The following is a 112,455-nucleotide window of genomic DNA, read 5'->3' on the forward strand; positions in this document are numbered from 1 at the left end:
CCCAGCAAATTAATATAAATGAGGTCTCCTGTATGCCACAAGAATGGGTTAGCCCTCTGAGCTAAAGCATAGGTAATACAGTGTTTTGTTTTGGCTTGTACTCCAGCACTTTGGATTTGAAATAATACAATGACTATGAGGTTAAAGTGCAGACTGTAAGCTTTAATTTGAGGGTATTTTCATCAATATCGGGTGAACCGTTTAGAAATGACAGCACGTTTTGTACATAGTTCCCCCATTTTAGGGGACCAAAAGTATTTGGACAAATTCACTTATGTATTAAAGTAGTCAAAAGTTTGGTATTTTGTCCCATATTCCTAGCACGCAATGATTACATTAAGATTGTGACTCTACAAACTTGTTGGATGCATTTGCTGTTTGTTTTGGTTGTGTTTCAGATTACAACAATAATGTATGTTGATGCTAAAATTATGTACAATATCTAATTATGTTTCCATATGATAACAATAGCCTAATATATATTCTATATGCTGTAAACTATTGTCTTTTAACAGTTTCACTCAATTCATTCTAATCAACCTAATAATTGGCACACCCCCTCACTATTGTCATTGGTTGCACTAATTGCACTGTTTGTCTACATAACCTGGTTCACGCATTCATGACATTACCCTGAAGAAGGCACAGTAATGCCGAAACGTTGGTGTTTTACCCAATAAATTACTGGGAGTTTATATATAGAGAGTGTGCGACGGTCTTTATTTTTATGGCTTACAGTTTATTCGCCGTTAGTCAGCACATCTACACTAAATAATTTTCTCTGGGTGTACGCTAGCTCATGCCTTTTACTGAAAGGAAAACTGACATGGACAACTCTTTCAGGATATCTTGTGTATACTGCCCTCTAGTGGTGACACTTTCGGGTTTTAGTCCTTGAGACAAAATAAAATAAAATAAAATAAAATTTTATTGGCCACATGCGCCGAATACAACAGGTGCAGACATTACAGTGAAATGCTTACTTACAGCCCTTAACCAACAGTGCATTTATTTTTAATAAAAAAGTAAAATAAAACAACAAAAAAAGTGTTGAGAAAAAAGAGCAGAAGTAAAATAAAATAACAGTAGGGAGGCTATATATACAGGGGGGTACCGGTGCAGAGTCAATGTGCGGGGGCACCGGCTAGTTGAGGTAATATGTACATGTGGGTAGAGTTAAAGTGACTATGCATAAATAATTAACAGAGTAGCAGCAGTGTAAAAAGATGGGGTGGGGGGGCAGTGCAAATAGTCCGGGTAGCCATGATTAGCTGTTCAGGAGTCTTATGGCTTGGGGGTAGAAGCTGTTGAGAAGTCTTTTGGACCTAGAATTGACACTCCGGTACCGCTTGCCGTGCGGTAGCAGAGAGAACAGTCTATGACTAGGGTGGCTGGAGTCTTTGACAATTTTGAGGGCCTTCCTCTGACACCGCCTGGTATAGAGGTCCTGGATGGCAGGAAGCTTGGCCCCAGTGATGTACTGAGCCGTACGCACTACTCTCTGTAGTGCCTTGCGGTCGGAGGCCAAGCAGTTGCCATACCAGGCGGTGATGCAACCAGTCAGGATGCTCTCGATGGTGCAGCTGTATAATTTTTTGAGGATCTGAGGACTGATGCCGAATCTTTTCAGTCTCCTGAGGGGGAATAGGCTTTGTCGTGCCCTCTTCATAGTACTCCTGAGTGGCGCAGTGGTCTAAGGCACTGCATCACAGTGCTAACTGTGCCACTAGAGATCCTGGTTCGAATCCAGGCTCTGTCGCAGCCGGCCGCGACTGGGAGACTCATGGGCGGCGCACAATTGGCCCAGCGTCGTCTAGGGTAGGGGAGGGAATGGCCGGCAGGGATGTAGCTCAGTTGATAGAGCATTGCGTTTGCAACGCGAGGGTTGTGGGTTCAATTCCCACGGGGGGCCAGTATATAAAAAAAAATGTAATCACTAACTGTAAGTCACTCTGGATAAGAGCGTCTGCTAAATGACGTAAATGTAATGACTGTCTTGGTGTGTTTGGACCATGATAGTTCGTTGGTGATGTGGACACCAAGGAACTTGAAGCTCTCAACCTGTTCCACTACAGCCCTGTCGATGAGAATGGTGGCGTGCTCAGTCCTCTTTTTTTCCCTGTAGTCCACAATCATCTCCTTTGTCTTGGTCACGTTGAGGGAGAGGTTGTTATCCTGGCACCACACGGCCAGGTATCTGACCTCCTCCCTATAGGCTGTCTCATCGTTGTCGGTGATCAGGCCTACCACTGTTGTGTCGTCTGCAAACGTAATGATGGTGTTGGAGTCGTGCCTGGCCATGCAGTCATGGGTGAACAGGGAGTACAGGAGGGGACTGAGCACGCACTCCTGAGGGGCCCCCGTGTTGAGGATCAGTGTGGCAGATGTGTTGTTACCTACCCTTACCACCTGGGGGCGGCCCGTCAGGAAATCCAGGATCCAGTTGCAGAGGGAGGTGTTTAGTCCCAGGATCCTTAGCTTAGTGATGAGCTTTGAGGGCACTATGGTGTTGAATGCTGAGCTGTAGTCAATGAATAGCATTCTCACGTAGGTGTTCCTCTTGTCCAGGTGGGAAAGGGCAGTGTGGAGTGCAATAGAGATTGCATCATCTGTGGATCTGTTGGGGCGGTATGCAAATTGGAGTGGGTCTAGGGTTTCTGGGATAATGGTGTTGATGTGAGCCATGACCAGCCTTTCAAAGCACTTCATGGCTACAGACGTCAGTGCTACGGGTCGGTAGTCATTTAGGCAGGTTATCTTAGTGTCCTTGGGCACGGGGACTATGGTGGTCTGCTTGAAACAGTTATCCAGGCTGAGATACCAGTAGCTTCTGAATAATGTATGCCACTCAACACCAAAGCAAATGGTAAGAAAAGATATGAGGTGGCATGATGAATGGCAGGGGAGGCTATCCCTCATCCTGGAGATCTACTGGGTGTGCAGGCTTTGCTCCAGCCCTGCTGAAACACAACCCTAAAATATATGTTTAAGAGCATACTCAATAGCCATACACCAACAAAGCTCATTTCAAACCTTTTCATTGTCAAAAAAGTTAAAGGGGAAATGAAGTTGCACTTTGTGATAGTTTGAAAGTTAAATAAAAGCTAAAAAATAACATTTTATTAGACAACTTTTATTCTTGTTTAATTCAACCTGTCATACAGACAAGTTGTATCAACCTCTTTCATGAGGACCATTGAGCAATTGGTGAGATTTGTCCATAGGTTTGCACTGTCACCCTTTGTCTCAGACACATCCTTTGCCAGCAGTAATTTGCTCCTCTCTTGGTGTTAATTAAATGCAAAAAATAAATAAGTAATTATAAAACCTACATTTTCAGGGACAGTATAATGAATATTTGCCTTCTTTTATACCGTTCCAATAAAATGAATGAATAAAATACCAGCCTAGTTATTTCATTTACAAAACGGCGCGCACAAGCACAAGATACGATGAACAATAAGGCAAATAAGCAATACATACCAAATACATGCAGGAAAGTTTTTATACACATATGAAAGACATTATACAAGTTTGATACAATCCATCTTTGACTGGACATTGACAGCCATGGCAGTGAGCTTGACTCAACATCAGCTTCAGTTTGTCTGTCACACTTGCAGGGTATACATGCATGTTTGATTGTACAAACCCACAAGTCACAAACTTTTCCCTCGTTCAGATATTTTAACCGATTTAGGGTGAACTAAACACAACTGACAAGGCTGAGGATGGTAAAAGGCAAATCTGTACATCGGCTCTGGAAAAAAAGTGTGGATTTGCCCTTCAGTTCTCTGACCCAGTTCATAATGTTAGGTGCAATTGTAATTGCGTATTATGTAGAATTTTCCTCCATTTCCTCAGTGTAACTTCAGCGAGGAATTAAAAAAGGCCTTGAGTGTCAGAGGGGCCTCTCACTGGTACTGTCTGTAGTCTCCTCCATAGGAGGGGGCAGGCATGGGGGCTGGCTCCTCAGCAAACTGGGGACCTATAGAAAGAAGGGAAGAGGTGAGAGATGAGATTAGGGATAATACATTCAAAAGACAACTGGGCAGTAAGCAGTCATTTGCGCTCCCTATAACCCTTCATTGTAGCCCTGTAAATCAACTACAGCATAAGACAGCATTGCTCAGAGAGGCACACTGACCAGTTGGGAACTGTGACGAAGCAAATCTAGTGAGCAGGATTCCAGCGCCCTCTATCAATGCCAGTAGTATACCTCCCATTGCTGCAGAGCCTACCATGGCCACTGGTCCATCTGAGGACAACAATAAAGGAATCAGTACAACAGAGACTAGTCTTTACAGTACACCAATAAACAAAAAATATAACATCTACATTGAACAAACACTGAGTCTATGTGAATGCTCTGAAGCCCAAGTTGTGTTTTAAGCATGCGGATATACATAACTGTGTTCAACAAGGAACCAATGGTGAACTTTGTGCAAAAGTTATTGTAAGATATCTGTATAAAGGGACATTTTGTTGTGTGAGTATGTGGGTGAAAGTGCGACAGAAAAACAGTGCGAGGGCCCCTTCTTCACAGCAATGTTCGTCTTAAAATGGGAATTCTTAAACTATCACTCACTTCTTGCTGCGAGGATGGCTCCAGTCATGGCCCCGCTTGTGATGGAGTTCCAGGGGTCCTCTTTCCCCCGTACCTTTACCAACCCACAGTCAATCATGGAGAAGAGGCCACCCCATACTGCAAAGCTACCTACAATACAACATCATCCACATGGTTTCAGACAGCGCAAGCAACAACGACTTGCAGTCTAAGAACAAAATAAGAACCAAATAAGCTTGAACTTGAATTTGACGTGCACTTACCCCCCAACTGCGGGGCCCTGGTCTTGATGGCTGTCATGCTACCTTTCAATCTGTGGCTCATCCCCTGAGAACAAAAAGAAGACGGCATCAAAACTCCTCATTCTTCTAAGCACAACCCATTCAGCACAGTGCAACATTCAGTCAAACAGGGCTTTAATTGATGGGCAATTTCATAAATTCAACTTTAACTTAACTGTTCCTTCATATCCCATAGGCTATATCGAACATAGCTGTCAATTTACACTGAAGAAAAATATATAACGCATCTTGCAACAATTTCTACGATTTTACTGAGTTACAATTCATATAAGGAAATCAGTCAATTGAAATAAATTCATTAGGCTTTTTTTTTTTTTTGTCCCCAGCACAAGGTGCACCTGTGTAATTATCATGCTGTTTAATCAGTTTCTTGATATGCCACACCTGTCAGGTGGATGGATTATCTTATTAAATGAGAAATGCTCACTAACCGGGATGTAAACACAGTTGTGAACATTTCAGAGAAATACGCTTTTTGTTCACATGGAACATTTCTGGGATCTTTTATTTCAGCTCATATTTCAACAATTTATGTTGCGTTTATATTTTTGTTCAGTGTAATATTTCACATGGGTGAATTTATTTGCATGGCTGAACTTACTGCAGGTGAATTTCTAAAGCCCTTGACCGCCTGGAAGATCCCTCCTCCAATGGCCCCCATGGTGAAAGCACCCCCACAGTCGTCCACGATTCTCCACGGACTGCAAAAACACAGTGTTTTCAATAAACACACATATGCAGATAAGCACACAGGTCTTTACCAGTTTGCTTCAGGGTCATAGGTGCATTTAAATGCATGATACATAGCTAGCTAGTGTAAAGTAGTCTGAAGGCTCATGTCAACAGGCTATTCAAAGTGTGTGATTGCCACCGAGTAATGTTAGATAATGGTAGGCTAGTGTTGCACTGTATACCAGTACCACGGAAATATCACGGTACCAAAACGTCATGATACTTATGATACCAACATTTTAGAATACCGTAGTACCGTTTCATATGATACTACCATGTTTCAGCCCTACCGATCTAAAGATCCAGCTGTTGCCTGTTATAAATTTTTTATAAAGTCAGTTACATTTGTTAAAGTCTCTTGTATGTGTCATTCCAATAATGTCCACTTCACTTTCATGCGCAGCTCACGTGGCAGCTGAGATCAGCCAGCCTCATCCCCTACCAGCCTTCACTCAAAGCTTCTCTCTGTCCACTCTTCCTGCGCATCTATTCCTCCATCAGTTTTTTTAAACACAATTTTGCTGGCAAGCAGGGATGCAGACCCTGATGTGTCTTGTTGTTACATTTCTAGATTTGATACATTGGAGCAGAGCACATAGCGAGCAAAGTTGATACATTGTATCGTTTAAATCGCATGTTATAACCAAGAGCACAGGCCAGTCTGAGTAGGCTTTGCAATTGCAAGTTCGCTGTCACGCTGCCTCTGAGTGAAAGAGGAAAAATGGAGCACAGCTTAGCAACAGGCATGCGTGCAGCTTTACAGTAAAGAAAACGGCATGTCTCTAGCCCAAATGGTTAAAGAAAAAGTTTACCCATATTACAAGAGCTACCTTTTTTCCTTCCTGTGCAATTTCGCATGCATTTTATATAATTTTGCAGTCTGTGATTTAAACGAATCCCCCGTCGCTAATTATTGGTTTGATAAACAACGTTGAGGTAACTAACAACCTGCTACCTTGACAGTAGATCTAGGCAAATTTGATTGGCACAGGAAGAAAGGTACAGCCTAATGTTAGCGTAATATATATTATATCTTTCTGGTGCTCCTTAAATTCAGTTTGGTGCGTAATTTTTTTAAAGTTGGAAGCAGTGTGTGTATGTTTGTGGGAGAGAGAGTGGTTTGTGTGTTTATGAGAGAGAGGGAGACAGAGTGGCTAAATCCCAAATCACCCTCTTCCCTTCCCCTCTGCCCTCCATTTGCACACGCCTCTGTCATTTGCACATGCCCCAAAGCTGAGGGAGTGAAAGTTATCGAGGGTGTAGGGGCTAATTGGCCCCTCCGGTAGGCATTTCGACTGAGCCTGCAACGCTGCCGGCTTCATAGCGAAGTGGAATCCCATAAGGCACTGTGTTATTTTTTTGTTTGCGCAATTTCACACAAAACAATGGAGAGGCGTGCCTAATTATATATACATGCATTTGTTTATGTCTGATGTCAAGACTTGACACATGTAAAAGATGTTTAACAAATTAAATGTTTAACTGTTACTGAGGTTTATATTTTGTAAAACGACGGGGGAATTTGTTCATTTGAATGCTTGTTTTATTATTTAAATGGATTTATTGATCTCCTCACCACTCTCTGGAAGTCACCCACGGTTTCGTCAGCAACACGTGACTTCAGAGGGCCCTCCGACCGAGTTGGTAGGGGCGAGGCGGTGGTACCACCAAGTATGTGAGGGAGGGAGAGTGTGTGCATTAACTGAAGAGTAAAGAAGGTTTCATGCAGTGTTTTCCCCTTACTGTCACAAGGACATACAATTAATTACGCATGTATATTCCTTCCCCAATACATGTCAGACATGCTTTTAAGTTATGTACCCAGTAGGTCCCTCTGGTACTGGCCTTTTAACTATCCCAAAGCCCAAGAGGCATGGAGAGGCAGCCTTTAGTTATTATGCCCCCAACCTCTGGAATAGCCAAAACCGTGGACATATTTAAAAGTGATCTTAAAACCTATTTTTAGATTTGCTTTTCCTTAGGGTGCTTTTTAGTTTTTGTCATTCTTTAGTTGTTTTTTTTTTAATCTTATGTTGTGCAGTAAATATTTCAGCTTTTATTTTCATTTTGATTTCTCCAGTAAAGCACAGTGCCCCCTACATGGTATCGCGATACTTGGCCTGATATCGTGACAACACTAGTAGGCTTGTTACCTAGCTAACTTGCTACTGTAGCAGCTTGAAAGGTAGCTTGTCACACAGCACATTATCTTACCAACTATAGCCCTTGCAATTGCTAGCATATAACGTTAGCGAGTGGACTAACGTTAGTTATCATTAACTTACTATCGGTGTCTGTTAAGTACTTCATATATAGGCTTTCTTATGTTGAGGGAGCATGGAGAAGTTACATCATGCATTGTAAATTGATTGAGCAACCGGCACAACCACTAGCTAGCAGCAGGGCTAGCTACATGGGAACATGGGCATTAGCTAGTTACAAAGCAAATGTGGGAATTATTCAGACTAACTTGTGGTGAATAATGTGTATCACACAACGTACACGTGAAATTATAGCTAAGCATTTAACGTTTGACATATCAAATCATCCACATCAAACAACAGCGTCTGAACGCTCAACAAGGTCACTGAAGTGGGCTACCAACTCCGCTAGCTAGCATCGGACATTAGCTTAGCTGAACATCTTCGTAGTCGGACGGTTTAGGGGTTTAACATATTCGTTTGGATTAACAATATATTTAATGTATATTGTTTCAGGTTATATCGCTATGCTGTTACGACACCAGCAACAGTGTGTTGCAATTTAGTTCACTAGCTGCTTACACTCACCATGGCTCCCGTGCGTATTCCTCCATTTTGTTCTTTCACTGTTCCCTTCTGACGTAACTGCCGCGTTCAAAACAACTGGAAACTCGGTCATCTCTGACTTCAATGCATTCAATGCTTGGTTCAGAACAACTTGGAACTGGGAAATCGCCGACTTCAGGCGTTAAATACAACTGGGAAAAATCCCAATCGGAATTCCATGTCAGGAGCTCGGGCCTCTTTCTAGAGCTCTGACTTTCCAACCTGAAGATCACTGTCATGATTTGACCTTGTTTATTTTTTTTTACAGAGTTCCCACTTGTCATGAAAGCACCAAACAACTGGAGGAAGAGGAGGTCACAAAATAAATAAAACCACAACTGTTATTTTATTTGTGCATTCATTGATCTTTATTAGGGGTTCACAGCAAAGACTTAGGTTAGTTAAATCCCTTGTAATTCCACTTCACAATGGCTTATCAGCATGAAACTTTTTAGGATAATCAAAGACATTACCATGATGAACCATGTTAAGTTTGAAATAATAAGAAACTATTAACAATTCACTTTTTTGACTATGTAACGCTAATGCTTAAAATATCTATACAATTTATTATTCTCATGGACTAAAAGTCAGATTCACTCCAAATTTGGTCTTTGGACTCATCACAATAGTCACTAAAGAGTTTGAGAAATAAAGATGTATTCAAAGATGGCCACACTATACCAGTAGATGCATATTAGCACACACGCTAAAATGCAAAAAAAGACACAAAAAAAAGACTTACAAAATGTTCTTCTCATGAACCATAGGATCAAATTACGCTGAACTTTGTTTGAGAAAAGCTAAGGGATTGGTCACTGTAAATCCACTCCACTTGAAACTTGTCATCGCTATTACATTTTACATTTTCGTCATTTAGCAGACGCTCTTATCCAGAGCGACTTACAAATTGGACCATGGACTTCCCTAAGGTGAACCACACTGTTAGAGGGATTCCAATACTGATGTCTGCTAAAAGGATAGCCCAACCCACAATGTATTTATGCACTTCTGTAGATCACTTGCTTTGACCCAAATGATAAAAGATCCCACCAGGGTATGTGAAACAGTGCAAAGTAACGATTATCTTAATATTGGTGTCTGAGAAATCCAAAATATCGCATAGTGGAGTAATGGTACATGGAATCAGTGATCATTTTATTAAATTTTGCACAAGGAGGGTTATTAAAGATATATTTATGTGTCACAAAACTGTTAAACTGTTTTTACTGTATATAAACGATATGAAAGATGCTTATTATTGCCATCTTTTCCTTTATGCGGATGACTCTACACTTCTGTTGTCTCACAAAAGTAAAACTATGTTGGAGAGCATACTTAGCACAGAGTTTACCAACATTAGCAAATGGCTTGGAGATAATAAGCTATCTCTGCACTTACGTAAAACGGAGGCAATTATTTTTGTATCCAGACCTAAATTGAGTAGGTCCTCTGAAATCAGAGTGGAGTCAGGGGGTGAGGTGCTGACTACAAAAACCTCTGTTAGCTACCTGGGATGCATCCTTGATGGAAGCTTGGGAGTTGTGAGCATGGCCACTAAAGTGCTAGGGAAGGTTAATGCCAGGACTACATTGTTGGCTAAAAAGTCCAAGCTGCTTGATAAGGACTTAATGAAAGTGCTAGCCACTGCCCTCATTCAATGCCATTTTGACTGCGCTAGTACTTCCTGGTTTGGGGGCTTATCTAAGCTTATGAAGGGGAAGCTCCAGATAGCCCAGAATAAGCTGATCAGGATAGTATTCAAGGTGAGTCCACGTACTCACATAGGCAGGAGCTGCTTTCAGGAACTCAACTGGCTGCATGTTGAGGCTAGGGTGTCCCAGATTAGACTGGGTTTGGTTTACAGGAGTATTTATGGTTCTGCATCCAGATATCTAACTGATTACTTTCCCTGTGTTAGGGATGCACACAATCACAGCACCAGATCAGGTGTTGCTAATGTGTGCTTATCCAGGTTCAGGAGTAATGCTGGGAAAGGTACTTTCTTGTATACTAGAGCCTCAGAGTGGAATGAGTTGCCTCTGCTAATAAAAACGACGTCCTCTCTGGGCAGCTTTAAAAAATAAAGTAAAAAACTGTTTGATGTCTTCTGTGCCCATATGAATTACCTCTATGATGTAACTGCAATGATGAGATAGATGTTCTTCTTCTTTGTTTTTTGTTTTATTATCTCATTGTTATACTGTGTTCAACCGTGTTCCATCTTGCCTAGCCATCTTGTTTCAAGAGGACCACAATGGAAATAAGTCCCAGACTTTATTGTGTGTTATCCTCAATGATTTTACTAATGTGCATGTATGGCTTTTCAAGTTTTTCAAGTTGTATGTTTTTCTATTTTTTATGGTTGAATTATTAAACTAAACTAAAACTGAATTTGGTATTTATATCAACAAGAAAAAAACAAGGAAACTATTAACTAATTCTTTGCATATGTGACGCTAATGCTCCAAATCATCTGCATTCGTCTAATCCTCATGAACCATTCGTCAGCTTCACTCCAGATTTTGTATTTAGACTCTGGATTGCACATAAAGGAAGATAGTTCCTACATGATAGAGTTCTTGCTTGGTTATTCAGTTGATCTTGTGTCCTTTCTGTCATCCTGTGAACCCCATTCATTGCTGCTCACAGCTATATTTATTTTTATATTGTTTTATCTTCATGGATAACTTGTCATTAAAATAGAAATAAGCCAAGGAAAATCTCTGGGCCCTATGTTTACCAGCTAGCTCTCCAAATACTTTTTGGTTAAAGGCTCTCCAAATACCAAACTCTTTCTTTATTCACTAATTTCAATTACTGGGGCCAGAGTTTTTCCTGACCACGTGACCTTACCAGAAACCCCCCCCCCCCCCCCCCCCCATTCCCTCTCTCCATCAGACCAGTGTTCATGGGGAGAGCTAGACAGACCACTGGCCCACTTCCCATTATTAGGAACAAGAAAGGAATGAATCACGGTGCAAGTCTTCATTGAGAAATGACCAAATATAGGCATTTTGTGGATACAGAGGTTTAGGCTGGGCAGTTGAGACGTAAACTGGCCTGTCGCTATCCCTCTCAACCCCCAGTGTCAGATGTTGTCAAAACATGATAACACATATTCCCTACTAGTAGTAGACAGTTAAGTCCCCTCTCTTTTGTTGGTTGCGTGAAGGGTATGATCTTGCAGGAGTGAATCTGTCGGAAACAATGTACACTCACTCTCTCTCACTAAAGGTCACATTCCATTTAGTGTTGTCGGCCAGCCATGTGTACAGAAATGTACATCAGATTGACATTATACACACAACAGTGCATTAGATCATTAGCTTTGCTACAGAACACTTCATTGCTCGCTCGCTGTGTGTGTACACAAACCTTTTATTAAGCTCTATTTGACGTCTTATACTTTGCATGGCACACAGAATTGTCCATTTTGGTCACAAAATGTCCTTTCCCATCAGCTTCAATATCTTTACAGGTTACAGGGCTCTACTGAGACAACATATCTTATATAGATATTGGAAATTATTTCTGATTCCGTCAACCAATCAATAGACAGACTGACATAGCCGAATGAATATTTCTCAAGCATTAGAAATTGTATTATTAAACAGAATATATTAAAACAAAATACAGTAAACGTATCTGTTGCATTTGTATCAGTAGCCTACTGTACTGTATTAGCCTACCATCAAATAATGGACAGATGTCTCCATCCTGTATCTTCGTTAGACAAATTAGTTTTTAAGATGTACTTGATTATGAAATTATTATAATGAAGTTTATTATATTACACTTTTAATTGCAAACATACCAGTACTTTTTTTACAGGCTCTGTAACTTAGTGAAGTCCAAAATGACACAGAAACCACATTATGCATACAAATAGTCAATAGTCACTTTTAGAGCACTGAAAGAGACATTCATTTTGCTCTGCCATGGTAATAAAATAAACTTTAGTGGTAAGACATGACTAGTAGTAAGACATCTAGCCGGGAATATATTTGCATTGTTGTCACTGTAAATAGTATTCTGTGATTTGTTTTCTTTGCTTTTGACATTCTCATTTAATTTCCTATATTAAAATCATTATCTTTTGCACTTTGAGCAAAATGTAAGAAAATATATTTATAAATAACGTTGTTATTACCAAACGTTGTTGTATAACGTTGTTATTACTAAAAGGTTGACCATACTTAAATCCCCCCAAAACTGAACTTCCTTCCTGAGTCTTTCTAAGAAGACTAGGATTCTAGGTTGCTTTTATGTGTAAAACTTTGCCTGAGATGTCAGTCTTGAGATTTGGCAATGACACACATTACAAACCACCCTGTGAATTGCTGAAGTCTAACCCCATTTTAATTCCCTGATAATATGCCATGGAGAATCAGCAGTTTGGGCAAAATTCCAAGTGATTCCCTCCACAAATAAATACACTTTCAAATTACCATCCAATATTTCAATGAACGTTAAAGTAGTTTTGTATATACTTTTTTTATAGAATTTTACACGGCCCCACATCATACATCGTATACATCATATGCTTTTGTCAACATACCATATGAACTGCTTCATAATCTAGTGCAAATGACAGGCAAAGCATCAACACAGACACAGGCAGACAGTTAGGACCTCAGGGCACGTCCTGCTACAAAACTCTGCCCCCTTCTCACTCCACGGGGTCCCTGCGGTCCAGTGTTTAGTTTGAGGAGAGAACTCACGGCACAGTGAAGGCTGTACATCCAATAGAAATCTCAATTTTCACGTTCTGCTTGCCTGCCTTATCCATCCCGCAGCACAGTGGTAAGACTGGATGTCAGTCTGTGCGTGGGATGTGTTGGAGCTTCGATCCCCCGTGAGATCTATGTCCTTCCTCTTCCTTGGCTTTTGCTCTCCATTCCAGAGGATTACTGCAACAGCTTTGGTACCGCAACCTGTAGGAAGAGAGGGGAGAGTGAATGGATATGCATATAGAGTGCCTTCAGAAAGTATTCATACCCCTTGACTTATTCCACATTTTGTTGTGTTACAGCCTGAATTCAAAATTGATTTAAAAAATGTTCCATCTACACACAATATTCCATAATGACAAAGTGAAAACATGTTTTGAGATATTTTTGCAAATCTATTGAATATTGATTTAAAAAATAACTAATTTACATAAGTATTTTCACCCCTGAGTCAATAGTTTGTAGAAGCACCTTTGGCGGGGATTACAGCAGTGAGTCTTTTTCGGTAAGTCTCTTAAGAGCTTTGCACACCTGGATTGTACAATATATGAACATTATTCTGTTAAACATTCTTCAAGCTCTGTCAAGTTGATTGTTGATCATTGCTAGACAGCCATTGTCAAGTCTTGCCATAGATTTTCAAAGCAAATTTAGCCAAAACTGTAACTAGGCCACTCAGGAACATTCAATGTCGTCTTGGTAAGCAACGCCAGTGTAGCTTTGGCCTTGTGTTTTAGGTTATTGTCCTGCTGAAAGATGAATTATTCTCCCAGTGTCTGTTGGAAAGCAGACTGAACCAGGTTTTCCTCTAAGATTTTGCCTGTGCTTATAGCTGTATTCCGTTTATTTTTCCCCCAAAACTCCCTAGTCTTTGCCGATGACAAGCATAACCATAATATGATGCAGCCACCACCATGCTTGAAAATATTAAGAGTCGTACTCAGTGATGTGTTGTGTTGGATTTGCCCAAAAAAATAACGCTTTGTATTCAGGACAAAAAGTTAATTTCTTTGCCATATTTTTTGCAGTATTACTTAAGTGCCTTGTTGCAAACATGATGCATGTTTGGGAATATTTATATTCTGTACAGGCATCCTTCTTTCACTCTGTCATTTAGGTTAGTATTGTGGAGTAACTACAATGTTGTTGATCCATCCTCAGTTTTCTCCTATCACAACCATTAAACACCGTAACTGTTTTAAAATCACCATTGGCCTCATGGTGAAATCCCTGAGCAGTTATCTTCCTCTCTGGCAACTGAGTTAGGAAGGATGCCTGTATCTTTGTAGTGACTGGATGTATTGATACACCATCGAAAGCCTAATTAATAACTTCACCATGCTCAAAGAGATATTCAGCATCTGCTTTTAATTTTTTTACACATCTACCAATCGGTGCCGTTCTTTGCGAGGCATTGAAAACCCTCCCTGGTCTTTGTGGTTGAATCTGTGCTTGAAAATCAATACTCAATTGAGGGACCTTACAGATAATTGTATGTGTGGGATACAGAGATGGGGTAGTAATTCAAAAATTATGTTAACCACCATTATTGAACACGGAATTAGTCCATGCAACTTACAGTTGAAGTCGGAAGTTTACATACACCTTAGCCAATTTTTTTTCTGAGGTCTTGGCTGATTGCTTTTGATTTTCCCATGATGTCAAGCAAAGAAGCACTGAGTTTGAAGATAGGCCTTGAAATACATTCACAGTTACACCTCCAATTGACTCAAATGATGTCAATTAGCCTATCAGAAGCTTCTAAAGCCATGACATCATTTTCTGGAATTTTCCAAGTTGTTTAAAGGCACAGTCAATTTAGTGTACGTAAACTTCTGACCCACTGGAATTGTGATACAGTGAATTATAAGTGAAATAATCTGTCTGTAAACAATTGTTGGAAAAATGACTTGTGTCATGCACAAAGTAGATGTCCTAGCCGACTTGCCAAAACTATAGTTTGTTAACAAGAAATTTGTGGAGTGGTTGAAAAAAGATTTTTAATGACTCCAACCTAAGTGTATGTAAACTTCCGACTTCAACTGTATTATGCGATTTGTTAAGCACATCTTTACTCCTGAACTTATTTAGGCTTGCCATAACAAAGGGGTTGAATACTTATTGACTCAAGACATTTCAGCTTTCAGCTTTCAATTTTTTATTAATTTCTAAAACATTTCTACAAACAAAAGTCCACTTTGACATTACGGGGTATTGTGTGGAGATCAGTGACACAAAATCTCAATTTAAACCATTTTAAATTCAGGCTGTAACATAACAAAATGTGGAAAAAGTAAAGGGGTGTGTGAATACCTTCTGAAGGTACATGACTATAAGTCGCTTTGGATAAAAGCGTCTGCTAAATGGCATATTATTATTATTATTATTACAACCTGTGACTGAGCATCCCTGCAAACCCTAACTCTCTCAATGTCTATCAGCAATTGATCTTTGCCCCATCTTACCTTCTTCAGTTTCTTCATATTGGCATTCCTAATGGAGTCCAGCAGTTGGTCCCTGGAGTTCGTACCACCGGATTTGTTGGCCTTATCATCCATCTTCCTCTGTGATGTGGGCGTCAAGGAGTTGCGCAGGGAGTCTATGGACAGCATGGGGGGTGGAGGTGGGGGTGGGCCCCCAGGAGGTGGGGGTGGGCCCCCAGGTGGAGGGGGTGGAGGAGGTCCCCCTCCTGGTCCTCTTTTTTGAGTCAACTTCGGGGAGGGCTTTGGTGAGGGGTGTGGGGAGGGTTTAGGGGAAGCCTTGGGGGAACCCCTGAGGAATCCCACAGCAGTCTTGGGCACCTCCAGCATCCCTTTCTTCTCACCGTTGGCCTGGGCCAGCTTTTGCTCCTGTAGGCGCCGCTGTCGCTGCTTGTCCATGTTGCGGCTCAGGATGTTGGTCATGGTCATGCGTGGGCCGGCCAGCTCAAAGCCGTAGCCCAGCTTCAGGAGGGTGGTGTTGTCTTTCAGTATCTTGGTCATCTCCATCTCTGTCTTGCCTCCGCAGATGTGTCTCTGGTTGTGGAAGCGCAGCTCGGTGAGTGTAGTGTTTTTCTGCAAGGCCTGGATCAGGGCCATTATACCCTTGGGGGTGAGAAGGTTGGAATCCAGGTTGATGCTTGTGATAGACGTGTTGGTGCGCAAGGTGCCCGCGATGGCGTAGGCCACGTGGTCGTCAGCACGGCAGTTGGCCAGGGCAAAAGTCTTAATGTGGGTGTTTTTATTCAAGACCTCTGCAAACTGGATGAGTGTTTTAGCCTTGATGACCTCCGAGTTGTTGACGTTGAGCTCTGTCATGGTGGGGTCGTTGCTGCGAACCTGCTCCATGAGGTCATCGAACATGCTGGAGTCCTCGTCATCTTCCTCCTCTACTTTGGTCTTGCTAGGTGTGCTCTTGTTCGCAACACAGTTCCCACGTTGTTCCTCATCCTTGCTGGATTTCAGTCCTTCGTTTGTGTCTTTTCCCCTTTTCTCTTCTATTTCTCTGCTACTCCTCCTATCTTTCTCTTTTATACTTTCCTTACGTTTGAACCCCACATCTTTCTTATTCTCCTTACCATCTTCTTTCGCTTTCTCCTTAGGATCTTCCTTCTCCTCTTGCTTCTCACTTCCGCTCTCCTTTTCTGTTGGCGACTTTTGTCGCTCAAGTTTCAAGTCAGACTTGTCCTTCTCAGGCTTGTCCTTCTCTTCCCCTCTGTTTTTCTTATCTTCTGTTTTACTCTCTTCAACCCGACTTTGCTTCTCCACAAGCTTTGACACAAGTCCCCTTGTCTTGTTCTCATCTCTTTTTTTCATATCCTCTTTTCTTTCTTTCTCCTTGATCTCCTCTTTTTCCTTTTTCTCTTGTAACTTGGAGATCATTTCTTTTGTCTTATTACTGGTGCTCAACCTCTTGTCTCGTTTCTCCATCAGCTTGTTATCCTCGTTTCTCTCTCTTTCTTTGGCATCCTCTTTCTCTAAACTGTCTATACTCTCCTGTCTCCCGAATCTGTCTCTAGCTGTTTCTTTAACATCACTGTCCCTTTTCTCCACTCTCCTGTATTTTTCTGTAGTTGTATCCTTTACATCACTGTCTCTACTTTCCTCGCTCCTGTATCTGTCTCTAGTTGTATCTTTCACGTCAGCATCCTTACTCTCTTCTCTCCCGAATCTTTCTCTAGAGGTCTCTTTCACGTCTTTGTCTTTGCTCTCCTCTCTCCTGTATCTATTGGACAGGCTGACTCTGTCCTCCTTAGTGCAGTCTGGTCTTTTCTTATTTCTCTCCATCTTGTTCTCTCGTTCTGTTGAGATACTTGATTGCCTTCTGATCCCCGCTCCTTCTTTCCCCTCCTGACTCAGGCCCATCTTCCTCAGGTACTCTTGTTTCCGGCTCTCCTTCTTTGGTTCCCCCTGCAGAAGAATAAACATTCCATAGGGACGATTCCACATAAGTGAATTTGAGAAGCATACATTTACATGACTTTCAAGAATCCACACAATAATCTAAACAGTAATCGTTTTCTACTGTCAAATCCAATTAGAATCATGCATTCTTAGTCGTAATGTGCCTTACCTGTTATGGTCATCACTGCATGACCACCAACAGCCCTATCAACATGACTAATCATAGGCCTGTCCTCCAGCTACAAATCAGTTTGTGCCTTTGTTGTTTCTAATGATTTAAACAAAAACATGCATTAGTTCATTCATGTTCTCTAGAAATATCAGATATTAAAACCAGTCTTTCTTAATACTCGACTTATTGTGTTATTTCAAGTCTATTTATGAAGCCTAACTTGTTGGCCCGGAGAGCACAGTATGACATAAGCTATGATATAATACCACAGCGTGTAATGTAAACTTGGCGTTAGATACCGTGTGTTTACAGTGTGCATGGGGGAGTCTGTTAATAGTGCAGAAGTACGTTTGCGGAGCAGCTACTGTAAGTGTTTGATTTGTGAGCCTTGCTCCATCTGTTTTGTTTGCGCGCGGCTGTGGCCCTGGCAGATGTTTCCTTAAAAGGCATTGAACAGCATAGGAGCAATCAACCAAGGAATTCCATCATGCCGGGATTAAGAACCTCCACAGAGCCCATGCTCCATCATCTGAAGGGCCCTTCTTTATACATATCCAACAGCTATCTCCTGGCTCTGTTTTTCCCTACCTCGTGGGCCCTATGTCAAAAAGCTGTCAACTAAAAACAAATTAAAACTCATCTTTGACCTATAAACTACAAAGCTATACCAAAATCAGGTGACACTGTGCACAACAGTGTTTTGATAACTGTATCTTTAAGCATTTTCTCTGTTTACCAAAGGGGACTTGTGTGAAGAATGTGAAAGGTATACAATAGTGTTTTTCCTGGCATAAGAACTAACAGCAGCGGAGCACAGTATATGAACTACTGGAACCTTTTCCGACATCCAGTTGGCAGGGGAATAAATGTCAGAAGTATCATTAAAATACCTGTTTAAGGAACACTAACCTAAATTAACTATTTATCTATTAGACATTTATGAATTGTAATTTGTTTATCTGTCTTCCAACAGCCAGTCCTATTGACCAAAATGAGGCTTGTTATGGTATAAAAGTAAATAAGTGAAACGGGTGGAGCTGATGTCTGTCTGAGAGGATGTGATTAAGCATCTCACAAAGTGGACTTTAGAACAACTCTGTCTCACACATAATAAACATGAACTGTGGAGGAGTTCCACTGTATGACTCGATGTTTAGTAAACATACCTCAATAGACTGTTCCTTTTGGCTGAGCTTCCCAGGAAGCTCCCGGCTGTCCAGCTTAGCATCCCGGTCCCAGACAGTATTGGTGACAGACTGCTCTATGGCTCTGTCCAGCTTAGCATCCCGGTCCCAGACAGTATTAGTGACAGGCTGCTCTATGGCTCTGTCCAGCTTAGCATCCCGGTCCCAGACAGTATTAGTGTCAGGCTGCTCTATGGCTCTGTCCAGGTTGGGGGCCACCAATACCTCCTTCTCCAGCTCCTCAATCTGCTCAGGGGACAGGTTGGACAAAAGGACGTCCAGGTCAGGGTCCTCGCTCACCTGCCGCCCCGTTCGCGTCAGTCCCCTCACCTTCCTCCTGGACATGGTTGCCTCTGGCTGGAGAACAGTCAAAGAAAACACCCTCGGAGCAGAACAGATGAAAACAGTTTGTAGCCTACAAGTTGTATGGTATCTCCTTTAGAAAAGTGTGCTTTCCTAGTGTAGGAGCCTGCAGAATATCCCCATGGGCCGAAGGTGTTGTCCCTCTCACTGAAAAGCCACCAGAGGCATCAATCCTGGTGCTAAGAGGGAGGACTTGAGACTGGGCTTGCAGTCAGGGTACCAGTATGGAGTGTGTTAGTCTATCATGCAAGTTGGTCTGTAAGGCTGGGACATTCTTTGAAATCCTTTGAAACGGCATGTCCATATTTAGTGCAGGGTACATAGTCCTTTAAAGGCAATGGGAAGGGCTGAGCTTTACAGAAATGCCAAAGCATGATATAACACAGTGCTATTTCCTCTTTCATGATTACAGCATTACTTCAAGAGGGTTTGGTGTTCAATGAACACAGACTTAATTAAAAAAACGATGAAAGTTGAATTTGTCGTCTTGGAAGACGTCTATTCTATTGAGGTGTTTTATGACATAGTTGAATGAGCTTATAACTAATAACAAGCTAATGACTACAAAATACTTGATAAAATTGTTGCAACCAAGTGCAACATTGTGTTCATAGGACATAGTTTACAATAATATTTTTGAATGTAAAACAGAGATTTGTCAATTGGCTGCAAAGTAACAACTTAAGGACATCTAGTGGTCAAAATGTTGTAGTAAAATTGCATTACTGTCATAGCCTCCGCAATTTGATACATTCAGTTATAAATTGACTGGGTGATTGAATGATTGAAAGCCAATAATTACTTTTCTGCCTTCCAACTAGATTCAGAATCCACCTCTAGAAGGGCGTCATCACCCAAACTTCTCCTAATAAACTAAAGTTTCACACACTCACGGTAATGATATCATTGATTCCAAGGCAACAAAATCAAAAAGGTTTTTGTTGGTTAACTATTTGAAAACGTACCATGCAATAAACGACAGTAGACTGCTGCATTTTACATTTCAAAGTTATAATTTATGTTATTAGAAAAAAACCATAGCACTTATTATATTACAGTGTCTTACCATCCATTAAACAACAGACAAACAAGTAAGAGCTGGGAACTGTTCTACTAGTAACAGATGTGAATTACGCTCTGGTAAAATGTACACAAAAAAATAAGTGCATTCATTAAGCAAACTTTAGAACGTTTTTTTCAATTATGTTGTGAGTTTGTGAACCCTTTAGGATTTTCTGTATTTCTGCATACATTTGACCTAAAATGTCATAATAGATCAAGTGAACATGTTTAAACAAATAACACAAAAACAATTGTACTTTTTTATTTCTTTATTGAAACAATTGATCCAACATTCAATTTCTTTGTTAGAAAAAGTATGTGAACCTCTAGATTAATCATCTGAATTAAGTGTAATAAAGTAGTCAAAAGTTTAGTATTTTGTCCCATGTTCCTAGAATGCAATGACTACATCAAGCTTGTGACTCTACAAAAACTATTTGGATGCATTTGCAGTTTGTTTTTGGATTATGTTTTTCCCAATAGTAACCGACTGGTGACTGGAGTAATTGAATTTTTAATTGAGTAGATAAGATGTTTGTAACCTTCTCACTCAACATTATTCATGATTCTCCATAATCATGGTAGCATCCACATGAATGTGGAAGTGTTCAGAAACATCTTCTATCCTTACTTAAAATAAAAGTGACTCCAAAATGGCACACCATTCAGTTTGTTGGGCCAAACATTACCCAAAACAATTTCAAAACAAACTGCAAATGCATCCCACAAGTTTATAGTCACAAACTTGATCTAGTCATTGCGTTGTAGGAACATGGGACCAAATACTAAACTTTTGACAACTTTAATACACTTAATTCAGATGATTAATCTAGAGGTTCACATACTTTTTCCAACAAAGAAATTGAATGTTGGATCAATTTGCTCAACAAAGAAATTAAAGGGTACAATTTTTTGTGTGTTATTCGTTTAATCATGTTCAACTTGATCTATTATTAGGACTTTGGTGAAGATCTGATCACATTCTAGGTCAAATTTATGCAGAAATACAGAAAATCCTAAACAGTTCACAAACTTTCTCTCACCACTGTACATACACTTTACATGTTGACAATAAATAGCAAAGTAATCCAATTCAAATCATAAAATATCAATAGTTACAATAGTGTTTATAAATAAGAGCATGTCACTATTTTACATTGACACTTTTAAACACTAGCTGGCCAAGAAGAATCAGTAGATCTATTGCATGATCATTCCTATCTGAACAAATATGCCAAGATTCTCAATATTCTTCAATAGAAAAATGTATTAAGAATCTCAGTGAGGGTAAAATAGAATGCCACCTTATCCAACACATTTGACCTGGACGAGCATTTCAGTGGTTACTAATAGTAAACTGTACAACATGCTCAACACGTCATGTTCTACTGTACAGTTCAAACATCCTACAAGGTGCAAAACAATGGCTCAGAGACAAATATAATAACCATAAATGAAACCTGTAAGGAAATGCTCAAAGCATTTAATGGTAAAATATTTCTAAAAAGTTGTCTGTTACAACAATAACATGATAAAATATTGTTTACAAAATATGTCGTGAAATAGTTTCTTGAATTCACGATGACACAAGGCTCAGATTTGTTATTTAGGTTATTAAATATTGGCTGGATATATTACTGTAAATTAACATTTAAACTAATAAATAAACTTCTCTCTGACAACTGAGTACAATGACACATTGGGATATAGCAGAACATGTACTGTATAACTGACATTGTAATATACATAAAGTAAATGTTAATCTATTGCAGAAGACAAGCGGAGCATGAGATGACAATGAAATCCCCACAGAGAGCTGGCTAAAGGGATCCAATAGAGTGAGAGGAGCCGTCAACTCTTCTGAGCATTTAGACTTTTATACAACAGATAAGAGCCAACCAGCTCTCACACACACCCTGTTATCTGCAGGTATGACCCTCGCTCTGTCCACTACCGGATTAAAGCCAAGCAAACGTGAAAACAGATGTTCACCATTCCTCAAGTCAAACGTCTTAAGCAGAGAATTAATGTCAAACAAAGCATGTGACCTTGTAGAATGTGGTTTTGGGTTACACTAATTGCGATGGATGGATGTCAAAGTAAGTGCATGGATGCAAGATGGTTACCTCACTTGGAATGGTGTGACATTTTCCACATTAGACTGTCAGTAGGAATCCAGTTCAGTGTCAGTACAGACAGGAGAACCCAACTCAGCACATGCTCTGTTCCTTTAAAGGATGGAGAAAATAAAAGGACAATAAGGTGCCTCTGGTTTTCTTTCACTGGGCAACCACTAGAAGAGCTGAGAGCCATGGTTGCCTTCTTGTGGTCGCCTTCTCTTCTTGACGCAGACCTTACTTTGTTGCTCCTCTCCTCTCCATGTACAGTACATGCTTTCATCCCATCAGTGACCTGGGTGGGGTGTGTACTGTGGTGGGGAGTAAGGAGGGGGTGCTGCAACACACAACAGTAAAAGGTCAATTATAATATAGAAAACAATATCTGGCTCTATATAAAAATGTGCTTCATGATTTAGTTTACTCTTCAGACATCGATATTGCATTAGTCTAAAAATCACATCACTCAGTAGTAATAATAAAGGGTTTCTGGTTGTCCTCTTACCTCCCTGAGGGTAGCCAGGGTCTGCCATGGGGTATGGGGGGAACGGGCCGGGTTGCATCATGGGGTATGGCTGAGGCATGCCAGGATACTGAGGTGCCATTGGGTAACCAGGGTGCTGATAATCAGGATGTCCCATCACCAGCGGCTTGCCGTAAGCGTCATACATGGGCTCCACAGGGTAGCTGGCCATTGGGATGTGCTGGGCTGAGGTTGAAGCATACAGGGTTGTAGTGAGCTTCCTTATCATTCAGTCAATATAGAAATACAGTATACTGTGATGATCTCACTAATTCAATGAATCCCCACCCCCATTTTCACCTTTTACAGTTTTTCCCAAATTATTTTCACATTATAACTACGTCCGACATTATAACATTCAAAAGCAGGCAGACTTAAAACCCTTCCCAACTGCAATTCACCACATTATATACATCTATCCAATGAACACATTCTGTTAACATAAATCCATCATGTTACCATCATAAGGCGTCCTGCCACGCTGCTGTCGTTGCTGGTAGAGGTAACAACAGGAGCACATGAAGCAGCACACCATGGTAGCAATGATAGCCACGAAGAGCAGGACGGAGGAAGCAATACCAGCGATGGTGGTAGGACTAGGAGAGGAAGGGAGGGAGGGATGGGAAGATACCTCAGACTCTTTCTAAAAGCTTCCACAGAGTAAAATCAAGACATTATCTACCTCATTCTAACATTTAGTGCAAAAGTATCAGTGTCCACAACTACCAACTGTTTTCATCCACAGAGTTACCCTGCGACCCCACAGTTCCAGGGTTCATAAACAGCTTTCCAGTCCCATCTCTGCCTCAGCTCAGCTATTCATAAAGCGTCTCAGAGTGTAGGGGTGCTGATCTGGGATCAGTTTGACCTTTTAGATCATAATGAATACGATTACATGGTCAGAGGGGACTGATCCTAGATCAGCAAGCTTTAATCTGAGACACGTTATGAATTGTATTTGTCACATGATTCGTAAACAACAGGTGTAGACTAACAGTGAAATGCTTACTTAAGGGCCAACAATGAAGACAGAAAGAAAATAGAGAAATAATAAAACAAATAATAACAGGTAATACAATTCATAAATACACAATGAGTAACGATAACTTGATGTGCAGGGGTACGAGGTAATTGAGGTAGATATGTACATATAACTAGGAATAGAGTGACTAGGTAACAGGATAGATAATAATAATAATAATATAATATGCCATTTAGCAGACGCTTTTATCCAAAGCGACTTACAGTCATGTGTGCATACATTTTCACGTATGGGTGGTCCCGGAGATCGAACCCACTACCCTGGCGTTACAAGCGCCATGCTCTACCAATTGAGCTACAGAGGACCACAGTAGCAGTAGCAGCAGCGTATGTGATGAGTCAAAAAAGTTAGTGCAAAAAGGGTCAATGCAGATAATAAAATAGCTAACCGAATAGCTAGCCGGACTAACTATTTAGTCTTATGGCTTGGTGGGTAAAAGCTGTACAGGGTCCTGTTGGTTCCAGACTTGGTGCATCGGTACCACTTGCCGTGCAGTAGCAGAGAGAACAGTCTGACTTGGGTGGCTGGAGTCGTTGACAATCTTTAGGGCCTTCCTGACACCGCCTGGTATAGAGGTCCTGGATGGCAGGGAGCTCGGCCCCAGTGATGTACTGGGCTGTACGCATTACCCTCTGTAGCACATTGCGGTCAGATGCCAAGCAGTAGCCGGTGATGCAGCCAGTCAAGGTGCTCTCAATTGTGCAGCTGTAGAGTTTGAGGATCTGAGGGCCCATGCCAAATCTTTTCAACCTCCTGAGGGGGAAGAGGTGTTGTCATGCCCTCTTCACGACTGTGTTGGTGTGTTTGGACCATGATAGATCCTTAGTGATGTGGACACCAAGGAACTTTAAGTTCTCGACCCGTTCCACTACAGCCCCGTCGATGTGAATGGGGGCATGCTCGGCCCTCCTTTTCCTGTAGTCTATGATCAGCTCCTTTGTCTTGCTGATGTTGAGAGAGAGATTGTTGTCCTGGCACCACACTGCCAGATCTCTGACCTCCCCTAACATACACTGAACAAAAATAAAAACACAACATGTAAAGTGTTGGTCCCATGTTTCATGAGCTGAAATAAAGAAGATTCCAGAAACGTTACATACGCACAAAAAACATTTTGTGCACAAAATTGTTTACATCCCTGTTAGTGACCATTTCTCATTTGCCAAGATATTCCATCCACCTGACAGGTGTGGCATATCAATAAGCTGATTAAAAACAGCATGATGATTACACAGGTGCACCTTGTGCAGGGGACAATAAAAGGCCAATCAAAAATGCCATGTCTCAAGTTCTGAGGGAATGTGCAATTAGCATGCTGACTGCAGGAATGTCCACCAGAGCTGTTGCCAGAAAACTGAATGTTCATTTCTCTACCATAAGCAGCCTCCGACATCGTTTTACAGAATTTGGCAGTACGTCCAACTGGCCTCACAACCGCACACCACGTGTATGGCATTGTGTGGGCGAGCGGTTTGCTGATGTCAACGTTGTGAACAGAGTGCCCCATGGTGCCGGTGTGGTTATGGTATGGGCAGGCATAAGCTACGGACAACAAACACAATTGCATTTTATCGATGGCAATTTGAATGCACAGGGATAGAGTGCCGAGATCCTGAGGCCCATTGTCGTGCCATTCATCCACCGCAATCACCTCATGTTTCAGCATGATAATGCACGGCCCCATGTCGCAAGGATCTGTACACAATTCCTGGAAGCTCAAAATGTCCCAGTTCTTCCATGGCCTGCATACTCACCAGACATGTCACCCATTGAGCATGTTTGGGATACTCTGGATCGATGTGTACGACAGCGTGTTCCAGATCCCGCCAATATCCAGCAACTTCACACAGCCATTGAAGAGGAGTGGGACAACATTCCACAGGCCACAATCAACAGCCTGATCAACGCTATGCAAAGGAGATTAACTGTAACATGAACTGTTGTTGCATGTTGAATTTATATTTTTGTTCAATATAGTAGTAGGTGCAGAGGATTCTTCTGCTTCTCCTTAACTGTGTTTTCAAACTGGGTCATGTTCAGTAGGACGAAGGGAAAGCAAAAAGAACAAGTTAAAGTAGTACCTCCTCGTTTCACTCCATTTTACAACATTTTCTCCCTACTGGAAACCACCCTGATCTCCAGTTGGGTGTTACTGCTCCCAGCGTGCTCAGTGGTGTTAAGTGATGATGGAAGCTTTTTATGCTGTGAAAAAAATCTGCAGTGTTGCGTCCTATCAGGTGCAAGGTCACTTACCTCAGCATTAAACCAATCCCTGAGAGGGAATACAGAGTGACCACTAAACTGTATTGATAGATGGTTTCTCAGGGGAGCAATGTAATCAATTAGCAAAATATGACCAACGTGCAACAGCCAGAAAAATAATGTCTGAACGAATAAGAGGCTGTGTACTCTGACGTTTAGGGAGCCAGTCACGCAAACACACGTGCACACACCTGAACTGGAAGAGCATGCAGCGCTTCTGCTCCCTCTCAGTGATCCTCTTGAGGCCGTCCAGGCAACAGTAGCGCTTGTGGCAGTTCCCACAACAGAAGGTCATCAGGGGACAGGGGACACCGTTGTGCCAAGTGCCATTCTTATCCACGTACCACAAGCAGTCATCAGTGGCACCCACTGCAGATACAGTCAAGGATAAACAGACAGAGCAAGACAGACAGACTTAGAAGGGTGGGCTTACAGAGGCAAAAGAAAGCTGATTACAATCCTGAGACTACTCAGTGGTCTTAATATTTTTTGTGAGACACCAAACAGCCCATTGGCTACATCTCAACACATATTTACCTTGTCCCAGACCTGCTGTTTTCAACTCTCTCTCTCTACCGCACCTGCTATTTCAACCTTTGAATGCCCGGCTATGAAAAGCCAAGTGACATTTACTCCTGATGTACTGACCTGTTGCAACCTCTACAAACACTGTGATTATTATTTCACCCTGCTGGTCATCTATGAACGGTTGAACATCTTGGAGAAAAATCTGGCCTTAATGGCCACGTACTGTAATAATCTCCACCCGGCCACCCCTCAGAGCCTGGTTCCTCTCTAGGTTCCTCTCTAGGTTTCTGCCTTTCTAGGGAGTTTTTCCTAGCCACCGTGCTTCTACATCTGCATTGCTTGCTGTTTGGGGTTTTAGGCTGGGTTTCTGTATAGCACTTTGTGACATCTGCTGATGAAAAAAGGGCTTTAGAAATACATTTGATTAATTGATTGATTGAATTACACTTGGAGGTTGAAGAATGTCACAGTAAAAATGTTCAGAGGTTATAGGCAGCAGGCTGTCCTGTAGGGCCTGATGCTATACGTAGGTAAGGTGCACTCAACTCTTACCCTACGAGGTCCGGAGCCTGCTGGGTTTCGGTTCTACCTGATAATTATAATAAAGTATGAAAAATGTATGCACTCACTAACTGTAAGTCGCTCTGGATAAGAGCGTCTGCTAAATGACTAAAATGTAAATGTAATAATTCATTGCACACACCTGGTTTCCCAGGTCTAAATCAGTCCCTGATTAGAGGGGAACAACGAAAAAATGCAGTGGAACTGTCCAGAGTTGAGTTTGAGGGTTATAGGTCATTATAAAGTGGGTGGTTCAAGCCCTGAATGCTGATTGTCTGACAGCAGTGGCATATCAGACCGTATACCACGGGTATGACAAAACATATATTTTTAATGCTCTAATTACATTGGTAACCAGTTTATAATCGCAATAAGGCAACTCGGGGGTTTGTGGTATATGGACAATATACCATGGCTAAGGGCTGTATCCAGGCACTCCGCGTTGCGTTGTACATAAGAACAGCCCTTAGCCTTGGTATATTGGCAATATACCACACCCCCTCGGCCCTTATTGCTTAATTATGCCACCTGCATAGGTGCCCCACTCCCTCCCAACCCATAAGAGGAAGTTCCTGCTTCATTAATGTAATTTCCTTCTGGTCCAAGGGACTACAGATGAATCAACTAGTGATGGGTTGGTTCGCGAACGAACAGCTCTTTTTGAACATTTACATACCGCTACAACTGCTTTTTGAGCTCAAAACAACGATTACCTGCAGATAAGTTACAACATAATGATCTAAAGAGGGTGAATCCTCACTACAGAAACAGTAAATAGTGGAGATAGCGCATCATTCTGGTACACGCTCATTTTTGCAGTGCCTTAAAAATTTACTTTTCTTTTCTGCATGTTATCTAATAATTTGTCCAAATAAAAAAAATATTTCACTATCTGACATAATGGTAGCCTACTTTTTGGGCTTTACTTTGGAGATTTCAATTTTTCTTTAGTTCTAGATCGATTTTGAATGAAGAGCCATTTGGGAGCCAAATTAGCCGGCTCTTTTACGTGAACGGAGCCAAATAGGCCGGCTCTAGGAAAATACACGAAATGCCGATCACTAGAATCAACTACAAAGGAATCTGAGCCCATGTCATATGAAAGCATGTGAATTTAATTAGGTCAGTCCCCAATATACTGTAAATATAATTACATTATTAATTTAACAGTCAATGGATTGATCAGTTGATTTCTTATATCTAATCAAATTAAAATGAGATGTTCCCCTGATCACTTCTGCCAATTGTTTATTGTTTTGACTCCAATGGGTTCTAATACTGTTTAGACTATTTTGTGAAAACAGAATGGATTTTTAATGAAACGGTCAATCTATTCGAGATAAAATTACGAAATTAAGGAATATAGGCCAGAATAACAGTTGTCTATATAGGCGTGGGAATATTTGGCTATCGTGCGTTTCGCATTTAATTTGAGACAACCAAGCAATTCTTGAATAAAAACAAACATATCAAAGGTCTATAATAAATATTGGTGACACAGGCGAAAAAATGAATAATGTCTGGACACCCCTTAGAACGTTTAGGCATTATCTGGATACATTAGCCCTGTGTCGAGTGGATTCGCCTACCGCTAAAATGTATGGATACATTCTTGCAACACGTGTAAATTGTATCCAGAAATATAGCTTAGTGCCGCGGCCTGTTAGAAAAACCAAGCAGCATCGTCAAGACTTACCCTGCCAGGAGGAGAGGAGGACGGTCATCACTGGCAGAGCCATAGCGATAAGGGACATCTTGCCTACTGTAAACATACTGTCCAAAATGATGAAAATGTCGATTTTTTTGCAAAACCAATGGCAGATTTAACAGCTATTTCGCTCCATACGCCGCTGTAAATAATAATATCTCTATAATCATGCTCTAGTTGTGGAATTACATGACAGCCGGGAGGGAATGAGGTTAGTGATCAACAAGACCTGGGTAGAATGACACATCGCCTATGACGCTGTTCACCCAGGGGTCAGATGAGACCAATGAGATTCCTTAGCGCCTCCGCGGCCTCCTGGTGGAAATAATACACTGCACATTATTCCAACTGTCATTTTTAGAAGATATGATGCTATTCTGTCTACAGCACACAGGACGAGAACCCTCTTGTTGCGTTTTAGTGACAGCTGAGCTGTTACTAATTTGAATACAGCATACCACCTAAAAGTAAGTTACCCTAGGCCCGTAGCTTACAGAACATCAGTATTTCCAGTATATCCAATCCTTAAACATGTTTTTCCAATTCATTCAGGTGTTGCATTTTTCTATTATTGATACAAAATATTAATAAATCCAATGTTGCAATCACAAAAACAAAAAAGATGCTAATATCCGTCCTGCATTTGCCATCCTCTTGCACAAAAGCCCCCATTTACAAGCAGGGTCAACTAAGAACAGATACCAACTATAATTATAATTGTAATGTATGCCAGCTATGTATTCAATGTAAGTCACATTTCAGAAGAGGCACTCACTGTGACTGCCAACACATACTATGTACTCACATTTTTCACTCCCTGGGAAAGTGACTAAAATAACAATGGAATCTGAAAATGGTGTCCTGTTGGGACTTTTATTTAGACACTTCATCCCAACTCCAGTGGGTACAAGGAAATGACAAGGCTGTGGGTTACCATGGCAACAGTGTGAACCCTCATACCCACCCAGACCCCAGTCAGGACTGGGAGTCCTCAAGGTTTTCATCCCAATCAGAAAAGTCAATGGTTTCTGAAAATAAGGCTGCCAATGTTTCTTACTCAGTCTCAAATATATGTTTCTCTTTGTCTTTCCGTCATCATGTAGTCTCTTCTGCCTTTTTTTTTTTTTTTTTTACAGACGCACAAAAATAAGTGGATTGAGTTACAAATGGGACACAATAAAGACAGAGTTCATATATCATAGTTGCCCTGCCTGCCTCTCCCATTGTAAAACATCAACCCCTCTCACATCCCAACGTCCCCGACAAGTCCAAAAGAGCAGAGGAGTGAGGAGACACTAAGGAGGTCACTCCACAACTGTCTACCAGTCCTCTCTGGGAACAAACCTGGGTGTCCCTCACCCCCCCTCTATCCAATCTCCTCCTTCACATCCCTCCACAAGTCAGCAGTATTTTCCTGGTCCTCCTTTCAGTCAGAAGAGAGACATGGGTAAGTGCATGTCTGTCTCTTCTCCCCATCCATCCATGTTCCTCTGTTGGAGATTAATGTAAAGTGTCAACAACCACCTGGCCAATCAGAGCCTTTCCCACACTCAGGGGTGGGTAATTGGTTGGTGAGTGTGAGGGATTGGACGAGAGAGTTATGGTAGGGTTGATGTAGGGAAGGGGATGATGGGGCGAGGTTTAGATGCTGATAGACTGCAGGACTCTCCTCTCAGCGTCGTTGAGGTGGCCAGAGAACATGCTGTAGCACGGAGACTGGGCAAACTGGGTCAGGAAATCTGTCAGGTAGGCCTAGAACATACAGCACAACAACGTTTATTTAAAGTGAAGTTAAGACATTAAAATACAACCCAAACATCACAGACCATTGAAATCTGTTCAATTCAACTTGATCAATTTCCTCAAGGACAAATAAAAGAGCATAGTTGGACCACAACCACATTCACCCTAACTAGTCATGTTTGTGTGAACTAAATCTAAATGAGCATATTAGCAAAGCATTACCTGGAGGTCTATCTGATATATGGGGTCCTTCAAGGCATCTGGATCCTCCTCCTCATCATCCTCATAGTAGTCTTCATCTGATAAAATAAAAAATACAATTTCATACCTGTGAAACTGCAAATAGAGCTCCAAAACCAAAATGTCTGCCTGCCTAGTGCACTGATTGAGTAGACATCTGGAAGGGAACTTCTCACCATATTTGTTGGAAGCAATGAGGTCAGAGAGAAGCTGCCCGGCCAGCCCTTCATCCTCCTCATCGTCATCCTCCTCTTCCTCCTCTGCCTCCTGGTCCTCCCACATTCCTACTGAATCTGCAGTAACACAACCAAACACTTTGGGATTAGCTACAATGGGGCCCACTTGCTTTCATAATACCAAAACACACATATATAGGTATCAGACTACATTTTCAACAGACAACACCAAGGTCATACGATTAAGAGACAGGAGGGTATTTTCCGGCCGAATAAAGACATGAGTCTGACACAGCTTTCAAAACTGCTTTCAACTCTAGGTAAGGAAATAAATACACTGAACAAAAATATAAACGCAACATGCAACAATTTCAAAGATTTTACTGAGTTACAGTTCATATAAGGAAATCAATCAATTGAAATAAATTATTTAGGCCCTAAATCTATGGATTTCACATGACTGGGAATACAGATATGCATCTGTTGGTCACAGATACCTTAAAAAAAAGGTTAGGGCGTGGATCAGAAAACCAGTCAGTATCTGGTGTGACCACCATTTGCCTCATGCAGCGTGACATCTCCTTCACGTAGAGTTGACCAGGCTGTTGATTGTGGCCTGTGGAATGTTGTCCCACTCCTCTTCAACGGCTGTGTGAAGTTGCTGGATATTTGGCGGGAACTGGAACACGCTGTCGTACACATTGATCCAGAGTATCCCAAACATGCTCAATGGGTGACATGTCTGGTGAGTATGCAGGCCATGGAAGAACATGGACATTTTTAGCTTCCAGGAATTGTGTACAGATCCTTGCGACATGGGGCCGTGCATTATCATGCTGAAATCAAATCAAATCAAATTTTATTGGCCACATGCGCCGAATACAACAGGTGCAGACATTACAGTGAAATGCTTACTTACAGCGGTGGTCCTCTGTAGCTCAGCTGGTAGAGCACGGCGCTTGTAACGCCAAGGTAGTGGGTTCGATCCCCGGGACCACCCATACACAAAAAAAAAAATGTATGCACGCATGACTGTAAGTCGCTTTGGATAAAAGCGTCTGCTAAATGGCATATTATATTATATTATTATTATTAACCAACAGTGCATTTCTTTTTAACAAAAAAAGTAAAAAATAAAATAACAGTAGGGAGGCTATATATACAGGGGGGTACCGGTGCAGAGTCAATGTGCGGGGGCACCGGCTAGTTGAGGTGGGCACCGGCTAGTTCACATGAGGTGATGGCGCCGGATGAATGGCACGACAGTGGGCCTCAGGATCTCGTCACGGTATCTCTGTGCATTCAAATTGCCATCGATAAAATGCAATTGTGTTTGTTGTCCGTAGCTTATACCTGCCCATACCATAACCCCACCTCCACCATGGGGCACTCTGTTCACAATGTTGACATCAGCAAACCGCTCGTCCACACGACGCCATACACGCTGTCTGCCATCTGCCCGGTACAGTTGAAACCGGGATTCATCAGTGAAGTGCACACTTCTCCAGCGTGCCAGTGGCCATCGAAGGTGAGCATTTGCCCACTGAAGTCGGTTATGACGCCAAACTGCAGTCAGGTCAAGACCCTGGTGAGGACGACGAGCACGCAGATGAGCTTCCCTGAGACGGTTTCTGACAGTCTGTGCAGAACTTCCTCGGTTGTGCAAACCCACAGTTTCATCAGCTGTCCGGTTGGCTGGTCTCAGACGATCCTGCAAGTGAAGAAGACTGATGTGGAGGTCCTGGGCTGGCGTGGTTACACGTGGTCTGCGGTTGTATGGCCAGTTGGACGTACTGCCAAATTCTCTAAAATGACGTTGGAGGCAGCTTATGGTAGAGAAATTAACATTAAATTATCTGGCAACAGCTCTGGTGGACATTGCTGCAGTCAGCATGCCAATTGCACGCTCCCTCAAAACTTGAGACATCTGTGGCATTGTATTGTGACAAAATTGCATATTTTCGAGTAGCATTTTATTGTCCCCAGCCAAGTTAACAAACAGATCACTGACCACTTCGAATCCCACCGTACCTTCTCCGCTATGCAATCTGGTTTCCAAGCTGGTCATGGGTGCACCTCAGCCACGCTCAAGGTCCTAAACGATATAATAACCGCGATTGATAAGACAGTACTGTGCAGCCGTCTTCATCGACCTGGCCAAGGCTTTTTACTCTGTCAATCACTTATTGGCAGACTAAATTTCTCAACTGACTGCCTCGCCTGGTTCACCAACTACTTTTCAGATAGAGTTCAATGTGTCAAATCTGAGGGCCTGTTGTCTGGACCTCTGGCAGTCTCTATGGGGTTGCCACAGGGTTCAGTTCTCGGGCCGACTATTTTCCGTGTATATCAATGATGTCGCTCTTGCTGCTGGTGACTCTCAGATCCACCTCTACGCAGACGACACCATTTTGTATACATCTGGCCCTTCATTGGACACTGTGTTAACAAACCTCCAAACGAGCTTCAATGCCATACAACACTCCTTCAGTAGCCTCCAACTGCTCTTAAACGCTAGTAAAACTAAATGCATGCTCTTCAATCGAACGCTGCTTGCACCCGCCTGCCCGACTAGAATCACTACTCTCGGCGGGTCTGATTTGAATATGTGGACAACTACCTAGGTGTCTGGTTAGACCGTAAACTCTCCTTCCAGACTCACATTAAGCATCTCCAATCGGCTTCCTGTTTTGCAACAAAGCCTCCTTCACTCATGCTGGTAAACATGCCCTCGTAAAACTGACTATCCTACTGATCCTTGACTTCGGCGATGTCATTTACAAAATAGCTTCCAACACTCAACTCAGCAAATTGGATGTAGTCTATCACAGTGCCATCCGTTTTGTCACCAAAGCCCCATATACTACCCACCATTGTGACCTGTACGCTCTCGTTGGCTTGCCCTCACTACATATTCGTCGCCAAACCCACTGACTCCTGGAAATCTATAAATTACATCTAGGCAAATCCCTACCTTATCTTAGCTCATTGGTTACCATAGCAACACCCACCCGTAGTATGCGCTCCAGCAGGTATATCTCACTGGTCATCCCCAAAGCCAACACCTCCTTTGGCTGCCATTCCTTCCAGTTCTCTGCTGCAAATGACTGGAACGAACTACAAAAATCTCTGAAGCTGGAGACACTTATCTCCCTCATTAACTTTAAGCATCAGTTGTCAGAGCAGCTTACCGATCACTGCACCTGTACACAGCCCATCTGTAATTAGCCCACCCAACTACCTCATCCCCATATTGTTATTTACATTGTTATTTATTTTGCTCATTTGCACCCCAGTATCTCTATTTGCACATCATCTTCTGCACATCCATCACTCCAGTGTTAATACTAAATGATTTTGCACTATGGCCTATTTATTGCCTTACCTCCATAACTTACTACATTTGCACACACTGTATATACATTTTCTATTGTGTCATTGACTGTACGTTTTTGTTTATTCCATATGTAACTCTGTTGTTGTTGTTTTTATCGCACTGCTTTGCTTTATCTTGGCCAGGTCGCAGTTGTAAATGAGAACTTGTTCTCAACTGGCTTACCTGGTTAAATAAAGGTGAAATAAAAAATAAGAAATAAAGGTGCTCATGTGTAATGACCATGCCGTTTAATCAGCTTCTTGATGTGTCACACCTGTCAGGTGGATGGATTATCTTGGGAAAGGAGAAATGCTCACTAACAGGGATGTAAACAAATTTGTGCACAAAATTTGAGAGAAGTACGTTTTTTGTGTGTATGGAACATTTCAGGGATCTTGTATTTCAGCTCATGAAACATGGTACCAACACTTTACATGTTGCGTTTATATTTTTGTTCAGTGTATATCATATTGTAATTTGGCTGAACTATCCCCTCAAGGCCAAAGAGAGAAACTGACGTGTGGCTGTTACATAGAAGTGACTCATCACCTGGACTCCAGTCTGCTGCGGCAGCTCTGGTTGCGTTGGCCTCCACCACTGACGACAGCTCATTGACAATCAACTTAAAGACCTTCACTAGCAACGGAATGTTGGTCCACTTCTCTGGATCTGGAGAAAGAGAGACCGAGACCTTTAGCAACACTAAGATGTGCATACCATCAAAGAGTAGACCACCAACAAAAACATTAACAATGAAGCAAATGCATTCCTTATCATACACTAGGCCAGAGAATGGGGGAAGAGGGTGCTTATATGGATCATTCATTCATATAGGCAATGTAATTATCTTCAGCAAATGTATAGCTTTTTTTTGTTTATTCTCTTATATTATATTTCTAGTAAATGCTAAGATAAACAGCTGATCACAAAGAGGATGTCGGTATTGGTCGTACTCTTGGCAGACTTGGAGCGTGTGCGGATGCCATCGTCAGAGCCGAAGAGCTCCTCGCCCTTGACAACGATGTCCTGGAGACGCTTGTCGTTGGTGTTGAGGCCGTGCTGCAGAAGCTTACACAGGGCTACCGTACTACACAGGGACAACAGGAGAAGGGGAAGCACAAATGTTATAAACTGACAAAATAATGAATAGATTCTTAGCGTTTAACGGTTCAAATCCCTAGTAATAAAGGTGGAAAGGGGAGTACAGAGAGGAACACACCTTCACTTCAACAGGTGGACAACACAGTCATATTCTACTTTATCATCTATCTTGGGGACAGTGGATGCTCCAGGGCACGGCCCTAAGCCCTCACCTGACTTTGCCCTCATACTGTCCGTAGAAGAGGTGCTGTCGGCTCATCCACTCAGCCATGACAAACTCCAGGGCCGGTTTCCCTGTGGGGCCCGGCAGACTACACAGGAACTCCAACAAAGGCTCCAGCTGAGAGTGGACCAGGTGGGCAAACACCATGATCAGAGACTAAGGAGAGGAGGAGAGAGATGGTCAGAGACTGGGGAGAGGAGGAGAGAGATGGTCAGAGACTGGGGAGAGGAGGAGAGAGATGGTCAGAGACTGGGGAGAGGAGGAGAGAGAGATGGTCAGAGACTGGGGAGAGGAGTCAGATGTTAGCAGGGTCTATATGGGTGGAAAAATAGCAATTGCTGAATAACCATGATGCAAGGTGCTATACAACAGATTAGTATCAATTGAATACTGGAAGCTTGACATGTTGACACCTCAACATCCCAGAAAACACTGAATTCCTCTGATAGATTTAGAGGGGTCAGTTCCAGAGAGTGACAGACGGAGGTGTTTTGTCCTACCTGCATGACACTGAGCGTCTCGGCCTGCTGCATCTTGCTGAGGATGGCTCTGAGGATCTGGTCCAGCTGCTCTCCCAGCTCGGTGCCGGCGCGGGCGATCAGCGTGGACACCAGGCGGCCCACGAAGGCAGCGGTGAACTCTGATGTCCTGGGGTCAAGTAGCTGGCTGACCACCTGCATCACGTACCACAGTCCACTGTGGCCCTCCGTGTCCCTCCACTGGCCCACCTGCTCCAGGGCCACCGACACATACGCCCGCAGACACTCACCACCGTTCTGAAGAGGATGGGGTTAGAGTTCATTTAATTTCCATGAATGCATATATACAGGGGAGAAAAATATATATGTGTACTGGTGTAAAAAATAGTGTTGGGATTAACATCTTTGTGCCCTTCCCAGTCTGTTTGTGTGTACCTGCATGGTGGTGTTGTCATCCGCGCGGAGGGTACACTGGGCCACCACAGGGAAGGCCTGGCAGACCAGCATCTCAGAGAGCGGGGGTTTGGTGTATCTGACCACTGTGGTCAAGATGTCTATGGCTGTCTGTCAGGGAGGTTGGGGGAAAAACACAGGAGACAAATTGTCAATATATGACTGACTGGGACCCTAAAAGTTGATAGTCAATAATAGGGATGTAACGATTCACAATAAATCGGTCCCCGATTCAAATGTTTAAGATACAAGTGTATTGGTCTATTGCCTGGCTACCCAGACCAAACGCCAAGCCACGCCCACGGACGTTAGTATCTTCTCTGCAATTAATCTGGATCGGAGTACCACCCCGACCAGTCACTGAATGCAAACACATTAGGGCCATCTGATTGGTCCAGAAACCGATGGGTTGGGCCAGAGGCCGAACACACATGGGTAAAGCGACGGTTAGAAAATGTGATTATCTGATTGGTTAGACTATCCAATCGCTGATGACTTTGTTTTGTACAACGCCCCTTGTCACCACAAACAACTTCAATGATGGCAGTCTCAGACTATGTATATAGCGAACAACAGAGCAGCGGAATAATTAAGTGTGAGTCGTCAGGCTAAATTGGTCCGTGGACACCAAATCGATCCAAATGTAGCATGCTTCAGTCAGAAAATAAATTCAAAAGTCACGAATCGCCAGTTCACAATAAAAAAATTTCAACATTCTTTCTACCTTCCGAAAATACCTTCAGTGTCGAACTACATGTAATTGTGTTGACAGTCATTGATCTACAAGTAATTTTGAATGCCGAACAACCCCAGGCAATATCAGCAGCCTAGTCACACTGCGCACTGCAAGGTAGGCGGCCTGTTCCTGATCTTGCACATTTGCTCGGCACCTTCAGCAATCAAATGCTAAAATGGCTTGCGTGATATTATGTTGTCTCTCAACTAATAAAGCCTATATAATTTGCTAGGATATCGTTATCTATGCACTGTTGAAAATTGTTTTTTACCGGAATAAAAGTAAGCTACCTGAGACAACTAATCTGGCTATACCTGCTGAACAGGGCTTACAATATATTTTACTTTAATTGTTCAGGTTCACCATCAGCAATAGTTTCGCTTTAAAACAATCAATGCATATGGTCATTTTTAGATATAAAAGGGTAAAGTTAATCATTTCATAACGAGGACAGCAATCACTTTTGCGAGGAGCACTGCATGGCTGAAGCGAGAAGTGAAGATCACTCGATAAAAACTTTAAAACGGTCAAAACCATTCGATTTTGGATAAGTCATAGCTAATTTGTCAATTATAAATGTTGATACATTACTATTAATCTGCAAAAATGACAAGATCATTAGTGGGTAGTGGTGATTTCAGAAACAGGTTAAATAGGTTACGTAGGCTACATTGCCCCCCTAATATGATCGTGATAGTGGGGTGGTAGATGCCTCCCTTATGGCTCAGCTCCGGTGCCTACATAATACATACCCCATAGACATACACTGAGTATACTAAACATGAAGAACACCTGCTTCTTTCCATGACATAGACTGACCAGGTGAATCCAGGTGAAAGCCATGATCCCTTATTGATGTCACTTTTTAAATCCACCTCAAATCAGTATAGAGGATGAGACAGGTAAAATTTTTAATCCTAGAGTAAATTGAGACATGGATTGTGTATGTGTGCCATTCAGAGGGTGAATGTGCAAGACAACAAATGTAAGTGCTTTAAATGGGGTATGGTAGTAGGTTCCAGGCGCACTGGTTTGTGTTAGGAATTGCAACACTGCTGGGTTTGTCCATGCTCAACAATTTCCTGTGTCTATCAAGAATGGTCCACCACCCAAACGACATTCAGCCCACTTGACACAACTATGGGAAGCATTGGAGTTAACATGGGCCAGTATCCCTGTGGAACGCTATTGACACCTTGTAGAGTCCATGCCCCGACGAATTGAGGTGGATGAAAGGTCAAAGTGGAAGAAAAATTCGAACATTTGTACCAACAAAAAAAAACATTAAAAAAAATAAATAAAACACTAATATATCTTTAGGGCCATCTTATTATATCTTGATTAAATAGAGTGCATTCGGAAAGCATTCAGACCCCTTGACTTTTTCCACATTGTTACGTTACAGCCTTATTCTAAAATGGATTAAACTGTTTTTTCCCCCCACATCAATCTACACATAATACCACATAATGACAAAGAAAAACAGGTTTTTAGAAATATCACATTTACATAAGTATTTAGACCCTTTACTCAGTACTTTGTTGAAGCACCTTTGGCAGCAATTACAGCCTTGAGTCTTCTTGGTTATGACGCTACAAGCTTGGCACACCTGTATTTGGGGAGTTTCTCCCATTCTTCTCTGCAGATCCTCTCAAGCTCTGTCAGGTTGGATGGGGATTGTCACTGCACAGCTATTTTCAGGTCTCTCCAGAGATGTTCGATCGGGTTCAAGTCCGGGCTCTAGCTGGGCCACTCAAGGACATTAAGACTTGTCCTGAAGCCACTCCTGCGTTGTCTTGGCTGTGTGCTTAGGGTCGTTGTCCTGTTGGAAGGTGAACCTTTACCCCAGTCTGAGGTCCTGAGTGCTCTGGAGCAGGTTTTCATGAAGGATCTCTCTGTACTTTGCTCCATTCATCTTTCCCTCTATCTTGACTAGTCTCCCAGTCCCTGCCGCTGAAAAACATCCCCACAGCATGATGCAGCCCCCAACATGCTTCACCCCAGGGATGGTGCCTAATTCAAATCAAATCAAATCTAATTTTATTGGCCACATGCGCCGAATACAACAGGTGTAGACATTACAGTGAAATGCTTACATACAGCCCTTAACCAACAATGCATTTATTTTTAAATAAAAATAGTAAAATAAAACAACAAAAAAGTGTTGAGAAAAAAAGAGCAGAAGTAAAATAAAATAACAGTAGGGAGGCTATATATACAGGGGGGTACCGGTGCAGAGTCAATGTGCGGGGGCACCGGCTAGTTGAGGTAATATGTACATGTGGGTAGAGTTAAAGTGACTATGCATAAATAATTAACAGAGTAGCAGCAGCGTAAAAGAGGGGGATGGGGTGGGGTGGGGGGGCAGTGCAAATAGTTTGGGTAGCCATGATTAGCTGTTCAGGAGTCTTATGGCTTGGGGGTAGAAGCTGTTGAGAAGTATTTTGGACCTAGACTTGGCACTCCGGTACCGCTTGCCGTGCGGTAGCAGAGAGAACAGTCTATGACTAGGGTGGCTGGAGACTTTGACAATTTTGAGGGCCTTCCTCTGACACCGCCTGGTATAGAGGTCCTGGATGGCAGGAAGCTTGGCCCCAGTGATGATTTGTTGTTATTCTGTCTCTCACTGTTCAAATAAACCTACCATTAAAATTATAGACTGATCATTTCTTTGTCAGTGGGCAAACGTACAAAATAAGCAGGGGATCAAATCCTTTTTTCCCTCACTGTATGATGTCCTTCCATACAGGCGTGACATGCTGGAGTGATGCTTCTATGCAAATGTTGTTGATCAGTAGGCTAATAATGGAACACTGGTCACTTTAATAATGTTTACATACTGTTTTACTCATTTCACATGTATAAAACTGTATTCTAATCAAGAACATCCTATTCAACTATTGCTGTACATATACTATTCTATCCTATGTACTCTACAGATATACTACATATTCTATCAGCATACTGTCCATAATGTCTATACATACCATCATAAACATATATACACTTCTTCTTCAATAGTCCATCGTATCCGATGATGACTTCCACTTCTGAGTTAACAGTGAATTCTTTGGTGAACGAATGGATGGCGCCGGAGAAGATGGCTGACGTTTTACAGCCCTCTAACCAATTGTACTATTATGTGTGTTTTTTCGCATTGTTTGTAATTTATTCTGTACATAATGTTTCTGCCACCGTCTCTTATGACCAAAAAGAGCTTCTGGATATCAGGACAGCGATTATTCACCTCGTATTGGACAAAGATTTTTTCTTCAACGAGTCGGACGCGAAGGATATTCTACAGACACCCGACAAGGCCCAAATCCCCGTCATTCGCATGAGAAAGAGACAGAGATATTGTGGACGTAGGTCGGGGTGCCTTGTAAGGATCCGACGGCGAGAGAGTAAACTGCCTCTTACATCAATCCTATTAGCCAATGTTCAATCATTTGAGAACAAATTGGATAACCTAAGACTAAGGTTATCCTACCAACGGGACATTAAAAACTGTAATATCTTATGTTTCACCGAGTCGTGGCTGAACGACGACATGGACAACATACAGCTGGCGGGATATACGCTACATCGGCAGGATAGAACGGCTGACTCCGGTAAGACAAGGGGTGGCGGTCTGTGTATATTTGTAAACAACAGCTGGTGCATAAAATCTAATATTAAGGAAGTCTCGAGATTTTGCTCGCCTGAGGTAGAGTATCTCATGATAAGCTGTAGACCACACTATTTACCAAGAGAGTTTTCATCTATATTTTTTGTAGCTGTCTATCTACCGCCACAAACCGATGCTGGCACTAAGATTGCACTCAATGAGCTGTATAAGGCCATAAGCAGACAGGAAAACGTTCATCCAGAGGCAGCGCTCCTAGTGGCCGGGGACTTTAATGCAGGGAAACTTAAATCCGTTCTACCTAATTTCTACCAGCATGTTAAATGTGCAACCAGAGGAAAAAAAAACTCTAGACCACCTTTACTCCACACACAGAGACGCATACAAAGCTCTCCCTCGCCCACCATTTGGCAAATCTGACCATAACTCTATCCTCCTGATTCCTGCTTATAAGCAAAAACTAAAGCAGGGAGCACCAGTGACTCCGTTAATAAGGAAGTGGTCAGATGACGCAGATGCTAAACTACAGGACTGTTTTGCTAGCACAGACTGGAATATGTTCCGGGATTCTTCAGATAGCATTGAGGAGTACACCACATCAGTCACTGGCTTCATCAATAAGTGCATCGATGACGTCGTCCCCACAGTGACCGTACGTACCTACCCCAACCAGAAGCCATGGATTACAGGCAACATCCACACTGAGCTAAAAGGGTAGAGCTGCCGCTTTCAAGGAGCGGGACTCTAACCCGGAAGCTTAGAAGAAATCCTGCTATGCCCTCCGAGGCTGGGTAAAAGGCTGTTTTTAATTGCCAGTCCCACACCGTGCTGATATTGTCCACCCGGAGGGTAACCTTTCCAGAAGAAGGTGTAGCCTTCCTCCTCCTCTTTCAGGGAACCTTCATCCAGGAACCTGGTCTCACTCGGGGCAGCAATGTCAATGTCGTAGAGTCTTAGTTCTGCAGCAATCAGAGCTGTTGTCTGATGTGGTCTATCGCTATTATCGTCAGTGTCCAAAAGAGTTCTGATGTTCCATGTCGCCAGTTTCAGGGGAATCATTTTCTTTTGCATTTTTTGACCGCTGAGTGGAACTCCCGAAAGGTGCAGTAGCCTATCCAGGATAGAGTGAGTGGGCAATTTTTAGGCCAACTTTTCTAGGCCTCTCCCCAGCTGGGGTGAGCAGTGTGGCTCCTAAATAGGGCTGCCCAGTAACACAGGGGTCTGCCGAGAGCAGCTGCCACTCAAGTCCCAGCTGTGCCGCTGGCGTGCAGGGGTCTGATTAAGGGCTCCCGGTGCTTTCACTCCTGCCCCCGTCACCAGACACCCCAATGCCGCCAGACTGTAGTCCGGTTTCCGGTTGATGGCTTCACCGAGGTCAGAAGTGGATACCTAAGCAAAGGAAGTTATTTAAAAGTGCCGCTGAGGGTGTGCAATCCCCAACAGCACTACTTCACTGTAGGAAGGTGAATTCCAGTGGCAAGGGGGGATACCCAGGACGACCAGTATCTTCCACAGCTGCAGGAGGCTGCCGGATCCCCAGTCTGTCGGCATCCGACTACCGCACGCTGCTTTTCTCTCAGGGTATGCTCCCCTAGCCTTTGTCGTACCACACTAACCCACAAGGCAGCGGGACAGTGGTTGATGGCTGCCAGGATGTGTCCACACAAAGGAGGGCCTGTATAGACGCATCTCTGGGGCCCACTGCTGCACATACATACACACACACACACACGTATTCAGACCCCTTGACTTTTTCCACATTTTGTTATGTTACAGCTGTCGTGACGTGACATATCAAATCAAATGTATTGGTCACATACACTTGGTTAGCAGATGTTATTGCGAGTGTAGCGAAATGCTTGTGCTTCTAGTTCCGACAGCGCAGTAATATCTAACAGTTCCACAACAAATATCTAATACACACAAATCTAAGTAAAGGAATGTAATAAGAATATATACATATATGGATGAGCAATGTCATTGTTAGAGTGGCATAGGCTAAGATGCAATCGATAGTATAGAATACAGTGTATACATATGAGATGGGTAATGCAAGATATGTAAACTATTACGATAGTATAGAATACAGTATATACATATGAGACGAGTAATGCAAGATATGTAAACATTATTAAAGTGGCATTATTAAAGTGACTAGTGTTCCATTTATTAAAGTGGCCAGTGATTTTCAAGTCTGTATGCAGGCAGCAGCACCTCTGTGCTAGTGATGGCTGTTTAACAGTCTGATGGCCTTGAGATAGAAGCTGTTTTCCAGTCTCTCGGTCCCAGTTTTGATGCACCTGTACGGACCTCACCTTCTGGATGATAGTGGGGTGAACAGGCAGTGGCTCGGGTGGTAGTTGTCCTTGATTATCTTTTTGGCCTTCCTGTGACAATGGGTGCTGTAGGTGTCCTGGAGGGCAGGTAGTTTGCCCCCGGTGATGCGTTGTGCAGACCACAGTAAAACAAGTCCTATACCGACATAACCTGAAAGGCCGCTCAGCAAGGAAGAAGCCACTGCTCTAAAACCGCCATAAAAAAGACAGACTACGGTTTGCAACTGCATATGGGGACAAGGTCATGCTTTTTGGAGAAATGTCCTCTGGTCTGATGAAACAAAAATAGAACTGTTTGGCCATAATGACCATTGTTATGTTTGGAGGAAAAAGGGGCAAGCTTGCAAGCCGAAGGACACCATCCTAACCGTGAAGCACGGGGGTGGCAGCATCATGCTGTGGGGGTGGCAGCATCATGCTGTGGGGGTGCTTTGCTGCAGGAGGGACTGGTGCACTTCACAAAATAGATGGCATCATGAGGAAGGAAAATTATGTGGATATATTGAAGCAACATCTCAAGACATCAGTCAGGTAGTTAAAGCTTGGTCGCAAATGGGTCTTCCAAATGGACAATGACCCCAAGCATACATCCAAAGTTGTGGCAAAATGGCTTAAGGACAACAAAGTCAAGGTATTGGAGTGGCCATCACAAAGCCCTGACCTCAATCCTATAGAACATTTGTGGGCAGAACTAAAAAAGTGTGTGCGAGCAAGGAGGCCTACAAACCTGACTCAGCTACACCAGCTCTGTCAGGAGGAATGGGCCAAAATTCACCCAACTTATTGTGGGAAGTTTGTGGAAGGCTACCCGAAACGTTTGACCCAAGTTAAACAATTTAAAGGCAATGCTACCAAATACTAATTGAGTGTATGTAAACTTCTGACCCACTGGGAATGTGATGAAAGAAATAAAAGCTGAAATAAATCATTCTCTATACTATTATTTTGACCTTTCAAATTCTTAAAATAAAAAGTGTTGATCCTAACTGACCTAAGAAAGGGAATTTTTTACTAGGATTAAATGTCAGGAATTGTGAAAAAGTTTAAATGTATTTGGCTAAGGTGTATGTAAACTCCCGACTTCAACTGTAGGTATTCCTCTTGTCCAGATGGGTAGGGCAGTGTGATGGCGATTGCATCGTCTGTGGACCTATTGGGGCGGTAAGCAAATTGAAGTGGGTCTAGGGTGACAGGTAAGGTGGAGGTGATATGATCCTTGACTAGTCTCTCAAAGCACTTCATGATAACAGAAGTGAGTGCTACGGGGCGATAGTCATTTAGTTCAATTACCTTTGCATTCTTGGGTACAGGAACAATGGTGGCCATCTAGAAGCATGTGGGGACAGCAGACTGGAATAGGGAGAGATTGAATATGTCCATAAACACACCAGCCAGCTGTTCAGCGCATGCTCTGAGGATGCGGCTAGGAATCCCGTCTGGGCCAGCAGCCTTGCGAGGGTTAACACGTTTAAATGTCTTACTCACGTCGGCCACGGAGAAGGAGAGCCCACAGTTCTTGGTAGCTGGCCGCGTCGGTGGCACTGTGTTATCCTCAAAGCTTGTCTGGCAGTAAGCCATCGGTGTCCGCGACGTGGCTGGTTTTCCTATTGTAGTCCGTGATTGTCTGTAAACCCTGCCACATACGTCTCGTGTCTGAGCCGTTGAAATGCGACTCCACTTTGTCTAGATATTGATGTTTTGCCTGCCTTGCGGAGGGAACGACCACTCTGTTTGTATTCTGCCATATTCCCCGTCACCTTGTCATGGTTAAATGCGGTGGTTCGTTAGTATAGATACTTCAGATGTACCAATGGTTGTCTGAAAGGGATTGTCCTTCCCAACTCATGTCTTTAGTGAAAGTTCTCCAGACGACTATACATGCCAGCTGGAGACTGAGATGATAAGGTCTAGTGCGTTGTCTTTTTCTTCACCTCGTATAGAGGTTGAGAGTTTCACCATTTTGCCATATTCAGCTCGCGCTGCATGTCGGCTGGTCTGTAGAGTTTAACCATTTTGTAACGTTTAGCTCACGCTTCACATCTGCTGGTCTGGTAGAAATTCAACCATTTTAAGTCGTGGGGCTTCCTGGTCTTCTTGGTCTAACCATTTTAAGCTGTGTAGCTTCAGCTTCACGCTTCCTGGTCTAATGCGAATTTGTTTTTCAAAGGCTTTTTATGCCCTCGGGGTAAAAAGGGGTGTTCCATCATGTTTGTGCTCATCTGGGCATGGCCACTGACTGAGAACAAATCAATATGGAAAACTATAATCTCTTCTAGAATGCTAAAATCACATTGTCATCTTCACAAACGTATAATTATACTTAATCATTTGTTTTATACAACAATTAAATGCAAACCTCATAACTGAGAAGTGTACACCCCCAGAGATACAGTTATGTTGTTCCACCGTCTTTAATGACATCACAACATAGTAACGAATGACATGATTGTTTTTTAAGTCCCCACCGACCATTTCCCACATTCTTTGAAGTATGAATATTGTTTCATTATCCAATTTTGGATGTTGGAGTCTTGGTGGGAAGACTTCCTTTGTTCACAGGGAAATTCCCTCTCCCAATGCTGCATGGCATGGAAAATAACGTTTCTGCAAGGTATTTATGACCGGTCATAAAACTGGCCCCCAGGAGAGGGGGTGTTCAAACCTTTGCCTAGCCGGCATCTTTGATCCTCAGCCCATGAGGGCAAGTCATGACACAGCCTTATTCTAAAATTGATTAAAATTGTTTTTTCCCCTCATGAATCTACACACAATAGCCCATAACCTCAAAGCAAAAACTGGTTTTAGCAAATGTATAAAAAAATATAAAACAGAAATATCACATTTACAGTTGAGGTCGGAAGTTTACATACACCGTAGCCAAATACATTTAAACTGAGTTTTTCACAATTCCTGACATTTAATCCTAGTAAAAATTCAGTGTCTTAGGTCAGTTAGGATCACCACTTTATTTTAAGAATGTGAAATGTCAGAATAATAGTAGAGAGAATGATTTATTTCAGCTTTTATTTCTTTCATCACATTCCCAGTGGGTCAGACGTTTACATACACTCAATTAGTATTTGGTAGCATTGCCTTTAAATTGTTTAACTTGGGTCAAACGTTTCAGGTAGCCTTCCACAAGCTTTCCACAATAAGTTGGGTGAATTTTGGCCCATTCCTCCTGACAGAGCTGGTGTAACTGAGTCAGGTTTGTAGGCCTCCTTGCTCGCACACGCTTTTTCAGTTCTGCCCACAAACTTTCTATAGGATTGAGGTCAGGGCTTTGTGATGGCCACTCCAATACCTTGACTTTGTTGTCCTTAAGCCATTTGCCACAACTTTGGAAGTATGCTTGGGGTCATTGTCCATTTGGAAGACCCATTTGCGACCAAGCTTTAACTTCCTGACTGATGTGTTGAGATGTTGCTTCAATATATCTACATCATTTTCCTTCCTCATGATGCCATCTATTTTGTGAAGTGCACCAGTCCCTCCTGCAGCAAAGCACCCCCAAAGCATGATGCTGCCACCCCCGTGCTTCACGGTTTGGATGGTGTTCTTTGGCTTGCAAGTACCCCCTTTTTCCTCCAAACATAACGATGGTCATTATGGCCAAACAGTTCTATTTTTGTTTCATCAGACCAGAGGACATTTCTCCAAAAAGTACGATCTTTGTCCCAATGTGCAGTTGCAAACCGTAGTCTGGCTTTTTTATGGCGGTTTTGGCGCAGTGGCTTCTTCCTTGTTGAGCAGCCTTTCAGGTTATGTCAATATAGGACTCGTTTTACTGTGGATATAGATACTTTTGTACCTGTTTCTACCCGTGGTGTTTTTACTTGCGTACTATTGTTTGTACAGATGAACGTGGTACCTTCAGGCGTTTGGAAATTGCTCCCAAGGATGAACCAGACTTGTGGAGGTGTAGAATTTTTTTTCTGAGGTCTTGGCTGATTTCTTTTGATTTTCCCATGATGTCAAGCAAAGAGGCACTGAGTTTGAAGGTAGGCCTTGAAATACATCCACAGGTACACCTCCAATTGATTCAAATGATGTAAATTAGCCTATCAGAAGCTTCTAAAGCCATTACATTTTCTGGAATTTTCCAAGCTGTTTAAAGGCTCCGTCAACTTAGTGCATGTAAACTTCTGACCCACTGGAATTATGATACAGTGAATTATAAATGAAATAATCTGTCTGTAAACAATTGTTGGAAAAATTACTTGTGTCATGCACAAAGTAGATGTCCTAACCAACTTGTCAAAACTATAGTTTGTTAACAAGACATTTGTGGAGTGGTTGAAAAATGAGTTTTAATGACTCCAACTGTACATACAGTACCATTGTAGAATAATAGTGAAGACATCAAAACTATGAAATATCACATATGGAATCATGTAGTAACCAAAAAAAGTGTTAAACAAATCAAAATATATTTTATATTTGAGATTCTTCAAAGTAGCCACCCTTTTCCTTGATGACAGCTTTGCACACTCGTGGCATTCTCTCAACCAGCTTCATGAGGTAGTCACCTGGAATGCTTTTCCAACATTCTTGAAGGAGTTCCCACATATGCTGAGCACTTGTTGGCTGCTTTTCCTTCACTCTGCGGTCCAACTCATCTCAATTGGGTTGAGGTCGGGTGAATGTGGAGGCCAGGTCATCTAATGCAGCACTCCATCACTCTCCTTCTTGGTCAAATAGCCCTTACACAGCCTGGAGGTGTGTTTTGGGTCACTGTCCTGTTGAAAAACAAATGATAGTCCCACTAATCGCAAACCAGATGGGACGGTGTATCGCTGCAGAATGCTATGGTAGCCATGCTGGTTAAGTGTGCCTTGAATTCTAAATAAATCACAGACAGTGTCACCAGCGAAGCACCCCCACACCTCCTCATCCATGCTTCACGGTGGGAACCACATGAGGAGATCCGTTCACCTACTCTGCGTCTCACAAATACACGGCGGTTGGAACCAAAAATCTCAAATTTGGACTCATTAGACCTAAGGACAGATTTCCACCGGTCTAATGTCCATTGCTCATGTTTCTTGGCCCAAGCAAGTCTCTTCTACTTATTGGTGTCCTTTAGTAGTGGTTTCTTCACAGCAATTCGACCATGAAGGCCTGATTCACGCAGTCTCCTCTGAAGAGATGATGTTGAGATGTGTATTTTACTTGAACTCTGTGAAGCATTTATTTGGGCTGCAATTTCTGAGGCCGGTAACTCTAATTAACTTATCCTCTGCAGCAGAGGTAACTCTGGGTCTTCCTTTCCTGTGGCGGTCCTCATGAGAGCTAGTTTCATCATAGCGATTGATGGTTTTTACGACCGCACTTGAAGAAGACTGACATTCATGTCTTAAAGTAATGATGGACTGTAATTTCTCTTTGCTTATTTGAGCTGTTCTTGCCATAATATGGACTTGGTCTTTTACCAAAAAGGGCTATCTTCTGTATACCAACCCTACCTTGTCACAACACAACTGATTGGTTCAAACGCATTAAGAAGGAAAGAAATTCCACAAATTAACTTTTAACAAGGCACACCTGTTAATTGAAATGCATTCCAGGTGACTACCTCATGAAGCTGGTTGAGAGAATGCCAAGAGTGTGCAAAGCTGTCATCAAGGCAAAGGGTGACTACTTTGAAGAAACTAAAATATAAAATATATTTTTTAAATATACTTTTTTGGTTACTACATGATTCCATGTGTGTTGTTTCATAGTTTATGTCTTCACTACCATTCTACAATGTAGAAAATAGTAAAAACAAAGAAAAACCCTGGAATGAGTATGTGTGTCCAAACTTTTGACTGGTGCTGTAAGTATTCAGAACCTTTACTCAGCACTTTGTTGAAGCACCTTTGGCAGCGATTACAGCCTTGAGTCTTCTTGGGTATGATGCGACAAGCTTGGCACACCTGTATTTGGGGAGTTTCTAACACTCTGCAGATCCTCTCAAGCTCTGTCAGGTTGGATGGGGAGTGTCGCTGCACAGCTATTTTCAGGTCTCTCCAGAGATGTTAGATCGGGTTCAAGTCCGGGCTCTGGCTGGGCCACTCAAGGATATTCAAAGACTTGTTCCGAAGCCACTCCTGCGTTGTCTTGGCTGTGTGCTTAGGGTCGTTGTCCTGTTGGAAGATGAACCTTCGCCCCCAGTCTGAGGTCTTGAGCGCTCTGGAGCAGGTTTTCGTCAAGGATTTCTCTGTACTTTGCTCCGTTCATCTTTCCCTCGATCCTGACTAGTCTCCCAGTCCCTGCTGCTGAAAAACATCCCCACACCGTAGTGATGGTCCCTTTCATCGTAGGGATGGTGCCAGGTTTCCTCCAGACGTGACTCATGAGTCTCATTCAGACCAAAGAGTTCAATCTTGGTTTCATCAGACCAGAAAATCTTGCTATAACGTATGCGGCCAATAAAATTTGATTTGATTTTGATTTAATGGAAGTCTCAAATGGAAGGCAAACATATTGTTATCTGTAGCACCATAGACTCCACTGATCAGCCAAAATAAGATCAATAACTCATGGACACACTCCTATTGAATATGCATTCACCTGTACTGTGAGTAGGCCTATGCAATCTTCCATTTACCCAGTTCATCAAATACAAGTATTACCATTATGTTATGTAGTTAGATTGTTTTGACCAAAGTCAAATATAAATATATAAAAAATGTATGGATTAATGCATACATGGTATCAGCCCTAGAAAATCCATATAGGTCGTTCTCTAAGGGGTGCCAAGCAGAGACGCATCGGGTCCCAGTTTTACAATCTTTGGTATGACTTGGCCGGGGATCGAGCTCCCATCCTTCCAATCTCAGGGTGGACACTAACCACAAGGCCACTGAGTTGGTCTGACACATAATGCTGATGTAAAATAAGGACTTCCACAGAGTGGACTTACTGCACACAGGCCGGAGGGGATCTTGTCAGGGGGGGCCTGCATAATGCTGACCAGGGTGGGGATGAGGCGCACCTGCATGGGTCCCTGGCACGCCTCGATTTGGGCCAGCTCCTTAAAGATGTCCTGGGCCAGAGAGGACACCACTGGATCTGGGGAGAGGACAGGAGGGAAGGGAGAGTTGGATATGGCGGCACAAGTGTTGATATGAAAGGTTTGGATAGATGTAAGCCATATGGTAATACCTCAATATATTAAATCGGACTCAATGATGAACTCAATGAGTGCCAACTGCCAAGGTTAGTTACCTACCATTACTATACTTGAGGAAGATGGCGATGGTGAGGGGGCAGATCTTGTTCTCTGCGCTGGTGGTGAAGGCTGGGTCCACGGTGGAGACGATACACAGGGTCTCCATGACCAGGGTGAGCACCTCGGAGCTGAACTGGGCTGCCAGCTGCACCAGCCCCTCCAGAACAGCAGGAAGGAACGGCTGCAGGACCTGGGTACTCTCTGACAGCTTCAGCTGGTCACAGTACCTGAGAAGAGCACACATACGCACACACACATTAACCACCTGCATACCAACACATTTACTGTTATGGTGTTGTGACTGTTTATGTTGTAAGGCTAGTTAGGTGACAAACTAAAGAGGGATTTATCCATCTATCTATACCATCACTGCTTTTACCTGGTCTAGCTTATTGTTTATGACTGGAGGGAAAAAAAAAACCTCTAGTGTGCTCTATACAGCATGTCAGAACTATAGAGGTTTAAGCTTTCTTAAACTCCACTCAAAAACAATATATATATACGTTTTCCCATTAGTCCACTGTTCATACAGTCACTGGCCACATCATCATGATGCAAGTGACACTTTGCTTCTTGAAAGTCCAATATCTTGATAACTTGACTGCTGACACGCAAAACATTTTGGGACTGTATCAACAGTGGACTAATGAAACAAATAGCAAAAGTTTGTTTTGAGTGGATTTTCCCTTTAAGTGTTGATCTCTCTCACCCCCATATGGCGCGTACGGCTGAGATGCGGACCGAGGGGGGCTGGCTGTCATGCAGGCCGCTGACGGTGGCCTGGAGGAACTGCTGGATGAGATCAGGGGTCATGGCTGCTGTGAAGCGGCTGGCTGCCCAAAGGGCACGGCCCAGCAGGAATGGAGAGGCCGCTGGTGGGAAGAGTTAGGGGACAGGGGGTTATTATGTAGCTACATTTCAATTTTTTTAATTTTAGTCATTTAGCAGACACTCTTATCCAGAGCGACTTACAGTTAGTTAGCTAGGTACAGTGGGGAGAACAAGTATTTGATACACTGCCGATTTTGCAGGTTTTCCTACTTACAAAGCAGGTAGAGGTCTGTAATTTTTATCATAGGTACACTTCAACTGTGAGAGACGAAATCCAGAAAATCACATTGTATGATTTTTAAGTAATTAATTTGCATTTTATTGCATGACATAAGTAGTTCATACATCAGAAAAGCAGAACTTAATATTTGGTACAGAAACCTTTGTTTGCAATTACAGAGACCATACGTTTCCTGTAGGTCTTGACCAGGTTTGCACACACTGCAGCAGGGATTTTGGCCCACTCCTCCATACAGACCTTCTCCAGATCCTTCAGGTTTCGGGGCTGTCGCTGGGCAATACGGACTTTCAGCTCCCTCCAAAGATTTTCTATTGGGTTCAGGTCTGGAGACTGGCTAGGCCACTCCAGGACCTTGAGGTGCTTCTTACGGAGCCACTCCTTAGTTGCCCTGGCTGTGTGTTTCGGGTCGTTGTCATGCTGGAAGACCCAGCCACGACCCATCTTCAATGCTCTTACTGAGGGAAGGAGGTTGTTGGCCAAGATCTCGCGATACATGGCCCCATCCATCCTCCCCTCAATACGGTGCAGTCGTCCTGTCCCCTTTGCAGAAAAGCATCCCCAAAGAAAGATGTTTCCACCTCCATGCTTCACGGTTGGGATGGTGTTCTTGGGGTTGTACTCATCCTTCTTCCTCCAAACACGGCGAGTGGAGTTTAGACCAAAAAGCTATATTTTTGTCTCATCAGACCACATGACCTTCTCCCATTCCTCCTCTGGATCATCCAGATGGTCATTGGCAAACTTCAGACGGGCCTGGACATGCGCTGGCTTGAGCAGGGGGACCTTGCGTGCGCTGCAGGATTTTAATCCATGACGGCGTAGTGTGTTACTAATGGTTTTCTTTGAGACTGTGGTCCCAGCTCTCTTCAGGTCATTGACCAGGTCCTGCCGTGTAGTTCTGGGCTGATCCCTCACCTTCCTCATGATCATTGATGCCCCACGAGGTGAGATCTTGCATGGAGCCCCAGACCGAGGGTGATTGACTGTCATCTTGAACTTCTTCCATTTTCTAATAATTGCGCCAACAGTTGTTGCCTTCTCACCAAGCTGCTTGCCTATTGTCCTGTAGCCCATCCCAGCCTTGTGCAGGTCTTGGCCATTGTGGAGAGGTTGGAGTCTGTTTGATTGAGTGTGTGGACAGGTGTCTTTTATACAGGTAACGAGTTCAAACAGGTGCAGTTAATACAGGTAATGAGTGGAGAACAGGAGGGCTTCTTAAAGAAAAACTAACAGGTCTGTGAGAGCCGGAATTCTTACTGGTTGGTAGGTGATCAAATACTTATGTCATGCAATAAAATGCAAATGAATTACTTAAAAATCATACAATTTAGATTCCGTCTCTCCCAGTTGAAGTGTACCTATGATAAAAATTACAGACCTCTACATGCTTTGTAAGTACGAAAACCTGCAAAATCGGCAGTGTATCAAATACTTGTTCTCCCCACTGTAGGTAGGCACATACTGTACTGTGAGCCACGGTCAAACTCTAGAGTCCAGGGCTGCAGTGTATGCAGGTTATAGTTTCTCCCTCATGCTTCATTGATATCTTGATCACAATGTCACAGACTTAAAAGAATAACATAACTGAACATTGCTTCCCAGGAGCTGAGCAAGAGACCCCAGACTGACTAACCTGAGAGGTTGAGGTCAGCCAGGATGACGTTAGCCAGGAAGCCGTGCATATCAAACTGAACACGGCCGTTCTTCACGTTCTCTGTGATGATGGTCTTTACTGAGCCCAGAGCTAACATACACGCCTCATGGACCTTCCACCTGCAGGACGGGATAACACAGGGGTGAAGAGAGAGCAGACCTAGAGTCTGACTGCATGGTGATGGTTTAGCTATGGGGTGCATCTCAATAGTCGAAAGTGGTCTGCTCTACTTGTCTCCTTTCCTCAGTCTGCATCGACATAAAAATACCTGGACAGATGAAAGCAAAATTCCTGAAAGACATCCATACTGCTTTCATCTAGCCTGTGTTTTCAGGTCAGTGCATAGGACAAACAGGAGACAAGAAGAGGAAGCCACTAATTACTTTTGAGAGGCACTGATGTCATGCAGCCGGTGTGTGTGTGTAGTCCTCACCAGTGTTCGTTGCCACTGTTCTTGGCCTGCTCTGCTTCCTGCAGGTGTCTTGTTGCTGCCGCCGCCAATGCTGCCGCACTCTCGTTCTGGAACTCCGTCGCCACAGCCTATTGGAAGAGGAGGAAGGTTGAATTGAAAAGTCTTGTGACGTCTCCAAAAAGGTCACATTGACCAGAACCTACACATGGAACGGTAGCCGTCTGCGTGTGGGAGTATTCTTTCATGAAGGGTTAAAACATAGAGCCACAGAAAAGAGTACACTATATGGGGAATAAGGTATTACAGATTTGCCCAGACTGTAAGTGTCCCATGTGAAGTTCTCACCAGCAGCAGATCCTGGGCTGAGATCCTGACGGAGTAGGAGAAGGTGTCGTCATCCTCGTCCTCCACAAACTGCTGGGGGTTGGCCGTCCACACCTTGATCTACAGAGAAAGACTACTGATGATGAGGAATACATACATGATACCAACCTATGGCTTTTTTGACTAAACAGATTCTCTTAAAAATGTCACACACACAAGGTTGTTTGTACCTGATCCTCAGTGATCTGCATGTAGAGAATGATGTAGTAGATGAGCTCAGGAAGAGCCTTCTTCACTGTGCTCTTAAACTTGCTGTTCTCCAGCAACGTGTGGACGAACTCAAAGATGCTAAACACCAGGTTCTCAAAGCCCAGAACCTCACCTGGGAGAAAAACGCACACAAATAAATACCTCTAAACTCAACCAAAACCAAGAGGACTTAAGGAAAGTATATAGCTCACTATATATGTTATATCTAGATCAGCCCATGTCACATAGAATGATTACATTTATTAGACATTTTAAAAATCACATTTTACAGCCAGTACATACAAAGTTAAGTAAATTCTTGACGATATGAATATGATAAGGCTGTACTCACCATCAGAGTCAATGGGGTCATCTACCTCCTCTGTGTAGTTGACCTCTGTTCTGACATAAGTGCACACCTGGTTAAGGAAATCCCATTCTCAGGACATAGACCATTCTCTACAGCTAGGTGGGCTAGCTAGCTAGCTCCCATTTCAGTGTGACAAAGGGCAAAGTGGAGATAATCGCTCATTATTGACAGATGTGACCCAAAGGGAATGAATGAAGACACTGAGCTACCGTAAGATGAAAGAGGAGAGGACATAGTTGCATTGTGAAGGATATAAAGAAGCGCTCTCTGTCAGGGTGTTCCAGACGATGGGCAGAATCTGCTGCATGGACAAAACCATGGGTTTAGGGAAGTTCTTCACTAGAGCCGTCACAGCCTTGGGAGGAGGTAAAAAGGTGAAGGGAAGGGTGGATCAGGATTAGGACAACTGATAACATTTGGCCTCCAGATCCCAAAACCACAACATCTGGCTGTATAAATTCATGAGAGTACAAATTCTTCTGTGGTCATTTTCTCACCTTGAGGACCTCCATCTTGAGGCCACTGTCTGAGGAGGGTCCATCAGGCATCTGCAGGGCCTGAATGAATGCCTCAGTGAACTGCTGCACTACAGGGAAGATCAGGGCCTTGGCCGCACCCTTTTCCAGCTCCTCTATCGCACAGATCAGATTGGCACAGGTGGTGAAGATCTCCACGGCTCTGGAGCGGGTACGGATGCTGTAGATCTCGATCATGCTGAAGATCTTGTACATCTCAGGCAGAATTACTGGGGCCACCAGAGGCATCTGAGTATCTGTCACCTCACGGGTAAACTCTTTGAGAAAATGCCAGAGGGATGAAGTGAATACACGGAGATACATGAATACAAATGGAGCACAGGAAATGGAGCACAGGAAAAGAGGTCAATTTGGAATTGGGGATGTGTGTGTCCTTACCTGTGAGGACCCTCATGGCCCCGTGCACTGCGCTGACGTCGCCGCTGACCAACATGTCCATGAGGAGGGTGAAGAGCTGCGGCCAGGCTTCGGGCCAGTCCCAGTGGGCGATGGCCGACACAGCGTAGGCCACGCTGGACCGCACCTTACTGATGGCCTCCCTGAGACCCCCAGGCAACAGCTCCCTGATGGCTGCCTTGGCCTGGATTTTAGGCAGCATTAGCAGTTTCATAACTCCTCCTCAATGTTTTCAAATAGCTAGCCATTGACAATGATCCATTTGAACTAGGCTAGTTGAAAGAATGACATGTTGCTTTGCTTACCCGGTCTGTGGTCTCTGGGGGCCTGAACTTCTCAGACAGGGAACACCAGTGGGTCTCCACATACTGCTTCAGGATGACTGAGGCCAACTGAACACATCAAACACATACAGTATAATGAATTAATTGATTGATAGATATAGTAGTGTGAAGGAGATGCTGAGAAGTAAAAAAAAATAAAAAAATAGATACTCACACACCATATAACTACAATTTTTCTGCTAACTAACCTGACGAATGGCCAGAGCTCCCTGGGGATCTACAGTTAGCTCTGCGAGGTGGACTCCAAACTCTACAAAACAAATTGAGCAACATCAACACAGTGGACAGATCATCAGGCATACAGACACACTCTTGGAAGCACACTGGCCATGTCATTGGGGTGGAACATCGGAAACTATGGCAGGCATGCATGGAATGCAGGGACAAAATGTCAAACATTTTCATATGATTGGACTTATGCCCAACATCTGAAAACACCATACGCACGACATTACATTGACAATTCTTAGCACCTTTGAGCATTTACAACAAGCACTGGAGAACTCTTCCAATGCGTTTTAGGCTAGTCAGACTCATCCCTGCAATGTGCCCCTGCTCTGCCCCCAGCTTTAACTGAGAGTGACATCAGAGTCCAGGAGACAATGTTAGTGCTGACAGCTCCATACATAGAGCAGCTCCCTCAGAAAGAGTCCTGATGGGCCCATTCTTGCTGCTGTGACACTGCAGTGGATCCTGACAGGCAGCCTGCACAATCAGCCTTTTAGCCATGCCAGAGAGGAACACCACAGACAAAGGCACTGTACACACTGTCCCTATATTCACCCCCCACTGTATTTTGGATTAGTGGCAAGCTGGTTTAGGGTAGCTAATGTACTTTACTATAGCTAAGTAAGCATATATGGTAGCTATTCCTTCAACATACATAAGGTAGTAGGGTAAGGGCGTTTGCAGTATTGAGATGGATCATTCATGTATTCAAAGGGGGAACACGAAACAATGTTTTCCTGTGGGGGGAATAAATATTAAAACATGAGAAAAGCAGAGTTGTCAAAACAACTGATCCCGTCAGTTTTCCAAGGCTGGAATCCGGAAGTCGGGAATACTGAGGAATCATACTCGCGGGAAAACTTTCCAGATGTATGGTTACTATAGCGACCCTAACACGATTTCAAAGCCTTGATAATCGATTCATCCTATCACTCTTCTAGAATTCCAAGTAGAATGCAGGGCTCTGGGCTCGAAATAAGATTACACGAATGTAAATTGCTAGCTAGCTATCAAGTCTTATCTGCTGCTTATTGTCAGTCCACCTAGCTAGTTATTTAGTAGCACACATTAGTTAACTTGCCATTTTAATTCCAGGCAGTTAAAATAGATTCTCCCTGGTTGAATTGGTCCACAATCATCATCATGTGTGGATACTAGCTCCAACAACAACACAGAGAACGGAATGAAATTGCTGCTAAATTAGCTAACAATCAAGGATGCTGGAGGCAGACAGTGTGCCCCCCCACCACACACACACACACACACACACACACACACACACACACACACACACACACACACACACGGTTGTTCTGTCAGCTAACTAACTTGTTAGCCGCTAATTTAGGTAGCTAATTGGGAATAAGAAAACAAGATTCATTTGCGCCACTTGCTAGCTAGCTAGCCAATTGGAGAGAACCGAACCTTTTATATTCTGTTTTATCATTACAAGCTAACGTTAGCCAACAACATGACAGTGTTTTTTTTGTCTGCTGTACAATAACGTTAGTTAGCATTTATCGTTCCGTACAGGCCCATATGCACGTATTTAGCTATCATCATATAATTTCACTCTCTTGACATCAGCTGGTATAGCAATGCCAGCGTACATGCTTAACTTACCCTCTGTCACTTCCAACACTTTTATTTGCTCCTCAGCGGCTGCTCGCACTTCTTGCACCGGGGACAGGATAGCGGTTAACGTATCAATCAAGGCTTCTTTAAGTCCTTGTTGAACCGGTCCAGCAGCGGCAGAGGCCGACCGAGGACCCGCCGCACTCATGCCTGCCATGTTTTCACCCGCAGAGCCTGGAAGCCTGGGAAACCCGCTTCACTAGTTAACACAGCCCCAAAGTCATAAACCCCGCATATTTCTACAAATTTTCTTCTTAAAATCTGATTTTTAACATAACCTTAACCACACTTCCCTATTACTAAATTAACACCCAAAAGCTTTTTTATTTTTTTATTTAAAAAAAATGATATTTGTAATTTTGAATGTGTGATTGTGGCTGTGTTATCTATTGGAAACCCGCTAGTCTTAATTTAAATGTAGGGTTAGCCATAATGTTAGCTGTGCGGTTAGTTTTAAAATCATATTTTAAGAAGATACATTTTAGAAATGGGCGGGGTTTAGTAATTATGACAGTGGCTGTGTTAACTAGTGACGACCAGTCGCTGGGGACCAGTGAGCGGGACTTAGAAATAACCTTTTTTCTTCCAAGATAATGCTTCCGCTTGTGATTAGCTCCATCTTTTGGCTAGGAGGTGATACAACTAACAGTAAAAAGTAAGTCTCCACTGACTTCAAAATAAGTGTTGTTCCAAGTGAGGAACTTTGATCTTAACTTGAGAACGTCAACGTTAGGCAAAATAGCCAGACTGAGTAGAATGAATGAAGATTGTTGAGTTGAGATACACTTACCCCCAGACACAGATGGTGACCCTATAGTGACTGTGCCATATGTTTAGCTGTCACTCAATTGAACCTGCTTCTTTACACATCACCTGGGATTAATGTCAATAGTTTTGAATCCTCCATCTCCTTCATCTGCATTAATCTGTACAGAGGTGAATGTATTGTGTTGGATACCTGCCTAGTGCCTACCTGCCTAGTTTCATCCTCCACAGTTACATTTTAAAGTTATAATAGGTCAGGCTACTGAAGAATAGACCAGTTCCTAAATGTTGCATCTTATGTGGCTGTGGCAACATGCAACAGAGATTGTTATCTACCATGAAGGCCATTTTGAAGGTTTGCTGATCTTGTTTTTCAAGCTGACAGTTGATTGGACATACAGATCATAACTGCCTCACACCATCAATTCAGGACACCATAGAGCTATAGAGAGCCTTAGTCTCTGAGACTCTGTCCAAAAACAACCCCTTACCCCTCTAGGTTTGCAGATCTGAAATAAGTGGATAGGTGTAAGCGACATAACCAGGAAGCTCCCCTAGACCAATTGGAAGAGTAGGTGAAAATCACAGTATAATAACCTAGTTTTACACCTATCCGGTCCCTTCAGATCTGCAAACCCCAAAGAGGTTAAGGAACAGGGGTTGTTTTTGGAAGAGGCAATTCTGTAGCCTACCACTGGGCATTGTCACCATCTTCATATTGTTCTTTCATTTTTCATCCACCTAACAGCAGCACATAGGGTAAGTGAATTGTATGCTTCGATGGGGTGAACTCATGATCTACCCGACAAACCCTCCCATCCCATTTACTCAGACAGTGTAACACTCTGCTTTTACAGCTGTAATTTAAGTCTTTGTACAAAATGTACAGGAAGTATTAGACACATGGAAAAGCAACGTACATTGAAAACACTCAATGTAAAAATAGAAAAAGCCAGGTGGTTTTTTGGTGCTGAAATTACACTCACTTATTGCTGCAGCGAGTCTGGCTAGGAAAACAGAGGAGAGACATCAAGGTAAACATACTAAACGAACGTAATAGCTGGAATCTGCTTTCCCACCACCGTCACAGTACCACTATTTGAAAAAGGCAAGGGCAATATCTCAAGAGTGAGGCTTGGTGTACTCTCATGTCCAAATCTGGCAAAAGTTGACAAATAAATACATAAATACTGCTATTCACTAGTAACACACAGAGCCATGACGGAGCATATTCATATGGCTGAAGGTGTCCGGCCCTGGGGGTGCTGTAATTTTCCTTAATACAGAGAGGGTCATCGTGGTTGTGATCTGGTAGTAGGGCAAGGCTGTGGCCATAAAGGAGGCTCAGTTTGGAGAATATGGACATGACAAAATAGCAGCTTACAAAAAGAAATGGGACTCAGCCTCTGCACTAATCAATTGTTTCTTCATTTTTTAAGCAAAAAGAGTTTGGTTTATGTAGAAACAAGCAATGTTTTGCATTTGGATATTTTCCTCTCCTTTAAAAGAGTTCAAGCTTTAAAGATAAATAAAAAGATTCCCCCTCTGACAATGTAGGCCGATGTTGGTGACAAAAAGCAAAGACAGCCTGGGGAGAGCTCACAATGGAGATACTATAGATAACATATACACTGACTGTACAAAACATTAGAAACACCTGATCTTTCCATGACATAAACTGACCAGGTGAATCCAGGTGAAAGCTATGATCCGTTATTGATGTCACTTGTTAAATCCACATCAATCAGTGTAGATGAAGGGGAGGAACAGGTTAAAGAAGGATTTTTAAGCCTTGAGCCAGGTGTACTGGTTTGTGTCAAGAACTGCAATGCTGCTGGGTTTTTCACTCTCAACAGTTTCCTGTGTGTATAAGAATGGTCCACCACCCAAGGACATCCAGCCAACTTGACACAACAGTGGGAAGCTTTGGAGTCAACATGGGCCAGCATCCATGTGGAATGCTTTCGACACCTTGTAGAGTCTATGCCCCAACAAATGTAGACTGTTTTGAGGGCAAAAGGGGGGGGGGGGGTTAACTCAATATTAGGAAGGTGTTCTTAATGTTTTGTACACTTAGTGTACATAAAATATACAATCTGAAATATATTTTATATATATTAAATTGTGTTAGGATTCAATATATTTTACTACACAACATTAGGGTGGCATGTCTGCTTATTTTTCTTCTTTAAATCCTATTATATATAAACTAGAGGAAAGTAAAGAAAGACAAATTAATCAACGAACAAACAAATGTGGGAAAATGGAAACTAAGTAACAGACGGCATCTTCGTCCCCCCCACCCCACCCCTACCCAGGGTGCACCAGCACAGGGGGCGGCTGAGGCCTACCTAGCTGTACAGCGCAGTGAAACATACCTTACATCTTAGCTCATTTTACACGTACAGTCGTGATCAAGGCACAGGGATCTTCTACAAGTTATTTTTTTCAATAAAGTTGTACAAAATAATACATTTTTCAGTCTGTACAAGAATAATAGTCCAGCAGTAAAATAAAGACAGACATACTGAAAGCTCGGAGGCTGGGAGAGAGGAGAGGAGGCAGGGGAAAATACAAGGATGTGAAGGAGTACAGTAAGTGATGAGGGCCGGACTCTGTGTGTGTGTCATGTTTATCTTTTGCTTCCTCAACTTTCTCTTTCTGTTTGTTGCTGTTATTTTATCCTTATTAAATAAAACCGTTCCTATAATTCCCACGTGTTGAAAATAGTTAATGTTCAGGGTGTTGGAGTTGGGTAGCAGCAGGAAGGCAGGGAGAAGAGAAGGGGTGATTTGGGAGGTAGGAAACAGGATAATCAGGGTTAAATGGTGCACAAAGGCAGATCGCACACACAGTGTACACCAACACACAACATGGGGGACCAATAAACTTAAAAGTTGACTTTTACAGGAATATATATATATATATATATATATATATATATATATATATATATATATATATACACACATATATATATACTGTATATATATATATACTGTATACACACACATATATATATATATATATATATATATACATATATACATACACACACATATATATACACATATATATGTATATATATACATTTACATATATATATATATATACATATACATACATATATATATATATACAGTACCAGTCAAGAGTTTGGACACACCTACTCATTCAAGGGTTTTTCTTTCTTTTTACTATTTTCTACATTGTAGAATAATAGTGAAGACATCAAAACTATGAAATAACACATATGGAATCATGTAGTAACCAAAAAAGTGTTAAACAAATAGAAGTATATTTTAGATGTTATAATCTCCAAAGTAGCCACCCTTTGCCTTGATGACAGCTTTGCACACTCTTGGCATTCTCTCAACCAGCTTCATGGGGAATGCTTTTCCAACAGTCTTGAAGGAGTTCCCACATATGCTGAGCACTTGTTGGCTGCTTTTCCATCACTCTGCGGTCCAACTCATCTCAATTGGGTTGAGGTCGGGTGATTGTGGAGAACAGGTCATCTGATGCAGCACTCCATCACTCTCCTTCTGGGTCAAATAGCCCTTACACAGCCTGGAGGTGTGTTGGGTCATCGTCCTGTTGAAAAACAAATGATAGTCCCACTAAGCGCAAACCAAATGGGATGGCGTATCACTGCAGAATGCTGTGGTAGCCATGCTGGTTAAGTGCGCCTTGAATTCTAAATAAATCACAGACACTCTCACCAGCAAAGCACCCCCATACCATCACACCTCCTCCTCCATGCTTCACGGTGGGAACAACACATGCGGAGATCATCCGTTCACCTACTCTGCATCTCACAAAGACACGGCGGTTGGAACCAAAAATCTCACATTTGGACTCACCAGACCAAAGGACAGATTTCCACCGGTCTAATGTCCATTGCTCGTGTTACTTGGCCCAAGCAAGACTCCTCTTCTTATTGGTGTCCTTTAGTAGTGGTTTCTTTGCAGCAATTCGACCATGAAGGCCTGATTCACACAGTCTCCTCTGAACAGTTGATGTTGAGATGTGTCTGTTACTTGAACTCTGTGAAGCATTTATTTGGGCTGCAATTTCTGAGGTGCAGTTAACTCTAATGAACTTATCCTCTGCAGCAGAGGTAACTCTGGGTCTTCCTTTCCTGTGGCGGTCCTCACATTGACTGACCTTCATGTCTTAAAGTAATGATGGACTGTCGTTTCTCTTTGCTTATTTGAGCTGTTCTTGCCATAATATGGACTTGGTCTTTTACCAAATAGGGCTATCTTCTGTATACCACTCCTACCTTGTCACAAAACAACTGATTTAAGAAGGAAAGAAATTCTACAAATTAACTTTTAACAAGGCACACCTATTAATTGAAATGCATTCCAGGTGACTACCTCATGAAGCTGGTTGAGAGAATGTCAAGAGTGTGCAAAGCTGTCATCAAGGCAAAGGGTGACTACTTTGAAGAATCTCAAACATAAAATATATTTTGATTTGTTTAACACTTTTTTGGTTACTACATGATTCCATATGTGTTATTTCATAGTTTTGATGTCTTTACTATTATTCTAGAATGTAGAAAATAGTAAAAAGAAAGAAAAAACCTGGAATGAGTAGGTGTGTCCAAACATTTGACTGGTACTGTATATATACGGTGAGGGGAAAAAAGTATTTGATCCCCTGCTGATTTTGTACGTTTGCCCACGGACAAAGAAATGATCAGTCTATAATTTTAATGGTAGGTTTATTTGAACAGTGAGAGACAGAATAACAACAAAAAAAATCCTGAAAAACGCACGTGAAAAATGTTATAAATTGATTAGCATTTTAATGAGAGAAATAAGTATTTGACCCCCTCTCAATCAGAAAGATTTCTGGCTCCCAGAGTGTCTTTTATACAGGTAACGAGCTGAGATTAGAAGCACTCTCTTAAAGGGGGTGCTCCTAATCTCAGTTTGTTACCTGTATAAAAGACACCTGTCCACTGAAGCAATCAATCAGATTCCAAACTCTCCACCATGGCCAAGACCAAAGAGTTCTCCAAGGATGTCAGGGACAAGATTGTAGACCTACACAAGGCTGGAATGGGCTACAAGACCATCGCCAAGCAGCTTGGTGAGAAGGTGACAACAGTTGGTGCGATTACTCGCAAATGGAAGAAACACAAAATAACTGTCAATCTCCCTCGGCCTGGGGCTCCGTGCAAGATCTCATCTCGTGGAGTTGCAATGATCATGAGAACCTTGAGGAATCAGCCCAGAACTACACAGGAGGATCTTGTCAATGATCTCAAGGCAGCTGGGACCATAGTCACCAAGAAAACAATTGGTAACACACTACGCCGTGAAGGACTGAAATCCTGCAGCGCCCGCAAGGTCCCCCTGCTCAAGAAAGCACATATACAGGCCCGTCTGAAGTTTGCCAATGAACATCTGAATGATTCAGAGGAGAACTGAGTGAAAGTGTTGTGGTCAGATGAGACCAAAATCGAGCTCTTTGGCATCAACTCAACTCGCCGTGTTTGGAGGAGGAGGAATGCTGCCTATGACCCCAAGAACACCATCCCCACCGTCAAACATGGAGGTGGAAACATTATGCTTTGGGGGTGTTTTTCTGCTAAGGGGACAGGACAACTTCACCGCATCAAAGGGACGATGGACCGGGCCATGTCATGTCAAATCTTGGGTGAGAACCTCCTTCCCTCAGCCAGGGCATTGAAAATGGGTCGTGGATGGGTATTCCAGCATGACAATGACCCAAAACACATGGCCAAGGCAACAAAGGAGTGGCTCAAGAGGAGGCACATTAAGGTCCTGGAGTGGCCTAGCCAGTCTCCAGACCTTAATCCCATAGAAAATCTGTGGAGGGAGCTGAAGGTTCGAGTTGCCAAAACGTCAGCCTCGAAACCTTAATGACTAGGAGAAGATCTGCAAAGAGGAGTGGGACAAAATCCCTCCTGAAATGTGTGCAAACCTGGTGGCCAACTACAAGAAACGTCTGACCTCTGTGATTGCCAACAAGGGTTTTGCCACCAAGTACTAAGTCATGTTTTGCAGAGGGGTCAAATACTTATTTCCCTCATTAAAATGCTAATCAATTTATAAAATTTTTGACATGCGTTTTTCTGGATTTTGTTGTTGTTATTCTGTCTCTCACTGTTCAAATGAACCTACCATTAAAATTATAGACTGCTCATGTCTTTGTCAGTGGGCAAACGTACAAAATCAGCAGGGGATCAAATACTTTTTTCCCCTCACTGTATATACATATATATATATATATATATACACATATTTATATACACATAATATAAATATCTATCTATATCTATATATATCTATATATATATATATATATATATATATATACATATATCTATATATATATATATATATATATATATATATATATATATATATATATATATATATATATATATATAGCTTGGATTATTTTGCACTGCATCAAGTTCACTGTATGCATGAATTAATGCATTGTATGTTTTTGCCTTTCATCCTCATTGATTCCAGAAGTGAAAGTCATGTGACAGTCTTGTGTCCGAGTCACACTCATGCATCCATCCCCAGGCAGAGTCTGCTCCCAACCTGCCTCTTTATTGGTTACATTCCTCCATCCTTTCACCTTATCCATCATTTCCTTCCCAGGGTCCTGCTTCGGCACGTATGCATATACTGGATCTCTCGAGAACTGTGACGTCGCCAGAGTAACTCAGGCACTGCGTTTAGCTTTTCAAGGCTGAAAACAGTGGGACAAAAAGCGTGTGTTTGTGTGTGTTTTTGTCTCTGTGTGTGCCGGGGATATTCCCAAGTAGAAGAATGAATGTGAGACACTGACAATTAGAGAGGGTTCCGCGTGTGTTAGTGTGCGCGTGTGGTGTGTATGCTTGAGAGAGATCTAGAAAGAGCCATGGATTGCAGTCCTGAGCACAGGTTCAAAGTGCAGTGGCGAGTTCAGCAGTCCTGGCTTGTTACTGGTACGGTACTGTGTTTAGGAGTCTGTCTGTTGTCACTTTCTTTATTTGAAACACAGTGTCCCCAGGAGAAGGTGTTTGTTTGTCAAGATGGAAGGGGAGGGTTGGTTGAGTGACAAGGGGACTAACTGGTCAAGGATAGGCAGAACACCGGCAGTACACCGGGAGTCTCTCCTCCCACTCCTATCACAAGAGCTCATATTGTCGTAAGTGCATCCTCTGAATGATGTCTCGACAGTCGTTGAAGACGCGCCGGATGTTTTCAGTATCCACTGCGCAGGTGAAATGGGGATAACAATAATGCCTTCCGTCTCCGCTGGCTGTGCTGATCCTCTGAAAAGGCCACAGAGAAGAGAAGGGATTCATATTCACATAGGGCTGTGTGCATATTGGTCTGAGACTGCTACACACAGTCTCATACAAAAAGGTCAACAAAAAGGTGAATGGACATTCAAGGCACGTACCAGAAACTCATCACGTATGAAGTACTTTGCCCTTGTGACACGAGGATCCTCCCCTGGCTCTGGTGTTGCTGGTTGAGAAGGACAAATAGACCAAATCACTGATATAATCATCATCTGTCTAATCACCGTATACTAGACATTTTCATTTCCATCAGTAAAATAATCCATGTCAACAAGATTCATTCTTCACCAAAAAGTTCCAAAGTGTTCCAAGTTATATTATTACAATTGTTACATTTACAGATTAACTTAAAATAGTTGATCTCGACAGCCTTGAATAGTTACAGTAGATAGTTGATCAAGAGTATTACTGTATTTCTCTTACCATCATCTGGCGTGGTGTAGCGTGCAAACTCTGGGAAATACTCTTCAATTTTAGATTTCCCTGCCAACACCTTCTCTGCTAGCAGGTCCTGTTTGTTCAGGAAGAGGATGACAGAAATAGTCCGTAGCCACCTGAGGTGAGAAACAACAACAAAGTGAGTTCAGGTAGATGTATTCAAGTCAATGACTAATACATTTACACAGCACACCACGGTTCTACAAATCATTGACCTAGGCCAGAAATTAAATTGAATTGTGGCGCATTGAATTTTAAATGAGCACAAAGGGTAAAAAATCCCTATCGGCAACTGCTGTGGCTGGGATTAACACAACAATTCAGTATGTCAAGGACAGTAATGGCTTTGTGAGGGGGAGAGAGAGGGAGATGACTAAAAGGGGGAGAGAGCATTGAGAGGTCTTGCCTGTTGTTCCAGATGTTCTTGAAGAGGTTGAGGGCCTCCTGCAACCGGTTGGTCTGATTGTCTTCCCGGATCACCATGTTGTAGCTGCTGCTGGCCACCACGAAGATAATGGCCGTCACATCTGGAGGGACAGACAAGCAGAGAGAATCACCACTGGGTTAGATATGATACAGGACCTGTTCATGGATGTGAAGGTGGATGCATCCCCATGCCATTTGCTATCCACTTATCGGCGGGTAGAAATACAACAGTATTGGGTGGTACAGAGGCCTTACCATTAAAACACTGAATCCACTTTCGGCGTTCGTCCCTCTGACCTCCAACATCAAACATACTGGGAGAGGGGAAAAGACAACGAGAGTTACTTCCTGCCCAATAGATCAACTGATAACAAGTAACAGTAACACAAAGGGATCAACAGTTTACTAGGGTATTCATCTTCCATTTAAAGAAAAATGGCTGACACATCAAACTCACTGAAAATTGACTTTGTCCACTTGGAATCTTGTCTCGAAGATCCCTGAAGTCAGTACTCTGCATCTCAACAAGTCCTGATCAGTGGGAGTGTAGTCACTCTGCTTCACGATTTCAATCTTGTCTAAAAAGCTGTAAAAGCGGAAGCAGAATAGATGACACACTTGACAGCTAAGGTCACACAATAGGATATATAGAGAGTATCATGTGCATAACAATTAACAGAAATGACTCCTTTGCATTACATCCTATAACAACATTCCTCTTTCCTGAGCTACAGATGACCAAACCCCACACAGTACCACGAATTACCAACCATCAAAAATGGTCAAACCAGAACTGTTGTATAATACCAAAACCTCAATGCGTGTTATGGCTGCATTTGAAACATTACATTCCTGTTATCTGTCTGTGAACTCAGGGCTTCAGCCAGCTGCAGGGGAGACATGGAGGGATAACCATTACCACACATAATGTTTCATCATACATTTGCTGTCAAACTGACCAGACCATACATATTCTCAGGATGACATTGGTAGGCATTCCACCTCTGGTAAATTCCATACCAGACAGACAAGGGAAGGGAGCCTACAGTCACCAACCAGTAAAGCAAAAAGACGGAGAACACTTCCACAAATGACCAGCAGAGGGAGTGTCTTTTTTTTCTCCACAGCGAGATCACAGAGGCTCGCAGTGTGAGTCACCAGCCGTTTGCTCTGTCAGACACTGTAGTCAATGGAGCTGCTGTAGTAGTAATAGTGAGGGGGAGGGGGAGACTTTAAATGTTAGACGCACACAGTTCAACCATGAAACATGTTTATGCTGAATTTAGAGAGCTAATGGTCTATAGATGACTGACTGATGTGACTTGTCGTCGTCAGCCAGCAGAGGCCAATCGGATCCACCCCTCCATCCTAAGAGACCCTCCCTTTTTTCTACATGTGAACCTGGACCCTAAGTGTGGACTGTCGTCATTGGTCCAGTCAATTGGGCAGAGGGTCTTGCTAGAATGGTGTGACAAGCCTAACCTCACACCACAGACATATGCTATATGTTTCAACATCAGAGCGGACTTGTGTGTTGTGTCGTCCCAATCAAATAGAATGACTGCTGTGTGAAATAAAGGGAAAACAGCTCATTTCCACAGGGAAGTGCAGTGATTCAGGGCATTACTGAAGATCTCCAGGGAGACTTGCTGTTGGAATAGGGAGGCCTGGTAACCCGCCTCACGTCCAGTACCCCACCATGGAGAAACAGTGTGCTGCCTGTCCGCCTGCCTGCCTCTCAGGGCAGAGGTACGTAACCCCCCTGAGATAACCAGGAATGTGACACACTGGGGTGAAATGTGACAGGAGGGCTGCAGGTCACACACAGAGAGAGAGGAGGGGGGAGGTTGTGCAGACAGACAGACAGACAGACAGGCACACACACACACTCACGCTCTCTCTTTCTCTCTCTCTCTCTCACACACACAGACACATACATCCCCACGCATAAAGAGCCAGCAAGCTACCACCTCCCTCTTGGGACTGAGTGGTGAGGCTGGTCTCATTCCACAACTGCTCTGATGTGTCCACGGATCCAGTCCAAATACACATCTCAATTTTAGAATGTCTCCCTATTAATAGAGCTAGTCCAATAATAACCCCAGTAGTCAGACTGAATAATAGTGTTGCCCCAGTAACTGTTCAGCCCATACCGCTACATGTAGATACACTAACCTGGTGTAGTTATATTGGTGATCTCAAAAGTAGTTATATTGGTGATCTCAAAAGTATTTTCTAGGATATCATCTTTATATCTATTTGTCCAGCACTGGTAACTTGTAATTAGACTTACAGCCCCAGTTTGTGAGGTTTCCATTAATTTCATATATCTTTAACTTTAAGTAAAAGTATCCTAAGTTTGATAACAGGGGAATGTTCTACAAAGCAGGCTACAGCATGGCATAACTTAATATCTCTGGGGCATTGCTCCAAACATCTTAGACAACACACACACACACACACACCACACACTGGACATGAATCATATGACTTGTACAACAATGACTATTTGTTGACATTTTCCACCGAGAAATTTATGGGATCTACTGCCAACCGACAACATTCTACAGCATTTATAAAAAAAATTGGCAAGTTCACGTCATTGAACTAAAACATGTAGTTCATTTTGTTTTAAACGTTGCACAAAAAAAAGTGGACATTGTCCACTCACAGTTTTCCATTTTCTACAAATCTTTGAACACATTCTGTTAGCATAAAACATTGGTTTGCTTATTGTTGGTTAAGATTCATGACCATTAAACATTTTTAGAAAAAAAGACGTGTAAGGAGTATTTGTAAAAAATAAATATAAAAAGAAGACGTGTAAGGAGTATTTCCAAATGTGGAACATTTAACGATTCAGTCAATCAAAATCGTAGTGAACTAGTAATTGGTATTGTACATACACATGGCGGTACCTCCACGGCAGTACAATTGGACGATCAGGCCAGAATCAGGCTATATTTTTGCTGGGCATGTTTACTCAAGTGTAGTAAGGAAATCATCATGGCAACCAAGGATGATGCTGTGTTCCTTGTATGTGCATTGTTTTGCTCCGGAAAAGCGAAGACAACATTTAAAAAAGAAGCTAATTTGGGCACGTGACTGGTTACGGAAAAGAGGACTAAATGGATTGTCAAAAAGAGCTTGAGGTAAGAACAGGTTTAAATGCGACCTGTAACATCCCACTGGGCACACACTGGTTGAATCAACATTGTTTTAACGTAATTTGTCAACGTATTGTGACGTGTAATCAATGTGGAAAATGCATTGGATTTGAAAAAAGTCAACCAGTACTGTTTTCATCTCATTTCAAACAGCCTTGTAAATTGAAACTTCAACTTAAATACATTGACTTAACCTGTCTAACAGCTTGTTACATCAATCTAATTTCAACATAATCGTCAGAACAATGTATACGTTGAAATTCCATAGAAAATTCCACATAGAAATGTAAAAAATATTTTTCTGCATATATTCAATATATTGGGTGGTTGAACTTATGTTGAATCTCTGATTTGATAAGATATTTTATTTGACCTTGTTTCAATGTTGATAGTAAAATGGTACAGTATGTTTGAATCAACGTCATTGTTTCAACATCATGCTATCAATCTAAATAAAGAGGTATATTGAAATAAAATGTGAAGCAACAGTCCAACGATTCCTGCCTGAACCTTGACTCCTACTATGAGGAATAATGCACTTCAGTGAGAACGGGTCTACCATCCATATGCCTACCTCTATCTACCCTGTTTAGCTTTCGAAACAAGCTGTATTCGATTCAGCTGACCTATCATGTCAACACAGTTAGACATTGATCAGCTTCCATACTCATTTGCGTAGACTACCTAAATAACATTGAATAGTTGAAAGTAACTCCTCTAACTTTTCTTACACAAGCTGTATGTTAAATTAAATTCAGAGTGAGGTTGGGATAATGTAGGCTACATTGTCATCTGATTTGCCCAATAAATGACACCATAATTTCAACGTGTAGGTAGGTATACTGTCATTCATCCATAGTTGATTGGACCTTTGGAAGTTCTAAAGTAGTTACCATTAGCCCTATAAATAGGATGTCAAATTCATTATATTAATAATACACTTTTACCTTTGGATATTGTCTTGTATATGAAGGATGGTTGGTTGATTTCCAATTTAATCGAAAAGTTATTAATATGTTGGATTCACGTCTCCATCTCAACCAAAAATCTAAGTTGAAGATTAGGACTAAATCAAATCAAACTTTATTTGAAGTGCATTTAAAGTTTTATTTGATTCAGTGCTATTTTTTTACTTCGATTTTTGGTTGAGATGAAAACGTCAATCCAACATATAAATAATTTGTAAACAAACTGGATATTGAATTGTGAAAGCAACCAAATATCAACATTTGAAGGAGATGTATCTTCTGCTTGGATAGTATATATACTGTATATTATGAATAACATATATAAAAGACAATATCCAAACGTAAAAGTTTATTATTAACATCATGAATTTGGTATCCTACTTAAAATGGCTTATGGGAACTACTTCTAAACTTCAAAAGATCCAATCAATCATGGACGAATGATAGTATACATCACGTTGAAATTATGGTGTCCTTTGGGCAAATCAATGTCAATGTTATTTAGGTAGTCTACGCATATGAGTATGGAAGCTGATCAATGTCTAAATGTATTAACATGATAGCTCAGCTGAATCGAATGCAGCTTGTTTCCAAAGCTAAGCAGGGTATATTAGCAACAGTAATCAAAATTGTTAAAAGGTTTTAAAAACAATTCTTATAAATGCAACAGTTGGACAATGGATGAAGCTACTCCAAACTTTTTCAATTTTTATAATCCATCAGATATTGATTGAATAATAGCCTATAAAAGTTTACTGGCACAGACAAATAATGAATGGAGTTCGGGGGTTTTGGTGGGAATTCAGGTATTCAATTTATTGTCAAATTTTACTTTTTTCTTAGAATGCACTCATATATACACTACCAGTCAAAAGTTTGGACACACCTACTCATTCAAGGGTTTTTCTTTATTTGTACTATTTTTCACATTGCATAATAGTGAAGACCTCATAATTATGAAATAACACATATGGAATCATGTAGTAACCAAAAAAGTGTTAAACAAATCTAAATATATTTTATATTTGAGATTCTTCATATAGCCACCCTTTGCCTTGATGACAGCTTTGCACACTCTTGACATTCTCTTGACCAGCTTCATGAGGTAGTCACCTGGAATGCATATCAATTAACAGGTATGCCTTCTTAAAAGTTAATTTGTGGAATTTCTTTCCTTCTTAATGTGTTGGAGCCAATCAGTTGTGTTGTGACAAGGTAGGGGGGGTATACAGAAGATAGCCCTATTTGGTAAAAGACCAAGTCCATATTATGGCAAGAACAGATCAAATAAGCAAAGAGAAACAACAGTCCATCATTACTTTAAGACATGAAGGTCAGTCAATATGGAACATTTCAAGAACTTTGAAAGTTTCTTCAAGTGCAGTCGCAAAAACCATGAAGCGCTATGACGAAACTGGCTCTCATGAGGAGCGCCACAGGAATAGAAGACCCAGAGTTACCTCTGCTGCAGAGGATAAGTTCATTAGAGTTACCAGCCTCAGAAATTGCAGCCCAGATAAATGCTTCACAGAGTTCAAGTCACAGACACATCTCAACATCAACTGTTCAGAGGAGACTGTGTAAATCAGGCTTTCATGGTCGAATTGCTGCTAAGAAACCACTACTAAAGGACATCAATAATAATAAGAAACCTGCTTGGGCCAAGAAACACGAGCAATGGACATTAGACTGGTGGAAATCTGTCCTTTGGTCTGGTGAGTCCAAATTTGAGATTTTTGGTTCCAACCGCTGTGTCTTTGTGAGACGCGGTGTGGGTGAACCGATGATCTCCGCATGTGTAGTTCCCACCGTAGAGCATGGAGGAGGAGGTGTTGTGGTGTGGGGGTGCTTCGCTGGTGACACTGTCTGTGATTTATTTAGAATTCAATGCACACTTAACCAGCATGGCTACCACAGCATTCTGCAGCGATACGCCATCCCATCTGGTTTGGGCTTAGTGGGACTATCATTTGTTTTTCAACAGGACAATGACCCAACACACCTCCAGGCTGTGTAAGGGCTATTTGACCAAGGAGAGTGATGGAGTGCTGCATCAGATGACCTGGCCTCCACAAAGTCAGCTTGCAGGCGCCCGGCCCGCGACAAGGAGTCGCTACAGCACGATGGGACAAGGAAATCCCAGCCGGCCAATTGTGCGCTGGGCCAATTGTGCGCCGCCTCATGAGTATCCTGGTGGGTCTCCCGGTCACGGCCGGCGCACAATTGGCCGGCTGGGATTTTTATTAAATATGCCCTATTTGCATAAATACACAGGGTGTATTTGCATATTAATAAATTAACATAAAGTGGCGGTACAGGGCTGCAACCACCAAACACTTGCTCTGTCTTCCCTACCTGTACTCACCTGCGCTGTCTAGACTGCCTCATTAATTACTGTTGCTGTGACGTTCTGTTGCATAAGTGTGTCAATAGCAGGATACAAAAATCAACACACTTGGCTCTAGATTACACCTATCTAAACATACTTTACATTGTTTGCGAGATCAGACATAATTTCACTATAATCCAAGTGTTCATTTTCGGAAGTTGCTTTCATTTCAATGCATCTAATTTGTAAACATTTCAACTCTATTAAATGATTACTTTTTCAATTCCCTCCCCAAAAAACAACAATATTAAAATAATGTTATCTTTCTTCTTTTTCTTGTGATGTAAGTGTCAAGACAGTGGGTTAAATCCCAGACTAAGCATTAGCGTTGTTATAGATTCAACAGAAAGCCAATGTCTCCCATTGAGCCCATTTCAGCCATTACCAGGGTGTGTTTGACAGGTCATTACAAAAATGTTTGCGGTCTTAACGTTAACGGGGAAAAACGACAGGCACTAGCAAGAGTATGAAAGAGTCGCAGGAGTAAAAAGAAAGCAATCAATCCGGCGAGATTTAAGTGACAAGTGGATTTTGCACCCCTCAAACGCAAGAAATAGATGGCTGAAAAAGACAGATCCTCAGGTGGGCGGGGCATGCGCGTTGCTAGGGTATATAGAGGTAGGCATCTAGATGGTAGACTTGTTCTCACTGAAGTACATTACCCCTCATATACCAGTAGGAGTCAATGTTCAGGCAGGAATTGTTGGACTGTGGCTTCAAATTTTATTTCAATAGACTAAGGTAACACTGACGACATCTTTTAGGGAGCGGTAATGAGGTGACCAATAATGGTTGCAATTCAGAACAGCTGTGCGGGTGAATTTAGCGCGTATTGATGGTTTAACAAAACATCAACTGGTGATAATCTCGTGCGATCGATGGTTGCAATAGGCCCCTTGTTATTTGATTATATTCTAATACATTCTGTAGGCTACCCGTTAGCCTATCCATTGTCACATAATGAAAGGTGTGAAAACTGATAATAGGCTACTGTTTGTGTTTCCCTGGCTGAGTTGATGAGCTGATTTCGGACATCAGTTGATTGACAGCTGATTGAACAGCTGATTTCACCATCCCCACTCCTGCAATTTGCGCCAACCCCGTCTCTTTAATCGTGCGACAATGATTTGGTCATTATCATTCAAGTATCTGGCACTTTTCTGCACCCACGTGTTAATGTTAAAATCCTCCCACTGCTAAATGGCATATTATTAGGCCTAGATCATCATTATAATGTATTATCATTATATTATACAAGCCTATTATTATTTCTTAAAGGTACTTTTTAACGAGTAGGGCAGTCCCAATCTTTGAGCTTTTATTGAAGAGATAGAACTGTGTTGGAAAGACGGGAAGGGTGAGTCAAAGGGCAGTGGGCCGGATTTGAACCCATGTGGACTCTGGCGTATGTGTGCCGGGGTCAGCGGCCGTAACTGCACAGGCACTGAGACCACCAATAATGTATTCTGCCTATTGCTTGCTTTGAACATATGATAAAACAATTGATAACTACATCTACCCCCTACAAATGTGTCACTTTATTATAATCCACATAAGAATTCACACGAGACGTGATGTAGTCTGCATGTAGCCTACATAGGCTACTTGAACTGATGCCCAGTGGACATGGGGTATCCTATGAAGCATGTTTGAGGAGTTAGCGAGGTAGCTTTGGTCAACTCTGAGTTCAACTCGGGATAACCGGTCATACGAAAGTGGCTCACCTTTTAGCCAGGTACATTTCTATGGCAACGAATCCTTCAGAACTAACCTGCTCCGGGGCAGGCTAACTCATGGCTAACTCCACTTCCCCTGAATGAAATGACTGAGCCGCGAATGGGGACCGATGAAATCAGATTCCCTCCCTCTTGAAAAGATTACGGCATCATCCCCTTCATTTGAGGAAGATGACTGATTAAATATTTGATTAAATCACATGTTTTTGTGTTAAAAATAGTTATGTTACAATATATCACATTACACATTTATTAATGAGAGAATGCATTTTAAACTTCAAGCACAGTAACACTTCTGTATGACTTTCATTCAATTATTTGATTGATAGGAGTGGGAAAAAAGGTGCTTGTACTTGTGATAAGCACACCAAAGCACACCAAAGACGACATAAACGATAAGTAATAAGATAAAGATGGCACTTCTAAAAGCCTACTTCACACCATAGCCTGCTGAATTCGCAAGATACATTTTCTTTCATTTTGATTGTCTCAATGAAGAGTTTTGATTGTCTCAATGATGTGCACGCGCAGTTACAAGCCTGCTAGAGTTAGCGGCAGGCGGACAAGCAATACCCACCGTCATAGTACGGATGAAGCCTGAGCTGGAATGTGAAGCTAACTGAAGCTGGTTAGCTTTTGAAAACCCAGAGTAGATCTAGCTTGCGTCACCTCTGCAGTCTAAAAATATCCTGCATAGCTTATAAACACAACGAGACTGACAGTTTAGCTTAAAATGTTGATAAACGATTATTTCTTCACATTATAAGCGCAGCAATGCACACATGTTATGCGCACCAATGTTCCAAAATGGAAGAAGCGAGAAAACACCGGTCTAATGCGCACCACACATGCCAGCAGTTTCATATGACAGAGATGGAAATACACATCTGTTAAAAATTTAGATGTAATGTTTGTGTTACGTTTTGTGTGTGTGTGGAGACAGTGAAAGAGAGTGATAACTAAACATTTATGAAAGTAAAAAAAATGTTTTATTGCCACACACTGGATAGGTGCAGTGAAATGTGTTGTTTTACAGGGTCAGCCATAGTAATACGGCGCCCCTGGAGCAAATTAGGGTTAAGTGCCTTGCTCAAGAGCACATCAACTGATTTTTCACCTTGTCGGCTCAGGTATTCGAACCAGCAACCTTTCGCTTAATGGCCCAACGCTCTAACCGCTAGGCTACCTGCCACCCGTTGTTGTTTTTACACGTTTCCGCAAGTTGTTGTTTCACAAACAAATATTTGATATAAGGCTTCCTATATTACGTTGATGGACATTAGAAAAATGTATAATTTGTGTATGACCTGATGTAAACATAATATGTTAGCTTGAGCTACAACACTATTAATAACATATCTTACCAGCTATTTCTATCTCCAGGGCTATTTCCCTCCACCGTCGGTCTTTCTCCACTCTGTCGTGGTAGCTCTCCAACTGGTGATCATAGCAATGTTGGTCCTGCCACAATTCAACAATTTTTTCCTCTTTGGCACAAGACCATAGTGCACACACTGGTGCGTCTTGTTTTCTTTTTGGTGGCATTGTTGTGATGAACTTGTGAGGTAGTTGAAGAGAACCTTTATAGTTCTGAGTAGCTGATAGTGGGACATGTCTCGCATCTGCTATGAGCACTGCTCACACTTGGCGATAATGCCCGGGAGCGATCAACCACAAATCGGGTATGTGCTTACCCTTTACAGGCTGCGGCATTATGTTTTGCTCCAGGTTTGCTCAGATTTCCTACGACTTGGAAAAATGCACCGGGAGCTGATTGGGAGCCCGTAGATCAGGCTAAAAACATGTAGTGTCCACCCAGTTTAAAAGGAGGGCTATGGCTGTTTACATTGCCTACTATGCCACTTTCTCTGTATAAAATGGGTCTTAACTTTTAAACTAGCAGAGATCTCACTCTGGAACTTTGATATGCCCGTAGAGCACGTGTCAAACACAAGGCCCTCGGCCTTTGCAATGATTTGGGTTGTCAATTCATTTTGGCCTGCTTGCAAACCGCCCACGACGTGCTGCACTACAAGTCACAGCAAGCACTGCCAATATGCTGCATGCCAGTAAAGGCCAAATTCAATATGTTATCAAATACTTAAAAAAAAAAAAAAATGGTTATACCTACAGGAGTCCTACAATTCTAAATCAAATAGCTAAATGATCCATGACCATCTTAAAACAATTCCATATGTTAGCTTAGTAGACTTGGTTTATAGTTTAGACTAGGCTTATGACAGTCAGTTACAAATCAGTCTGACATTATTTCAATCGGAAGGAAGTATGGTTTGAAGTGACTGAAATGCATCAAAAAGGTATTGGGAAGTTCAGAAGATCATCGGGCAATAATTTTGAATGATCTTCTGTGTAGAAAAAAACATAATTGATGATGTTCATTGAGAATGTACAGTGAGGGAAAAAAAGTATTTGATCCCCTGCTGATTTTGTACGTTTGCCCACTGACAAAGAAATGATCAGTTTATAATTTTAATGGTAGGTTTATTTGAACAGTGAGAGACAGAATAACAACAAAAAAATCCAGAAAAACGCATGTCAGAAATGTTATAAATTGATTTGCATTTGAATGAGGGAAAAAGTATTTGACCCACTCTCAATCAGAAAGATTTCTGGCTCCCAGGTGTCTTTTATACAGGTAACAAGCTGAGATTAGGAGCACACTCTTAAAGGGAGTGCTCCTAATCTCAGTTTGTTACCTGTATAAAAGACACCTGTCCACAGAAGCAATCAATCAATCAGATTCCAAACTCTCCACCATGGCCAAGACCAAAGAGCTCTCCAAGGATGTCAGGGACAAGATTGTAGACCTACACAAGGCTGGAATGGGCTACAAGACCATCGCCAAGCAGCTTGGTGAGAAGGTGACAACAGTTGGTGCGATTATTCACAAATAGAAGAAACACAAAATAACTGTCAATCTCCCTCGGCCTGGGGCTCCATGCAATGATCATGAGAACAGTGAGGAATCAGCCCAGAACTACACGGGAGGATCTTGTCAATGATCTCAAGGCAGCTGGGACCATAGTCACCAAGAAAACAATTGGTAACACACTACACCGTGAAGGACTGAAATCCTGCAGTGCCCGCAAGGTCCCCCTGCTCAAGAAAGTACATATACAGGCCCGTCTGAAGTTTGCCAATGAACATCTGAATGATTCAGAGGAGAACTGGGTGAAAGTGTTGTGGTCAGATGAGACCAAAATCGAGCTCTTTGGCATCAACTCAACTCGCCGTGTTTGGAGGAGGAGGAATGCTGCCTATGACCCCAAGAACATCATCCCCACCGTCAAACATGGAGGTGGAAACATTATGCTTTGGGGGTGTTTTTCTGCTAAGGGACAGGACAACTTCACCACATCAAAGGGACGATGGACAGGGCCATGTACCGTCAAATCTTGGGTGAGAACCTCCTTCCCTCAGCCAGGACATTGAAAATGGGCCGTGGATGGGTATTCCAGCATGACAATGACCCTAAACACACTGCCAAGGCAACAAAGGAGTGGCTCAAGAAGAAGCACATTAAGGTCCTGGAGTGGCCTAGCCAGTCTCCAGACCTTAATCCCATAGAAAATCTGTGGAGGGAGCTGAAGGTTCGAGTTGCCAAACGTCAGCCTCAAAACCTTAATGACTTGGAGAAGATCTGCAAAGAGGAGTGGGACAAAATCCCTCCTGAGATGTGTGCAAACCTGGTGGCCAACTACAAGAAACGTCTGACCTCTGATTGCCAACAAGGGTTTTGCCACCAAGTACTAAGTCATGTTTTGCAGAGGGGTCAAATACTTATTTCCCTCATTAAAATACAAATCAATTTATAACATTTTTGACATGCGTTTTTCTGGATTATTTTGTTGTTATTCTGTCTCTCACTGTTAAAATAAACCTACCATTAAAATTATAGACTGATCATGTCTTTGTCAGTGGGCAAACGTACAAAATCAGCAGGGGATCAAATACTTTTTTTTCCTCACTGTATCTACAGTTGAAATTTGGCCATAGAATCAATGACTGAAAAATTTGTATTTTCAACGTCCAGAAAATACATATTTTCAACGTCTGGAAAATACGAATTTTCGATGTCCGGAAATAAAGCATTTTCATATATCATTCAGCGCCTAAAATGCACCTGACGTCAACGTCTGGAAAAGTATTTTCAACGTAATTTAGCTTAATAGGTACGCTACACTACACATCCAGAAGTCGCTCTGATACAGAATAGAGAGGGATAGAAGGAGAGAAAAGAGAGAGAAGGCTGTGTCTGACATTACAGAGCTGCTCCAAAAATAGCTCCCTGGCGCCCTGGCCTCCAGCTTGGTTGTCATGGTGACAGAACCACCGGGCTATAAATAGACTATGAGCTCCCAATCTTCTGTGACTGGAGTGAGGCCAGAGAGAGGGAGAGACAGACAGAAAGAAAAGAGGAGAGAGAGAGAGAAAGAAATGCAGGGAGAGAAGAGGGGGGGGGGAAGGAAAGGTGGAGAGAGGCCAGCAAAGGGAGGGCTGTGAAGAACAGAATGCTGGAAATAGAGAAGGAAAGGGGCAACACAGGCTCTAAACAGGAGAGCATTCTAGAAATCACAACCGACTGAGATCGCAACAACGTAGCTACGTACGCAGACCAGGAAAGTTGTGAGACGCGCTAACAGTGTTACAGCCATACAGCTGGAACCAACAACTGTTTACCTATTCTCACGCTGGAAATGCAGTCAGCTTGATAAATAGCCTAGGGACGATTTTAGATATGCATTGTGCAGTGTGTGCACCTACACGAAAATACACAAACACGATCAGGGCTTTCAGTTTGAAAAGCGCTTTTACACTCTCCTCAAACCCTGTTTCCAGTGAAACCTTTCTCCCTCCCTCCCTCATGTGATGACTCAGTGACTCAGTCCCAGCCATTTTCTGTCCCTGCAAACCGGAGAGGGAGAGAATGGGAGAGAAGAGTTTATCAAGAGAACAGTGTATAGAGGAGTAAAGATAGTGTGGCTTTGAGAGAAAGCTACGCCACATTATAGTAGCGTCAAACGCGGAGAGCATTGACAGGTCAGACTGAATGGTCAATAGCTCATCTGATACGTACGACAGCGGCTAGTTGGCTAGGCTACTCCACACAGCTCCATTTCCTCAGCATTTCCACAGAAAGCTCTCCACAGCAGCCTGAGGGGAACAGCTCAACAACCTCTCTGCTTTCGCTGCGGCGTCGCAAATTCACTTCCCAGTGCTGTTCACTGAATTATCTAGTGAGTTTACGTGCAAACCTTATCAGGAAATCTGAGCTACAAATGCAAAATGAGGCCTAGTTTATCAACTTTAGTGTGGAATACAGAATTAGGCCAAAGCGAACAATTGAAAATGCATTTTGACAGATTAATTGTCAAATATGACTGCAAAACTCCTAATACATAGTGACATTTGTTATATTGACATTTATTTCAAACCCCCCTTTTTTGTGACATTCATGTAGGACTGAGATTTATGCAGGTTTACCCTGCTCTCAGTAGGTCTAAACCACAGAACAAAACTGGTTGACATTTTATTTTGGGTCTCTGTTTGGTTTCCTATTTATACTACAGTATCGTCTTCATGTTACTGTTGGAACTTTTCAAGGCACTCCCCAAATTGACCCCCAATTCATAACGGGATCCAGTAAAGGTTTTCTCTCAAGAATCTGCAACGTAACGTGTTTTATCACTATTGTTGAGGAATTAAAATGTGGTGCTCAGTTACAGAAAGACACTATGACCCCATTTTGACAACACAAATAAGTAATACTTGTAACAACAGCCATTTCAGAACTTCTAGGCATTATATGTGACGGACATGAGAGGAGGGTGATAATGTATGTGGTATAAAATGAAATGATAAAGATACATGTGGCACACGATGCAATCATTTACATTTACATTTGACATTTTAGTCATTTAGCAGACGCTCTTATCCAGAGCGACTTACAGTTAGTGAGTGCATACATTATTTTTTATACTGGCCCCCCGCGGGAATTGAACCCACAACCCTGGTGTTGCAAACACCATGCTCTACCAACTGAGCTACATCCCTGCCGGCCATTCCCTCCCCTACCCTGGACGACGCTGGGCCAATTGTGCGCCGCCCCATGGGTCTCCCGGTCGCGGCCGGCTATGACAGAGCCTGGATTCGAACCAGGATCTCTAGTGGCACAGCTAGCACTGCGATGCAGTGCCTTAGACCACTGCGCCACTCGGGAGCACAATCACATGGGTGTTGTGAAATAAATACTGAGAGGAGTATATGAAGTGGTAGCCTATATTTCAGTGTTTTTGGAGAATCAAAATGTCACCCTGTTGCACTGTAAACTAAGAATAATTAGCTTTCTGGTATTGCTAAAATGATTAAGATACAAAACATCCTTAATTAAAAACAACACAGACAACCACATCAAAACCTAACAATCTGACGATAACAGAAAATAAGGTATTCCATGAGCCTGCCTCCATCTGACTGAGGCTGCATTGCCATTTCAATCTCCTCAGCCGAGTCCTTATCACAGCCACAGAGAGGGGGGGACACTACAGAGGGAGGGCCTTGACATTATAATAATAATAACAATAATAATAATATGCCATTTAGCAGACGCTTTTATCCAAAGCGACTTACAGTCATGCGTGCATACATTTTTGTGTATGGGTGGTCCCGGGGATCGAACCCATAACATTGGCGTTACAAGCGCCGTGCTCTACCAGCTGAGCTACAGAGGACCACACATTCCCTCACCAACTCAGACAGAGATTTTCATTTCATGCCGACACCTTCATCAATGATGCTAAAGTTGTCTCTCTTTCCCCAACACACACACACACACACACATTCTTTCTCCTTCTGCAGCTAGCCTGAGTTAAAAATAGCTCTCTCTTTCTCGGCTTCTCCGTTTACATAAGCATACAGTGGGGGAAGGGGAGCACTTCCGGTCTGGCCAACCAGCCCAGCATCTAATCCACAACACAGGCTGGGCTGCTGGGCTTCTGGGTATGGGAGACAGGAGGAGAGGGCTGACATACCTACCCCGCAATGCAGGAAAGACCCCTCTCTGTACGTCTCCATTTAGCCTGCACGTAACTGTCTGTCTGCCTGCATGTCTGTCTGCCTGCCTGCCTGCCTGTCTTTGACGGTCCAGGAGCAGGTCCCATCCCAGTGCTCAGAATAACAAACCACAATTAGGGCTGGGTGATATGACCTAAAAATCAGATCTCGATTTTATCCAACTTATGGGCGATTCCCGATATATATTTCGATTTTGTTTTACGTTTCTCTAAATAAGCTTTGTTGAACAATTAAAGGTCAATACACCGCATTTCAAACAGTCGGGGATAATCTAATGAATTCAGGACTTGAAAAATTATACCTAGGCTAAATATAAGCCTTCAACCATAAGAACCACTAATCATTTAATTATTTTATAAAAAATAGTTTAACCTGCGTTTTTGCAATAATCACTGATCTGGCTTTCAAGATTGTCTATGAAAATAAAAATGTTGTTACAAAAGTAACCAAAACCGTGCACAATGCAGATCCACTAATAATGACCAACTTCTGGTAGCAGGCATTGTAGAAAATTAACACAGGCTCATAAACAATCTCTCAAGCACAAGTCCACTGCTAGTGTGTAGCCAGCTTACCTTTATATTTAAAGTCTAGCCAACTTGGAGCTAATTGCATGCTAACAAGGTAGAACAGTTGAACTGTTATGGATACACCCTCTCGTCTATCTCCAACTGTCTAGCCTGTTCACTTTGTTTAGATGTTGAAATCAAGTGGCCTACCTGGATAAGAAGATGCTTATTTCTCAGAATGAGAAACTCAGAATGAGTTGCCAATTCCTTGTACAAATACATATTTTTATGCTCATTGCACATTTATAAAACACAGACTAGACAGCTAGCACATAACAGTATGTGGCTAAAATGCTAGTACCTGGTTTATTTTCCACAATAATGTTCCTTGATACTCCTGTCTTACTAGGGTCTGCACTGTTCTACATTTTGGGAGTTGAGACATAAAAAGGGTATCGTTACAAAGGTTAAGTTCTCCTCCATTACAATAAAATAATGTTTCAATGTGTTTCGTGTCGATATGACCGATTTATGTTGGACCAAACCTCAAATGCAAATAGCGAGTTGAAACCGCTTGCTGTCAGAGAGGAAGAAGTGATATTTCGTCTCTTTGTTGTTGTGAGTGGCAGGGGGGAGGGGCTTGGTGTCTGTGTGCGAGTGGGAAGTTGCACAAGTGCACACAGCACAGAAGGAGCGAAGGAGGCGAGACCAAAAAGTCAAACACTAATAAAAATGGGGAAAAAGTCTAACCTTGATTCTTGCGATACAGGCATTTGGAACATTGTGCTAAAACATACGTTCAAATTAATCAAATGAATTCAATATATTACCCAGCCCTAACCAGAACCACATTTCATACAAGGGAGAGTTTTCATGATCATCTTGCTGCAAAGCTCCAAGAGCATCTGCCTTCCAATAACTCTGGGTTCATGTGACCATTGCATGACTTATAACAGAGACAGGCCTGACAGAGATCAAAGGACGGATAAGAAAGAATTCCAGAAAAGAGAAGCTAGGAGCCGAGGAGGAGGGAAAGGGAAGCTCTACTGTAAAAACCTCTCCCAACACAGCCACAATGAACCTATACTGTAAGTGCACAAATCACCAGCTACACAAATAAATACCTACGCTACTGTAAGACAATCTCAACAACAGCCATACTGTACATTTGGGTTGCCATTGTCAGCTGGACAAATATAATACGTTTGCAACAGAAGAGTTAAATGAAAAGAAAATGCATAGTAAACCTGTACTTAAGTTAGAGAGTCTTGAATTGATGATATGAATTCAGAGTAAGCATCAAAAAATGTGTTACACAGCATGTCAGACAGAGGGAAAATGACTGGGTACTTACTACTGTGCACAGTCGATCAGCTGGTACTCATTGGATCTCTCGAAGCAGGCCTTCACCCCCTCGTCTTGCCATAGGGTCTTTGCATGCTCATAGAACTCCTGCAGAACGACACAACACAGAGAGCTGGATCAGGACAGTCCATGGGTAGAGAAGTGAACCGGTTGCCAACTTGGACCCAACTCAGATTAGAGAAGTCCTTCAACATTGCTTACATTTCAGGTATTCATTTCATTTAGGCAATAGAAAAATGGATGCCTAGGCCCTAGCCCCTCGGCACTCCTGTAGATCTAAAATATTGAATAATTGAGGAATATGGTGAACATTTCCCCAAGCCTATCAGAAGGCAAGATTAATCAATGATTGCTTAAATCTATCCTATCTAACTTCTCCAGGCTTTTGCTCTAGTCCTATTATAGCACACCTCACCAGTTAATCCTGAGGAGGAGCTAATTAGTATAATCATATGTGTTAAAGTTAGACAAACAAAATCCTACAGGAGCTGCCCAGGAGGGTTGGCCATCCCTGGGCTAGCATGGAGGCTAGGAGTCGATTTGGAATTCAACATTAATTCAACCAATCAGAGCGCTTTTTTTAGTCTGTAAAATAACATATTTGGGGCGGGCATTGCATCTGTATTCCTTTTAGTGGTCTCATTGAACCTACAGCTGTACCCGTCCCTTCGGAAGACGCTGCCATGTTGACATTGGTGAGTGGAGGACAGAGTGGGCGCAGCACACGAGATACAGAGGGAACCAAACATTCTTCAAATCAAGAAGCCTACACATGAACAATGAGGGACAGCAACACGATAACAGAACAGAACTTTCCCTTTCCAACTGACAAGGACTCTCTAAGAATTCCCAACTAGGCTTCTGGACAATAGTAAGACAGAGGCCTACATGACAATTGATATAACTACCAAAATGCAAACCAAACAAAACAGAAATGTTATTATCTGTCAGTCTCACTCTGAACACACCGCAATCCTGACATCAAGGAGCAGTTGAATGCTAGTGATTCAGTAGCAGGGCCAGGTGTTTCACCTAACCACGTTGCCTAACCAGGTAGGAAAAAAACTCCTGTCCCTATTCACGAGGTATCCCATCAGCGTACATAGCTGAGGACAGACAGACAGCGAGACGCCTCTCCTGGTTCAAACTAGTGTTATATTTAGAGAAGGACAGAAGAGGAGAGGAGACAGATGAGGAAAATGAACATAGAGGTTCAGCAAGTTCATTGAGACATGGACACAATTTTACTGAGACACAAGGCCGTTACATAGAATAAGCCAAACTCTTTCAGGGTTGTGGGCTGTACAATGGTAAGGAAAACACTGGGATACAGTATATTCAGGACATCAGCTAAGCTCAGCAGCCCTCTCCTTCTCTTCTCTACAGGGTTTCCTCTCCCCGTCAGTCTCCCTGTTCCCTGTTAGAAGCCCAAGCAAAGCGGAGCAGCAGGCAGTCAACCAGTCAGACTGGTTCCTGGTAGGCCCTAGCCTAGGGCCAGGAGATGGGGGGGAGGGGGAGAGGGAGGAGGAGGCAGAAGCCTATCAGATAGTTTTCTCTGCCCAAACACACACAAACCCACATTCATGTAATCAGTTAGATGCTTCAGAGAAGTAGTCAGTAGCCACAGACATTCCAATCCACCATATATTTAGTGTTGATTGGCATAGATTCCTTTGGCACAGCAACAGACCATATAAAAGATCCTCAAATCTATAGAACGCATCAGGGCAAACCTAATGTTGCAACTAGGGCTGTGACGGTCATGGAATTTTGGATGACGGTAATTGGCCAACCGAATGACCGCGTTCTCTGTAATTATAGAAGTCAATGATGGCATTCAAGTCAATGATGGTATAATGGGTGGACTGGTGGCCATTGCGAATGTAGGCTACCCATAGGAGCAAAGCAGCAAGTAAAAGCAGCAAGTAAAAGCAGGAAGTGCACCCATCAATATGTGCTGTGATTTCTTGTTTCAACTCAACTGACATTACAAACAATACATTCCATTGCATGAGCCACATCAGTTAACATCATTTGAATGAACATTCTACATTACCGTGGAAATTATTGCATCACAATCCAAGGCAGCCATTGCGAGTGCACCCATAGATGCGGTAAAGGAGTCAATGGAACGCAGACGTTCCATTGACCAGATCGGCGCACATTCAACAAATCTGATCTAACAAAGTGGATATTCGTCAAATCCGTCATGATTTATGTATTGTAACAGGCCCACAATAAGCTTACTTAAGTCCGATTTGGATATATTTGGCTGTTTTCACTGCATAACATGTAGAAGTTGTCCCTTTTCAGGTTTAGAAGAAGTGACTGCTAAATGCTAACTCCCGTTCATATAAGCTGGTTAGCATAGCTAGCATTCAGAAATAGTTGATGATAGTCAAAGTTGTTTTTGAACTGTAATGCAGTTGATTGGTAACAATGACATGAACATGTGTTTGTGTTGGGGTTGAAATCCATACAAGCATTATACTCATACACATATAAACACAGCTTAAATGTAGACACATTTTTGCTGGGGGGCAATGAGGAGACTCGGGATCTTTCCCCCAAACGTTTCCACGGCAATTCCATTGTTTTGGTCCAGTTCGATTGACCTTTACCGCTTCTATGAGTTTACCAGTCAAATTGCCAGGGTTAGAGGTTCTAAGCCCATTCTATTCATCGTTTGCTCTAACACCTTGCTTACTCAACCACATGAATGCCCGGCCGTCCCGTCTTTAGTCAGCTGTTCTTTCCCCCAAAAATAATATATATATCGTCGAGGAATGGACTCGACAAGATGTTGAAAGTGTTCCACAGGGATGCTGGCCCATGTTGACTCCAATGCTTCCCACAGTTGTGTTAAGTTGGCTGGATGTCCTTTGGGTGGTGGACCATTCTTGATACACAAGGGAAACTGTTGAGCGTGAAAAACACAGCAGCGTTACAGTTCTTAACACACTCCGATGCGCCTGGCACCTATTACCATACCCCGTTCAATGGCACTTACATTTTTTGTCTTGCCCATTCACCCTCTGAATGGCACACATACACAATCCATGTCTCAAGGCTTAAAAATCCTTCTTTAACCTGTCTCCTACCCTTCATCTATACTGATTGAATTGGATTTAACAAGTGACATCAATAAGGGATCATAACTTTCACCTGGTCAGTCTATGTCATGGAAAGAGCAGGTGTTCCTAATGTTTTGTACACTCAGTACAATATATATATATATATATATATATATATATATATATATATATATATATATATATATATATATATATATATATATATATATATATATTAGACGGTTATTTTACTTCTTCCATAACCATCGGTTACACAGTTACATGGTAATTGTTTCAGCCCTAGTTGCAACTTCTGATTCAGAATCAGAACAAGTTATTGGTGTCTTGGTCTTCTACATATTGGTCATAAATCACTTTAGAAATTACATTTAACCTGGATTGGAATTTTAGGCTTACTTGCAGTGAACACCTTTACAGGCCTTGCCTGCCTGGGTGTCTGCCTGCCTGCTTGCTTACCCTGCCTGCCGGTCTGCCTACCCTGCCTGCCGGTCTGCCTGCCTGTCTGCCCTGGGAACATACAGTTTGGAGGGTGTTTCAGAGGTGAACTCCCATCAGACCCATTTAGGGTTATTAAACACAATCAGTGTTAACAGGCACAGGCTGTGCATCTCTCAGGTGAGAGCCTCATTCAATTGTGAGCATCCCAAGGGGAGTACACCTGCTAATTACTGAACCACAAAACAGACAGACAAACAGACAGACAGACACCATACTGTAGTAGCTACCGTGACTGATGTGATGTTTGACTCGGAACTTATTGGCCCAAGTTTAAAGTTGTATTAATCGTACAGGATACACATGGTATACATCGTCCAACGAAATGCTTACTTGCAGGTTCCTTCTTGACAATGCAACAACAATAAGAAATAATAAAAGATAAGAATACGAACATGAAGTAAATGGCTCAGTAGAATAGAATAAACATTTGAGCATAAGTATAATACAGGAAGGAACAATTTATAGTCCAATATTTCCACGTATTTACCCATTCCTCCATTCACTGACTGGCCTATTCCATCCTGCCTCGTCTTAAGAGTTCTTCCTTTGAAATTCAAAAACGTAGACCTATATCACGTTAGCAGCCAGTTTGACTAATGTTCATAGTTTCAACAGTTGAAAACCTTGAGATGGAGATTATCTTTTGGGACACAAACTCTGAATGAGACAGCAGTATCCAATTAGTTCGAACCAGACTGTTTTAGCCCACTGAGCCAAGGCAAAATTACTCATCAAGTGAGTGTGGTTCATTGGACCACCTCTTTTACTGCAGTCTCCAGAGGGTGACTTCCTGATGTGCAACGTCAGAGAAAAACCCTGAAACATGCCAACATGACAGAGATAGCGTGTGATTGTTAATTAGATAGAAAAATACTTACCGACGTAAATTCGAAATCCTTCTGATTTACTAGGTTCAGGATGTATTCGATTCGGAATTGATGTGCTGGGTTGGCTAACTTGACTGGGGGTGTGAGTGTACTCATGGCTGTCACTATAGTCTGGAATTAAGGAAAAATGGAAAGACATTGCTTTAAAAAAACGACTCAGAAAAATACGGATATTTTTTTTCTAAATCGATACATAAAACATTTGAAGGATTTCCTCTATTGGGCTACTAGTAGTGACTACTCATATAAACAATGAAAACAAGAGGGAGAAATGAGCAGAAAACAGTACCAATTACTTACCTCTATAGCTTCCTTTATATTGTTCTTTATGTCTTGAATTTTCTGTTTTTTCTCCCTGTGAAGCATGAAAATGAGAAAGTCAGCGACCAAATGTAATCAAAATCAACATAAAGGTATAGTAACACACTGAAAAGTAGAATGGCAGATTGGCAGTCTTTACTCATTGCTGAAGTCTGAAAATCCTAAAAAAAAGGACCCGACCACAGAGATTTCATATCCATCAAAGATTGAGCCAATGGTTTTTCTATGGGGCTGATGCGTTGATGGACGACGGAGAGACAATGTCATTTGGATAGATAGACAGATACATAGTGCATTCTTCGTGCATTTCATCAGTCTCTGTGTAGCTGGGTTGTAAGAATTGAGGCGTTTCCGTGACTGAGTAAGAGCAGTGCACTGTGTGACAGAGGAGACTCCACCACATTCCTCACACGAAGACCCCGAAAACACCCGCAAAAAAAACAACTGCCATACCAATCTCTTCTCACCTCTGCCATACCACTCTTCTCCTCTATCTACTCCTCCCTTCTTATCCCCTCTCCCTATTATTCTGTCACTCCCCACCTCTATCTGTCCTCCTCATCCTACTCTCCAGCACCTGGTACTGACTGGCACTCCCTTTCCCCCTTTTAGTAGGTAGGTACAACATTCTAGTCTGAAGGGCAGGCTGAGGCAACAACCCTGAACTGAAGCAAGTATGATAGAGATCACCTCTCTCCATGTATTTATCAATAGGTTACACCAGGGTGCATAGCTGTGGAACACTAAACACGCAACATCTGTCCTGAATTGACCATCAAGACAATCTGTATAAGGTCCCTGCTACGGACTGACTGACTGATGTGTGTGTGTCTGCAAGTGTGTCGGTGCGTAATGTTTACCTACTACAGTATATGTTTTGAAATTGTGCTTTGTATTAGGTGATCTGTATTATATGATGTGCATGTAATGTGTGAGCAGTGGTACGTGTATGTCCAAGACAAATTTCTCCTTTGGACAATGAAGTTGATCTGATCTTATAATAATAATAATAATATGCCATTTAGCAGGCGCTTTTATCCAAAGCGACTTACAGTCATGCGTGCATAAATTTTTTTGTGTATGGGTGGTCCCGGGGTTCGAACCCACTACCTTGGCGTTACAAGCGCCGTGCTCTACCAGCTGAGCTACAGAGGACCACATTATTTAGCCATATGTGGAAGCCAATAGGGCTGGGAATTGCCAGGGACCTCACAATACGATATTATCAAGATTCTTAGGTGCCGATATAATATGTATCGCTATTCTCACGATTCTATATGTGTTGCGATTATATACTGTGATTGTATTGCGATTCGATGTTCCAAACATATCGCTCACCATCTGCCTGCTGCAGAGGGACAAGAGAGAGTCATGAGAACAAGTTTTCATCAGTCGTGGAAATAAAAGTGCAGTAAAAAAAATTGCCTACCTATTTAAAAAGAAGATGGAGAACAAGCTATGAAGGAAAAATACTGGAGTTTTGGTGCATGTACAGCCAACTAGCGCAAAAATAATATTTGCGATAGTCAAAACAATACGATATGACATATTGTCAAAAATAATATCCCGATATGTTACTTTATCCATTGTTTCCATCATCAGTAGAAGCCAAGGCCTTTTGACTTGTATGTGTTTCCTCTGGAGCAAAATTGTAGCAGTAGGGGAAAATGTAGAAGGACTGAGAAGCTCACTTCTGGTGACTTTTTAAAAGGACATTCTACTCCAAAATTAATTAAAATAAAATTATGCTGACACCATCTAAAATATAATTTCCACCTCCAGAAATTAGCCCAATAACATATTGGTAAAATGATTTGTTTAAATTATTTTAACATATTGGACCATGCATATAGCCTATGCATGGTCCATATTAGCAGGTATGCTATTAGCAATAAGCCTTATCAACTGTAGCCCAACTAGTGTTGGGCGATATTACGATATTATCGGATATCGAAGATGATTGACAGCCATCGTCGATGGTGACGACATTGTGATGTGACAGACGATGTACAGCCTACAGTGTCTTCAGAAAGTATTCCTACCCCTTGACTTATTCCACATTTTGCTGTGTTACAGCCTGAATTCAAAATGGATTCAATCGATACACCAATACCCCTTAATGAAAAAGTGAAAACGTTTCAGAAATGTTTGCATATTTATTGAAAATGACATACATAAATATTATTTACATAAGTATTCACACCCTTGAGTCAATACATGTTAGAATCACCTTTGGAAGCAATTACTGCCATGAGTCTTTCTGGGTAGGTCTCTAAGAGCTTTGTACACCTGGATTGAACAATATTTGCATATTATTCTTTTTAAAATTCTTCAAGCTCTGTCAAGTTGGTTGTTGATCATTGCTACACAGCCATTTTCAAGTCTTGCCATAGATTTTCAAGCTGGTTTAAGTCAAAATTGTAACTAGGCCACTCAGGAACATTCAATGTCATCTTGGTAAGCAACTCCAGTGTATATTTGGCCTTGTGTTTTAGGTTATTTTCCTGCTGAAAGGTGAACTTGTCTCCCAGTGTCTGTTGCACACTAGTTTTCCTCTAGGATTTTGCCTATGCTTAGCTATATTCTGTTTATTTTTATCCTAAAAAACTCCCTAGTCCTTGGCGATGACAAGCATATCCATAACGTGATGCAGCAACCACCATGCTTGAAAATATGAAGACTGGTACTCAGTGATGTATTGTGTTGGATTTGCCCCAAACATAAAGTTAATTTCTTTGCCATATTTTTTGCAGTATTACTTAAGTGCCATGTTGCAATAAGGTTGCATGTTTTGGAATATTTGTATTCTGTACAGGCTTCCTTCTTTTCACTATCATTTAGGTTAGTATTGAGGAGTAATTACAACGTTGAGCCATCCTCAGTTTTCTCCTATCACTGCCATTAAACTCTGTAACTGTTTTAAAGTCACCATTGGCCTCATGGTGAAATCCCTGAGCGGTTTCCTTCCTCTCCGGCAACTGAGTTAGGAAGGCCACCTGTATCTTTGTAGTGACTAAGTGTATTGATACACCATCCAAAGTGTAATTCATATCTTCACCATGCTCAAAGGGATATTTTGTACTTTTATTTTATCTACCAATAGGTGCCCTTCTTTGGGAGGCATTGGAAAACCTCCCTGGTCTTTGTGGTTGAATCTATGTTTGAAATTCACTGCTCGACTGAGGGACCTTACAGATAATTGTATGTGTGTTGTACAGAGATTAGGTAGTCATTCAAAAATCATGTTAAACACTATTATTGCACACAGAGTGAGTCTATGCAACTTATGTGACTTGTTAAGCACATTCTTACTCCTGCACTTATTTAGCCCTGCCATAACAAAGGGGTTGAATACTTATTGACCCAAGACATTTCAGCTTTACATTTTTTATTAATTTGCTAAAATGTCTAAAAACATAATTCCACTTTGACATTATGGGGTATTGTGTGTAGGCCAGTAATACAAAATCGCAATTTAATCCATTTTAAATTCAGGCTGTAACACAACAAAATGTGGAAAAAGTAAAGGGGTGTGAATACTTTCTGAAGGCACTGGTTTTCAACTTGTCTGGCACCACGCAGTAAAGCGCTGACCAGGCAGCCCACAGCAGGGCCTATTCCTTTGCTATAGCCTGCATAACCTATTTCAATAAATATGTTATAAACAATATACAGAATGCAAGAGAACAATGTAGACAAAGCTAAGATTTTCACCAAAGCGGCGCAAAATGTCCAGTCAGAAAATATATTAGTTTTTTCTCTCAGTGCCGGATGGTCTGGGCCATATAGCTGAAGCCTATTAAATTTTTTATAGCGGACACTCCGGTGTGTCATTATTTTAAAAGACTCTCTCCATTTGATAAGAATATGACTTCAGTTTTTATGCATGCTGGCTTTCTCCTGCGGCCTCTCGCAGCGCTACTTCATGATCAAACAATGAATTTCTCAGAAAGTTACGTTGTTTTTGAATAACCTAAAAACATGATAGGCCCAAGGTAATAATCCGAGAGGTAGAACAAAGAATAGCAAGATAGAAAAATCTAACAAGTAGTTTGAACAAGCCTTACAGTTGAGCAAAGCTTACGTCTATTATAAAATAAATGATGCATGCATCCCTCCTCCTTGCCGTTAAGAACCAAACGGACAAAAGCAAAATCCTACTCATTAAAATAGCCTATCAAAAGCATTAAGACAATTTAAAATTAGGAATAGTATTTTCCAAATAGGATATTCTAATAAAGTGTGTAATGTCCTGAAGTTGGAGCTTTCAAATGGGAACAATTTTGAAAGTCAGAGTCTATAGTCGAGACTCTATCACAGTTTTATTTTGAATGACAAATATTACATGCAAAAAGAAGTGAATTTGAGCAAACAATATCAAGATGGAAAAATCTAATGAGAATTCAAAATTAAAAAACTTACAGCTGAGCAAAACTTATGAAAGAAATGATGTGTAGAGTAGGCCTATGTCCATAGCCTATTATTATCAATGTATAGAAACTCCCTACAACGTATAGAAGCCTAGGCCTAATAAGAATAATTGAATAATTATCCAGTTCTGGGGACAGCAGAGTTGCATGCTCTGCAGCCGGGCCCTGAATGATTTACAACCCATCACACGATGCACAGTCAGCGAGGCTGTCTTGCGCGTAGGCACACACAGACATACATGTCTTTCGTGACACATCTCCAATAGGCTACTAAAAAAGATTTGGCTCCAAAATATAATGATTCCTCTCGTACTTCCCATAACATGCGAGCTCATGCTAGTGGTCCTTTTTAGCTGTCTTTATTATTATTATTTTTTTTTTTTTTTTTTTGGGGGGGGGGGGCAATTGGAGGCGATACCATTGTATATCACGATGTTTTATGGGTACTTCATCACGATAGGACAAAGGTTGACATCGCCCAACCCTAAGCCCAACTGATAGCGGCATAGTGGCTATAAATAAATAGGCTGGAGCATTGGGTTGCTTATCTGCATTTACCTTATTGAGCTAATCATTAGCTAGATACCAAATGTGATCTTTTAACTAGTTAGCATCATATTGATTAATTTTATGTCCCAAAAAACTTGCATAAACACAGTGAATATAATGTAGGCCTACCTGTTAGGGTAATTTGGGGTAAAACACCACCCAGGGTTACACGTCCCTGCCTGTACTTCTCACAGAAACCGCTTCATTTCCCCCCCAACACTTTTCCTGGTTGCCACTACTCTTGCTCAACTAAGAATTGGTGACATGTCATTCCAAAAGTGTTAGGGAAAGTCACTCCCCAAAAATTATTTTGAGGTATGGTGGCGTTTTACCCCAAGTTACCCTACAATTGACCCAGTTACATTCAGCCCCACTCTCCCCTATGCACTCACTGCAAATTGCAGAGTGGTAATGTGCTTAACCATGCTGTGCTAAAAACTGAGGACTTCAAATGGTGCAGTTCTCGCATATTTAGGAGTTGAGAAATAAATAAAGTAGGAATGGAAAGCTGGGATCCCCCTCTTTTTAACAAAGGTCATTAAAACTGCTGTCATTTCGCAATTGCATTATGAATTGTTGTGCATAGACTTCTTGTCAGAATGCATGTTTCCCTCCCTATGGCACTCACAACTTGAATGCGCCTTGAGAGGAATATTTCTCTCCCATAGATGAACTATTCTACTAAGGTCTGGTTTATCTATTCATTACTCGTTTTGTTTGCAGCGGAAAAGTAAATCTGGACTGTTAATCTTCAAAGTGCGTCTCGGCAGAAATATTTTTTGGAGTGTCGGCAATGATGTTGCTGTGTCCCAGCGCCACAGATAAATGACTGCAGCGGAAACACTGCTGATCATTGTAGTTCTGGAATGATCCGAATAATTGTGTACATGAGCAGTCAGAATCCACAGAAATGAAGCCTGCATGAACTCATATTGTTGGGGAAAACAAACGCTTGAGGCAAATTACAGTTTTTCTTAAAAAGGTTCTACAGTATTGATGTTGGCGTACTATATCACATACTATAGAAACTATGAAAAGAAGCTGGTGAAACCAAAAACCTCAGAATTTTCTCTCGATGAGCAGTGCTAGAAAAAGATTCAATAGCATGAACAGAGTAGGAGTAGGCTATGCATGTGATTTCAAACTATTCAAAAACAACTTCAAGGACCTGTTGTATTTTTGGAGCTTACCAACCACTTGTTGTTTAAAAACTGTTGAAAAAATAGGCAATTCTTAGAGCAATAAACTTTGTAAATATGATCAATTAACTCAAGCAGAGTTTCACCTATAGGAATAACTAACACCTAGTCTCTCTGGTGACAAACATTCATTACATTTAACATTTTAGTCATTTAGCGGACGCTCTTATCCAGAGCGACTTACAGTTAGTGAGTGCATACATTTTCATACTGGCCCCCCTGGCCTCTCTGGGGTGGGACGCAGTTGTGGGTTTGGGTTATCTTTGTATGCATTATTTGATCGCTTTTGTACCTGTAAACCCCCCTCTGAAAAAAAAGGACAAAACTAAATAAAAAGTTGGTCACAAAAGAAAAACGCATTTGTGCCCTGGAGCGACTAATCAGCCTGAGAATCCTAGGACATTGGTTACCCGTTTAGAGTTCAAATCTGTGTAATATAAATGGAGTAAGACTCATATGGCCTTCAAGTGGCTCCTACAAAATAATATGTGCTTGACACGGTTCTGCAAAGATTTATGAAAATTGGGAAAAATAATACTTACTCTGCATTGAAGCCATTCACATGCAGTATTCGCATCTGTTTGACTATCGTGCTCTTCCCAGATTCACCAGCACCTGTAAACAGAGAAAAAGAGGAAGATATATGTTTTAAAAACACCTCACTTGACAGTGGTCTCTTTAGGGCAATATCAATTCCATTGAGGTAAACACGGTGAACATGGTTTTGTTGAGTTCATGTATCCAAAAGTTCATTCTTGCAGTGCATGAATAATGTTGTTTTTGGCCCTACCAGAGTTAATAGAGACCCTAGTCATTGTCACTTCAGACAGGAATCAATGTTTGGAGGAATCAAAGTTTGCATTGTCATTAGGCCTAATACTGTAAGGTCAACATGTAGAACATGATTCAAATTTTTTTGTATGCCAATGATGAGGAGGACCCTACCAAATCAACCCAATTAAATAAAAACTGGAAGTTTAGGTAATATTTTGGTATTACATGATTGATCAAGTTTTCTAGAATTATAAGTCAAGAAGACACTAATCATCTGTCTGTGTGAAAGAAAACAGCATTGTAGCTGTTACTTCCAGACATTATAACCCACACAATACAGTTATGCTGTACTTGTGTAATAGGAACAACTCCATTACTATACAATTATAAAGCAATTACTATGTAACAACATGATAATACAATGTGTTACTTGAGTAATTACAGTGTTATTACATAGCAAGGAGCAACTTGATGCAATGCGTCACCCTAGGCCTACTGTCAACTAAGTCAGTACTGGTATTCGCAACAATTATGATTGAAAGCACTTCAAGGAGAACGTAGTGTATGATGATGAAAACTGCACAATCTTGAGGCCTATTATTTGTAGGTAAATCTCTTCGTAAATCAGGCCTATAGACACATATTGCTAGGCCTACACCACAAGCAATAATTCCCCTAGTCGGGTGGAATCATATGCAACAATTTTGCTCTGGAAAAATAAACAATGTTGCAAATAAGGGTGTTGGTGGCTTTCATGTCCAGCTGTGCAGCGTGCTTCAAATGACAGGACACAAGTGTTGCCAGTGTAGGCCTGTGACAAGAACAAACTCCTATCAAAAATGACAGCACAAACAAACGTAAAACCCATTCCATTAAAACAAATTGAATGGTCTTTGTGCAATGGCCTACCTAGGAGGAACCTAGGCCTACATAAAAAAAACGGTCATTTACAATGTCAGACCCTTGCCACTCTCAAATGCCACAATAACTATGGCTGGGATACCCACATTAAGCATGGCATGAAACAATTTACCAATAACTTTAACATGTCAGAAACCTACCTAATAGTAGTAGCCGGTGAGTAGCTCGGTATATCTGTTTGTCTTTTTGAAGCTGTTTCTCTATCTTTTTGTTTGCTTCCCTCTGTGCCTTCTCCTCATTACGTTGGTCTTCAGTCTTACTATTGCCCAGACAACCCATCTTCCCAAAAACCCAATTAAAGGGTCGGGGGTGGGGGGATTAATATAATACAACAATTCTAGATTCCTAAATTGGCCCAAGAGAAAAGCACCTTGATGAAGATGGGTGACATTTATATTGTATTGCCAGTTGCAGAATAAAACCACTGTAACCTGTAGATGATCAAGGCCTCCACAGACCGTAGCCTATATCACATATTACTGTTAATTATCTATAGGCTACAATAGATCATTCAGGGAGAACAGAGTGGTGTTGCTAATGACGATACCCGGACCGCCCTCTTAGACGGTTGATTCTTATAAGGTTTTCACTGTAAATCCACAATGAAGTCATCAAGATTAATTTCAATGTGAATATGATTCTTCAGCGCTACAATATACATGAACGGTCTCTCGAGTCGGGATTCCCACGACGTCTTGCAGTGGAGCTGAAATCCACACTGAATTCTAGCAAATGTCTCCTCTTGAACCCATCATCGGTTTCACTGGTAGAATTCTGACTACTGCCATTCAAAACATTTGCTGTTCCATCAAAGCGTATTCCCCTTTTCTTTTGCAATTTGCCCTCAACCTCAGCGAGACGGGCCGAGCAGATAGGAGGATAATTTATTTTGCAAAATTAATATTTCCACTAAAATGACGGCATGTGGATCATTACGCCATGCTTCCTTCTTCATCCGAATGTCTTTTAAATCCAGGACAAAACGTATCCGTGTCAACTATATCATGTTTTAGTCAATGATATTAATTTATTTCCCCTCCTCGTCACAGATGTTGGTTGCTTTTGGGGTTTGTCCAGATCAAAAAGGCCTTTCTCTCGGTCTTTTTCTTTGCCGCTGTAAATTGTATTTCTCCTTACATCGGTAAGCTTTTCTGGGCAAACAAGGACTCCAGTAGGTTTTCTTGTATGCAGTAAATACAATTTCCCCGATTCAGGTATATTTATGAAAATCCTCCGTTATGTTCCCGTTTCTCGCGGGTAGAGCCTGCTGTCAGTCTAAGCTTTGTATCCCTTTTGAATTCGTATGGTAGATAGGCTGGCTACATGTGCATATATATGAACATACTGCGATATATAGCCTAATAATTTATCGAACGATGACAGTTATTTTTAATGTAAAGGCCAGATCTGCTCTTGAATAAATGTGAATAGATTCGTTTCTTTTAAGTATTTTGTAGTATTTTTTTCATTTTCTCTGAGAATTGTACATTGAGATAGATAGCGTTGGCGAGATTGGGTGGGGCAAACAGCTCTCACTGAACCCTGGGAACGACAAGAGTGTAATCACATGATTGCCCAAAACGTCATGAAGTTGCGATTCCGAAGAGAAAAAGGCGCCCTCTCTGAAGAAATTATCATCCATACCCTGGTTTTAATGTCTATGGACCATACAGGGCAAGTAGGCTACTGTAGAACAACAGATACATTGCAATCATTATAAAATGGATACAATGTATACGTGCTGGAACTTTCTAATCACTCTTGACTTCTTTATTCCCTCTCTAAACCTCTGAATATTTTGGTGGCTTTGGAATTATGATAGATCCATCATAAAAATAATTAGAAAATACAAAAGGATTTGTAAAGAGGTAGTTTAACTATTAATTTAAAGATAATTTATACATCTGTAATAAACTGTTATAAAACTGCTTGAAACTTCACTACTCTGCAAGCACCAAATAAATGCACAATTTCAACCAATGTGTCACAAATGTTTATTAAATTACTATAAACCATCTTTAAATTCATAATAACCTACTTATAAACCCCTTTATAAATAATGTACGTATATCTTGATATAAATTCGTTTATGGATTAATATGTAGATGAGGTGATAAACACAAATTAAACACATTGCATTTCTAGCCAGATATAGGCTTACTAATTTATTGCTTCCCTGGGTTTTGCTATTTTCCCAATATGTGAAATAGTATCAGCCCCGCCCTCATACATACCAGTCTTCCTTAATGTTCTTTCAAAAATTCGGATTTCCCACTGCATTTAACAACAGATGTATCTACACTTGACCACAGCACAAACTGTATGAGTAGGCCTATGTGGTGTAAAGATGGGGTCTGTTTCTGAATCACGATATAAAGTCTATGCAAGTCCTCTAACATGAAGGCCTAACCTAACAATTGGTCTATGGTGAATTGATAGTTGCCCAATTATCATTTGTGTAACCTATTGTCATGGGTGTTGTCAACAATGATGACAGACTAATATCAGAGCTCAAATTCTTCCGCTAGTGTTTTTGACATACTTATTTTTTTTAAACTGGGCAGTCCTTCTGCTAATATGGTCAGATGACTATCCCACTGTTTTGAGATTAAATATAAACATATAGGCTGATATATTTCCTTGAACTGTCCCATCATCATCACTATTTCACAGGAATGGCCCTAGCTTTTTAGGGGCCCTAAGCAAGACTTGGTTTGGGGGCCCCCCACCTCGCGAGTAAAACATTTTAGTGGTGAACTCTCTTGACGGCGCAAAGAAAATAAAATGCAGTTTCAAAGTTAATTTACTGGAATCCTACGCATTTTGCCAAGGGGCAAAGAGTAAATGTTGTGGTTTTAAAGCACATTTTCTACAATTGTACACATTTTGCGGCTGGCCCTAAGCGACCGCTTATGTTCCTTATGCCCTGCTATTTCACCAAGGTGACATTTGGGACATATTGTTACACAAGCTAGGTTTCCATCCAATTGGCAACAGATTTTCATGCTAATATTCTAAAATACGCATAAAGGAAATATGCAAATTGTTCCACCAGTGGTGTGTTTCCACCAAACGGACTTGTTGCGGATAAAAATCAGTCTGTGATGATGTAGTGCACCCAAAATGTAATTTTTTGCTAGTAGTTTCCATCTACTGAATCAAAAATCGAAAGTTCAATGTGTTTCCATCACATTTTCAACTCTACTGATAGATTTGTCACAAAAACTGTTGCGTTAAATAGCAAATGTGCCTACTCTGGTCATGGCACATGCACTCTAGCCAATAGCTCACACAGTGCAGGTAGGCTAGTCTACATGATTATTATGGATAAGAGCGAGAATATGTGTATTTGTCAAACGGCAGTCAAGCATCGATCATCATGTCACCAGAATAAGACCCTTGATATTTATTGGAAAGGAGCATCAAGCTCATCACTTTGCACTTTCACCACCCTGTGAAGTTCATCATAACTTATTTCATCTTTACACTAACAAATTTCTGTAAATTCACAGCAATACTTTTACAGTAAGCTACTGTAACTCTATATTGCAGTACAGTACTGTAAAGAGCAATGCATTATGGGGGCTCAATGGCAAATTACAGCAATTTTACAGTAAAGTACTTTTTGGCTGTATATTTACAGCAGCATACTGTGAATTATGGTGCATTGTGGGAAGATGTTGTGGGCGGAGAAAGAATCTCTGTCTCATAAACATATTTCAAGGCGTGCTTTGTAAGAGGTTATATTTGTTGCACCCATTAGTGAGAATTCCTGAGCTGTTTGGAATTTCTGTGTGCCTTCCTTGATCCCCCTGTTCCTTTAATGGAAGTTTCCCTCATAATAAGGAGCAACTTGTGTATTGTGTACAAATTATTTGTGTTCAGGGTGATAGTATGGAGCCAGATACCTGCCAAAAGGTTGAACGTACAGTACCATTCAAAGGTTTGGACACACCTACTCATTCAAGGGTTTTTCTTTATTTTTACTATTTTCTACATTCTAGAATATCAGTGAAGACATCAAAACTATGAAATAACACATATGGAATCATGTAGTAACCAAAAAAGTGTTAAACAAATCAAAATATACAGTTTACATACACTTAGGTTGGAGTCATTAAAACTCGTTTTTCAACCACTCCACACATTTCTTGTTAACAAACTATAGTTTTGGCTACTTTGGCTGCAAATTTTTCCAACAATTGTTTACAGATAGATTATTTCACTTATAATTCACTGTATCACAATTCCAGTGGGTCAGAAGTTTACATACACTAAATTGAAAGCGGCAGGTAGCTTAGTGGTTAAGAGCGTTGTGCCAGTAACCGAAAGGTTGCTGGTTCTAATCCCCAAGCTGACTAGGTGAAAAATCTGTCGATGTGCCCTTGAGCAAGGCACTTAACCCTAATTGCTCCTGTAAGTCGCTCTGGATAAGAGCGTCTGCTAAATGACTACAAAAAAATAAAAAATAACAGCTTGGACAATTACAGAAAATGATGTCATGGCTTTAGAAGCTTCTGATAGGCTAATTGACATAATTGGAGGTGTACCTGTGGATGTGTTTCAAGGCCTACTTTAAAACTCAGGGCCTCTTTGCTTGACATCATGGGAAAATCAAAAGAAATCAGCCAAGACCTCAGAACAATAATTGTAGACCTCCACAAGTCTGGTTCATCCTTGGGAGCAATTTCCAAACGCCTGAAGGTACCAAGTTCATCTGTACAAACAATAGTACGCAAGTATAAACACCATGGGACCACGCAGCCGTCATACTGCTCAGGAAGGAGACATGTTCTGTCTCCTAGAGATGAATGTACTTTGGTGCGAAAAGTGCAAATCAATCCCAGAACAACAGCAAAGGACCTTGTGAAGATGCTGGAGGAAACAGGTACAAAAGTATCTATATCCACAGTAAAACAAGTCCTATATTAACATAACCTGAAAGGCCGCTCTGCAAGGAAGAAGCCACTGCTCCAAAACCGCCATAAAAAAGCCAGACTACGGTTTGCAACTGCACATGGGGACAACGATCATACTTTTTGGAGAACTGTCTTCTGGTCTGATGAAACAAAAATAGAACTGTTTGGCCATAATGACCATTGTTATGGAGGAAAAAGGGGGCAGCTTGCAAGCCGAAGAACACCATCCCAACCGTGAAGCACGGGGGTGGCTTTGCTGTGGGGGTGCTTTGCTGCAGGAGGGACTGGTGCACTTCACAAAATAGATGGCATCATGAGGAAGGAAAGTTATGTGAATATATTGAAGCAACATCTCAAGACATCAGTCAGGAAGATAAAGCTTGGTCGCAAATGGGTCTTCCAAATGGACAATGACCCCAAGCATACTTCCTAAGTAGTGGCAAAATGGCTTAAGGACAACAAAGTTAAGGTATTGGAGTGGCCATCACAAAGCCCTGACCTCAATCCTATAGAACATTTGTGGGCAGAACTGAAAAAGCGTGTGTGTGCAAGGAGGCCTACAAACCTGACTCAGTTACACCAGCTCTGTCAGGAGGAATGGGCCAAAATTTATTGTGGAAAGCTTGTGGAAGGCTACCCGAAATGTTTGACCCAAGTTAAACAATTTAAAGGCAATGCTACCAAATACTAATTGAGTGTATGTAAACTTCTGACCCACTGGGAATGTGATGAAATAAATAAAAGCTGAAATAAATCTCTCTCTACTATTATTCTGACATTTCACATTCTTAAAATTAAGTGGTGATCCTAACTGACCAAAGACAGGGAATTTTTACTAGGATTAAATGTATTTTATATTTGAGATTCTTCCAATAGCCACCCTTTGCCTTGATGACAGCTTTGCACACACTTGGCATTCTCTCAACCAGCTTCACCTGGAATGCTTTTCCAACAGTCTTGAAGGAGTTCCCACATATGCTGAGCACTTGATGGCTGCTTTTCCTTCACTCTGCAGTCTGACTCATCCCAAACCATCTCAATTGGGTTGAGGTCAGGGGATTGTGGAGGCCAGGTCATCTGATGCAGCACTCCATCACTCCCCTTCTTGGTAAAATAGCCCTTACACAGCCTGGAGGTGTGTTGGGTCATTGTCCTGTTGAAAAACAAATGAAAGTCCCACTAAGCCCAAACCAGATGGGATGCAGTATTGCTGCAGAATGCTGTGGTAGCCATGCTGGTTAAGTGTGCCTTTAATTCTAAATAAATCACAGACAGTGTCACCAGCAAAGCACCCCCACATCATAACACCTCCTCCTCCAAGCTTTATGGTGGGAACTACACATGCGGAGATCATCCGTTCAACCACACCGCGTCTAACAAAGAAACGGCGGTTGGAACCAAAAATCTCAAATTTGGACTCCAGACCAAAGGACACATTTCCACCGGTCTAATGTCCATTGCTCGTGTTTCTTGGCCCAAGCAGGTCTCTTCTTATTATTGGTGTCCTTTAGTAGTGGTTTCTTTGCAGCAATTCGACCATGAAGGTCTGATTCACACAGTCCCCTCTGAACAGTTGATGTTGAGATGTGTCTGTGACTTGAACTCTGTGAAGCATTTATTCGGGCTGCAATTTCTGAGGCTGGTAACTCTAATGAACTTATCCTCTGCAGCAGAGGTAACTCTGGGTCTTCCATTCCTGTGGCGGTCCTCATGAGAGCCAGTTTCATCATAGCGCTTGATGGTTTTTGCGACTGCACTTGAAGAAACGTTCAAAGTTCTTGAAATGTTCCGTATTGACTGACCTTCATGTCTTAAAGTAATGATGGACTGTCGTTTCTCTTTGCTTATTTGAGCTGTTCTTGCCATAATATGGACTTAGTCTTTTACCAAATAGGTCTATCTTCTGTATATCCCCCCCTACCTTGTCACAACAAAATTGATTGGCTCAAACGCATTAAGAAGGAAAGAAAATCCACAAATTAACTTTTAAGAAGGCACACCTGTTAATTGAAATGCATTCCAGGTGACTACCTCATGAAGCTGGTTGAGCGAATGCCAAGAGTGTGCAAAGCTGTCGTCAAGGCAAAGGGTGGCTATTTGAAGAATCTCAAATATAAAATATATTTAGATCTGTTTAACACTTTTATGGTTACTACATGATTCCATATGTGTTATTTCATAGTTTTGATGTCTTCACTATTATTCTACAATGTAAAAAATAGTAAAAATAAAGAAAAACCCTTGAATGAGTAGGTGTGTCCAAACTTTTGACTGATAGTGTACGTATCGTTAGGATCGTAAGAAAATCCATACGTAAATTGTTAGGATCGTAAGAAAAGCCATGCGTGAAACATGAAACGCAAACATTAAAATAGATCTGTAAACGTACAAACCCTATGTTACAACTATGAATGAATATGTACACGTTCAATTCTTACTTCATGTCTCCCTTTACTCGGTTACAGATCATTTTTATGCATACAAACATTTGTCAGTAATGTGGCATCTGCAAAGGAGAATGATAAAGACAGAAGAGCCTTGTCTAGAATAACCGCCTGAGCTGCAAAATAGAAAGTAAATATGATTTAGGACTATTCCGCTATCTAGATATGCCATGCTGTTGTGTGTTATTTAATGGCCATATAATTGCATAATTTATTTTTTATAGTCGCGTGGTGATCATGTAACCTAATGAATCACTTTTTCCAGTATTTGGGAGCACGGACTGTAGGGCTTATATTAGGCATTTTGACTGTTGTATTTGTGAATTCCACTCTGTATGTAGGCTTGTTATAGCCATTTGTGTTGCATAACCCCATCACGCAGAGGCTATATCCATATCAATAAATGAGACAAAACAACATTTTGATTAACTCTTGGCTATAACCTGTCCTGAGCAAAATAACCAAGGGGTCCCAAATGGTCAAGACTATCTATAGTCTATTCTTAGTGCCAGATCTGTTTTCCCTGTCAGCCACTGCACGTGCTTCTTCAACTATTTTGTAAATGTTGTATTTAGAGGCTATATTTAGAGACCTGTGAGCTAGAGACTCTTTTTAAGGGGGGCCCTATAATAAAAACAATTATAAAACACAAATAGAGTTCTACAATTATTCAGCAAGACACCAGTACCCAAAATGATAGCATACAAGTTGAAGGCCTATTTTTTATTTGGATAGGCCTAAATTAAACATTGAATTATTAAAGTGATAGTCTAAAGAACTTTGGAGAATTTAGATAATTTTCAATACACATGGATTTCAATAAACAAATGGATAAGACTGTTCTATTCTCTTTGATTTAGTTCCTATTGCAACTCAGACAAATTACTGAATGGAGGACATACTGAACTGAATGAAGGATGAATTAAAATGTTCAAATATGTTGGAATGACGAGTTGCACGCATCATGCATGCTCTGCACGTTATTTGGCTGGTAGGCAAATTAGCCTACATTAGGGTATATTGACTCGATGACTGCATGCCTCCAGAAGGGCATCTTCTGAGGCTGAGGGGTGCTTTTACGAAGGTGCATGGTGCTGTGGTGCTGCATGGAGACCACAAGCGCTTCAACTGGTCAGCAGTGTCACAATGGAGGTAGTAGCCTATAAGGAGACTACCTAAGACCACTGCAACAGAGTTATTGTAAAGTGTAGGAATAAGCTTATGTCAGACTTAGCCTATGTTTAACATCTCCCTTGTTCATTTCAAAGTCCATATGTTCATGACCCGATTCATATAAATCATGTCAAATTATTTTTTATTAAGATTTTGAGTGATGAAATAAATATCAAAATATTCTATAAAAAATAATATTTTGAGTGGCAAAGACTCCAGTGGTCATACATAATTCATAGACTTATTATGCTATGTTTCATTATTCCTGGTATATACAGTTGAAGTCGGAAGTTTACATACACTTAGGTTGGAGTCATTAAAACTCATTTTTCAACCACTCCACAAATTTCTTGTTAACAAACTATAGTTTTGGCAAGTCAGTTAGGACATCTACTTTGTGCATGACACAAGTCATTTTTCCAACAATTGTTTACAGACAGATTATTTCACTTATAATTCACTGTATCACAATTCCAGTGGGTCAGAAGTTTACATACACTAAATTGACTGTGCCTTTAAACAGCTTGGAAAATTCCAGAAAATGATGTCATGGCTTTAGAAGCTTCTGATAGGCTAATTGACATCATGAGTCAATTGGAGATGTACCTGTGGATGTATTTCAAGGCCTACCTTCAAACTCAGTGCCTCTTTGCTTGACATCATGGGAAAATCTAAAGAAATTAGCCAAGACCTAAGAAAAATTATTGTAGACCTCCACAAGTCTGGTTCATCCTTGGGAGCAATTTCCAAACACTTGAAGGTACCACGTTCATCTGTACAAACAATAGTACGCAAGTATAAACACCATGGGACCACGCAGCCATCATACCACTCAGGAAGCAGACGCGTTCTGTCTCCTAGAGATGAACGTACTTTGGTGCGAAAAGTGCAAATCAATCCCAGAACAACAGCAAAGGACCTTGTGAAGATGCTGGAGGAAACAGGTACAAAAATATCTATATCCACAGTAAAACGAGTCCTATATCAACATAACCTGAAAGGCCGCTCTGCAAGGAAGAAGCCACTGCTCCAAAACCGCCATAAAAAGCCAGACTACGGTTTGCAACTGCACATGGGGACAAAGATCATACTTTTTGGAGAAATGTCCTCTGGTCTGATGAAACAAAAATAGAACTGTTTGGCCATAATGACCAATTCACCCAACTTATTGTGGGAAGCTTGTGGAAGGCTACCCGAAACGTTTGACCCAAGTTAAACAATTTAAAGGCAATGCAACCAAATACTAATTGAGTGTATGTAAACTTCTGACCCACTGGGAATGTGATGAAATAAATAAAAGCTGAAATAAATCATTCTCTCTACTATTATTCTGACATTTCACATTCTTAAAATAAAGTGGTGAACCTAACTGACCGAAAACAGCGAATTTTTACTAGGATTAAATGTCAGGAATTGTGAAAAACAGAGTTTAAATTTATTTGGCTAGGTTGTATGTAAACTTCCGACTTCAACTGTACTACTGGTTATGATTGCAGACAGAGCCCAGTATTGAATTAGTCATATTTTGATAAGGTGCATGCATGGGATGTCCACGTCACCCAGAGATATGCCCATGCTGTAGAGATACACCTAGCAGACTGAAACTTCACTGTTGTAGGCATAATACAGCTAGTGCTATCTAGACTTGCGCTGGCAAACAAATCCATTACATTAGCTACCTAAATGTGAAGTAAACTCAACTGAGGAGTAATACAGAATGGAGACTTTTAACTTGAAAACATGCAGGATACCTCTTTCCAGTTTCCCTGACTTTTTTTAATACTCTATTATGCTTTTTCAGGTAGCACTCCTCACAGGCCGTTTGGTGTACTTTTTTGTTTGTTGGTGAGATGAAACTGCCAAAACTCTGAAAGATATTATTGTACATCAGAATTGCAACACAAGATTTGTTCAAGCCTAAAATGTTAGTCCGTAATCGTAACATGGTGTTTGTATGTTCACAGATGACATTTCTCGTTTACGTTCATGTTTCATGCATGGCTTTTCTTATGATCCTAACAATGTACGTATGGATTTTCTTACGATCCTAACGATACGTACGTTCAATCTTTTGGCAGGTATCTGGCTCCATATGATAGTCACAACAATAAGAACATTACTAAGCCCTTGCACATTATTATTTTGTAGCAGAACTAATAGAATAGTCATATAGGAATTTAGTTACAATTGTATCATACCTGAGGATTCTTAGCAATCACACTGGATTTGAGTCCCCCCCAACAACAAAAATTATCTGGCTAAGAATAAAGATGAAAATGTGGAACTGATAACATGAAAAGTGGTCTAAGTTACTAAAATGTGGCTAATGTAAGTCACTGGACCTATAAAATGGATGATACTTATTATAGTACAGTGCCTTCAGAAAGTATTCACACCCCTTTACTTTTTCCACATTTTGTTGTGTTACAGCCTGAATTTAAAATTGATAAAATGTAGATGTTGTGTCACTGATCTACACACAATACACCATCATGTCAAAGTGGAATTTTGTTCGTAGAACATTTTTGAAATGAATATAACATTAAAAGCTGAAATGTCTTGAGTCAATAAGTATTCCAACCACTTTGTTATGCACTGTAAAACTGGATAAGTTCTGACTACTCAAACATTTTAAGGAAACCGATTACCTAAACAAAATTAAGTTAAGAAACTTAAATAGCTGAAGTGAGCAGTACTACCTTCATAAGAGTAATACAAATGCAGTTTTTTTTGTAAGGTATACTTAAATGTAACGACCCCACTAAGCCACGCCGCCAATAATTTCCGATTGTATCTTGCCTTTTTGATCGAATTGTAGAGTTATCACCCATGACTGTATTTGTTGTTGAATTTGTTAATTTTCAGTTCGGTGGCCTTCACAAAGTGAGTTCTTAGGGGAATATTATCATTATAACTGAATTATTACATATGTATATCATAAGGCCTTATACAGTGCCCTGAAACTCATAGGTTTACAGGCCACATCAGGCCTGCAAGTAGGGTTGTAAAATTCCACAAACTTTCCTAATTTTGTTCCAGTAATCTTCCATCCAGGATTTTTGGAAAACCTGGGAAAAGTATTAGAATTTTTCAATCCTAACTGTAAATCACATTATGCTGGCTTGCAAAGTGATGTGTAATTCCTATTGGAATCTAGCCAGCATTATGCTATCCAATAGTATCCAATAGACATTTATATTCACCCGCAACCTGCATTCGTAATGACTGCCAGGGTTAAGAACAGTATGAGGAGACTACCTAAGCTTTTTAAATTGGAACAACCATTTCAGTAACAGGTGCAAAAATTCAATGATTGGATTAGTTTAGAAATGTTTTTTTTTTTTTTTTTTATCTTTGTGTAGCATAACATTTCATCAATCAATCACTCAATGTACATGCAAAAACACAGATATTATATATATATATATATATTTTAATCAACCTGCAGTAGAGCATGCTGGGAAAAAAGTGCATTTGTTATCATTTCTTTAAAATATGTAGTTGGTGTGACTTCTCATTTCGTTTTGAGTCAGTACCACATAAATATTTTAAGTAATAATGACTTTTCACTGACTTTGAGTACAACTTTTATTAGAAGTAAGTGGCAGGTAGCTTAGTGGTTAAGAGCGTTGTGCCAGTAACCGAAAGGTCGCTGGTTCTAATCCCCGAGCCGCCTAGGTGAACAATCTGTCGATGTGCCCCTGAGCAAGGCACTTAACCCTAATTGCTCCTGTAAGTCGCTCTGGATAAGAGCGTCTGCTAAATGACTAAAATGTAAATGTAGAGTATTTGAGTTAAAAATGCCTTGGGGTTTACAGTGTGGCAAGCCTAAATAAGTTCAGGAGTACAAATGTGCTTAACAAATCACATAATAAGTTGCATGGACTCATTCCGTGTATAATAATAGAGGTTAACATGATTTTTGAATGACTACCCCATCTCTGTACCCCACACATACAATTATCTGTAAGGTCCTTCAATCGAGTAGTGAATTTCAACCACAAAGACCAGGGAGGTTTTCCATTGCCTCGCAAAGAAGGGCACCGATTGGTAGTTGTGTAAAAATAAAACAAGCAGACACTGAGCATGGTAAAGTTATTAATTACACTTTGGATGGTGTATCAATACACCGAGTCACTCCAAAGATACAGGCATCCTTCCTAACTCAGTTGCCGGAGAGGAAGGAAACTGTTCAGGGATTTGACCATGAGGCCGATGGTGATTTTAAAACAGTTACAAAGTTTAATGGTTGTGATATAAGAAAACTGAGGATGGATCAACAACATTGTAGTTACTCCACAATAATAACCTAAATGACAGCGTGAAAAGAAGGAAGCCTGTACAGAATAAAAATATTCCAAAACATGCATCCTGTTTGCAACAAGGCACTTAAGTAATACTGCAAAAAAAGTTTTGTCCTGAATACAAAGTGTTATGTTTGTGGCAAATCCTACACAACACATCACTGAGGACCACTCTTAATATTTTCAAGCATGGTGGTGGCTGCATCATGTTATGGGTATGCTTGTCATCAGCAAGGACTAGGGAGTTTCTTAGGATAAAAAATAAACGGAATACAGCTATAAGCACATGCCTTAATCCTAGAGGAAAACCTGATTCAGTCTGGTTTCCAACAGACACTGGGAGACGAATTCACCTTTCAGCAGGACAATAACCTAAAATACAAGGCCAAATCTACACTGAAGTTGCTTACCAAGACGACATTGAATGTTCCTGAGTGGCCTAGTTACAGTTTTGACTGAAAACGGCTTGAAAATCTATGGCAAGACTTGAAAATGGCTGTCTAGCAATGAGCAACAATCAACTTGACAGAACTTGAAGAATTTTGAAAAGAATGATGGACAAATATTGTACAATCCAGGTGTGCAAAGCTTTTAGAGAGTTACCCAAAAAGACTAATAGCTAGAATACTCGCCAAAGGTGCTTCTACAAAGTATTGACTCAGGGGTGTGAATACTTATGTAAATGAGTTATTTCTGTATTATATTTTTCAATAAATTAGCTAAATTTTCTAAAAACATGTTTTCACTGTCATTATTGAGTAATGTGTGTAGATGGGTGAGAAAAAATATATATTTAATCAATTTTTAATTCAGGCTGTAACAACAAAATGTGGAATAAGTCAAAGGGTATGAATACTTTCTGAAGGCACTGTACGTATGATGTGTTACATGAGGACTCATTTAAACGTAACACATAATTGTCATTTAGCTCTAACAACTCTTGTACAAAGCGAAAGCTCCAGAACAGTCCTAATAATAATCGTACTCCTCTTTTATTTTCTACAAATTAGCATTTTTGCACACAATCATACGTGTACCTTTTCTGTTTTTTGTTTTTTTAATGTACATTTCAAACGCCAACAAGAGGTCCCCTAAGGACACAGAAGAGAGGCTTAGCTAACAGGATGGAGAGTATCAGGAGTACAATGAAGAGAATGCAATGAATAACCTATAACTAACTAACTCACACCTGGCTGGATTACTAGAGCATTGTTCACAAGCATACTTATCATCTCGTTCTGTTCATGTCCAGTCTGTTTTTAAACCTACAGCCCGCATGACTGGTGTATTTTGGTCACAGAGCCCACACAGTTCTTCCATTTGTGTCTGCAAACTGCCCTCCTTTCCTTGTGTAACTTAGAAAAAAGGGGCAGCTTTTATAAAGGCAACAGAGCTAAGGGCCTCCTTGTGATACAGTTTATAACTAGGCTATATCAAGGCCTTACTTTGCAAACACTCTTTCAATTCAAGGGTTTAAAATAAATTAAATATGTTCTCCTTCACTTGAGCAAAGCAAAATAACCCCTTCCACAGGAAAAAACTGAAGTGGAGATGAAAAAAATTGATTCTCCTGAGGGGAAAAATACAGTACTTCCATAAGCGATTATAAGAAGCCATAAGCAGTGATTCCTTGTTCTTATGGATTCTTATGGATATAGCCAAATACAGTGCGGAGGACTACACAGTGAATTAGGTTAACTTACCCAATAGCAGAACCCTTGCCTCCATGTCATGGAAAATGTTTTGTTTGTGTGTGTGTGTGTGTGTGTGTGTGTGTGTGTGTGTGTGTGTGTGTGTGTGTGTGTGTGTGTGTGCGTCTGCTCTTCAAAATTGATGTGGTTTTCTTCTCATTGCTCAAATAGCAAGCATTTGAGAATCAGTCTGTTCTCATATACCCTCAAGGCAGCATGTAGTTTCTTAATTCATCCACCAAATAAACTATAGGCTACAATAAGTATTGTGTTTGTAATAACAAGCGATGAATAGGGGTGTAAGATGTCTCTTTCTAATACACACTGCTGCTGCTTGTTTGCAAACAGTCCCTCAAAATAATGTGTTGTTGGGACATCAATAACTTCAAACACAGTGGTGTGTAGAATAGGCAACTGAGATAACAATGTAGCCAGACAGTTTGATATCCCAGGGAAGTAAAAGTATTTGTCTTGATAAATTGGTAAAATAACACTGAAACAGAACTAGCTTATGCAGTCATAGTTGATAGGTTACTTGTCCAGTTGGCAAATGATCACCAAGCTGAGATCCTTATGGATATATGGCCAAATATAGCCTACAGTGCAGAGGACAACGCTGTAGATTAGGTTAACTTACCCAATAGCAGAAGCCTATGGGTTTGCTTGTATTCTCTCTTCTCTGCTTTTAGGCTCTTATCTATGTTCCGACTTCTCTTTATCTCTGCTTTCATCCGTGCTTTTTCTTCCACTCTGCGTTGATCCCGAAGCTCCAGGTCGGAACAATTGTCCTGCTGCCCGGGCTCTCCATCTAGCCCAGCATTAGCACCCGTTCGCCCGCTGTAGGTTATCGATGAGTGGTGTCCTATAATCCTAGATCTAAAACTATGACACATCCCCATAACGATCTGCCACGTTTATAATTCAATTAGCTAACATTGACTGAGCGTGGAAATCCCATAACTATGATAACAGTCTCGCTGTTTATTGTCACATCCCGTTAGCGGACATGGGGTCCATGCAATGACCAAGGTGTCCCCTTCTCGCACTTCAATATTTTTTTCTGAAAACGTAAAAGCCA

The 112,455-nt window shown here is 41.6% G+C and overlaps 4 protein-coding genes and 1 pseudogene across 5 annotated transcripts; all 5 read right to left on the bottom strand.

Annotated features, from left to right (window-relative positions):
- Positions 1–3,487: 3,487 nt before the first annotated feature.
- Positions 3,488–8,466, bottom strand: LOC311134126 (mitochondrial import inner membrane translocase subunit Tim17-A). Its single transcript, XM_084167711.1, has 6 exons — positions 8,391–8,466; positions 5,471–5,570; positions 4,831–4,894; positions 4,589–4,717; positions 4,148–4,258; positions 3,488–3,988 (listed from the first exon to the last, which is right to left on the bottom strand). The coding sequence occupies exons 1-6, from the start codon at positions 8,414–8,416 to the stop codon at positions 3,915–3,917; spliced, it is 504 nt and encodes a 167-aa protein (XP_084023837.1). The 5' UTR covers positions 8,417–8,466; the 3' UTR covers positions 3,488–3,914.
- Positions 8,467–13,318: 4,852 nt separating this feature from the next.
- On the bottom strand, positions 13,319–19,224 carry LOC311133427 (uncharacterized protein; the record flags this gene model as incomplete). The annotated part of the gene is made up of 3 exons (XM_084166919.1): positions 13,319–13,345; positions 15,607–17,529; positions 18,862–19,224. The coding sequence occupies 3 exons, from the start codon at positions 19,222–19,224 to the stop codon at positions 13,319–13,321; spliced, it is 2,313 nt and encodes a 770-aa protein (XP_084023045.1).
- Positions 19,225–21,247: 2,023 nt separating this feature from the next.
- Positions 21,248–29,273, bottom strand: LOC311133868 (protein shisa-4-like). Its single transcript, XM_084167474.1, has 5 exons — positions 29,034–29,273; positions 26,440–26,617; positions 23,404–23,540; positions 22,927–23,130; positions 21,248–22,758 (listed from the first exon to the last, which is right to left on the bottom strand). The coding sequence occupies exons 1-5, from the start codon at positions 29,107–29,109 to the stop codon at positions 22,709–22,711; spliced, it is 645 nt and encodes a 214-aa protein (XP_084023600.1). The 5' UTR covers positions 29,110–29,273; the 3' UTR covers positions 21,248–22,708.
- A 631-nt stretch (positions 29,274–29,904) lies between these two features.
- LOC311134127 (importin-9-like) lies at positions 29,905–58,161 on the bottom strand. Its single transcript, XM_084167712.1, has 22 exons — positions 57,958–58,161; positions 56,295–56,356; positions 56,068–56,154; positions 55,745–55,946; positions 55,328–55,623; positions 55,085–55,185; positions 54,813–54,871; positions 54,442–54,593; positions 54,233–54,331; positions 53,909–54,015; positions 53,455–53,594; positions 51,459–51,621; positions 50,750–50,976; positions 50,441–50,589; positions 36,819–36,947; positions 36,405–36,680; positions 35,894–36,060; positions 35,534–35,667; positions 35,130–35,249; positions 31,205–31,321; positions 31,011–31,087; positions 29,905–30,797 (listed from the first exon to the last, which is right to left on the bottom strand). The coding sequence occupies exons 1-22, from the start codon at positions 58,124–58,126 to the stop codon at positions 30,687–30,689; spliced, it is 3,144 nt and encodes a 1,047-aa protein (XP_084023838.1). The 5' UTR covers positions 58,127–58,161; the 3' UTR covers positions 29,905–30,686.
- A 7,067-nt stretch (positions 58,162–65,228) lies between these two features.
- LOC311133227 (guanine nucleotide-binding protein G(s) subunit alpha-like) lies at positions 65,229–112,254 on the bottom strand (annotated as a pseudogene). The gene is made up of 11 exons (XR_014615367.1): positions 112,015–112,254; positions 95,694–95,766; positions 88,953–89,007; positions 88,644–88,763; positions 84,162–84,259; positions 67,401–67,529; positions 67,199–67,257; positions 66,924–67,044; positions 66,503–66,633; positions 66,178–66,245; positions 65,229–66,046 (listed from the first exon to the last, which is right to left on the bottom strand). The product of XR_014615367.1 is annotated as a guanine nucleotide-binding protein G(s) subunit alpha-like (transcript).
- Between the last annotated feature and the right edge of the window lie 201 nt (positions 112,255–112,455).

Source organism: Coregonus lavaretus (assembly GCF_964263955.1).
Source record: "Coregonus lavaretus genome assembly, chromosome: 8".
NCBI lineage: Eukaryota > Metazoa > Chordata > Actinopteri > Salmoniformes > Salmonidae > Coregonus > Coregonus lavaretus.

Excerpts from the sequence above, each read along its gene's own strand:
- LOC311134126 (XM_084167711.1), bottom strand. The coding sequence starts at position 8,416 with ATGGAGGAATACGCACGGGAGCCATG. Across the intron at positions 4,895-5,470 it reads GCTTTAGAAATTCACCTGCA|GGGATGAGCCACAGATTGAA; the intron begins GTAAGTTCAGCC and ends TTTTGTTCTCAG. Across the intron at positions 4,259-4,588 it reads AGCCATCCTCGCAGCAAGAA|ATGGACCAGTGGCCATGGTA; the intron begins GTGAGTGATAGT and ends TGTTGTCCTCAG.
- LOC311133868 (XM_084167474.1), bottom strand. The coding sequence starts at position 29,109 with ATGTTTACAGTAGGCAAGATGTCCCTTATCGCTATGGCTCTGCCAGTG. Across the intron at positions 26,618-29,033 it reads CCTCCTCTCCTCCTGGCAGG|TGGGTGCCACTGATGACTGC; the intron begins GTAAGTCTTGAC and ends CTGTATCTGCAG. Across the intron at positions 23,131-23,403 it reads TGGCAGGACGCCTTATGATG|CCCAGCACATCCCAATGGCC; the intron begins GTAACATGATGG and ends CTTCAACCTCAG.
- LOC311134127 (XM_084167712.1), bottom strand. The coding sequence starts at position 58,126 with ATGGCAGGCATGAGTGCGGCGGGTCCTCGGTCGGCCTCTGCCGCTGCT. Across the intron at positions 53,595-53,908 it reads AACAGTGGCAACGAACACTG|GTGGAAGGTCCATGAGGCGT; the intron begins GTGAGGACTACA and ends CCCGTCCTGCAG. Across the intron at positions 31,088-31,204 it reads CATTGCTTCCAACAAATATG|ATGAAGACTACTATGAGGAT; the intron begins GTGAGAAGTTCC and ends TTATTTTATCAG.